This window comes from Argentina anserina, chromosome 3 (assembly GCF_933775445.1).
Source record: "Argentina anserina chromosome 3, drPotAnse1.1, whole genome shotgun sequence".
NCBI lineage: Eukaryota > Viridiplantae > Streptophyta > Magnoliopsida > Rosales > Rosaceae > Argentina > Argentina anserina.
In genome coordinates this window covers 3,149,133-3,268,724 of record NC_065874.1, presented here as the reverse complement: position 1 = coordinate 3,268,724, position 119,592 = coordinate 3,149,133, and the positions used below count along the sequence as shown (strand labels likewise).

Sequence of the window (119,592 nt, the reverse complement as noted above, 5' to 3'; positions counted from 1 at the left end):
TGTGATCTCGCAGATCATTAATATTATAGTAAGCTGTAGATGCTTTAGATTTCTTAGAGATTTGTGAGTAATTATGCGGGTTCATCATTCTTGTGTTCTATATGGCAAAGAAAAGTATGTGTATATTATATATATATATATATATATCAATTCCCACTGTTATGCTAAACGCTGATTTTTGAAGATAAATTCACTCGCTGTTAAGTCACGTAGTCATGGTGGGTTTCAAATTACATATGACTGATAATGTCATGTCTAGCCAAATGATTATGTTCTGTGTGCCATAGAATGACAATCTGTTGCAGTGATTACAATCTTATATAATGTCTAAATTGGAGATTAATTTTTTTTTCCCTTGGTTATTATATAATCTTATGTCATTATTTAATCTCACGTGTGTTGTAAATTTGTCACCAACTCGTTTCTTTTCCCCCATGCAGAAGTCATGTTTACTTTGAGTAACAAACCTGGTTCGATCCCCATTGATGGTAAGGTTTAGATTTTGTTTTAAAGGCTTGTGAGAAACAATGTCTGCGAACTTTGCGCTGTATATTGTTGAACATGCATGCCTTCTCGATAGAGTTTCTGTTTTGCGCAATAATTAACTCGCCAGCCATTGATTAGCCATTGTGGATTTTACATTATGTATGGCTGTTGAAGAATAATTATAGTTTTTGATGCGTGCTATCAGACCAAAAAAAAAATGCGTGCTACATCCAAATTCTTTTCGTCTGTGTGTTTTGTATGATTCAAGTGAGGGCCAATTTAGTATTTGAAGTAAGATTACTGTTGATGTTGGCGTCGATCTGCATGATGCATATATAGCTGAAACACTATAATTGGTATAAAATGCTTTTGGGGTATTACTTGATCACTCATTCTTTTTTCTATGCCCCTTATATAAACTATCATTTATACCGCTAACACATCTGCAAGGTTGGGAAAGAGTGGCCACCTATGGTAAGAATTTTTGATATATAGATCTTTGGAAATTTCTTCTATATGTATGTGGGGAGTGTAATCGAATTCTTTTTTGATTTATTCAACATGTAATTAATCTATTTTATTTTCACTGGGCATTAATTTTGATTACGCTCTTTGATCAATTCAAAAAAAATCTCTTTGCAATACTTATGGTAATTATGAATGGATTGTTATTTTTCATATCAACAAGGTATACATCTAATACATTATAGTTAAATATTTTATACTCTACAAATTTATATCACTTCGTTCGTTCAGGAAAAAATTTAAGTCATCCCGAATTATAAATCATGGATCCGCCATTGGTGTTAGACATTTCAATAGCTAAAAACAACATTTAACTATCCACATATTGGGTTCTACTCAAGCAGTGATAATTATTTTTAAGTTAATTTAAATTTCAACACATAACATAATTTAATTAGAGTTATTTTTTATCTTTTCTAGCTATATTTAGCTAGAATTTTTAGCTAAATCTAAATTTAATTTATAAATAACTAGTCTGATGAAGACAAAAATTATTATAAATTTTGTTTTAAAACCAATTTTTTTTCATAATAGCTAATATCTTGAAGATGCCCTAATAGGCTAATAGCTAGAACTTTAAGCTAAAATTAAATTTAGTTTTTAACTAGGTAGCCCGCTAGATGAAAACTATCATAATTTTTACTAAATTTTCAAAAAAAAAATCGAAATAGGCTCCCTTGTGGCATTGACCTTGGTATCTGTGGGTCTAAAATTTGCGTTATTAAATTTTTTTATTTACTCTTTTTGAAAGTTTTTCAAAAATTTATTTTATGTGAAAATATGTGTCAGCAGGACAGATGTCAAAAAAGTATGAGATGGGGCTAACCAAAGCCGACTTAGAATCCAAACAATATAAAAGAGGAGTTCGAGCGAGCGATATCTTGGCAAAGACAAAAGGAACCAAATCTGTCTCTGTCTGTGTCTCTCATTGCCGAACGACCATGATTGGCCGGAAAATCCCGTGCGCCGGGAAGAAAAGGCCAGTTCAGTATGGGGAGTTCAAGAGAAGCAAGAGGGTCGCAAGGAAAGTCAGAAGAGCAAAGAGAGCAAGGAAAAGACGAAACGGGTGGATGTTTGGTCGGAAGATTGTAATCAGGCCACAGATGGTTCCAGTTTACTACATACCACCCGGTAAGATTTCGGATATGATAGAATTTGGGTTTGATTTCAGGTGTCCTTTGAATTTCACTGATTGTTTTTGTTTTGATGAACAGTGAGGAAAGGCGAACCAGAGATCGTCACTGGCCGTGACAAGAATGGTGATGGTTTTTTCTCTCATGGATGTTTTTTTTTTCTTCTTTTTATTGATTTTAGCACTGACCCTTTCTTTGTTCATGATATAACCCTTTACAGGTTATGAATATACAATCAAATGTAATTACAAAAGTAAGCAACCTGTTTTATTTTTTTAAGGTTCTCTGTCCTTTGTTTGTTTTGTGGTGACATGAATCGAAATACTGTGTGGTCAATTTGGTTATTTGAAGAGAATTTCAGTAGTCGGGTCTTATGGGTTCTTACATTCGGTGCACCCACAGCAAATTGAACTATTTAGTTTTGCCGGATATTTTCTCCAGTTATGTTATTCTGCCGGATCCATAGAACACAAGTAAGATAGAGCAAATTTCTGTTGATCTATCGCAGATTTCTTATCACATTATAAATAGTTTTTTAAGTACCTCTTGTAAAGCATGTCCTGACCTCCTGATGTCTTGGTGACGACTATATATATGTATATAAAATGGTATGTCATTCTCAACTGTTAATTAGCAGTGAAAATTGAAAGAGTATCCGTGTTTGTATGTAACGTGCCCCTGGTCTAGTGTTCCATTGCATGCTCAGAGAGCCATATGTTTTCAGTTTTGTCACTGAATCTCTAGTACTACTTCTTATGAGACGGAAAATTCTACTATTGAGTGCTCCATTGTATGAAGACACTAATTAGTGTTGGTACAAAAAAGCTAATTAAAAAATTAATCTCAAAATATGATAATAACTATTAAATTTTAAAATTTAAATAGAGAGAATTTTGAGCTCTTGCTCCAACAAATCCCTCATGAGACTGCATTAATTGTAGTTGTGACACATGTGTCAAAGGTTGTTGTGCAGATTGTGTCAAAGGTTTTTTTGCTGCTGTTGTTATTGTTCTGACAGTGTATGTGTGAAACAGGTTCAATGCCACGTCCTCCACCTCCACAGAAGCCCTTTGGTATTGCCTTTTTTCCTAACTTTCTGTGATTGCGAATAAGTACTGCATCTTCCTTTTACCACTCATAATTATGTTGCTATGGAACTGTTCATTCACGTAATTTATTTCTTGTTTTGTTGCAGTTGAACATCACGACCCATCCTATAGTAAGATTCTGATCATTTTTTAAATGTCCAGTAGATGTTTTCTAGGAATTTCTTTTTGGCTCTGTGCTTTTTCCGTTTTCGGTTGCTTGGAATTTACTTGGGCTGTGTCTTAGGAAGGAACAGAGGTGCCGTATTTTTGTGATTTATTTATTATTAAGAGTAAAGTTACTTTGGACTGCCTTTGATTGTTTATTTGTATAATTTAAGTAAAGTCGTAGATCATTTCCAGCCAAGTCGTTTTGGTATGTGTATAATGTCTAGATATTACACTGAACTTGATAATATATCATTTTTTGCATTGCTGCTCCATTTGATTAGCAAACATCATTTTTATATGTTACTGTTCCACGTGTTGTGTTCACAACGTTGATACTAATGTTTCTTTCTCTGAAACAGATGATGTGTTCAAATTTTTTGGTGATATCGCAGATTATAATATTAATGGTAAGCTTTAGATGCTTTAGATTTCTTAAGAGATTTGTGAGTAATTATGCGGGTTCTTGTGTTCTGTATGGTAAAAAAGTGTGTATATTATATATATATATATCAATTCACACTGTTCTGCTAACAAGCTGATGTTTGAAGATAAATTTGCTTGCTGTTAAGTAACGTAGTTATGGTGGTTTTTAAATTACATGTCATCTCTAGCCAAATGATTATGTTCTGTGTGCCATAGAATGACAATCTGTTGCAGTGATTACTATCTTATATAATGTCTAAATTGGAGATTAAATTTTTCATTTTTCTTTTAATCACACAACACTGCAGTCCTAAAGATTTTGGCTTTGAGGCCGTGTGTGTTTATTTGGAGTATAAATTCGGTATTTTGTTTCGTGGAGGCAGATCTTGGGTATTGCTACTTACGTAGCTCCCATGCCTATTTGTATACCAAATTTTTAATCTACCCATACTGTTACCTTTATTGACTTTCGTATTAGTGGAGTTAAAATTTCAATTAGCTCAAACTGCCATTTATTTCGTGTGGGTTGTATATCAGTTCTGCATTGTACACCAGTTACTAATAAAACTTGTTTATAGCTCTTATGTTATTTATTCAATCTCACGTGTTCACAATAGTGGTATTTTTTTTCTTGGTTACAACATTTGTCACCAACTCGTTTCTTTTTCCCCTTGCAGAAGTCGTGTTTACTTTGAGTAATGAACCTGGTTCGATCCCCATTGATGGTAAGGTTTAGATTTTGTTTTGAAGGCTTGTGAGAAACAATGTCTGCGAACTTTGCTCTGTATTGTTGAACTTGCCTTCTTGGTAGAGTTTCTGTTTTGCGCAATAACTCACCAGCCTTTGATTAGCCATTGTGGATTTTACATTATGCATGGCTGATGAAGAATAATTATAGTTGTTGATGTGTGCTACATCCAAATTTTTACATAAGATTACAGTTAATGTTGGCATCTGCATGATGCATATATATAACTGAAACACTAGATTAGGTATAACATGCTTTCGGGGTATTACTTGATCACTCATTCTTTTTTCTTTTTTGCTCCTTAGATAAGCTATCATTTATACCGCCAACACATCTGCAAGGTTGGGAAAGAGCGGTCACCTATGGTAAGATTTTTTTGATATATAGATTTTTGGATATTTCTGCTGTAGGTTTGTGGGGAGTGTAATCGATCGATATCCTATTAGTCCTGATGTTTTTGGTTTTCACATCATGTACATCGCTTAACGCATTTGAAAAACAAGAAATTTATGTGATCAGACGTGTGTACGGATGTTAAAATCTAATTTAGGGGAAATTGCTGTATACTTGTCTAGTGCTTACACCTTTTTATTTGCAGATTATGTCAGTTCTCCTCAGGGGATCTCTGTTCGCGTGGCATAATTGTTTGTGGTTTCTGATGATGGGAGATTGGGTTCATGGCAGCCAAGCCGTGTGTTTTGAGTGGTTTTCTATGGATAGGTTTGGGGTTTTGACCAGATGCATGTAGGGATTGTAGGGTGGAGTTGGTATGCATAACATCAGTATCCTAACATCTGTTTTGTGAAACGTTGATAATTTAGTGGAGTGGAACATAAAACACTTTTTTTCACGAGCTACACTTTCTTGTAACCCTTGATGCATTCCTTCTACCCCTTGATGTGTTGTTTTTATTATTTGTCACTGATCTTATAGATTTTGTCGTGGTTTGGCCTTTGCACTATCCTATTTAAAACTAAAGAAATGCAAAGCATGAACCTTTGTCAGCGGATTCTACATGCACCAACTCATCTTTTAAATCTGCCACATCCCAAAAAGAACTAGTAACATGATATTACTAATCTGCGGAAAACTTGCATGCAAACTTTAACAGGGGAAAGTTACCTTCAATATCTGCAGGAGTTTTGATTACAAGTTTAGGCCAGCACACGCATAGCTTCCATGATCGAAGCCTTTAACTACTGTCCTCACCAACAATACGGTGATATATCACTAATTTTGGAGTGATAGGGTGCCAAGCCTTCAAACTTATCGGCCTTTCTCACTTATATAGTTATATATGACTTTATCGATACCCGCAACTCTCACAGATGAGATTAATAACCCAGTTAAAGAGTCGGACTGCTGACGAATGAAGGCATGGGAGATTAACATCTATGTCTTGCGACAAAACTGAACAAATCTTTACAGCTATACCACGTACAAGTAGTACCCTAGTTTATTAAGTAGTTATAAGTCAAATAAGCTACTATGCTGAACTAGGTAACAACAACAAACATTTAAATACAAACTCACTTTGGTTCCGCTTCCAAATATTAGTTTCGGCTGTTTCGCTATTGTAAAAACATATTACAAACTCAGTTGCTTCCACTTCCGCTTTCAGTAAAGATAGAAGACATGCATGTTTAGCCAGAGTAAATTTCTGCAACCTTTAATGCCTCCCCCTGTGAGAAGCAAGGAAAAGGCGTATTGTAAGCATATGCGTTATTATCGTATTGTTAACGTTATGATTACCGGATGGGTGGCTGATCGCACAGTTAGCTATTAGTGAGTGATAATTTGACACGAGAAGTATAGTGGTTCACCTCTCTCTCTCTCTCTCGGGGTATGCTACGTCCACTTGAATCCACTAGTATATGGAAATAGCCTTAAGTTATACATGTAGTGATCCCCCTTCTAAGTGGGATGAAGGGTCCCTTTTATAGGTGAGGGAACCCCTCTCATTTACATATTCTTCAATGTGGGACAAGTGTCCCTCTAGGCTTACTATGGAGCCATCTTGATGAGGTCGGAAATGTGACTTCCCGATGGTGTCTTGGTGAGTTCCGACTATCATTGGAAAACTTGTATGACGAGTACGCTATGAATATCATGGTTGAGCCACATAGTGACTTGTAGATCCGCCTAGAGAGTGATGCTTATGCTCGGTGGCATGCCATACTAGCTCTATGCTAGTAGGGGTGCCAACATGCCCCCCACAATCCCTAAGTAAGAGAAACTTCTTGCTTGGGGAGTTTATCAATCAACATGTCACCGAGCATAAGTGTCCGGGCGGTGGCATACCCCTACCAGTCTCCGAACTCTTTAAGCAAGAATGGACTCTCAAACCTGCAAAACAAAAATAAAAGCATATGTGCACGAAGTATGTATGTTGACATAGATAACATAAGAATGTACGGGCGCGATGTGTGTTTGACACATGATGATGCGTGTGTATATGTATGGTCCCGATTCCCGAATATGATCTAGTACGCCAGTGTGCGTAAGTTCCCGAAACCCCTAGCCAGCGAGGCGGTTTCGAGTGGTATGGCCTATTTGTGCGGTGTGCTTAGGCGAAGTAGTCTTCTGTGATGACACTTTGGACTTATATGGCCACTACGGGCGAGTGTGGCTTCTATATGCCAATATGGCCTTTGAAGGCTAGTGCGGCCTCTGAAGGCTGGTGCGTCCTATATCGCAATGCGCGTAGGATGACTTTGAGCCACTGCGGAGATAGTGTGTCCATCTTAGCGTAGTGACCTACTCATAGGACGTCTTTTGGACGCTGAATTAGAGTGTGGTGTGTCCATCGTAGCGTAGTAGGCTACGCGTAGGACACCTTTTGGATGCTGACATTGAGCGTAATGTGTCCATCGTAACGTAGTGAGCTTTACACGTAGGACGTCTTGAGCTCATTTGGGCGTAGTGCGCGTATTTACGCGGCTTGAGCCCTCTTGGGCGTAGTGTATCCATCGTAGCGTAGATAAGCGTTACGCGTAGGACGTCTTGAGCCCTCTTGGGCATAGTGTATCCATCGTAGCGTAGATAAGCGTTACGCGTAGGACGTCTTGAGCCCTCTTGGGCGTAGTGCGCGTATTTACGCGGCTTGAGTCCTCTTGCGCGTAGTGTATATATCGTAGCGTAGATAAGCGTTACGCGTAGGACGTCTTGAGCCCTCTTGGGCGTGGTGCGTGTATTTACGCGGCTTGAGCCCTCTTGCGCGTAGTGCATCTATCGTAGCGTAGATAAGCGTTACGCGTAGGACGTTTTGAGCTCTCTTGGGCGTAGTGCGTGTATTTACGCGGCTTGAGCCCTCTTGGGCGTAGTGCATCCATCGTAGCGTAGATAAGCGTACATGTAGGACATCTTGAGCCCTCTTGGGCGTAGTCTCTCACTTTTTGGCAAGGAAATAATTTCTGACTCTGTGATGTCTGAGTGTTGTGTGATGAAACAGTCTGCATAAGGAATTTAATTGTTCTCTTGAACAAAAGTTAGAAAAATTCCTAGTTTCATTAGCACAATCAAGTTTGACATTCAAGTGTGTGTGTCACACATTCTCTAAGCATATAATATATGGCTAAGTGTCGTTACTAGCTAACTCTACAAAGTGTTGTAGGCAATGCGTGAAAGCCATGTGGGCATGCATATCAAGTGCGGTATGTTGTAGGCATGCTTCATAGCGTAATCAAATCATGCTAAGACATGGTAATAATTATCTCTACAGTAGGAGTAGGGAGACATAACATTTTACTTATCTTATGTCGATGTGGAGTGGAGTTGCGCTCTATGCAAGTAACAAAATCATGTTAGAGGTGTCCAAGCATGACGCTCCTTTGTGCGGGGAATGATTGCAAGTAGCCGCTTTGGCTTTGCGTGAGGAGATGTCCAGTTTGAAGATATTTTCCTTTCAATTCTTTGTGTCATGGTAGTGTTTTGTTGCGGGTTGGTTGGCTTTGCAAGCAAGTCCCGTAGTTCGTTGTGCAATGATTTCTTTTCTCTGGTGACTATGGAGGGTTGCGAAGGTCAATCGTGGAGCAGGACCGTGAAAGTCAATTGTGGAGTAGGATCGTGGAGATCGACTGTGGAGTTCCACCGTGGAACTATGGGAGCATCAGTCATGGGACTGATAACAATCATGGGACTACGGGAGCAGCCGTGCACCGTGCTAGCAGTCATGGGACTACGATAGCAGTTGTGGGATTGTGGGAGCAGGACCGAGGACTGTGCTAGCAGTCGTGCACAGTGCTAGCAGTCGTGGGACTACGGGAGTAGCCGTGTACCATGCTAGCAGTCGCGTACTACAGTAGCAGTCATGGGACTACGGGAGTAGCCGTGCACCATGCTAGCAGTCGCGTACTACACTAGCAGTCATGGGACTACGATAGCAGTTGTGGAACTACGGGAGTAGCCGTGCACCGTGCTAGCAGTCGCGTACTATGCTAGCAGTCATGGGACGACAATAGCAGTCGTGGGACTACATGAGTAGCTGTGCACCGTGCTAGCAGTCGTGTACTACGCTAGCAGTCATGGGACGACAATAGCAGTCGTGGGACTACAGGAGTAGCCGTGCATCGTGCTAACAGTCGCGTACTACGCTAATAGTCATGAGACTACGATAGAAATCATGCATCGTGCTAGAAGTCATGGGACTACGATAGCAATCTTGCACCGTGCTAGCAGTCATGGGACTACAAGAGTAGTTGTGCACCATGCTAGCAGTCACGCACTACGCTAGCAGTCAAGGGACTACGATAACAGTCTTGCACCGTGCTAGCAGTCATGGGACTACGGGAGTAGCTATGCACCATGTTAGTAGTCATGTACTACGCTAGTAGTCATGGGACTACGATAGCAGTCTTGCACCGTGCTAGCAGTCATGGGACTACGGGAGTAGTTGTGCACCGTGCTAGCAGTCACGTACTACGCTAACAGTCTTGCACTGTGCTAGCAGTTGCGTACTACGCTAGCAGTCATGTACTATGCTAGCAGTCATGGGACTACGATAGCAGTCACGGGACTACGATAACAGGCGTGCACCGTGCTAGCAGTCACGTACTACGCTAGCAGTCATGGGACTATGATAGCAGTCTTGCACCATGCTAGCAGTCGTGGGACTACGGGAGTAGCCGTGCACCGTGCTAGCAGTCGTGGGACTACGGGAGTAGCCGTGCACCGTGCTAGCAATCGCGTACTACGCTAGCAGTCATCTAGGTTGCAAGGACACACTATTGCAGTGGCGTATCGCGTGTCTGACACGGACACACACACGGACACGCCGGACACGCTCCAATACGTGCCGGACACGCGAACTGACTTTGGACACGGCTCGGACACGCGAGTATCTGAATCGGATACGCGGACACACACCAACTCATAATAAAAGTGAAAGTGCTTATGGTGAGAATCGAACCTTGGTCATCCAAGACACTCAACAACTCCTCAACCATTTCAACATATTCAGTTTTTGTTATATTTATGCACACCTTAATATATATATATAAGAAGAGAAACTCGTGATAAAAATAAGAATGCTTGTGGTGAGATTCGAACTTTGGTTATCCAAGGTACTTATCAAGTCCTTAGTCATTCTAACAAGTTATGTTTTCATTATTTTAATGCACACTTTGACATATATATACATCTAAAATTCTAAATACTTGCAAATTTATAAAATAATTTTTTAAATAAATGTATATATATTAAAAATAATATTTAATTAACGTGTCTACCACGTGTCCGTGTCCAAAAAAAATTTTATATGCCGTGTCTACGTATCGAATCGTGTCTGTGTCCGTGCTACTTAGACAATCATGTACTACGCTAGCAGTCATGGGACTACGATAGCAGTCACGGAACTACTATAGCAGTCGTGCACCTTGCTAGCAGTCACGTGCTACTCTAGCAGGAGAGTGGAAGAACGTCCACCGTGCTAGCAGGAGTGTGGAAGAATGTGACTGGGGAAGGCATGGACCACGGGAGGGTCTGTTTTTTTTTTTTAAGATCTGACTGCGCCGTAGTGAGCTCATGCACTGCGGGGTGTGGGGGACCGTGGGAGGTCTGTTGGTGGTGAGCGACGAAGCTAATTGTTTGCTTCCGACAGACGGCGGCAATGTTAACGTTGTGATTACCGGATGGGTGACTGATCCCACAATTAGCTATTAATGAGTGTTAATTTGACACGAGAAGTACAATGGTTCACCTCCCTCTCTTGGGGTAGGCGACGTCCACTTGAATCCACTAGTATAGGAAAATAGCCTTAAGTTATACATGTAGTGATTCTCATTCTAAGTGGGATGAGGGGTCTTTTTTATAGGTGAGGGAACCCCTCTTATTTACACATTCTTCAATGTGGGACAAGTGCCCCTCTAGGCTTACTATGAAGCCATCTTGATGAAGTCGGAAAGGTGACTTCCCGATGGTGTCTTAGTGAGTTCCGACTATCATTGGAAAGCTTGTATGACGAGGTATGCTATGAATTTTTGTGTGTATTTTGAAACAAAAGTTACATCATAAATATTTAGAGGTGCAGCATATTTACATACTCCTGGTATATCTACATATTCCTGTCTATGCAAAGAACTGACCTTAGGCGGTAATCTTTTATGGGAGTCAATAAATTGTAAAACTCCCGATGCAGAACGAGCATTCATGTGGTTGTAGGTATCCAATTTGTAAGAACAGTGAGATTTCCTAACTGAAGTAGGAAAGTTTTATTACATAAAAGGGCCAAAAATGGATGGGAGAAAGCAACATATATTACATCACTAACCATCTTTAATTCCAGCCAATGCTCTTTGGGACGGTTTAAAATGTTTTCTTGCAACTTAAGGTGGCGGTGCATTTTCCTCAGGAAGAACCAAAGAACAAGAATTCTCTTTATAGCGAAGAGAAGGTGGCTTGTTATAGCAGGCATTCCAGAGGGAGACTACTAGCTGTCTATCCTCTCTAGCTGCTACAAGTTTTTCAGGTGACATCAGAGTGATCAGACTGATAGCCTCAATTCATCATTATTATTTTGAGCAAGCTCAAGAAGATACCAGACTGCAGCTTCTTGCAATTCAAGATCAATGCTCGAGACAAGGTCCACCATCTAGTGTGCAAATCCTATATCCTTCATTGTGTACGTTGCAATTCAGAAGTATTCTCGCGCAGTACGAAATTGATCAATGATCAATTTTAAGGCTCTCCTGACATTTAATGGTTAATGTTCATGAGATTTTCATCTTGGCTGGAGGCACGTCTATATCCAGATCGTGAAAAATAGGGCCAAAATTTAGGCAAACTGAATATAAATTGAACAGTTGCAAAATGATTACCTCTGAAATCTTAACTTTCAGTATTCAGACAAAATATCTAACGAAAAATATGGGATTTGGCAACTTTCAGAATCCGGGAACACTGGCAAACATGTTTCTAAAACTTAAAACAAGTATCTACTTGGATAAATAAACATCGTTCACCATCATACTTTTACATTGACTTACAGTATTTGCCTTGTACTACTTGGGTACGTTCCGTACGTACCTCCAATATATAATGCTCTCCTTGTACAATGATACAAGAGATTCTGCATGTCAATCCTAATAGGCTAATACCATCAAGATCTACTTCCCAACACCTAGAGCAAAAATGAGTGAAGTAAATAAAGAAAACAAATTAAGGCCGTTTGCTTACATTACCAGAATACCAGTTGGCTCTAAGTAGAGCGACCAAACTACCGAGTGAAGATCTACGGCACATAGATTAACACCACATTATGGCGACCAATCTGGATATATACGCCATAAGATGCATGCAAACCAAATTCATGAATCAATGAAAAAGGTAACAATTTTACCATTAGGCATGTCGATGGACTCAACATGCTCATGCAACTCGCCACATCCCGAAAAATAATTTCTATCAATACTACATCTATAATTTGAAAACTTAGATAGCATAAAAGTTGTAGGATATATTTTGTGTTACCAAAGAAAAACTTACCTTGAATTCTTTCAGCTTTGTGCAGGCCCTTCAAGTTACCGATTTGCGTGTGGAGTAATTGCATATATGATGGCAGTCCTAGCTGTTTCTTCTGCCAGCTCTGATCTCTCCCCTGTGCATGCCCTCCCTTTAGTCCCTTATTCAGGACTTCATAGCTTCTTTCCCTAGCGTTGGAGCCAGTCATGTACCTAGACAGGCTAATACTCATAGTCTAGCTTCCTTAAGTTTTGAGTATTATTCTCAAGTATAAAGGTCTGATGATGCTCCAGAATATATCCTGGATGCCTCATTGTTTCCCTCGAAAAATACTTCTTCAGCTTCCAAATCCTGCTGTGAGGAGTTTCCAAAACAATTGTTATCTCCTTCATGCGCTTTACCACATCGACTTTTATAAAAAAAAAAAATCCACAGACCACTCAATTTGAGACATACACAAAAACACAGGTATATGATAATTAATACAAAGAGTTGCAGAATTTGTATTCTTATTTACCTGTAGACCTGTAGTCTACCATAGTTATCATATCTCCGATAGGTTATCTTCATCATAATGGACTCATAACAAACCAGTCACATTTAGGTTAATGAACAAGAATAAAAATATGCTAAAACCTTGGATATAAAGTATAAATTCTTGCATCAGTTTTGATAATGATATGAATTAATGTGATTAGCTGTATTATATTATAGGATCTGTTTTTTATATCGTATTTATTATAGATTGGAAACTTGATTTTGTAATCTCATATATATATATATGTGTGTGTGTTATTCAAAATCATCTCTACAAAGTTTCATCTAATTCGACAATGGTTTGAGCTTTTAAAATTGAGATTTACACGAACGGTTCATGTTGAACAGTTTTAATCCATTCATTGATTTAATCTAATTTTAATACATTAACGATGTCTGAATTAGATTAAATTTTGTAGAGATGATCTTGAATAACATACCTAAATATTAAATCATTTATGGTGAATAAATTTGAACGAAAAGTGTGACAAAATTGAAACTTCACTGTCTCTGAAAATACAAGATAGAACGTAAATAGTACAAGTGTAACGACCCCAAAATTTCGAGCTTTAAAACCCAAAATTCTAAAGTCGTTAAACACCAAATAATCTCAAATAACTCGAAATCATTAAAGTGTAACAGCGGATCAATTCTGAGTTCTCAATACAACTCAGTCAACCAATTATTACAAACCAAATTTATAATCCATACATAAAATGGAAATGTAATAATCCTCACAAATCTCACAAATGAAATTACACAACATCTCACACACAAACCCGGGCTAAACCTCACCACAAGTAGGATAAGAACGACTTCAAGCCTCTGTAGTCGTCACTCAACTCCCACTAATCAGCACCTGCAGAATGATCCCCTACACCATCGAATTGGTGCACCGGGATTGTAAACACAAACCCGGTAAGCTTATAGCTTGTATGAGTAAAATCACAATACAGTTCGCATATCAAAATATACGAAAGATCACAAAACAACAAATATAAATGCCCCCATGAGCCAATGGTCAGCCCATCTGGTTGACCCAAAGAAATATGAAATAAAAAGCTCATGAGGAAATTAAGTAACCCTTCTGGTTACCCAATGCATTTATAATACGGGTACCAAGAACGCTGGTACACATCTGTTACCCCTCTCGTAATACACCGTTGACATTGGATAGCCACCCGCTACCCAACATCCAAATACACCGAGTACCCATGAGCAGATAACCACCCGTTACCTCGCATGCAGTACTAAGGCAGACAGACTAGAGCTCTAACTGTATCGTAACTTTCGCCCGGCCAAAGGCTAGGTTTCGACTTGCCCAAACACGTACAATAATCTCACATCATATTGTACCAAAATCAGGTCCGAAGACAATTCACATTTTAACAATCACAATGTTAAAAATCACGTACAATTATCACACATCATATTGTACGTTTTAAAACTTTCACGATATCACCACAATAAAAATCATAACAGTATATTATATAGCAAACTATATATATTCGTATTTATTACCATTTATACAATATATATATAGTTCACTATATCCTATACATGTCATATTTCATAAACAACTGAAGAATTACGTACAATATTCTCACATACTCATGCTCAATTTTCCGTCACCGAAATGACTATTTTTAATGCATTAATAACAGTACGTAATTTAATGAACTATATATATATATTGTACCTATTACCATTATACTATATATATGTAGTCCACTAAATTATATACATGTTATAATTCATTTGATAAACACACTTGCAAAATGTTGAATCACCACGAGGGTAGATTCGTAAATTCAGTGAGATTTTACTCACCTTATTGACTTGAGCGTAATCCCACAATTCCGAATATAATTCCTTTCCTCGATTTAATGATCACCTTGAAAAGATAAGAAAAGAATTTAGAATCGTTTCGTAAACCTTTAAATGCCAAAACAGCAATAAACGGTTACTGTTCAGCAATTTGGTTTATACGAAGATACTGTTCACTGTTCACTATTCACGGTTACTGTACAATACTCAATTAATACGTATTTCTGTACGTATAAGTACTATATATGTATTTTTGTACGTATAAATACTATATACGTATTTCTGTACGTATAAATATTAATACGTATTTCTGTACGTATAAGTATTAATACGTATTTCTGTACGTATAAATATTAATACGTATTTCTGTACGTATAAATATTAATACGTATTTCTGTACGTATAAATATTAAATACGTATTTCTGTACGTATAAATATTAATACGTATTTCTGTACGTATACGTACGATTAAAATGTAATTACAACTCAGTAAATAAAATTTACTAAATTACCCTTTTACAAATTACTTTTTACATTTACTGAAAGTAATTTATAATTACATTTACCGTAGGTAAAACTTAATTACATTTACCATAGTAAATAAAAATTACATTTACATTTACCGTAACACAGTAATTTACCAAAATACCCCTTCAGTCAAAACTAATTACACCACCTCACACGGCGGCGCGTGTGGCACACGCGCCACCTCCGGCCGGCCGCGCGTGGGGCCCACGCGCCGAGGCTAACCACGGAGCGTGTGACGCCACCGCCGTGCCCAACCTCTCCCCCTCCTCCTCCTCTATCTTCCTACGGTGCTAGGCAGTCCCTACGCCACCCTATTCACTCCCACGCGCCGCCTCTAGGCGGCGGCAACTCCTCCTCCTCCCACACCTCCAAACTCCTCAATTCGATCCCAAAACTGTCTAACAATCACAATCAACCATCAATCACTACAAACCATACCTTAAATCGAAGCTAGAACCTCCGATTGACGTTGGAAAGCTCGGATTTGTCGGCGGTGCTTCGATTCCTCGGGAAGGATTTGAATCGTGAGATTTGGCCCCAAATCCGATTGAAGGGGTGTGAAGGGCGAGAATCGACGTCAAGCTACCCTCCTCCTAGTCCTAGCGTTGCCGGAGCCGAGCGGCGACGAGTTGCAGGGTCTTGGTGACGTCGTGTAGGCCTCACGGCGGCAAGGGAGGCGATGTCGTGCTCGGGGTTTGGAGAGGAGAGCCGTGCGGTGCTCCTAGGCTAGGCGGTGTGACCCACGGTGGCCTGGTCGACGAGATCGCCGGCGTTGAAAGGGGGAAAGGGAGAGAGCTCGGGGAGAGAGAGAATGTCGAGAGAGAGAGAGTTCGAGGGAGAGAGCGGCGGGTGTGAAAGGGTTTCCTGTTATGGAAACCCTAGTTAACAAAAAACTCCTTTTTATACTAGTTTCCAAATCGGAAACTAACTTCCGACGCGAATAACTTTCACGTACGATGTCCGTTTCGAACGCGTCACATATCCGCGAACTCGTATTAACGAGCTCTACAACTTCCGTGAAGAAAGTTTTCGAAACCGAGCAACGGATTAAAAGTCGATATAAACGTTCGGAAACGTAACGTTTTTTTTCGAATTAAACGTTCCGATAACGTATCCGTTACTCGTTTCATAACGTCGTAACCAATCACATCCATTCTAATTAAATTTCACAACTTAATAATATTAAATTCAATTTTCAAATATTGTTTGAAAACGAGGGTTATTACAACAAGCATCAGAAAATATAGAAGAATTTCACTTTTCTTTTGAACTATTCATATTACAAATATTACACCTTAATTTATGATAATATAGTTCTAAAAAGTAAAATACTTCTCACTTGATAGTCACAATCAAGTGTTGAAACAACCTCACTAAGATCGTTGCTTCAAGTGTTGATACAACCTCACTAAGATCGTAAACACATGGATGATCGACCTCACTCAGATCGTCGATGCCACAAGGTTTATTGTCGTCACACATATCGACTATGCCACTAAGGTCTTCTTCAATGGAGTCACTAAGATCTCTTGATACTAGGGTCTTCTTCAATGAGTCACTAAGATCTCTTGCCACTAAGGTCTTGAGTTGAGACACACGTCTCCTTGCCACATAGGACTTGATTCATTCTTAATGAACCTCACCATTGTTTATGTTCATGAGATGAATGAATGATTTAATCTAAATGCATGAACGATTTATGCATGTGATATGTAACTCATAGACAAGATACAAAATACAATGAATTCTCAATTAATATAATCAACACAGAATAAAACTATGACACTAGCTAATGCAACAACTGTTTTTCCCAAGTTTCTGTGTTTCTCTCTATTCTCTCAATCGTAGATGCTTAATATTACATAGACATATGTATGAACGATTAAACAATAATTATGTAAAATAGAGATGCATGATAAACACACTAAGCAATAATCTCTTCCTCCAATTTTCCTCCTCGATCTACCATAATTGTTTTCTCATAAGCATATTTATATAATGGACGTGAGATAAATGAACGTTTCCAACATGTCCACATATTTTGAGTGAATCAGAAAGATCATTGATTCTTAAGTGCAACAATGCAAATAAGAATCAATAGTTTGGTTAAGCACACAATCAAATATAAATGATGCAACTAAGATTAGAGCTTTTACAAATAGAGATACTAACATGACCTCTTTACTAGCATTCCGGGCTAACTTGTGAGAAGCTCTATTATAATGAGCACTACATCATATATGAGATATAGGAGTTTATATGCTTCATCATTCCGGGCTAACATTCTATATGCTTCAAATCTCTCTCCTTTACAATTTCTGAAAATGTCTATTTATAAGATAAGAGACTTCTCCCCCTTACTTAATGCATATCTCCTACAAAAAAGAAAATATATCATGCACGGCTCCACCACCTAGCTAGGGTTAAATTTCTTAACAAACTTACCAAAAAAAACCGTGAGTGCACTTAGGAAAGAATTAAATAATATATCATGCAAAAACAATCCTAATTAACTTCAAAAACATTTTCCAACCAAAGAATGTGTTTCCTTATATATATATAGGACAACTAGCTCTCTCCGTACATGCATAGGTATACACCATCTAAACCCTAGCAACCAACACTTACCATTTAAACCCTAGCAACCAATACTTACCATCTAAACCCTAGCAACCATATATGTAAACTACCATATATATATATATATATATATATATATATATATATATATGTGTGTGTAAATAAAGTAATTAAAAATATATGCTCAAGAATATCATAATGAAGTCTATATGGTAGCAAGGAGACCTTGAATCCAATGCTCTACGTCTCTGATTAGGAAATCATTTTTCTGTTTGATCTTTGATTTGATTTCCGTCTTCATCTCTTACACTTTAAGCTCCATCAACTATGAATATGAATTATATATATATATATATGAATCATATATATATATATATATGAACACACGAGATTACAACATCAAGTTTCCAATATATAATAAATACGATATAAAAAACAGATCCTATTATTGAAGAGATGGTTGCATATCTTCATTGAAAATAAAAGATGGTTGCTTATAATTCACGTATGTTGTTCAAATGTCCAGGTCGATCTCTTGATAATATCCATGCTGCAATTCAGTCAGAAAAATCTAGCTTCCTTACGACTTCATTTATGTGATTGATTCCTAGATTTCTAAATTCTGATTTCTTAAAAGGCATTTAGGGGAGTGAAACAGAAAACTCTGTTTTTACAAGCCTTATCTTTGTGAGTTTTGGTTTTAGCCTTATCCCATGTATTCTTTTTATAACTAAGATAAGGTGATGTTCGGTAACGTTTATATACATGGAATTACATAACATTTCTTACCTACATTATTCTAATTATAACAAAATACACTGTGAATATACAAGGAAATATTCTCCCGTAACAAGAAGTAATCTGGCTCAAAATCCGACAATTTAATGACTCGGATCAAGTCCAAAACCAACGTGCAGCTTTGGATTGCTGAAACGGAACCATCAAAATCCAATTTAAAAAAGCTTAAGGAGGTGGAACCATCTGATTATAGTAGAAGTAAAATCAGGTTCTTACTTTTGTCCCATGGGGAAAATCCGAAAAGTAACTTTTTGCCCGTGTAATATAATCAAGAACGGTAAAACAAAAAACCAATTATTCCGGTAGGTAATTGGGAAGCGGACCGAGCCGAGCCCGGTAAAATAAGCCACGCACAAAAGCAAAATAATGGCATCGACTCATGCGCTCATCCCGGCGATCTGCCTCCTACACTCGCGGCTCATTCGGCCGGCGCTCTCCCTCCCACCGACGCAACCCCCCTCATAACTCTCTCTCTCTCTCTCTCCTCAAAACCAACCACAAACCCAAACCCCTCTCCCTAATTTTTCCCAGCTCCGTCCCCGATGGGCGACCTAACGGAATCCCTAACGCCGTCAACCGCCACCCCCAATTCCTCAAACCCTAGGCCCATGCCGGTCCGCGAGGACTGCTGGAGCGAGGACGCCACCTCCACTCTCATCGACGCCTGGGGCCGCCGCTACGTCGAGCTCAACCGCGGCAACCTCCGCCAGAAGGACTGGCAGGACGTCGCCGACGCCGTCAACGCTCTCCACGGCCACACCAAGAAGACTCACCGCACCGATGTGCAGTGCAAGAACCGAATCGACACTATCAAGAAGAAGTACAAGGTCGAGAAAGGTAGGGTTTCTACAGGCTTGAATTCAACCTGGCCTTTCTTCGACCGGCTTGATTCTCTGATCGGATCCAGCGTCAAGAAGCCGTCGCCGTCGCTCTCGCCTTCCCCGCCGGTCGCGGTCCCGCTCCCGCTGGCGTACAGGAAGCCGTCTCCGGCGAGGCCGGTCGTCACCGCCGTCTCGCTGCCTCAGAAGAGGTCGGCGTCCGCGGCGGCGCTGAACGAGGGGTTCTTTAGGATGAACTACTCCGCCGTGGCTGCTGCGGCCGCGGCGGAGAACGACGACGACGACGAGGATGAGGAGGATGAGGAAGATAACGACGACGGAGATGAGGAGGCGGAGGTGGAGGTGGAGAGGGAGAGCGACGGCGAGATTGGCGGCGGCGGCGGAGGAGCAGTAGGAGGAGAAGGGTTGAAGAGATTGGCGAAGGCAATAGAGAGGTTTGGGGAGGTGTATCAGAGAGTGGAGGCTGAGAAGTTGAGGCAGATGGTGGAGTTGGAAAAGCAGAGGATGCAGTTTGCTAAGGATTTAGAGGTTCAGAGAATGAAGATGTTCATGGACACACAGGTCCAGCTGGAGCGGATCAAGCACGGCAAGCGGCCCAGCTCTAATGGTGAGCTGCCGAATCTGTCACCTTTCTTCTCTATGTTATAGAATTGTTGTTGTGATTTGTTCTGTGGAGAATCGATTTCGTTAGTTTTTTGGGTTTGTTGGATGATTAATTATATGCTTTAGTTTGAGAATTGAATAATTTATTGGCTTAAATAGATTGGACATTTGTGGTTTGAGCAATGCTTTACATGGCTGTGTGGTGTGGCAATTGTATATAAGTTCATTGACTAGCTAATACAGCTTCACTACGACTCAGGAGATGTGTTTGTACTGATGTCAAAGGGTTTCGTTTTAAAGCACTTGTTAATTAAAAATCTGTGTCACCCTGCTTTAGGAACTCAAATAGGGCTCTTAGTTGGGTACCAGTAAGGTCCTAGCTGTTTTGTGACAAAAGAAAACGCAGAGAAGTTGAATTTTCTTTTGCTTATACATACTCAATACTCAAATTCTGTTAGTAAGCCCAGGAAAGAGTTCGATAGATGTATTTGACATCAGGACTATTTGATCATCTCATTTGTTGTTATCTTACCCACCTTTGGAGATGATCTGTCTCGCTTGTTTTATGATAAATTGCTTGTCCAATTTGAAGAAGTTGTTGTCTCTTCTCTGTTTATAGTCTAAATGGTTTTCTTTATTATATATGTAATTACAAGGTTAATTTTTAGATTGGATTGAATTGGCTCGGAATTTGCTTACATCTTGGGATATCCTCGGATAGGTGCAGGATGCATAATTCATTCCCTCTTAGTCTATTAGCTTGTTTGCTGTTTTGCTTCATCCTTTTCAATCTGAATGTCTTCAACTAAAAATTATCTGCAGTTCATTTTATGTCCAGGACGTGATAATATGATTTTATGTTTATTCGATTTGCTTTTATTACAAGTCAAGCTTCTAATGTTTATCCTCTTCACAATATTTTCTTTTAATTCTTATACATCTAAATTAATCGGCCTTAATTCACCTGTTCTTGTGTCAGAAAAAGGTTTTGGAAATGGGACTTAAACTTATTGAGGTACTAATAACTGATGCCTTGGAGACATTAATATTTATCCTATGATAAATGTTGATTATACAAGAAAGCAGTTTGCTATCTGAGAAGAGAGACCTGAGCATTCCTCAGCACAAACATATCTTCCCTGTAGAGTCCAAATTAAGGTGGCTAGGGATTGGGATTCAGCTTGATCACTCTATATGGCATTCGCTTACATCCTCTTAGTTTTATAGTATGATTCATGATAATAGTTTTGTTTGTTGAAGTTCAGGGGATGTTAAAGTCTGTAAATTGAGATGTTCACAGCCATATATATTATATAGTAAAAGCTTTCTGATGTGAGAACTTACAAGACAACAAGAAATGAGTCGATGTTGAAATAGGTCATAACTCAAAAGATGTGTTTTAAACGAGGTTTTAGAATTTTGCCATCAGTAGGAAAACTATTGAGCATGCCATTGATGAAGAGTATCATTAAGGATTGATGTATGTGAGTAGTAATTCACCTACTTAAGGATTACTGTTTGACAAGACTCTCCATTATAATAAGGACTAGCTTGTTGATACTCTGGTTTGCATATCCGTTCCTTTGCGTTGTTGTGCTGTAGATTATCTGAGATCAGTTCTGTGGTTCTGTTTTGCAGATATTTATAGCTAACCATGTGCAAGAGAGCTGTAATGGTACATGCGAAGCATATGTAGTATCTTCTTGATTAAGTACATATTGTTCCAGCTGATACTGGCCTTAGAAAAAGCTTCTGGCACAGCACTCCTAAGCGACTTTGGTTCTTCTTAACATGGCTCTTGTTCCTTCTACTTATTATTTTCATGTTGGGTCTGTGGCAGTTGTACTTAGCCTCAGACTGGTCCAATGAACTTGCCTTTTTTCCGCTGTAATTTTTTAGCTGTATTTAAGAACAATATGGTTTCTTCGCAATACAGAAGAGTAGGCTAGGGAAGTGATGCATCCGGGACAGCATGGTTTCAGCTTTAACATGTAGTTGGTAAACTAGTAATACCACCAATGTTAGTTCCTGTTGTTAGATATTGCTCAAGCCTGTGATGATTTGTACCTTCTTTCCATTTCTTCTCTTTCTCTTACAGTAGCATAACTAGCATTGGTGTTTAGAAGTTACAAATGCTTTGTGTAGCTATCAAATGTCAATGATCTCCAATTTAATAATTTTTTTGAAGAATTATTGAAATGGTTATTCCTGATGGTAAATTGACATTGCCTGATGAGAGTGACACTGAGAATCCGAGATCATGAGATGATAACCAATTCTCATGGCACCATCTGCCTCTTGGGTGATCATAACTGTACATGATTATGTATATGCTCTTTTAAAGCAGTTGATAACTACAGGTCTACTACATTGTACATGTTTATATGCCTGGAACCACACTAACTCATGAAGTAAAACTAGCTTTACCTCTGAGTCTCCGATATCCCTATGTTTCTCCATAGAGAAAATGTAGTACGTTATAGTATTTTTATCACTGAACATTGACTTCAGAAGTCAGAAGTTACAGCTTGGGGTCTTGAACAAAGTTAAATTCCAGAATCTTGACTCCAAGTCCAAGATTATCGCTTCCAACTAAGTGTCTTAAAAGGGGTCAAACTTAGCCCTTTGGTTAGCCCAAGCCAAACCAATTGGTGGTCCCAAATTAGATTTAAAAAAAAATCATGTACAATTGGGTTGTGTATATAAAGAGAAGTGTCATAATATTAATGACATAAACCTCTATTTACAAATATAATTTGTAAAAACATTGCAATTATACATAATTATATGTATAGCTTGGATTTTGAATATGACTAATGTACATTCATGTTGTTATTTTTTTGGTCTAAAATCAAATAGTTAACTTTTCAAATTATTTAAAATTTTAATAAAAGTTACATATATCAAAATGATCAATTATTATTTTTAGTTTGATTCAATCATGTCAAAATATTATCAATGAAATCATATAGGAATGCCCAACCAAACATACACCTTAAAAATTAGCTTAACACAAATTCATTGTAATTTGAATTAAATCATTTTATAATAAATTTACAAATTCATAAAATATTTGAAAGTGTTAAAATTTATTCTTTTCTTACTAGAAATGGTGTACTGATTTTTTAATAAATAAAATAATATTTTAAAAGGCTAAATTATAGCCATGTCCTACTGGAGATGACCTTGATTCCTCTATTAGTGCAAGAAGCTGTGAATTGTGACACTGGACTCGGAGATCAAGATTGTAAAGGTGGTCTAATGGACACTTGGAGAGTACTGTCTTCCACTTCATCCAGAGAAATAAGGGCCTAACAACTGAAGCCAATTATCACCCCTACAGGGTGTAGACAGAAGTAGCAAAACTCAGAATGCTACATCCCAAGCAGTAGCTAGCTAGCCTCCACCAAAGTCCCAAGGCTGTGTCTAAAACGACGTGGAGAAATCTCTGATGCTGTGATGCAGGCAGTCACCAATTACCCGCCATGCCTGTTTCTGTCGCCAACTTGCCATCGATGCAAGTACATCCGCCTTTTAATTTTATCTAGTGATGATGGGATTAAGGATTGGCTGGTGAAGACCGAAGAGTTCATTCATGGGGAACAGGATGGGCAGAGAGTGGATATGTGAGGATGCAAACTTGCAAAGGGATCGATATTCCTACCAAGGAAGGACTGTGGAATTTCTATAGACGTACGCTTCTTGTCGAACCGCAACTTGCCATCATTATATATGTAGCTTGCATGACAATAATTTTTTTATCCATTTCTCATCTTTCCTACTATTCGATCAGAAACTAAATTGAACAGTATTACTTGATTCTGCACCAAGATCTCGATCAGACATATATATAAATTGCAGAATATAATAGCAGTAAATTTGTGATGTCAACTAACATCTTATATATGTCGTTGAAAATATAAGAGAAACAGCACGTACGTACGATCGATCGTTCACCTGTTTTATGGGAGCTATCTGTAATACAGAGCTAGACAGATATAGCATACTGTTTGGTAAGCTTTGGAAATGTCTGGGTAATTGTACCTAGTCGAAATTAACTTACAAGATGTGTACTAGATTGATTGCAGCTACATAAAACTTAGAAAGTAATACAAGTAGGATTTGAACTAGCTAGCTAGTTGTAGTACGTGGTAGAGATTATTTAGAGCTAGGCTAGCTAATATAAGCCATAACATATTTCCACAATTCCAGATGAAGAAATAATATTACGACCATGCAATAAATATCCATCCCATGCATCCAAATGACTTTTTATATATGAGATCCTGCAATGACATCACACAAAAACTACAGTGTTAACGTCTTCAACTCTCATTGCTAATTAGTAGTTAATAGCAAGGGGTGAAGGACAATAAAATGTTTACAGCAACGACATATATATATATATATATATATATATATATATATCAGTCTCTATCAAGAGTGAAGGTTTACTCTGAAGTTTCAGAGTGAAGTTCCAATTTTGGCACACTTTTCGGTCAAATTTTTTCAGTATAAGTGATTCAATATTTAGGTATGATATTCAAGATCATCTCTATAAAGTTTCATTCAATTTGACAATGATTTGAGCTTTCAAAATTGAGATTTACACGAACGGTTCACGTTGAACAGTTTTAATTCATTCATTGATTTAATCTAATTTCAATACCTTAACGATGTCCGAATTAGATGAAATTTTGTAGAGATGATCTTGAATATCATACCTAAATATTGAATCACTTATACTGAAAAAATTTGACCGAAAAGTGTGCCAAAATTGGAACTTCACTCTGAAATTTCAGAGTGAACCTTCACTCTGGATAGGGACTATATATATATATATATATATATATATATATATATATATATATATATAACTTAACCATCCTTCAATTAATCTGGTAGTTACTTCACTACAGACCATGAATACATAGGAGCAAATACTGAAGTCTGACAATTGTACTTTATTGCAAGATATATTTGTATACTCTATCTAATTATAAGTCTATAACCATTGTGATTCCTTAATCTCAATTAAGCAATTATATGTTTCAAAAAGCCATCAGAATACATAAGCTATATGAAATATAGCAATATATATTCTATATAGATCTGACCCCAAATTAATATACAAAAGGAAATTATTGACCCGATAGACCATGAAGATGATGGGGTATATATCCAGGGCGGATTTAGGGCATTGGTGGGGGGACTAAGTCCTTCCAAGAATTTGGAAATTACTTACATATACTTAATTAAGTACATGTCATATATTCATAGGGTGTAGTTTTGCATGCTTAGTTTTGAAGTTTTGTCAGGCCCACCCAAGATCAAATCCCAACAAATATATATTTGTGTGTCTATTTTTCCAATTACTTAAAATTTTCATTGATTTCTTCAATATGTAATTAATCTATTTTATTTTCATTGTGTATTAATTTTGATTAAAGTCTTTAATCAATTCTAAAAATTTCCTTTTACAATTGACTAAACTTATGAAAATGTTAAATGGATTGTTATTTTCACATCAGCAAGGTATACATTTAATATATTATAGTTGAATATTTTATGCACTACAAATTTTTATCACTTCGGCCGATGAGGAAAAAATTTAAGTCCCCCAAATTGTGAATTCTGGATCCGCCACTACATATATCCTAGACAAGTAGACATATAGTTCCAAATTAAGATCCACAAAAGGGCAAGAAAACTGAAGGTATTGTAAATGAAAAGGGTTCGTTTAAAAGAAATTTCAATAAATTCAAATTCAAACCCACTATTGAACAACTCTCGATCAATTCAATTATGAGTTCTTAAGTTTACCAAAGATAAAAAGAATGATGCTACAGTGCTCATACAAATGAATATATTGTGAAAGCTTCCATGAGAAGTGATATTGGATGATAGTTAGGAAGTCTTTCAGTTCAAAAGATCAACTGGTTCTTATTTAAGTATGCGTCGACTGTCGTTTGAAACTATATTCTTCAAGCATATCCTATACGTTATCGTCCAGAAAAACATTGTATCGCAAATGTCTCGAGCTCCTAGTCAAATAAGGTATAGGTGTGATTGTGTGAATAAGAACGAGAGTAGGGGATCGGAAGGGTACATTCTATAGTCATTATAGGTGTATAGATCTATTAATTGCTCAAACTTTGAGTCATTAAGAAATTAAGTCAACAGAATCTGAGTTATTTCTATATGTTAACTTGCCTGGATTCTATTTATATATATATATATATATATATATATATATATCTGTGTAACTGTGTTATGTTTATGCCACAACGTTAAATTCAGTTACTCATCTACAAGTGAATTGACAAAAAAAAAATTATGTAGGAGAGACTTCAAACTTTTTGTATTTTTATGCAAATAGTAAAACTGAAAACTGTTGAATATGTGATCAATTCTAAACTAGCTAATACGTAGGGGAGCAACAAATTTAACTATATAATAGCTACCTGATGAATTGAATTCTTTTATGACCATATATAGAATCCTGATTGTGCAGAATACAGTAGAATAAGATCAACATGTGTCAAACGCTCCTTACAGTCCTAAGTCCTAACTACCTAGCAATCATGGCAAAGATTTTAGGACGCATTAGTGATTTAAGTAAGCAATCTACGAATCGAAAGGCAGCTGTGATATCTCCTTTAACAATATTAAACATATTCCACATATATGGTTTTGGTTCCACCACAACAAAAGGTATTATAATATATCGATCACTGCATGCATGATTCATATATCTACCAAAGAGATGAGAATCTATCAGTGTTGTTAAAATAATTTAGGAACATCTCAGTCGATCTCATCTATTTGCGTGGGTTAGTTCTTACTATGTGAATATACAGCTCGAATGCAGCGTACGTACGTACGTATATGCATGTATGCATGTAGTATATATGTGAATATGTATTCTACACTGTATATATGTTGTTGCTCATGGTAACTGAGGGACACCAAATCGAACAGTATCATTAAAGAACTAAATGCAAATGAAGAAAGTACAACAAGAGATGAGAAAATAGTCAATTTATTAACTGTGAGAACAAAAATAAAACAGAGATTTTGCCTATTGAGATCGATCCAGAGAAAGAAATATCATATTGGATGCCACTCAATTAATTAGCTAGTTAACTAAGTTCATCATCTCTTTCACGCCTGCAGCTTAATTGATGATAATGAGGGTTTCTTAATTAATTCTTAGGTTAGGGTTTTCGGATGAAATTGAATCTGAGTACAATGTATACTGTATTTTACTCGTTATGTTCGACATTATATACAATTCTACTCGTTGAGAACCCATTTATTGTCTGCTGTAGGAGTAATCGGTGTCTGTTAGTATAAGTTGCTGAATTACTATAACCGGCTAGCTAGTTTACCATATATAAAACAGTTTTCGGAATTCAGATTAGAGCAGAAGCTAGCTAAAAACTAATTATCACCTTTTATATAAGGACTCAAGTAAAAACCAAATCAAATTACCATCGATCGATCTGAAGAAGCCCAAGGGAACTAATCAAGAAGTGAGTTGCTTCAAACCCTTAGCCTCATCACTAATCGCCTTAAGCTGATTGTTCCTCCTCTTCTTTTTCTTCTTGTACGGGATTCCTCTAGCCTTGGCCTGACACTCCTTCACTTCCCTCAGGTAAACCCGAATAGCTCCGTTACCGAAAGGGTTTGTCTCCGGTGCTCCTCCGTGTTCCTCATACGCAGCCCTGAGACGCCCGATCAGGGCGTCGAGGCTACCCCAGGCCTGCCGGAGCGGGCAGGTGCAAGGGGCAGGAGGGTCGGGCTGCCCGAAAAAGACACAACCATGTAAGTGCACCTTGGTCTTTCCAAACTGGTCGAGGTAGCGAAGGAAGTCGAGGACGTGGTTGAACTGGCAATGGGACATCGAAACTGGAGGGGTCTGGTTCTTCAGGTACTGGCCGAAGGTGTTCCAGTCTCGCCGCTTCTGAGACTCGTAGCGGCTGAGCGGTTGAGGGTTTGGTTGTGGATGATGATGATCGGCGTTAGTGGATCGTGATGAGGAGGCCTCGACGGAATTTTTTCGTCTATGATCTCCAGACATGTTTGGGAAGAAATGGAGAATGACAAGAGGTGAAGAAAGAAAGAGAAGACAAGAGGTGTGAGAAGAATAGATTAGTGTAGTGTTGAAGGAAAAGATAGAAATCACATCTTTGGGTCTATTGAGAGGACATGTAATGGACCCCTTGAAAATGCTTTATGTTTGTCTTTTTTCTATCCCTAGCTTAGTTAGCTAGCTCTCAGACACTCAATCCCTCTTCCCTTCCCACTGGATCTCTCTCTCAATTTATGGTGACACTATCAGCACTACGTAGTATTATATTGTTTCTAATGTGTGGTATGGTACTCAAACTACTCATCATCCAAAACAAATCTAAGGAAAAATATGGGTAGAATAATTTTATGCCAGTGCCGTCATCCATGCAATTATTACTAGTTTACATCTGTAGCTAACAGTATGATGATCCTGACATAACTAGTACTCTGTTTAATTACAAATGTACAAGGAAAAGATGTAGAACTTTACACATTCATTAAGATAGATAGTGAAAATTTTAAGAACCATGCTCGATAAATGCCTCACTTTAAATAGAGAGTAATTTTACTTTAAAATTATGGCCGGGCATTGAGCCGGGACAAGCCGGGGTTGGGTGAATTTTTGACTTGTCCTGTAATTTAAAATAAGGGACGGGATCAGTCAAAATTAGATGTTTTTAAAAATGATCCCGTTAGACCCGTATCATGTTCAGGATCAGGAAGAGTTCGGAACTAAAACATGACTTATCAAACAATGCAATTATTATCTCATGATAAAAATAAATAATTAATTAATTATCATATACTCTGTTACAAGTTCAATTCTAAATGCTAATTAACTTTATATGCATATTTTAAGCTAAATCAATTACTAAATCATCAATCAAAACTATATAACTTAATTAACAATGGTTTACCTAATGGTTATAGAAGAAAAATAAACTCTTACGGGGGTTGTAGTTGTTGTTAACCTAATATTTTTTAATGAATTTAACAGTTGAGATGAAACCACATTATAATTTTAGTTTCATATTAATTCAAGACAGGACGAGTTTGAACAGGCCTTATTAAGCTAATATCGATCCCGTCCTGTTATTTCAAAACAGGATCGGGACAAGACGGGATATGCATATTTGAAACATAGATCACGTCTCGTCTCGACGAATTTAGGGACATGATCGGATTGGGATCGGGATTACGAGATGAAATGCTCGGTCCTATTCATAACATTACATGACGTCTAAATTTCTACCTAATATTACCTGCCATTAACCCCTCTGTTTGTTTCATAATTTTCCATATATTTTGCAACGGTAATTGTGTCCACCATCCTCTCCACCTCTCTCGTGTCCACATCTGCAACTTTATCCACTGCGACTAAACCTTCAACTGTCGCATCACCGTCCAAGCCCTCAACTTCCTAGACAACGTCACCCCACCCAACACTTCCATGTGTCCTACCCCCTTCACCGACACCTTCGTCTTCCAACAACCCCTCCAGCACTTCCTCTCCTAACACCCTCTTGACTTCATCATCATCGACATCTTTCACTATTGTGCTTCTGACGTCATCGACTCCCTCAGAATCCCAAGAATTGTCTTGAATATGAATGGGTTCTTCTCCCGCTATGTTATGCAAAATCTCAATCAATTTGGGCCATATGAGAAAGTGCGTTCCGATTTTGAAGCTATTTGTGTTCCTTGGTCTTCACGATCGAGTCGAACTGACGAAGTCCCAGCTCCCCATTTTCACCAATAACAATGGTAAATTGGAAGACAAGAGCTTCGGGGTTGTGGTAAACAACTTCTATGAGTTGGAGTCGAGGTATGTTGATTATTTCAAGAATGATTTAGGGAGCGGGATTGATCTGGTTTCTCTATGCAATAGAGCGAAGCTATTAAATCTGAAAGAGGCCAAGTTGCTTCTGTTGACAAGGAAATTGAAGTGGTGCTTGAATTGGTTAGATTAGATTATTCAAAGGAACCGAACTCGGTTGGGAGAGATTGTGAGATTATAAAATGGTCTCCACCATGTTCTCTGGTTTGTGAGGGATTTTGATATACTTGCGCAGTGTACACAGACGACACATTGAATTGGTTGGAGAAGTGGAAAGACACAATGACCCTTGCAAAATGGATTGAAAATTCTGCAACAAACGTAGGGTTGATGACAAGTACAAATATTTAGTAGGGTTATAGACGTCGTGTACCATTTTGAAGTTAACGAAACTAAATTACCCTCAATTTAGAATATGACATTTGTCAGGTAGTTCTTAAAATTATCATCGATAGATATTAGGGATATAGATACATTGAGAACAACTGCTTTGTATCAATAATTAGGGATCTTTTTAGCTACTTTGATCTGTTAACTTAACGATCGACATGCTAACTGACCTGATATTTATCACGGTAGATATATAAATGCTTGAATATTTATGAGGGGTTTTAGAGAATTGTTCTCGGTGTGCCTTGGTCTAATTCGTTTAGGACAAAGAACAATAAGTTCGTAATAGTAATAGGTTTACTAATCCGGCCGGTTATGGTGATCAGGTGATGCATGTAATATGCAATTTTCTATATATAAAAAGTCTAACTAAACAATATACAGTACATACGTAGTTTTGAATTTAGACGCACTTTTGTATAGTGTTCTTTACAGTTAAATTTTATCAATATCTAGAGCAGACGAAGCATAAGATCTAGAAAACGAGAGCGAGAATGCGAGACGGTTTCCAAACTGGTTTACGCATTGGAGATAGTCGGCCGGGCTTATCTTGCTGGAAGCCGGAATTGTCCTTTTCGTGGCCTATCGAACCAGTGGGAGCATCAACGACTTTGAAATCGATTGCAAAATCTTGTTCGAGGCTGAAGAAAAGAGAATCGCGGCGGCGAAAAAGAATGCCCCTGTCAAATTGTCGCAGAAGAATTGTCTCAAGCCACGGGATATCGCAGATGAGATGAACTTTTCAGGCAGAGGATGGACTATCTGAATTTGAGCTACCTTACCCATTATTGTTTGAAAATTGCTCGATGATACTCTAATTTCATAACATTGACAACGGATTAGGGTTTACACTGCTACGAAAGTACGAATCGATTTCCACCCTTAGTTAAGAGTAGTAACTGCACTTGGTAAAAAGTTTACAATCAAACCTTTTTTTTATTTGATACAATCAAACATTATCCGAGCCATGATCGTTCCATTCATCCCACCATATTATAATAAGTCTTAACGACCAATAATACACATCCTAGTCTAATTATTTTATGGTTGTCACTGTTTGTTTCCCCTTGAACTCTGTGTGTTTAAATTGTTAGTCGGGCAATATTAGGTTACAGTTGCTGATCGATGTCTCTATCATCCTTCCTTTATCCTCATCTACATGAATGGCCACACGAAAAGTCGCAGGAATATAGTACAATTATTCCTTAATCTTGCTGTGAAAAATTTAATGCATGTAAAAACTCCTGACTAAATAATGACAAGGATTCATGATCATCGTGAGTAAATATGTTAACATAACTTCTTTTTACTGGGTTGAATTTGGAAATGGTCGATTCTGAATCATCTCGCGATCGTGGGGTATCCATGAGATCGAACATCAAGATTTCCTGGTTCAAGTGCAGTATCGATGCATGGATCCAAAATGGAATAGTTCATAAAATAATTTGTAAGTGGAAGTCGTCCTTTTATATTAAACCCGTGTAGTAACAGAACACATCTTCATTCTTTTGGGGAAACCCTAATTCTAACATGCATATATACTACTCTTTTTTTCAATGAAAATAGATTACTTTTATATCACTGGACTACTTGAAACTAGACTTTGGATTTAGATGTTTTGCATCGGATGCTAATCATAATTGAGTGTACGTGATCCTGCAAAAGAACAGTCGATCGATCTTATTTGTTATATCACCAACATGTATACAAATTAGTTTATAATTTTCAACTAAATAAAGTAAACAGACAAATACACGCATCGGATTAGTCAGGAATTAAGGTTAGAGAAAGCAGTTTTTCTGTGGTTGGGTAATTAGAGAATACTGTACGTTTGGATTGTAAGTGTTTACTGTTTAGGCCGGACACTGTAAATAAAAGGAAGACACATTGCAGAGGAACTGATATAGGAATGCATATATAGTCAAGACTCAAGAGCAAAAAATGCAAGACATTGAAAATAGGGCGGTGACTCAAATCGTGGAGACATCTTTGAGAGGGAGATGGGTCCAACCCTTAGTTTATGCCCTTGATGCAATAATTACAATTTACAAATGTTTGCTTCGAGCCTTCGAGTCGTTCATATAAGAAATTTAAAAAGGTTATGAAATTCTGACTTTGGAACCTCAATTAGATCAATTATTTACTGATATGTAGGTGATTACGGCGTTCGGAAACTAATTTGGAGCCAACGCTGTGGGATCACCCATTTCTGGTTATGATTTCTTCTTCTTTTCTTTCCTGGCTTTGACATGAATCGATCAAAACCTTTCTAAGGGTGCAGCTTTTCAGCTTTTTGCCGATGCAGATGGTGGGTGGTGGAGTAGTATTAGTCGTACTAAAGGCAAACAAATTAAACTTTCTCGGCAACCAACAACACAGTTTTACATGTACAATCATGCAAACACTATTTGTTGTTTGGACTTTGGATGATTATATCTCTTTATAGATTTGGTGTTCGATCGAGCAGGTCCCCTTATTGACAAGTTACACGCTCTTCCAAATCATTTTGCTCTAACATAAATATACATCCTGCCACTTCGATCAGTTAAGTGCGCATAGATATATACAGCATATATGTCTCAATGATATAGTGCGTAGGTCCAATGGGACCTCAAACTTACAAGGAATCAATTAAGAAGTGTCTACCCTAATCTTTCTCATATATACACTCTCTGTTCGAAATATCGGCGATATGGCCGATATATCCCCGATATATCGCCGATATATCGCTGATATTTCGAATCCGATACGATAAGAGCATATCGGTCAAAATTTATCGGTTAACGCAAAAATGATGGTCAACGGTCAAATATCGGTCAAACTTTGATTTTTTATTATTTTTTCAATTTTTGTTTAATTTTTTAATATTTATTTCCTCTTTTTTTTGTTGAAAAACTTATATTTTTTTTCATTTTTTCATATATATTTTTAATTTATATAAATTTTAAATATATATGATGAATTTCAAGTCTAAATAATCATTCTTAAATACCTAATTTTATTATTAGATGTCGTTCGTGTACTTTAATTGTCATTAAATCAAGTATTTATTTTCTTTAGTTTACTTAGTACCGTTTTTTTAGTTTATTTGGTACATATTGAAGTATAATTTTATAAATTTTATTGAAAATAAGCAAATCCGATAAAACCGATATATCGTTTTACCTCTCGACCGATACGATGCCGAAAACGATATTTAGACCATTGTATACACCCTATATATATTTGAAGAGGTAGAGATATATGTTAAGATTATATATGGTGTGAGTACAATAGGGTAATCTTAAATGAGTTTGATCAGGAGCATGAACAATACACTCTTGTTGAACATACATTGTGTTTACATCCATACTTAGCGAGCTAGTTTATGTGCCAATACATTGCGCTTGTCTAGAAGCATAAACAATAGAACAGTTGGGAACAGCTTCAAATATTGAAGCCCGGACCGAGATATCAGAAACTAATTAGCTAGTGTTCCAAGGGGAGACAAGTCCTCAACAGGGAAACTAGGAGCATGTACTGCTTGTGTGCAATTACTCTTTGAATGACTGATCAAATTTAGTTACATGGCTTGAACCGATGATAGATGTGTAGACGGTTACGTCGGGATTCCGGCGGGGAACTCCGGCTAACCGATGACTGGGTTACTTGAAAACCACAAACACACGACGTTACAAGGAGAAGACCGGGTTGGCCGGCCTTCAACGCTCCGATGCCTAAGTCAGATACAAAGATAGGCATATAGAGTTAGGTACGAGAAAATGTGTGAGTGGAGGTGTGAAGGCTTAAGAGAGCTTACCCTGTTGTGGAGAAGAGTTGCCTATTTATAGAGACAAATATGATGTTATTTGTGAAATTATCGAATTGTCCTCGTGAGCTAATAATACATGTAATAGGTCTTTTAGGTTCACTAGACCCCACAGTGGTTGATTGGGCTGCTAAGATCGCGCATAAAGCGAGTAATGATGATGCTAATCCTCGTCATGAGTGAGGTGTTAACATAGACCATGCTGAATAGCCACCAATGGAGGAGGAGCATAATTACGTACAGACACAGAGAGTCTGAGACACATAAGCAGCTGCAACTCCCGCGCTTGAAACTAGAGAAATTCTTCGGTGCGCTGAACGTACCACGTGGCCTGTACCCCGCGAATAAAACGACGACACGTATTATTGTTTCCTCACCTCAACTTCAGCAGTTTCTGCCTTTCTTCAGAGAAAATTTTTCAATCCATTCTTCTTCCTCTTTTTTTCCAGATCAACAAGAGCTTCTCTCTCTTTTTCTCCAATCAACAAATTCAACATCATCCTCATCAGAACATAAATCACAAAGAATGTCAAAATTAAGTTGACCCAAAACCCACCTTGCTCTCAGGTTTTAATCAAGACGAACTTCTTTTCTTATTGAATCATAAAGTTTTCATCATCATTGTTTGACTTGGGTCACTGACCTATGAATTAAGTGCGACCCAGCCATTTCACCCTCAAATTGTGCTTGATTGGACTGGATTGGACTGTCTTTTTACTTTGATCAGATTGTCTTGCTCTTGTCGGGTTTTTTTGGTCAAGTATTGTAGCTGGATTAGAAACGCCATGGAAGAAGAGAGAAGGAAGATCAAATTGGTGATGCATAATTGCATAGGGATTTTGGTAGGCAGTTGTATTGGAGAGTAGTTGTTAATCTGGAAACAAGGAAGAAGAATAGAGAGGAAGAAACATACGATGTTAGAGGTGGGGGAAGAGTAACACGTGTCGCATTATTATTCGAGGGATACAAAACACGTGGTACGTTCAGCGCACCAAATAATTTCTCTTGAAACTAACCTACAACATTATGGAACACGCGGGGCACCAACGCCACGTTAATCAGGAGTAATCAGGATATATAGTACTTGTGTATCATTTCTATTTTAATTTTTGAATATCTTCTATAAGTTTGGGTTGAGGGTTTAAACAACCTTTCTGTAAACTTGTGGTTCAAGTTAAGTTCTAAAATTAATTACTTTGGAGCAATCTATAATATTTTGAAATAAGATTCTTTACACACATATTGTTAGATATGTAAATTTACTTATAGAAGAAGGATCAGGAGAGGATGTCCTTATTTTAAGAATTTGAGGATTTTTCTCAGAGTGATGTTATTAACATACTCTTTCCACATAAAATGGTATAGCATGACATCATTTTTCAAAAGAAAAAATCATGTGAGGAAAGGTGTGTTGGTGTAAAAGATGGTGTGTTAATAACATCACCCTTTTTCTTATTCTACAATAGTTATGATTTAGTTTGATGATTTCAACCATTCATCATCTAGATTCTCATACAAGAATGATGCCTATAAAAAATCAACTAATTCTATAATCATTTGATTGTTCAAAATTATGTAAACAAATGTAGACCTTTCGATAAAATATAAACAAAAATTGTGTTAATCAATTGATTAAATGTTTTCGTTTTGATTAATTTTTTGTATAATTTATATGTGTATAAGTATCTAATGAAAAGTTGGTTGTTAAATTACATGCTAGACATAAAAACATATTTACTTCAGAGGTTTAAGAACATCCTCTCTCTTGATCCACCCTCTTTACTTATATATACAAATAATTATTTATGCATAATCTAATGTAAAGTGTTTAAAATGCTTAGGCCAGAGTTAGGGCATGTATAATTTTCACACGATATGATATATAATTATATATGATCCTCAAATAATGAGAATATCTTGTGTGGGACAACCAGGTGTGCATTTGTGTTTATTATTCCACCTCTCAACGTGGACAATGGGACCAAGTGTTTGCTTATTAAAGAAGAATCACCACTACTACAGTACTATGTACGACCTTGTTTTTTGATACGATACTACAGTCTACATAGCTACAGTTGCTTACTATTTCTCAGTTTCTCTCGATGACTCGATCCCCTTTAAAGCGATCAAATTGAGGTTCATATATTCTCTGTATGTATATATTCGATGAAGAAGTCAAGGAAATTACAAATTGAGTGTCAAAATTAATCTGAATGGAAATCACATTTCTCGTAAAATTTTGAACCACGAATTTTCATGAAATTAGCTGGATTACTCGTGCTCTCAATTGGACCAGATTGATTAGCTGGTTTAAGTTAACATATAGAATGAAAGTATGAATACTAAGCTTATTTCGGATGTCTACCTTATCTCAGTAACCTCAGCTGGAAAGTTTATATGATGTATGAAATATTAATGGTGCAAACACCAAATGCTTGTGGAATGTTAAATATAAAGTACTCGTAAGTTACTATATATGAATATATGATTAATTTTAAGAAATTGAGTTGATCAACAACAATGGTCGATCATCGATCATGTTGGTCTCTTTGATTGATGCATGTAATAACGAATGTTCTTTAGCTTTTTTGGTGACCAAGGAAACCTACATGCATCCATGTATAATTCGATGAATTAGATTAAATTTTTTTGTTTGGAAGTTTCATATGATCTAACGATATGCAGTGGTGGAGCATTTGTTATAAATATCAGATATATTGATCGATATATCGGTAATATTTATAAAATAATACGATATCGCCCATATTAGTCAAACTCCAATATATCGGTCAAATATTTGTCAAACTCGGATTTTTTCTTCTTCATTTTTTATATTTATTTCCTCTTAAAAAAACTTGTATTTTTTTTTTCCATTTTTCATGTATATTTCTAATTGTTATATCTTTGATATTTTTTTTAATATATATAATGAATTTCGAGTCTAAACAATCATTCTTAAACACATATTTTTATTATTAGGTGTCGTTCGTGTACTTTAATTGTCAAAAAAAATATTTATTATCTTTAGTTTACTTAATATCGTTTCTTTAGTTTATTTAGTACATTTTGAAGTATAAATTTTATTAAAAATAAGCAAATTCGATAAAACTAATATATATCGATATATTCTCAATATATCTTTTTACCTCTTGACCAATAAGATACCAATAAATGATGTTTAAACAATTGGGTGGAACCACTAAAAATGTTGACGGGTCACGTGACCCACTGTAAATATATTACCAGGCACTGTATGTTAACAATTGTACTGGTGCCCCGGCCCAGTGGTAGAGCTTCTTCTGTGCCACTAAGAGGCGAACCTCTTAAATGTCATATTTTGTTGTTGGTTTGTTCTAAATATGTTTTTCATATATATGATTTATGTAATTAGCCTTTTCTATTTATAAATTAACTTAAATGACATTCGTTTACTCTGTTGAATATTTTTTTCCCTTCCAAAAATAAGTTTGATTTAATATTTGGTGTTTAATATATATTTAGATATTGTAAATCGTAACATAAGATAAGAAGATGAACATGCCAATCAAAAAATTAATTATTTAAATTTATATACTTATGTATAGATTTATTTGATAACTCATTTGTGCCTCAGTGAGTTTAGAATTTTAGCTCCGCCATTTGACGATATGTATATATCTAACATTCTCAAAAAAAAAAAGATGTATATATATCATTTGTATGTATATACAGTACTATTAATTCATGTTTCTTATAAAAACCTACTATTTTGCCGTGAATTTTTTTCTCCAACAAGAATGAAACTTAATGCTCTTATAGAGTTTGGAGAGCGCCGTCTACGACCTCTTTGCATCAATCTCCATCTCCGAAAGAGTGCATATGTAGCTCCAACCTCTGCATCGAGGCCTACAACCCCTATCCCTCTTCTGTCAGCGGTTCGAGGCGTAGGATCTGAAACTTATGAGCGGCTTCCTTGGGCGAAGCCTGCTTCATGGTTTGGGAGTCTTTGTCCAATCAGGACACGAATGAAGGGAGGCGGTTTTGGCTTGCACGCTTAGATTTGGGGACGGTGACCATGGGAGTTCACAAGTTTGAGGCATATCAGTTTCAAGTTTGGTTATCAGGCTTTGGAATTCTATTGTGGATTTCAAAGGCTCTTGACCGGTGAATCTGATTTAGCGTTACAAGGGTGTGGGGTCTTGGCGACACCACCAACGACATCGGCTTCCGTCCTCAATCTTGCGGAGGCACTCAACGCGTAGCCAAAGACGGTGGCTTGCTTGACGTTGGTGCTAGGCAATCTGGTGGGGTGCCCATAACAATTTTCTCTTGGGCCATTTGGGTTCTGCTTTGCCTATTGTCTTGGGCCTTTTGGATTTGGGCATGAGATTCTGATAGGATGGCGTTAAATGTGCAATGGTGGAGATTCAACATGTAAAATCGACCGCAGAGATGAAAAACTTATCTATGCTGAGCTTGATTAGTTTTTTTTTAATATGAAGACAAGTTTTAGTTGGTGTGGTTGGTACCTTTTAATTTTTTCTCTATATTGATTTAGGCTTGTTATCTATAGTGTTATAAACGGTTATGAAAAGGTAGGTGAGTTGTGGCCTTGTTGGCTAGTTTTGTCTAGACTTTAGTGTCAAAATATTACTTTTTCTATCGGCCTTAGAGGTGTGTAATCTTGATTCTGCTTACTGAATAATATTTTCTAACATTTCGATTAAAAAAAAGATTCATGTTTCTTTTCTTGAAAACTTATGCCGAAGAGAACATGCCATACGAACAATTGGGTAGATACGATGAAGAAAAATCAATCAAGACATGTATGTAATCAGCATTTTAACACCATCAAACTAACTTCTCCAATATAACATAATTAGATGGTAGAATTATGAGATATTTTTAGTCAAGGGGGAAGGAGATAAATAGGGCCACTTTAAAGGCAAAAAATTATGCAGTGTCGAGTCATTGAATTGAAATGGGAAAGAAGGAAAGCAGTTCTTATGCGTATTTGCATTATTGAATCTCAGTTTGCTTTATAAGACAAAAAATCAAACTAGCCTAGGTAGATCGAGATGCTTGCTATTCTTGCTGCAAATTTTATATAAGCGTTACGTTAACGATGAATTATTCCAATGCCCCCTCTTATAATTTTCTATCAGAACGACACGTGATCCTTGTCCAATTGTCTTTGACTACTGCACGATCTAGTCCAAAACCCTAGCTACTTCTGTTGGGCCTGCAGGCCAATTTGGTTACTGAGCCCAGATATTTAGGCCGACCCAAGAATTAGTTTAGAACCCTAGGTCTCCGCATGTTCTGAAGAAGAAGAAACCTTCACACTACTTTTCTGCTGTGCTTAGCCTCACTGATATGATATTTTTACACATTAGCTTCTCATTTTGACATGAGCAATGATCAAGCACTTATAGCCTCACTTGACGCTAGCTCATATTAGTTAGCATGCTTTGTATTCCATCAAAACCACAAACATGTAGCTGCATTATTTAGTTGTCAAAATAAATACCTCAACATTGACAAACTAAAATAGGGGAGCATTTCTTGAGAGTTAAGCAACATGTGCTTAAATTTTCGGGGAGCCTTACCAGATTAACTCATTGGATCTGTAATGTCAAAGACAGGTGAGCGCTGTAGGCTGTAGCTAGATCTTGGGAAGTACGTACTTTCAAGCAAAGCATACATATGATTGTCTCGTTCAATGTCCTGAATTTTTTTACTCCCTTCTGGCCGGTTCTTCTCTTTCCCCACGACCACGAGTAAAAAGCCCCTTCCAGATGGAGTAGTGCATTTATGTCTTGAAACCATTACTCATCAAACAAAGGAAGGATCGATCATAGAACATGCATGATGCATCTCGATCTGTAAAGATAAGGGTGCTGATAAAATTAAACTGCTGCATATGGGGTTCTATACACATTACACACCAGTGGCGATAATCATTGAGATGCCTATGTAACTATATGACAACCCACCTAAACGGAATGCATCTTTTTCAAATCATCAGATCGACTCGTAGGAAACAGTTAGATGTGTTGCCTGTGGTTTTTATAATGGGGAGGTGGCATATTGGGACTTAATTATTCAGAAGAGAATCTCTTGTTCATTATAAGGGTCATGTGAGCAAGCATCTTCGATCATACTGTTCAGTGATGGATCACTGATAGATTGATAATGCATGATACATACATACATATATATATATATATATATATATATATATATAAATCAAGACAGTGAACTTCCAACTTCCAATCCAATTAACGCTCTAAACTCTCAGTCTGCAGCAGTGTAACTGTATCATATGAAATTTAGTATTGATTTATTAACGTACAGGCTGTTCCCAGCCTTTGCTAAGCTTTATAAATATCAACGATTGCTTTCAAGTTTAGAATATATACTGAAGCTGAGCTCTAAGACTGATCAGGTTTTACTCGTAAAACCAATGATGATCGAGTGGCCGGACAACCAACGGAACTATCAAATTAAACTAATCACCTGCCCTGAATTGATAATCAGATAACCAAGGAAGAGGATCGAGTATATTTAGTACTGATTTGAATTTATCGAGATATGACCTCAACCACGTACAAGTAATTCGTCTACTTATTTTAGATCGATGTGGTGTCACAACTCACAAGCTTAATTTGTTGTTGGCATGGTGATGAACGTACATGCATGACTAGTAACTAACGTACAGAAAAAATACATGAACATCTTATGTCAACTGTTTTAAGTTGTTTAGCTCACTTTTAAGCTTTTACTAATTAGTTATCTAACAAATGGATGATAACACCAATAATGCAAGTAGAATTTTACTACCTCAGACAACTTAGCTCGATCTTGTGATGATTCTAATAAACGAGACTTCTAAATGAAAATTGAATCAATGTGAATCATGCGGTTTTTGCTTCAATTCACGCACGAACTATGACATAGCTGCCATAACACACAATTAATTTGGATAAAATTAAAGCAACACACCTCACAATTGTAGAAAATCTTTGTTGTAGTGGCGCTGCAAGATTAATATTACAATCCATATAAATCACGACAAACTGACAAAGCGCATCACTCTAACAGTAAAGATCGATATAGCAAGCACAAGCTATATACTGTTGCTAACACACTTCGATCGAGCCCCATAAGCGTAGTCATCTCACCAGCAAGTCTGCATGTGGAATCTGATATATAGCTAGGGGCTCCCATCATGCACTTAATGATCGGAGCTTCTTCCCTTCACCCTGTGAAAGTTCACTGTCCCTTCCACTAACAGAGCCTGTAGTACATGTGTTAACAGAACTCTTTAACACCAAAGATTTCCAGCTTCAACAAAGACTTGATGCTATGATGCACGAGTACGGGATACGGGATACGGATACGGATACTGCATGACACGGGATACGTTATTTTTTTAAAATGTAGTGTTTTAGATACGTTTTGTAAAATAATAGTATATATATATATATATTAAATTCTAAAATTTGATCAAACAAACAATTAAAACACCTAAATCTCATCAATTTTATAATAAACATAAGTTCATGAATTAAATACTTAATAAGTTAAAAAAAAAATACGGCTGAGGGAGGGAGGATATTTGATTTAAGTTTTATTTACGTGACAATGACAATTATAACCCTAAAACGTATTCAAAATGTACTCTGACCGTATCCAGATAGTTGACAAATATTATATAGTTTGGGTGCGTATTTTCAGCTTTGAATACGTATATGCAACGTATTCATATCGTACATGTATCTGATACATACATTCACTTTTCTGGACGTATCCGTACATCATAGACTTGATGTACTATGAGTATTTGACTGGAAGCCATCTCATAGATTCGAAGCCACCGATGCCTCAGCAGAGGTCCGGTCTTATTCTCCTCCGATTTTCTCTCCGTAAGCGTATGAGTTTTTATTATTTGGATATTTGGGTTCTAGGAAGGGAACAGCCAAAAGAGGAAAAGAAAGTATAATTGATCAAAAAAAGAAGAAGAACATAATTAAGTTCATAAAGATCCAGACCCTCATGGCCTCATCTATGGTCTTCTCCTTCTCATTCGATTCTTAGAGACAAGAAAGAGCGGTTGAATAGAATCACAATTAGACCCATGACTTCTCATTTGATTTTCTCTCCAAGGTTTCCTGACTAACCTCTCTCTCAATTTTTTGGTCGCACTAATTCAAATATAGATGTTAACGGGGATTTTAAGCGTTAATTCAAACTTATCCTTGACTCAAATACCTGGTTGTGGGTTTGCCACGTCACAGAGGTGAATATCCACCCTGTGAACTGAAGAATTTTCGCTTAACGATATCATCAGACATTCTCTCCCATCATATACACACAGGGTTTGCTTTCTGCTTCATATATATACTTCTTCCTATTTCTGCATGAGCTAGCTAGATTTCACCATATTCTAGTTGTAGAATTGTAGTCTGCACTGCAGACGTACTCTGCTAGCTAGCTAGGTGGCGGCAGAGCCAAAGTAGTGGCGTGGAAGCCCCGCCACGAAACCGCTGTTATTGTTGGTGGCAGCGCATGCAGTGGTTGCACACTAAACTGAATGTTTAAATAACGATTTAGTAGTTCAATGGCATGCAATAATAGCCTCCTTCTACATTTTAGGTATGACTTGCCATTCATTAAAACTGGGGATCCCAGATTTGCATATACTGCGATAATCTTTAAAGAGATGAATTACCACTTTGATTATTGAACCCTACTAGTTGGTATTATTGTTCAGTTTTCTTGGGGTGAAGTGAAGACTAACTAAGATTCTTGACTGTTGATCTAATTGAGGTCAATTCTTCACCAAATTTTAAGATGGAGCGAGTCAACCCTACTCACTGAGAGAATATGGGGACCTTCGTATTTGTTATGCTATTGCACATATATTATTTGGACTCGAATCTTAGTGACATAGCCTTTCTTTTCCTTTTGGTCTGAAGTTCTTGGCCTCTTTAGCTACATGTTTCTAATTATTGGGTATTTTCCTTATGAAAAATACAGTCTGTAACGATCATTTATTAAAGTCATCATATCACTAATATTTTAGGGTAATAAGAACAAAGGGTTAGGTTGATCATAATAATGGAAAATGATGCATGAGAAAGGTACTGAAGTGAAAAACTTGGTAGTTCATTAATTAATTTCACGATCGTATAATCAATAATTTGCTGAGCATACAATCAACATTTATAATATATCATTGTCTTTCATTTATCTATATCTACTTCCAATCACAGAATCTTATTCCCAAACAAGAAGATACAAATACCACAAGGACCCATAACTATTCCACTTTTGCCCATCAATATTCTGGAAATATCATTGACTCTCATATCCTCATTGATAATACTTGAAATAATATAAAAATGCTAGATGTTGAAATGATAAAAAAAAACTGATTTGATTCATCATGTATCACATTTCATGACCGAAATCATCTAATTTCTCTTCTACATATTATTTTTGCAAAACTAGATAACATGTGTAATTGTTTTAACTTTCTACGTGTCAAAACAAAACTAAAAAAGAAGAAGCTATTTTTCATTAGGGATATAGAAATGAGAAATTATTAGGGGATTCTCAAACTACCACGTGTTTAATTGAAGTTCAAGACAACCTAAATCGTCGTCCACGTGACGTTTCACTAATTCTAATACGTTTCATTCGTTTGTAAGTTTACTCATTTTAATCCCCTTTAAAGCCAATAAAACCTTCGCTTGCATCGATTTATAGTCACCCGGTAATCCGGAACTACGAATAATTTCTTGATATCAATTAGAAAAATTATTAATGTATCCGGTACATGTATAGTCTACGTAGCATATTTATTTAATGTTATTGATTCATTTTTACTATTTTGTTTCTGATTAGTTACTCATATTTTAAATAATTTTCTCTAATTTCACCGCGTGTAGGCCTGGAACCGGAATCGAAAAAGAAAAAACGAACCGGAATCGAATCGTATCGCAAATATCAGGTCGGTTTCCAACTTTTTACCGTTCTAAAAGTTTACTGTAATATATATTTATCTCAAAGCCTTAAATAATAACCATATAAAATATAAAATTCAAAATGTAAATACATAATGTCAACAACTTCTTTAGTACAATTATCCAATGATGAATAATTAGCATACTCAATTATTTCAAAAAGAATTGAGAGAGAGAGAGAGAGAGACTGCAAACCTAGGATAATTTGGATTATAGGGAGTAACAAAATAATAGAGGAAGTCAAGGCGTAAGGCAAAGCGAATAGGTTTTTTTTTAGTTTATATATTGATTAGTATGAGTCTAAGAAGTAAAGAAAAGAAAGTGATGAGTGATGCGGCGATGAAAGATGTTTCTTTTAGGGGTTTTCTTATATAATTGTGAATACTCGGTTCTAACGGTTCCAAAATAATTTTCAAAAAAAGGAACCGGAATCGGATCGAATCGGTTGTTTCGGTGCGGGATTTTAGGATTAGTAATTTTTTTTTGAATCGAATCGAATCGACCATTTTAGTGCGGTTCTGACGGTTCTAAACGGTTCTCGCGTCTAAAGTCTCAGGCCTAATCACGTGCATGTTTACTACACCATGAAATAATATAAATGGTTGAGTATATCACATGACACTGGGTACACAGAATAACTAAACACCTAATACATTTTCCTTAAATTTGGGTACTTCTAGGACACCAAAGTAATTTTATGCAAACCCAAGTGCAATCCAAGTAAATAGAAACCAGCCCCCTGACAATGATTTTCCATTTTGCAAGGAATGGCTTGCAGAGTTGGCAATGTCCCCTCATTTTTTTCTCTTCTTCTTCTCATTCTCATCCCAAACACTCACACACACAGTGAGTCCCTCTCAGCAGTTAAGCAACTTCAATCACCCCACCTACTCTTTCTTCCATTCATTCCTTCATTCAATGCCTGCAGCACTTGTTTCATCTTAAAGCTCTCACCTTTGTCTCACCCAAGTCATTAAATTCAATCAAATTTCAATCTTTCTGCTCAGAAATTAAAAACTCAGATAGAAGAAGAAGATGCCTCTGGTGAGGTTTCAGGTGAAGAGTGAGTATAGCCTTGGTCAGCCTCAGCTTTACAAAGAGGCTAACAGAGAAGATCCCAAGGCTGTTCTTGACGGCGTCGCCGTCGCCGGCCTGGTCGGGATCTTGCGTCAGTTGGGTGATCTTGCCGAGTATGTCTTTCACTACCCTTTTCAAGTTTCTTGCTTTTTCCTTTGTGTTTTTGCTACTTGTATTTGGGTTTAGCTCATTCAACGTCTGCATTTTACCGTTGAAAGTTTGGTTTTTTATTTTTTTGGTTTGGGAGTTTTGTAAATTTTGATTCTGTTGTTGAAGTTAAATGCAATTTGTGGTTTTTGGAGCTGTCCAAATTGGGGTTTGAATATTTTGATTCATGAAAGATTGATTTTTTTTTTGAATTATGTGATTGGGAGTTGAATATCTGGTATGCTTATGAATGAGAAATGAGTTAGGAAGAGGAAAATGTGCAGGGTATTTGTTTTAGTGTTGTAGTGTTGGATCTTCATAGCAGCTGTGACTCTTATAAGTGTAGGTAACATGTTGTAGATAAAAGATCTTGAAATTGAAGTGTTTCATGTAGTATGCAGTATGCACTTTCAATGGTAGTTGACATGAAAGAGCTCTGGATCCTGTATCTGTAGGTTGAGTTGATTTAGGTGTTGTCATCTTAGAATATGTTAAGTGAAAGCTACACCTATTCAGTAGGTATAGTATTGGAGAACTACTAGATTTCGTGGTAGTTTCTGTCTTTAAAGTAGAAGCCTTTAGGATGGTCATATTGGCCGTTTAGGGACCATTCATGCTGCAAGATGGAGTTGCAGTATCAATTAGAGTACTGGTTAGAAACTTAAGTTAGATTGAAACAATAGCAATATAACTTTGCAGGAAATGTTTCAGGTTTAGTGACATTCTAACATGGCCAAAAAGTTTCGTCCGCAAGGTACTTCAAAGATTAACTTGGCTTGTCTTTTGGCTGGAAATTAATGTTGAATGTGCTTAGGGAGAGGCCCTCAAGTTGGGGCACATGCCAAACCTTGTAACTGGTTTCCCTACTTTGTCAAATAGTGCCTACTGCAGTCTTACACTAATAAAATGTTGAGACATAAAGCATGATCATCCTCTTATTATGAGTAGAGACTGTAGAGTGGGTCTCTTGTTTCGGTGACCAAGTCTGAAACATAACTCATAATAAATATAATGATTATTCGTTAAATAATTTTTATTCCTAAGAGCTTAAATTGTTACAATATACGTGAAAAGTTACTTCTTCTTGTAACAACTGTTTATTATACAATATTGGCATAAAACAGTATTGACTAACAAATCACTATCCATATGTAGATTTGCAGCAGAGGTTTTTCATGGCTTGCAAGAACAAGTGACTACTACAGCTTCTAGAAGCCATAAGCTGATGGTTCGCGTGCAACACATTGAAGCTGCACTTCCTCCCCTTGAGAAGGCTGTACTTGCTCAAACAAGCCACATACATTTTGCATACACAGCTGGTATGGTCCTTGTACCTCATCTGTAAGGTGTTTGCTTTAGTATTGTGTTTCATAATGATTTGGCATGGCATTTATACTTAAGCTTTTTAGTCTATTGCTGGGAGTATGTGTGGTATTTAAGTAACTACTCTTTGTTGTATTTTCATTACCGTGAAGATGGTCTTGTCTGCTCCTTATGCTATTATATATATCCTGTCAAGTAAATCATTAATAGATAGCAGTTGCTTTGCAGGTTTAGAGTGGCATCCACGCATTCGAAGTGAAAGACATCATTTCATCTACAATGACTTGCCTCGCTTTATCATGGATTCATACGAAGAATGTAGTGATCCTCCGCGTTTGCATTTGCTTGACAAGTATGATATATTCTTTTCTTTACATATTTTTTTATTAAGCATAGTCAAGTTATGAAGTTTAAATCTGTTTTCTGACCATTGCATACTTACATGATTGAACCTTCACTGTCATTCAGATTTGATACTGGTGGTCCAGGTTCTTGTTTAAAGAGATATTCAGATCCAACATTTTTCAAAAGAACATCGGTTGTCCCTGATGAAGCAACTGCTGAAAAACTCCAAAGAGATGGAAAGGCTCACAGAAGCAAGGTATACAAAATTGCTTTGGATTCAGCTAAAAAGTGTCATCATTAGAGGGCTCACAGATAAAATTCATTGTCCTGATCCTGCTGTGTAATAACCATGATTGTAGTTCTCATGTTTCTGCTATTGAATTTTATAATTTGTTATTGGGTTGTTAATTTAAGTACCTCAAGATTATTTCCTGTCTAATTAAATGTTGCTATGGACAGAAAAAGAAAGGATCACAGAACAATGGAGATGTATCACGTCCTGCATCGATATCTAATCACAGTAGCAGGTATCCTACAGATTCATAGTTTTATACTCACATACAAATGTGTATATTCATAAGATAAAATGCTTCTTATGGTTCCGTCTTTGATTTACTGGAACTAAAATACTCATGCTGTATGACTGTGCAGAAGGCAACCTATTTCTTCTAATGTGAATGGGCGAAGCTCACCTTCACGAACTATCTCCTCAACTGACATGGCGGCAGTAAAGTCTGACCTGGGAAACAATTCTAATTCTTTTAGTTCAAGAACTGATTTGGGATATAATGAGTATGTTGCACATTCAAGTTCCTCCCTGCAAGCCAAACAAGAAGAATACAAGGAATCCCCTAGTTCTGAATCGGTGCTTCGTAATGATACTTTTGAATGTGTTTTGCGTGATGGTGAAACTGTGTTTGTAGATGGAAACTCTCCTGCAAGTTCATTGCAGGACCAAGTTACCTCTGGTTCCTCTTGTGGTAAATGGGATGAGAAGGCAGAAATAGTAGATCCTACTGGTCAACAGATGTATTTGGATGAAACTACAGAAATGCTCCCTACAATGGACGAGTTGGATGCACATGAAGGGAGAGCTGATAACAGTAGGAGTATCCAGCAAAATGATTTCCTCTTTGATGGCGAAAACATTTTGGAGCCGACCTCGAGTGGGAACCAAATTGATGAAATTGATAGTGGGCCAGATGAACCAGACACTTTCATGGATGCGCTCAATACCATCGAATCAGAATCTGATAATGATCTTGATTGTCAAACAAAACGAGAAGTAAAACCTGTCCCGACTTTTGTCAACAAGGAAGGACCGGATGGAATCCAGGAGATCACCACGGATTGTGTAAATCCTCATACTCCAAGGTTTGAAACTCAGAGGGCAACATCTCACACTTTCCCCAAGAGAGAAATGCCAGTGGATCTACCAAGCTTGGCATCACTAGAGAGCACTGTCCCTGAGCAGAACCCTCAAGTAGGCGTGGAACCATCTAACTCAAACTACTATGTAGGCTCTGATCGAACTGAGATTATTGATGATTCAAGGTCAGAAACTGTTGTTTGTGATTCAGCACCCTCTAGCTCTGGAACTACTACTGTGCAAGATAAGATCATAAGCAGTTTGCATGAGCTTCAAGACTCTCCTGCTGACATTTCCAGGAGTAATTCACTAAATTTTTGGACTAATGGTGGCATGAATGAGTCGCAAGACTCTCCTGCTGACATCTCCAGGAGTAATTCAATAAATTTCTGGACTAATGGTGGTATGTTAGGGCTTGAGCCATCAAAACCTCCTGATTTCTCCATGGCAAGTCCTGTGAATCCTGCTAGCAAAAGTACAGCTGAGACAAATGGTATCTCAAATTATGCTTACAAGGTTATAGTAGATGAGAATGAAATGGAACCAAGCATGCTGACTATGGATGATCGATGTAATGATAAAGGTCAAGGGGATGACATCTCATCAGAGAAAATATCTAATGGAGTTTCACCTGTGGATTTGTGTACAAAGCTTGGAAATATTGGTGATTCTAATAAGAGCAATGGATTTGACCATGTCTTGGAGGATGGTTGGAGAAAAACCAACACATTGGAACCTGAAATTGTGTTACCAGTTGCTCCATATGCTAAATCTGCTTCTAATGACTTAAATCAAGAGAACAGTGAGAACTCTTCTCTGGTTTTTGGTCTTGGTCGTAGGTTACTTGAGAATGGTTTTGGTAGAAATGTATCGTTTGACAAGTTTGAGCCTGCTAGGTACATGTATGCTGATGAATTGGAGCAGAAAAGTGAACACCAGAGATTAGTGTACCAATCATATCCTGGGACAGCCTTCCAAGAGCAGTCTGAAGATGGATTTGCAGCTCATTCATCTCCTTCATCACCGCCACTTGAACATATGAAGATATCTTTCCAACCCATTAATGGAAATGAAACATCCAAACTAAAATTGAAGTTGTCTGATGGAAATCAAAGCCATGGAAGCGTGAGAGACATGTTTCAGTCATTCCAGTTGATCCCAGAACCTGCTGTCCCTCTGCATGAATTTGGTTCTGATTCTGACGATGACACTTTCTGTCGATCATCTCCTTACATATCTGATGACTGTGTTAGCCATCAGTCTGAGTTCAATTCTGAACAATGGGAGTCTAGTGCAACTCCAGACAGAGACAACCATGAAAGTTATAATGCCTTACGTGGAATCTCATCAGTGGAACATATATCCAGCTCTCCAGAACTAGGGGAAATAGCCAGCAATGCCATTTATAGTGATGGTGGGATCAAAAGCATTTACTCTGAGAATGGTCTGGTACAGTATCTCTCTGATCCTTTATTTGATCTTGCAAGTTTAGACGCTTTCAAACCTGTACTTCTGCAAGAACCAAAAGATGATTCTGCACTAATGGATGCCCATGGCCTGAGATGTCCTGCGGAATCTACACCAGGACCACCACCTCTCCCTCCAGTGGAATGGTGTCTTTCAAAGCCTCAGTTCAATGCTACAGAAGAAATTCGAGATGTATCTGAAGGTTTTAAACATGTACCTAATACAGACCCCTTGGGGTCTATCACCTTCCAGCAACCGCCATTAAAGCAGCAAGAAGTGAACGAAGAGCTTGTTTGTATTGAACCAAAGATCACGGTACTGTCTAACTTTACTCCTATCCTACTTGTTCAAGTTCTAAAAGTTACAAAAGAATAAGAATAGTGTGGTACCAAATTTTGCAAAAGAACATATAATCAAATACTTCTTGTGGCAGCAGAACCAGCAGGTGAATGAACACCAAAAATCTGATCAGGCTCTAAACAGCAAAGAGATAGATGAGAATGACTTCTTACAACAAATCAGAGCACGGGTTAGTCTGCCATCGCTCTTGTCATTTGGCCATTTCCTAAATCCTAAAGTTCACTTGTCTTCTTTTCAAAGTGTTTATTTTATGTGTAAAATGTGCCTATGTAGATTATGAATGCCCGGTTAACTGGAACAGATCTATTGCTCTGGATCCATAAAAGATTTTGTATTCGTTGAGCATTTCTATGGTTGTTCATTGCCATTGTCGATTAGTAGACTAACACTAATGTTTTAATCAGTGCTTCACTTTTTCAATTGTGATAAGTACCCTATTGTGACCTTGCAAGCTATTTACAATAGATAATAAACTATACTATTGCTCATTTGTGCCAATCTGCCGTTTACTCTCCAGTCAGTCAACCTGAGACGCACAGTGACAGCGAAGCCAATGACTACTACACCAGGACCTGCTACTCATGTCAAAGTCACTGCAATTCTGGAGAAAGCAAATGCTATCCGCCAGGTTCCCCTTTGCCCTTTCCTTTACTTACATTTCTGTCATTCCCTTGACATGTATTGTGCAGTAAAATTTACAATTTAATGTAACTTCTCAGGCTGTTGGAAGCGATGATGGGGATGATGATGATGACGATACCTGGAGTGACACTTGATCTGACCATGCATCTTATGCCAAACCATGAGAATAATCTCTTGTGGTCAGAGTGCACAAAGTCGGCAGGCTGTGTTACATATTATGTTAATAATTTCAGTTTCTTCATGTAATTAATCGTAGGGCTAATCTTGTAGTCCCCTTTGTAGTAATTTTGATTGAATCCTTTCGGTAGAAAGATGAGATGAGTTGTAGGGTTGAGTATGATTGAACATCCACACACTGGAGGCAAGCATTTATATAAAATGCCATGATGCCAGAATATATTTTTGCTGTTCCTTGAGCACTGGTTTGTTGATATGTTCTTCAAGCTTGGTCTGTCAACACGTAAATCAGAAGTTCAGAACACACGCATTAAAACGGAATGTGTCACTGCATGCAATTTGATTGTGTCATTCGCTTGGTAACTAAGAATCATGGAGAAAACACCTGGCGTTCATATGGATATATAATATTAATAAAGTCTAGTTGATCGACACCAAACTCCTTAAGAAACTTGAAACTAGGATATTCTGCATGCAGGCTAATCAAATGTAAGAGAAATGTGAAATTTAAGTACGAATATATACATGTTTGCTGTATATCCTTTACATCATACATATACAAATACACGAAGATGAAGTATGAAAAACTTTTTGTGAGAAATTTCAAGTCATATTCAAAATGCAAAGCATAATTCCGTTTCTAAGTCATCAGAATATAGAAATTGATAGACTTCCCGTGCCAATTGCTCGCTTTTTCCCTTGTTCTGTCTTGTTCTTTTCTTTAAGTCTCTAATCTTATCAATAATCTATCTCTGCAACTTGTGGAATTTTATTAATCTTGTTTTGAGCTGGCATTGCAAAGCTTCCAACCGGCGACCGATTAGATTAAGAAACTTAATACTTAATTAACACATAGATTAATGAGTAAAGAAGAAAAGGAAGACTTTCTTTTTCATTTGATTAGAACAACTTGATAACCAAAACCATGACAGCAGGTACTTAATTAGTACTTACAACTTTCCAACTCCACCCAAAATCAGATCTTCTGTAAGAGATATCATCCAATTAAGGATGTGATTAGGGTGTATGGGATACCAATGACACATATAAACCACTGGATTCACTCATAAGTAATCGAAACATTAATAAGATCAACAGCTCCTAAGAAAGTTGTGCTGATCTTTTGTTCTATATATTCACTGGGAAAGAAGACGGGTTGTTTTTAAATGAAGGTTCCCCAACAATGAAAAAGATGCACCCAGATTACTGTGTTCTTTACAAATCCATTACGCTTCTTAATTAAAGGGGACTGGGAAAGCATCAAAGAAAAATGCATGCATTTCCAAGTAAAAGATAACCATGATATGAGGTACTTTGTCTACATTATAAATCAGGAAAAAGTGTTGGAAATGATGTTCCTTTTGGATTAACTAAATCAAGATTCCTTTAATAAAGAAATCCCATATCAGATTACTTTTTAGTTTTCCAAATAATTGCTAAGAGATGAAAGCAACCCTGGCCCAAATAAGGTCTGCACAACCACAATCAGTACAAGGTCAATTGTCAAGGGAAGGCAAAAGAAGCAACAAAAAAGTTGATCAGCAACTGCAATTCCATTTAAGACCTGAAAAAGATGGCTTTGAAACAAAGTGATTAGCATTTACATAAAAAAATATGCAACTTTTATGTCAACATGTCCTTAAACATTGTTTTCCTGTCTCCTTTTTAATTTCTCAGTTGATAATACAAGAAAGGATTAGGCATGCTATTGGAAGCTCACTTTTGCTGACTCTGATTGCACAAAACTCGTTCTAAGGCATGAGTATACGGTTGTTTTGAAATTGGGATCCTTATGTGTTTTCTCATTACTGGTTCTTAATTATGAGAGAAAAACTCGAAATGCTCTTAATAATTACAATTCCTCAGAAGGGGCGCCTCATTATTCAGTCGATCATGTCCATCTTTCTGAGAAAATGCTCTCCAGTACAACATTTTCAGATGTACCGATCATGTGTGCATGTGTATATAGAAGACATGCTCAAAATTAAATGTGTCGTCTATCATTAGGTTTATTATCCTTATAACAAATCAAAGTTTCCGGTAAGTAAGTCATTACTTATACATATCAATTGATTCTTAGGGACAGAAAAGTACGATTAGAACATGTTCTGTTCGGCCATATCTTGCAATGGAAACTGTTGTTGGCAATAGTAGCTTTGTTAGATAAACAACAATGGCAAAGCAATTCGATTCTTGGTTGATCTGTCAAAAAGTCTCAGTTTCAGTCTTAAAAAGTCACTAATCGATCCGCAAGTAATATACTGCACTGCTATAACTGGCACCTTTTGATATCATATTAACACAATGCTTGGTAGTGCCAGATAAATCAATATGCACAATTGGCACAGTGAAAGTTGAGATTGATGCATGCACTATATAGCCTTTTGCTCTCAATAATATGCTTTAAGACCACCTAACTAAACCCCTTTTTCCTCTTCCTTTCTCAGAAAGTATATATATATAGAGCCTCACCAGCTGTTTGAAGTTCAGGGGCTAAAGAATACTTGAGATCAATAGTACTATATGGTAGTGACATATAATATTCTATGGTGCTCTAAAAGTGAATGGCCAACTGCATGGAGATTTTTCATAACATAAACAAGAAAGATAGTACTCTTGCTTTAGCTTTTAATCACTTTATCACTTTTTCTAGGGTAAGATTGTAAGAATATGTACACAACCACAACTTTCATTAGCAACACTCAGGGCTTTTATAGCTTTATGCTCCTTATCACCACTTCTATTTGTTAAACAATTGTTCAAAATGAGAAGCACTTTAGACTTTCATCACCACTGGTTTGAGATCTGTCTGGTAATTTACACACTTTAGACTTTTTAGTGAAAAATTATCGTGTATCTGATTTTTGATACATATATTGCAGTGATTACACTAGTTGATAGTTGTGTATTGTTCTACTCAATTATGATTATTTATGAATTATATTACGAGTGAGGCAGTTAGGATTCACAAATTAAGAGAAATTTTCACAATACAGGCTTCTAATGAAACCTCTTATATAAGTATGGAAAACTAGACGATTGTGATGTGGAGTCAGTGGAGATATGATGTATGCAAAAAGCTCAACCTTAGCTCTTTCCAAACCCACCTGCGGACCTGCCTGGCTTCTTGGCGGCTGTCACATGGATTTTTACATGGATAATTCTGCTTTTATATTAAGCACTTTTATCCCACAGCTCGTGTATATATATACTCGTAAGTCGTAACCTAAGCAGTAGTACACCCACCTTCCTTAAAACCATACAAGCTAGGTTGTGTGCCCCTCGCATTCAGAGCTTAACACACCTCTCTCTTCGTGTCTCTCATTCTTATAACTCCATGGCTGAGGTTAGCAGCGGCCAAGATGTGCCCGGAATTAAGCTTTTTGGGGCAACCATTACATTGCAGAACAAACAAGTAGTAGTTAAGGATGATCGTCATCATCAGCAGGCTAAGAAAGCCGACGACGTTCATGACCAAACGGTGGAGATGAAGAGGCCAGAGAAGATCATACCATGCCCAAGATGCAAGAGCATGGAGACCAAGTTTTGTTACTTCAATAACTACAACGTAAACCAGCCTAGACACTTCTGCAAGGGCTGCCAGAGGTACTGGACGGCCGGTGGGGCTCTACGGAACGTGCCAGTGGGATCCGGCCGTCGGAAAACTAAGCCTCCGTGCCGGGAGTTGGTTGGTTTCCCGGAGGCTTGTTTGTATGAGGGTTCAGAGGTGGTGCACCGGTTTGAGCTGGAAGGGGTGGTGGAGGAGTGGCACGTGGCGGCGGTACAGGACGATTTCCGACATGTTTATCCGGTGGTGAAGCGGCGGAGGAGTGGCTCAGGTGGTCAAACATGCAGCTGATCATTTCCTGCTGATATTTTTCTTCATTGTGTATTTTAGTATTTCATGAATATGAAATTAACCAATATAATATGTGCTTTGTTAGCCTAATGTAAGGGTGCATATATACAAGTGGTGAAATGGGTATTTCGTAATCAATCACTTATTCCATACATATAAGCAGTGAAATGACATTTCTATTGATATATATTGCTTGGATCATTAGGTTAAACCGTTTCAGAAATCGATCTTTTCTAATTGAAATGCAATGCTCTCACGAATTCAATCGTGCAAATGAAGTCATGGGGAAGCCTAGGAATTTCTGATTTAAATGCAGCATGAATATTATAAAGAGACCTGGACATTTGACCATGTCGGAAGGATATGATTTTAATGATTTGCTTGAAAACCTCCCTTCTCTAGATATGAATTATAAGCAACCTTCATATCAGGAAATTCTGAAAAAGTGTTTACCAGAAAAATTAAGATGATAAGAGAATGGAGATCAACCTTCTTAGTTCATATTGGGAAATTCTGAAAATGTGTTTACCAGAAAAACTAAGATGATAATATGCTACTGCACATATATTTGGTGAAAGTAAAATTAGGGACAAATGTTAAGATCTGTTTGCACTTAGCAGATAGCACGTCTCCACCAACAAAATCTGGAGCCTATATTTGATGTATGAAATCTGGAATCTTCGTTAGAGAAGCTTTTAATAATCATTAGGTTTCATTTGGTCTATTTGCTAGCAGCTAATATCAGCATTCACATTAGTACAAACAAAGGAATACCTCTTCAATCAGAGTAATTCTCTCCTAATCTCTCTAAAACACTCCGGACTCACGTTGATCCCCCACAGAAGGATGACAAAAAACATTTAAACCATAATGTACACTATGCCATATAAAAATTTGCTTTCCTTCCTAAACACACTTGGCCAACTCCTGGGATGCGAAAGGGCACTGTCATCTGCAATCTGCACCAACTGCTTCAATAACAGTTTTGAAGCCATCTCTTTCTAAGCATTCAGTCAATTCAGCCTAAAGGGAGAAGAGAGAGGAATGTAAGCTCATTTTTGAATATCTCATTTTGACATCAGAAGACATTAAGGTTCATTTGGCATCAGAATTTACCTTTATCTGGGGAATGAGGGCAGGCCCTCCATAGGCAAATCCTGTATAAAGCTGAACAAGAGTTGCTCCAGCTCGTATTTTTCGATAAGCATCCTCGCCACTAAATCAATAGCATAAACAGACAGAGATTAGCATATAAAAACTGAAGCACCACTAGCCCTGAATAGAGTTGTCACAGGAAAAAGAAAAAACCAATAAAGGATTGTAAACTTACTTGAAAATGCCCCCGCACCCTATTAAAGGAATCTTCCCCTGAATGATAACATATAAAAAAAATTATAAACCAAACTGTGATTTATATTCAACAAAACCAAATATTACAATCTCGACTTCAATCAACCGGGAAACATCACGAAATAACAAGCTATATGAAAAGACAATATACCCTAGTCAACAAGTACATATCCTTTAATAGTCCGGTAGACACATCAAAGAGTGGTTTCCCACTCAAGCCACCAGCTTCAGAAGACACTGGGTTTCCACTAACAGACTCTGGTCTTGAAACAGTTGTGTTTGATATAATCTACAAACAAATTAAAGCATAAATTTTCCATGCAATAAACTATGTTTCACAAATAAACCCCACATACTAAAATTAAAACCCATCAGTAACATAAAGAATATCCTACAGTCATCAGTTCAAGCATAAGTCCTAAATACTGAAATTATAAATCCATCAGTAACGTAGAGAAACCCTAAAGTCATCATTTCACAGCATGAGATTACATAGCCGATATTCCTATCTTTCTCATAAGTTGGGTTCTGGCCTTTCTTGACATAAGCCAAATAAAGAGCTTTTCCGGCCCCAGTTCCATCAGAAATCTCAATGTGTGATCGTTAATCATATAGTATTTCATATGCAGATAAATTTTATTTTACTAACACCCGCCTCAACAGCATCATCTAAGAAGTAAGACATCTTTGATGACAGCGCAGAGTTGGGCATCCTAATGGTGCATAAAGCAAGTAATAATTACAATTTAATATGCATGATACATGCCAAAAAAGGAGTCATTAGGTTTGTTTTTAGAAGGAGACATACCAATCCGTCCAAGTGAAGAGTTAGGGCCACCTGTATCCATACACAAGAAAACCATGAGAGCACCATCTTAAGGAGAAAAGAAGAACATTACAAGCAGATATATACATACTGCAGCAATATCTTCGAGGTCCTCTTTAGACAAATCTGGAGCAATTTTCACGAGCAATGGAGGAGGGCCCTCTTCCCCCCATTGCATTTCATCACGAGCAGCTTGCACCTTGATAAAAAAGAGTGTTACAAGAGCCAATATTTGCAGTAGTTTGGTGAATGACAATATTGAACAAAACAAAGTTCCTGCTTTGAGCTCTGTACCTTCTTCACGAGGTCCTTTAACTCTTTTCTTCCTTGAAGCATACGTAACCCCGGGGTGTTGGGTGATGAAACATTAATCACCTACAACGGAATAAGTTGATAAATATGCCACCAGGGTTAAGAATGAATATGTATGGAGACACCGTAAGTGTTGTCTGTGAATAATTACCAAAATATTGTTGAAGTGGTAGGTAATTGTTACCTGCTTCAACAACTTTTACCCCAAATTATTGTAGTGAATCGGTCAACAAGTTAGTCAGAGAAACAGAACAAGCACAACAAACCAAGAGAAACAACCACAAAGAAAAGAACACAAGAACACAAATTTAAGGTGGTTCAGCAAATAACTTTGCCTACATCCACCGGATAGAAACACACACTTCCACTATATTAATAATGGATACACAAGAAAGACTAAGAAAACAATGACTCTTCTCTTCCTATCTTTCTCCTCTATGCCCTCTCTCACCCTCTAACCGAGAATGGAACACACTATGCTCTTTGTCTCTGTGATGCCTAAACCTAGAGCATAACCCCTCCTTATATAGCCATAAGGACAAACATGTTTCCTCACCAAAAATCATAATCCTAATAGTAGTAGGCTGTAAAGCCTCCTCTTTCTACAAGTAAACCATCATCAATAAGGATTCCATATCCTTACCGGAACACCATACTCTAAGAAACCATCTTAGGAAAAACACATGGGCTGGAAACCCAACAATTATGACAATTGAAGGATTACTTATTTCTTTAGTTTTTTCTCCCTAGACTTGACTGTATGGCAGAACATCTGTGTTTTGACCTTAGCAACAATACACAATTCAAACTAATGGTAATAAACTTGTGTTTAGTTACAAAGCAGCACAGTCTCCCTAGTCAGATAAATTACTATGCAAGGTGAAATCAGTAGGGAAGAACCTACCAAGTAATCAGCATACTGGGACAAGGAATGGATCCCTTGTACATAATCTTTAGCAGCATCTTCACTTGTTTTATTTTTCCCAAGATTCACGCCCAGTATGCCAGGGCCAGATTTTCCTCCACTTTTGGTTTCATCAGTTGACGAAGATGAAGTACTTGAAGTTTCATCCAACATCCTCTTACCATGCTGGATTCCCAACCGCTTTGCAACAGCAATAATTCCTTCACTATTAAAACCACATCGATTGATGATAGCCCTGCAAGTAGATTGATAGGACATCAGTCAGAAAAAAGTGAAGACGTCAGATTCTCAGAATCCAAGAACATTCATAAGTGAGAAGAAAATTTCAGTGTAAATTTGTGCCATATCAGAACAACAGATTAAGATTATAAAAAAAAAATTGAGGAAAATAATGCTCTTACCCTTGGTCACGTAATCTGAAGATACGAGGCTTTGGATTACCCTCCTGTGGAACAGGCGTTACTGAGCCAATCTCTACAAAGCCAAATCCTAAACCAAGTAAGCCATCAACAGCCTCAGCATTCTTATCAAAGCCAGCAGCAAGACCTATAGGGTTTGAGAACTTCCTTCCCCAAACTTCTAGGCCCAAATTTGGTAGATCTGGTCTCTTCTCCCTAGGAACCCAACCACGTGCTGCGGCTGAGACTCCCAGTCTATGAGCAAACTCTGGATCCAGAAGAGCAAAGAATGGATTCACAAGTTTGGTAGCTGAGAATAGCCACCCACTTCAAAATTTGATATCCAATATCAGCAACTTGTGTGTATAAACTTAAACATCAATATTTGATATGAGTTAGGCCATTCAACAAAAAACTGATAATCGTGCGTATACACTTTCTGGCTTCATAAACATAAATAAGTACACAATAGCATAACAACAAAAACCTCACCTAATGAAGAACCAGATTGTTTTACTGATAAGTTTCATCGTATCATCTTATTAAAAAATCATTCAAGGTGTCTTCTAAAACCTTTAAAGGCTAAACACTACACTTTCAGTAATAATCACAAGCATTACAGGCGATTCTCTCTTAGCATCCTAGACATTTCCAAATCAATTTACTTTCCACAATGAAGCATACTACTCCCATCATATTCTAGGTGGCAATGGCAAGTTTAACGTAATTCACCAAGTAAAACCACCCTACTCAAGTTTCAAGCTACCCAACATGTTGATTAAGGCAATGAGTTATGCTCATACTTTGCAGTAAAATACATACAATATCTAAAGTACAGTAACTGCAAACAAAAGTAGAGAAGCTGTGATCATATATAAAAAAAGAACTTACCAGAAAGTTGCTTCATCAACTGTGCTTGCATAAGCTCCTCCAGCTATAACCAACCCCAAGGTGGTCGCAGTAAATAGCCCCTAAAACCATTCAAAACCTCACTTCAGAAAACCAAACAAAACACTCACTCTTCTTCCAAACACTCAAAACCAACATAAAAAAGACACAACCTTTCACCACTTAGGTGAAATGGGTCTGCACCAAACTTGAACTAACAACATTCCAAACACATATCTCTCTTCCTGTGATTGCCTCCAATCATAAAGATGCAAACTTTACATAAAACAGAAACATGGGCAATGAGAGAAAAAACATACCCTTTTGGAAAAATGAGGAATCTTTGGAATCTTGGAAGGTTTTGGGGCAGCAGAGGAGGCATGCCTGGCAGCTCCAATCCCAATTGGAGGAGTGCATGCTGTTCTTCTCAGCAAAAAGTTTCTCATTACTTTTGTAGAAGTCCTTGACGCCATGAATATTAATACAGAGAAGAAATTAGGAAGGTTTTGGCGATGATAGGAATTGAGAGAGGGAGAGGGGATAGGAGAACGGAGGAGGGGGTTTTCACGGCTGCTGGTGACGGCGGGTGAATAGCATTTAGGAGAAGATGTGGGTTTTGGCTTTTTTGGCGAATGGGCAACCGGGTTTCTAGAGTTTTTTTTTTTTTTTGGTTATATACCTTTCTTTTTTGTAAATCGAAATTTATACATTTTTGTGGGGGTGAAATCTTCAGATCCAAGAACAAGCTAAATAGTGTGAAGATTATGGATTTTTTGCTTTCTTTGGAAGAATAATTAATGTTTTTTAGTATAGTATAAAGAGTAAATTTTGTTTTTTTTTCCGCCATCGTTAAAATCTTCAACCAAACTCATCAGTTACTACAAACATTTGTGTATAGTACGTACTTCTAATAATTTGTTGCAAGTACAAGAGTAACAAGACTTAAAACTGATGGAGATAGGAGCAGTCTTCTTTATTTATGTATCATATTCAAAAACCGGAATCTATAATGTCATCCTATTAATATCTTGCATTTGATGATATACTGCTATATAGTTATATACAGTATAAAGTTCCGAATCACTTTTGCTCCCAGTGGCCGGCCAAGGAACACAGAACCTTATACTTAAGATTTTTTATGGTTAGTGACATGCATGGAATTATAATTAAGCTCAAACTCGAATTATTGATTCTCCATAAATTACGAATGGCATTGTGCAGCTACCATACACAATGGCACCGGCCATCTATTACAGTTACTTGATATGCAGGCATGCAGCCAATTGGTGTGTAAAAAACCTTGGACAGACATCGTACTACATCATCAGCGTATGTTGATTTAGGGCTTGAAAGTCAACCAGGTATTGTGTTGATCGATAGTCGATACCTCGAGAAAAAAAAACTGTATCATACTATTTTCCATGCATGTGGAAATACTTCAACTCAATATTGATCCGATCCTTAGCCAATGACAAAGAACCAACCTCATTCAAGAACAATAATACATAGTTAACCTAAACCAAATTTCTAGTAAAAGAAGTTACTAAAACAAAGGAATTCAAGCTAGTATTAGAGATCGATCATAGCCCTTATATATGGTCGCATAAGGGAACGAGTAAAATCCATTTATTCAACAATCTTATAAATCTATATTGCTTGTGATAAACGTAAGATCTAAATGATCCAATAGCTCTTATGAAGATTGTTGTTCCTCTTGGAGTGCCTCAGCGCAGGCAGGAGCAGGTTGCTTGGTCATGAAGCTGATTGGTTCGGCAAGGCGCTTGGCTGAGACCATGCCCTGGTTATCTTTAAGGTTTAGGGTTACGCGAGAGTTGGGGCTCACCTCAGCACAGTTGGGGTCGCCGCTGCTCACAAGACTGATCTCACAAACCTCATTTAGACCTCCAGTCACGTCAACACGGTAGTTACCGTACTGATCCGTCACACCCTCAAAGCTATTTGTGCCTCCACTGCCTTTGCAGTCCAACTTCACCTTTGCACCTAAACAAGGCTAATTTAGACACAGTACTTAACGCAATTATAAATGGTAATAGCTATATAATCAACATCGCTAATACGTAACACTGACATGCCTATGTGCAATGTGATAATCTGAACTTAATTCTGAAGCTTAGAATGCATGAAATAATTGCTTTATTGGTGTTTGAGAACATAATTATATACAGACACTAGCTAATTAATAACTCTAGCTAGATATCAAGTTTGAGTTCTTAATAATGTCTTATATCGACTCCAATTGCCTCTCTTATAGATCCGATCCACCGGTGACTATATCTTGTCAGCCTCGTCTAGCTAGGGCTTTTAAGCTATAAATCAAAAGAAGAACATGGATATTGGATTGATCGATGATGGTGCATGCGTGCACATGCAGTACGTACGTAAATCATCAATTAAATTAAAACTCAGGTCTAGTATACGTATATATACCTGCGATCATCGCACTGACCGTGGTAATGTTGCGGACACGGCAGTTGTCGCAGAAAACCATACCCTCCACCTCAATCTTTCCATTGGCGTTGGCCGAGGCGGCACCAGCAGAAGCAGCATCAGATTGGCAGTGAGCAACTATGAGGAGGGACAAGAAGCAAACAGCAGAGGCCGCAAGCGTAGTAGAACAAGTTTGAGCCATTTTTGTTAATTTAAAACACTATCTGCTTGTTTTTCTTGTTTTGTTGAAATTCCAACCAAGAATAGGACAAGATCAGCTATGTACTCGCATGCAGACTAATTAGAGGAATGCATTTATCTATATCAGGAAAATGTTACCTTCTTTTGGGGATCTGCTTTGTGCTTCTGTTTCTAATGAAGACCCGTTCTTTAGTACTTACATATTGATCCATGTCCTTACCTTATATTTAGCATTCAAACAATGAATCAATAATTCAGGACAAAAGTTTTTCCCATATACAATTCAATTCTCCCAAAAGAAAATGTCGTTATGACCTCGATCATGTAAGTTAGTCATGTCCTCTTTTAAGTCGAAATCTTATGCAAAGCTTCACAAGAAGATATCAAAATATAGAGATCATTTTTGGTATGAAGGTGGTGTCCTGAGATTAACTTCGAGAACCTCAAGCAGCTTCACAAGAGTAGTTGAATGCCACAACCACAGTTTCTGATCGAAGAAGATCGGATCGCACCACACCCCGCCTCTCATTGACACAGTTTGCAAAGAATCTCATTGTGAATTTTGTATACTATTGCTCAAGAAACCTCAGTTGATATTGTTGCTGGAGAAACTTTGCCCAATTTGATAGGATATATATCAAAAGTTTATGTTGTTTGCGATGAGCCTATGACCCACAATCACCTGTAGTGTCATATTGATCAACAGTTTTCTGCCTTACCTTAATTGTTGAAATACGTTCGCATAGCCTTTCTCCAGTAGCACTTCTAGTTCTAAAAAGAAGATTAATTAACCTGCAGAATAAGCTCTATAGCTCTATTATCTAGCTCAAATGGGTGGCTGATACGTACAGGGGCTAGTTCATTTTGGCTGGACTGATGAAAACTATATTTGCATAACCACTCTAGCTATATATCATAATTATTAATTCCTTCTGAAACTTTCAATGATCAGTCATGCGGTTCATTTTAGCCGGCCTCAGACCCAAAAGACGAAGGTACGTAAGTTTCTCAGATAAAGATTACTTAATGGACCTTAAATCACATGGAGCTTAAACCTGCAACAAAGTCATTCTAGAACCAGTGATAATTATGAATCAGAAGAGAGAACGTGATGGAATGATCAAAGCCAATTCGTGGAGTAAATGAAGTTCCAGAATTCATCTTGAATGGTTGTAGACTTGTAGCATTTCCAGTTTTCAGGTCTGGATTCTTTTTCATTTTCCAACAATTGAGTAACGTAATTCAATATATACTTGATTTACTTAAGAGAGTTTAAAATTCAAAATTCAAAATCTCTGATTTGCTAGTAGGAAATGCTTGTTTATACATGAACGTACACGCATCAATTATAGATATATAGATAGAAACCATAGAACAACCAATATATGAGTACTAAACTAGCTAGTACTTCAGCAGTTCGATTTGTTCAGCTCATAAGCCACACAGAAGGCTTAGCTAGACCGTTGTGTGAATACAACAGAATAAATGAACCCCATAAGCACTACAGCATACATGAATCGAGTACCGAAATCATATCAAACACTTTTATTGAATACTCGAACTTAGAGAAACAAGAATCCTATTTCATAATGTAAATAATGAATGACTAATAACAAGTTATTCAACGTCGCCATCGGGAGTGAGTCCGAGTTCCTTGAGCACCTGAGGGCACTCAGGAGCAATTTCCTTTTTCATGAAGCCAAGAGGGTTTGGAATGCGCACCGGTCCGGCAATTCCATTGTGTGTTGTGAGACTAATCCTCGCACTGGTCTGCTGGTGTAACTCGTGGCTGATCTCTTTGCAGTCCTCGTTGGGGCTGCTCACCAAGACGACCTCGCAGTCCTCCTCCTCATGATCACTGTCCACTTCAATTGAGTACCTTCCTTGCTCGTTGGTTTCGGCTTCCTTGCTGTAGGTTATGCTACCACTGTCCCGGTCCTTGCATTCCAACTTCACCTTTGCACCTGCCACCGTGAATGTTTTCTAGCATTGTAAGAAAATAATGATATATTTAGGAGATTAAGTAAGCTTAGTTTGTGTACCAACCTTTGATGAGCTCGTCGATTCTGGTGATGAACTGGATGCGGCAGCTATCACAAAAGACCACGCCTTCAACCTGGAGTTTTGCCTTTTCGTCGCTATAAACGTTGTCGATGAGGGACAAGAAGCAAAGGGCTGAAGCAAGGATGATAATACAAGACTTGGCCATATTGTTAACTGATACTGCTGCTTCAAAAATGCCTTGGAGATCTATTGAAATCAGGAGATCGAGGACTATAATAGAAAGAAAGGTTCCTGTATATAAGGGAGAAGACTACGTATATTGTGGAAGATTTGTTTTGGGTTTCTGTTAGTTGTTACTTTTCTGAGGTTCCCAATTTCATACCATCCTGTCTAGTTCAAGACCTCACTGTATTGTAATGTTCTTACCTGCTTAAATTACATGTGGCTTTTGACTCGTTCTTTTGCTCCTTAAATCTCGATCTGCCTTGAAACACGTACAGACCATACCTACATATACCGGAAAATAAATTTCCAGTGGCAACTAATATTAAGTTTCTCTAGACTCACGAATTAAGAAAGAACATCAATGTCGTATTTATGATTCTCACCATTGGAGCGACAAAGCCATTGTTTGATTTAGGGATCAACACGCATTTTCTAATCAAAAGCAGTAACTGGTCGGCTTGTGCGAAAATAACTAGCATTACTTGATTTTCTGTTATCATGGCTTGAGGAAAACGGAAATGATGAGAGGGATTGATAAAAGGGGCAGATAAAGAAAGCCCAAGTCTCCAACCAAATGGAGTCACATTCTCAACGAATGAATGATAGGTGGGAAGAAAAGCCTTTACATTAGGTCAACAACATGGAAAGAGAATTCAGGGTTGCAAATGAGCTACAGTAACATGTCAAACTACAAATCCCAAATATTACTTCAGTTTGTAAAAATCAGAAAATAAAAGCAGCCTAAAAGTAGACCCTGCAAGTTTTCTCCATCCTTAAAGTACACGAGTCCTATCCATGGTCCATGCCAGGTCACTGCCCATAGGAAAATGAAAATAACGATGTTACAAACATTCTAATTGTAATAAAAATGAAAGCAACATAGATATTACAACAAAGAAGCTACCTCTGCATCTTCACCTCCAGCCTTCGCAGAGCTGTCTGCCTTCTGAGCTTCTTCAACTGCAGCAAAGTAATAGATGAATGAATCATACAGATGTCATCAAGAAAAGTTGGGAGAGCAGGAGAGAGAAATAGAGAGTCAATCATAAGGGGAATTTGGAACAAAGTGGGACACAACCTAAGATATTAGAACAAAAGCATGATCGAATACAGTTCCAGCTGCATCTTGACACTACTATCAGATTATGTGCAGTGAACCCAAACAATATCTCAACCCTTTAATGCCACATGCATAATCTGCAGTAATCCCATATAGCAGTGATTCCACCTCATATATGTTCTAGAATTTCCAATTACAAAGAACTTGTTTAAATAAACCTATGCCTAGCAAAAAGGATCATGTCGACTAAATAACATCAAATTTGTCCACATAACTGACCAATTATCTATCATACAAGGCTGTTACAAATCCAAGTACTCTCTACCTTTAACTCACTGTGATCTAATCAGAACCTTTACTGGTCTTACGGATAAAATAAAAGGAGAAAACGACCTAATAACCAATTCACATCTTCGCTACATTAAAAACAACACACTAGTTTTGATTATTAGTCCTACTTCTAATTATATTGGCAATATTTTCGATTTCTAATAATCTAATATTATCTTCTAAGTTTCCTAGGATTAAGCATAAAGCCAATTCTTATTGTATGAAAACACTATCAGAATTATGTCTCACATAACCACGTTACATGTGTGAGGAAACAAAGAGTCACGTCGGTTAATTCTACCTTCCCCAAGACAACAATATCGTTTTAGTTCCCCCCAGAAGGTATTAAGAAATCATTTAATGGTATCTAACCACTGTCAACAATCGCTTTCCTACATGGACGAGCCAGCAAGACAAAGCTCTCTTGCATGCAGGTTGAAAAGCCAAGAGTATAAAAATAAATAGTGTGCACATTTTGAAATGAACAAAAGTCTGAATTGGCTGTTGTTGATGATCAAAGACAACGACTTTATTAGAACATTTAACTGCACCATACAACTGCAATGAAATATATGAAGTGAAATTTGAAGCTATACCTACGTAACAAATTGGCAAAGATCAGACTACCACTAGTCCATCTTCATATGTCAAAAGACACTCCCAGAGTTAAAGACACAGATATAAAGTAAATACCAGAAAAAAGATACAACAAGTCCATACTAATGCATTTACATGAAATGACATTATCCATAAAGCCACCATCCTCAATATAATGGAAACACAAACAAGGCAGCCTACTTTCACGCTCACAATAACTTATAATTACCTCCATCCTCTGGAATGTCAGAGGTCCACAATGTGAGGTTGTCCCTCAAGAGTTGCATGATTAAGGTGCTGTCCTTGTACGATTCCTCACTCAAATTATCCAGCTCAGAGATAGCTTCATCAAAAGCTTGTTTTGCAAGGTGACAGGCTCTGGTGAAAGTTACCAATGTACAACCAAGTAAATATCTTTTCTTCTACTTTTGCTTTTTGTCATCAAACAAAACATTACATTACGTAATCTAGTTAACTAATTATACAAAGCAGGAATACTGATCACAATGAATAGTTTACCTTTCAGGAGAGTTCAAAATTTCATAGTAAAAGACAGAGAAGTTCAAGGCCAATCCCAGCCTGATGGGATGTGTGGGAGGTAAATCAGTCTCTGCTTTGCTAGAAGCTGCCTGCAAATAGATTAACACAGACAGAATTTGAGTGACATTCATTTGGACAGCAAACTAAAACACAATAATGTCATGACAGTTTATATACGAGAGGAGCGTATAAATACAACCATTTCTCCACACTAGTCTCATGCAACCACATTGTAAATGTAAATATCAAGTGTCATGTGTATCTCAATCAAGACAAATAGTTAGAAGGATGACAAAAATTATCAAGGAGCTAAAAGAGATCCCACACTCAAGAATTTATAGCTGACCACTTTGGCCAGCAATAATTTTGAAATCGCATATACACACTACTGCATAATACCCACACATTCCAAATCTTGCAATGTACCTAAGACTCAAATTTCCCCTAGCCTTCCACAACTTCAAACCCTGATGTAATTGTCCACTATGATACACTTATCACATTTAGTAAAAAAAATCCTAGCAACAACAGTCGTCTTTATCCCCAAATTCTTGCGTTAAATAGTTATAACACTAGTATTAGCTAGGCTTTGTTAGTTTCGGGCAACACAAATTAGATTATATTTCTACATTTCCCTGTCCACGCAACCAAAAGTTCAACCACTTTATTTCTTTTGTTATCCTAGTCTCCTTTAGCAAAACAAACAACATTTTAGCCATATTAAGCATTGCCCTGTATACCTGATAAGCCTTCATCGAATGATCAGCAACCTCTTTCCTCTCATCACCAGTCTTAAACTCCGCCAAGTAGCGATAGTAATCTCCTTTCCTGAAATCACCCCAAAACCAAAACCACTCAAAACCCCAGAAATTCACACTCACACCAAACAAAGAAAAACCTACGAAAACACCACACACACATTTTGTAGAAGAACACAGTGGACTCGAACGCGGAGCAGGACGGCAGGAGATGCTCATCGATCACCCTCATGATGTCACTACAAATGCTGGAGAGCTCCGTCTCGACCTTGGTCCTGTACTCCTTGATACGCCTCACATTCTCATCATTCCCTTTGCTCTCCTCCTTCTGCTCAATCGACGACAGAATCCTCCACGAAGCTCGCCGAGCTCCGATCACGTTCTTGTACCCCACAGACAGCAGATTCCTCTCCTCAATAGTCAGCTCCACGTCGAGCTTGGCCACCTTCGTCATCGCCTCCACCATTTCTGCCACAACACACACAAAAAAAAAGCTCAAAATCCTCACAACCCTAACCCTAACCCTAACCTCGATTCCACTCCGAAAATGCAACAGAAACTAACAAATCAAACTCCTAGTCCTAGATCTCGACTTTTCACACTGTTCTTAGTCCAGAATCCAGATTCTCATTCCAAAATTCACTAAATAATGATAAAAAACAATCCAAGCCGATTCAGAGTCAGGTTAAGCTCTATGCTCTATTTGATTTCATCACTAAGCGAACAGATTTGATCGGAATATATAAAAAATTGAGGAAAAAAAAAGAGAAAACGACGGAGAAGATACCGTCGTAGCGCTCAGCTTGCTCGGCGAGCTTTGCGGTGTAGACGTGGTTCTCTCTCTCAGCCATCGTCGGTCTCTCTTCTCTTCTCTTCTCTTCTCTCTCTCAGTCGCTCAGTCTCTTTGTTTTGTGAAAGTTATGGAGAAACTGTTTGGTATGAATGGGGTTGGTGAGGACCGAGGTGGGACCCGGTTCTATGCTAACAGAGAAGACTAAGCGAGGTTGGGAACACGCGCGGATTGGCGCGTTGAGGGGTGGGGGCCATATTTAGTTTGGTGGAGAGGGGGTGGGATTTGTGGCGGAATTGGAGGTTGGGGATTAAAGGAAAAATGACAACAGTTTCTTTTTCTTTTTAGAACAAATTCATCATTGTTTATCTCTAATCTTGTGTAGTTAAATTTTCGGTTACATGGAAGGAAAAATCGATTATATATGTTGAATTTTCAATGTTCACTTCTTCCAAAATACGATGTGATTGTATTCCCCACTTTACGCTATTTGAGTTGTGATGATAGTTGACTTTTATTACTTAAAATTAAATATAGAAGTCGGAAATCGTAGTCTACGCCGAGTAATTATTTTGTGTATCCGTCACACAACGTGACATTGTCATGTGGTGTACTAAGTTAATCATATTATGTCATAATATAATGTTGCACGCGATGAAAATTTCAAAAGTTATTTATATATAAGAACTAATAAAAAACAATCAATGTAAAAAACAAACCAATAACATTAAGAAGATACGCCACGTGGGATATGTGACAGGTATATATAATAATTTCTCTTCAACACTAGCCTTGCGAGAATTTAGGTGTGAGTACTATACCATTTGGAGGTTTGATGAGGGAGATTGATTGAATTATAATTCCTACGAGAGTTGATAAAATGTTGATCAGATCCCAACTCTGTTGAAATAACCAATATCCTGCACATCAAAGACAGATCCAAAAATAACTAAAATCCAACTGTCCATGGTAGCCTATGGAGTGGTTGCTTCAGTAGTATGTTGTCACGAACTGTGGGATCATCATCATCCGGCTGGTCATCATAACCCAACATTATATGCTGGGAAACCAGAAGGAATAAAAGCAATGAAAATAAAAGCCTTCGACCAAAAAAAGAAAAGAAAAGAAAAGCCAAAAGAACAAGGCCAACATACAGGTAATACTCGCAACCATATGAAAAGAATTGGGGCCTCCAATTCGCATTTGAGCTCCAACTCTTTTGAATACAAAGTAGTCAGGCATGAAATGGTTCATATATACATGTCATATTAGCATGACCTCTTTATATAAATCGACCAACAATCTTAATGCATTCAATCAAAAGCTCATGAATGGTGGAAGTCCTGGTTGTACAAGCCCCCGGCAGCTTTACAATGTGTTATGAACAACTGACTCTGAGTAATCGAATCCACTGGTATGGGTCTGATACATGAGAACCCTTTTAAGTTCCAATGGTGAACCAAACTTATTGGTACATATTGGCATGCTATATACCAATAAGACTAACTTGAAACCAACAACACTCGCTTAAGTTGTCGATATTTCTGCTGTAACTCTTTGTGGAGAACATCCCTCTCAGGCATGTCTGTATATGTGTTCTTGTACCTTTCACTTTCAACATTCCGAGTATGAAACCTGATGTGCCTGACTATTCCTTCAACATCTTCTGACAAATAAAGCTTATTTAACGGAACAATGAGGTAGGAGAAGGGATACACAATACTGACCAACAATATGTTTCATTGATTAATTTCGTACTGTGAGGTTTTTCTACATGTTATCATTATCATTGGACTTACATACAGATTATAGCTATAAGCTGGCGGTCAGTGTGGAGGATTCTTGCTGCTTTAGAGTTTCAGCAACGTGTGCAACCACTCCAGCACCAGCATTGTGAAGCCATTCATTTTTTACCTAGAATTGCAAAGAGAAATCCACTTAATCGGAATACAAAAGAGATAAGGCAAATTCAATGAAGAAGGAATAATGTAGAACAGTACATGAATGTTGTTGTGGGCGAAGAAGGGCCACAGTGCAGAATGAAAGCTGACATCGACTTTTTTCCATGCCAACTGTTGTAAGCCTTGTATCATTTCATCTGTTCACAATACTTTGCAAATTATACCCAATATCAAATAAAGGTTTGCATTGTAATCATTAATTTGAATATCTGCTACCACTTATGTGCTTACCATCAACAATTTCATGATATTCCAAGGTGTTCTGTTGGTTGGGTTTACTTTGGGCTGCCTCCTTCGCCTTAGCAGCCTCAGGAGGAAAATGAGGCCCATCAGATGAAACCGGAGGACAATACTCTACATCTACAACATGCTTGTAGCCAACCAAAGACCGGCGAGGAGGCTGCAGATAACGTTAAGAACATCAGATTGATGCTTATAAAATTAAAAGGTATTCCAGTATATGAATTAATAAAAAGCTGAAATAGTTAGCTTAACAATCATGATGGCCAAGATTCCATAAAGAAAATACACTGGTTTGGGCAATAGATAGCACAAATTTACATAAATTACAAACTATGATAATATCAACTGTCACCTTCAAAATTTCTTTCTCTCTCCTAATGGATGATGTACGCCAACCAACCATATCTGTATAATGTTAAAGAAACTGGTATAGTAATGATACGGCTAACGAATTGAAATCTGAAAGTTTAGGCATCCATATGATTCTGCTAGAAAATCAATAATACATAGAAGGATACGATCGTACGATACATTAGCATAAAGAATCCGAGATTTAAACGACCCTAATGCAGACCTGCAAAATGAAACACATTAGAACCATAATAGAACTTTGACAAAAATAATTTTCTATAGTGATCGATACAAATTGCTCGACTTACAAAAAATTTCCATCTTCACAGTCAGATGCCATTCTCAGAAGAAGTGGTGGCCTTTCAGGTTTACCATCAGTGAGGAAAAGCTGACTACCAGTCCGACCAACAATAATAGGAGCAATAGGCACAGCCAGCTTTTCTAAAAACGGTACACCGAAAAGAAATGGAAGCTGCAGATAAAGAGAAAACAAGATACAAATTTCATATGTGATGGTTAAGTTCAAGTAGTCCTATATAGAGGACATATGCAGAAACTATAATAAAGCATTACAGAAGCAATCAAATCTTGTTAAACACACATTTCTATCCCTTTTTATTCTTTCTTCTGCTTTTAACATATGACGTCTCAGTATCAGCACAGCAGCTCAGTACTATATTTAATTGTTCTCTAGTGTCTTGATAATGTAAAATGTCCGATGGACTTTGTGAACAGTCCCAGATAAATAACTGTGTCAACATCCATTTACAGGAAAGTTAGTCTATCTACTCATCCTTTACTATCTTCCCTGGGTATATGGGCGTTGTGGCAAGTCAGAATGACTTTGGAAAACAGTAATACACCTTAGCTGAGTCCAGATTGGCATCTTACATAAGGGAGATAGAGTTAATGACAATAAAGTTACCTGATTTTTCCCCCTCACCCCAAGATGTGGGGTTGCCAATGTTACAAAATTGATTGGCTCCAAACCAGCAATCTTTCCTCGTCTCAAAGAGGTTGTTGCTTTTGAATTAACAAGAGCCGAATTGAGAACATCATTGGGTGTGTAAAGAACAGATATGGCGTATCTTGCAAACAAACCCCCTAGAGAATGTGCTAAAAATGAGATTTTCTTCAGGCTATCTGTCTTTTGCACAACTTCCATGACCTGTCAGTCAAAAATTTCCAAGGTTATGCAAGTACGTTTGTTTCTCATGATCAATAATTAAAAATTTAATTTTACAACTAGTGGCCTGTAGATTTCAAAACTCACTTCATCTGCTAATCTCTTTCCAGCTCCATCAATCCCGGTAAAAGTTTTAGTGTATGTGTTACAGGAACTTGCTGAAATTCAGTAAGCATGACGTTAAAAGTCGTTTATCAAAACTAAAAACAGCCTGTGTTGAATTCATGCATTTGAAGACCAGGTAAGCTCGTAAAGCAATCTTATAAGCTAACACATTTTTCTTCCCCATATATAAGTAAAGACACAGGAGCTTTATCTTGCTTAGAGTTTCAATGCCGCCACTACCTCTTTCTAACTAGGCTCTGTTCCTTACTGTTCTTATAACTTATCAATTCTACGCATTCCAAACTAGCATAAGCAGAAAGTAAGTTCCACAAAATTGAAGCAAGTTAGATCAATTTACCATAAATTAAGAAGTTCCTGCCTAGACGCTTTCGTAATTCTGCTTCCACGTACGTCCAATCACTCGGGCTGCATTACTAAGAATCAGTTAACTAGGTATCAATTCAGGAGAAAGGACTAAAGAACCGCACAATCACAAATACACAAAATAAAAGCACGATCAATCACGGAAATCTCAACAAAGACTAACAAAATCAAAACGACTCAATAGATAACTACTTTCACACAGTTCCATCGCATACATTCACAACAAAAACACAACACCACAAACAACACTCATCTCACTCCCAAACTATGCACCCTATCTGACATTGTCAGTTTACATTTCAAGCCTATTTCGACACGACTTTCAATTCAAAATGAGAATTCCACAGCTGTTTTGAGAGCTTGAAGAGCACATACCTAGCCAAAATGCCATGAACAAGTACAAGAAGATGATCAGGCTTCTTCTCCGCACTCGCAACACCCCCAGAAGAAGAAGCCCAATTCCCCTGACTCGTCATAGCGTGAGCTCTCAGTCCTTGATTCCTCCAGCTATTACACGCACCTGAAACTCAAAATCAAACGCAAACTCAAAACCAATTCAATTTCTTATAATTTCAGTAAATTAGGCATGATGAATCGTGTGAATTACCAGAAGAGAAGGCCAGGGACGACGAGGAAGAGCAACAGGAAGAAGACGACGGGCCTAGAGCTCCAGCTCCTCCACTGCGACGATTAGTGGTGCAGCTGAATCTGGGCGAGTAAGCGCAACGCGCGTGAAGTAGAGGAGCGGAGGCCATTTATATATAGGAAGAGGAAGAAGGAAGACGACTGAAGAAGAGGATAGGGAAAGAGATCCTGATTTCTCGGTATAATCAAAGAGGGGAGGTCAGCATCGACGCCATACTCTTGGTAAGCTTTTTTTTCTTTTTGTTTTTTGTCTTTTCTGACCAGCAATCATCAACCTACACTAAAGCTAAAGCTAACCCCGTGATTTCTTTCAGAAATTATTATATATCAGGCTATTAGTCTCGTATCCAGGTGATGCACGTGTGTTTTGATTGTATCGGGTATAGAATTTTATTTGATGTGTATTATTTAAATACAATTATTTTATATAATTATGTTTAGTACAAATAATATTTTTGATAAATTTATTAGTGAAATATTTGTATTTTTACATATTTATTCTCTGTTTGTGTGGGGATAACAATACAAAGGGGTATTTTGGACAAAACATGATTTGGTGATTTTTGAATGGTGCTGATTTTATAGTAGTAGAGATACCCAGTATATAGTCTACGTAATGTATATTTTAATGTTATTGGTCATTTTTACTGTGTTTATTTCTAATTTGTTACTCATGTTTCAATATTTTTTTTATTTCACCGCGTGCGTGTTTACTACACTATGGAGTAATATGATTGGTTGAGTACACCACCTAACACCACATAGTAGTGTTATGTAGTGTTCCGGGTATATAGAATAATTACTCATTTATGAGATGATATATGATTTGAAGTACTTGCTAAAATTAAAGGATTTGTCTCCTTGTGTATGACTTGTAGAGATGAGGTTCCAAACTTGGCTTCTAGGTGACCAACAAATAGACATAGGGTTAGGCTTATAAAGAAAATTAAGGAATGATTTTGGTTCAATATATATGCGTAAGAAATGAGTTGAGTTCAGACAAAAGATCATGTTCGAGCGATATTCTAGGTAAATGAAGAAGATGTTTCATTCATGAACAAGCGAGAGTGGTTTGAATTTTTCTCTGAAAGTTTATTTGCTTACGCACAGATGTGAAACACTCAACGAAAAGGTAGTGATTGAGGTTCTTGAATTTGTGTTGGATACTTTGCAGCATTACCGTGATCAAGACATATGAAATTCAATCATTTTAGGGTATAAAAGGTGCAAATCAAATGTGGGTTAGCAGTTCAAATCAAAGTAGCGCCAAAGGGAAGAAATCATTGTAGTCGCTGATAGGGTACTACTCAAGCCAGGTGCTACATACATGTTACATAAACAATATAAACGCATGCATTTGTGTGTGTACGTGTCTGTGTGTGTGTCTATATATATGTATATATATATATATATATTGCATATCTTATCACCAAGAATTATTGGCTGACCCAATGTTTTTCTCCAGCTTCAAAATAAATAAATAACATATCTTCATCCTAGGGACAACATATGTTGTACTCACATGATACCTATATAAGAATATGGATATAAACTTATTATATAGTCGATCAGTTAATTAAGTGCATCGAATTATATACATATATCTCTTGATAAAAAGACTTGAAGTACATCGGATCGGAGAGGACAAGATATACATATGGATCGGGAAGCCAGGAGTAAAGCGATCAAATATGCTGAACTAAATTTCAACCAGCTCTGATATATTTATAGAGTTGAGGCAACCGGGAAAAGCTAAAATATATCACTTCTTCATTATATATGATACATGATCACTGATCGATCAAATCCTACTAGGCTACTACATAAAGTAATGGAGAGACTTATGAGAGGCACACGGTGAATAAAACTTGTACGTGTATCATCACTCAGAAGCTAGCTGGTAGATATATACATGAACAATTGCATATATATACAAGAAAACCGAATAGGAAATCAAGCACTAGAACCAGGGGCAGATATAAGGTAGACAACTAGTCCTACTTATTAAGTTGAATTTCCGGCATGAAAGAGCTCCATGTATATCTTATGTATTCTGCAAGGTGAAGACCAACTTAGAAATACCTTAGAAAGACTATACCAGGAGGCAAATCGTACAGAGTACGAGTGTGCAGCCGTTCAGTACTGCTGTTTTAGCTCTTGGATTTAGCACCGATCATAGAAGCCCAATAATAACACAGGACCTTAATTGATGTCACATAATGGAACAAGCATTAGGGTTTTCATCACTGAATACAGCAGTGTCCTGCTCACTGAACATAGTGGAGTAAGGAGGAGGCTGATAGTAGCCGTGCTCCTTGCCACTGTAGCCATGCTCATAGTAATTATACGAATAGGACGAGTAACTGGGAATCGAATTGTAGGTGGTGACCTTGTGTTTGCTCTGATGTTCATGACGATCACGATGGTTGTGGTGGTGGTGATGTTCGTAGTTATCACGGGGCTGATGCTGCTGGTAGTACTGAACATTAAGGTTGTGGCCATATTCAGGGTTGTAAGGGTAAGGCCAAAGCTCAGCTGTTCTTCCAGTCCTCCTTACTGCCTTCAAAACCTTCTCTTTCTTAGCCCATCCCATTACAGTCACCTTCTGCATGTTTATATCCACATCGATATCGTCTACTCCTGTAAAAATTGATGCATGCGAACAATGTTATATGACTTAAAATCACATTGACTAAATACTTCTGATCGATGATCGAGTAAATGTTGTTGGTAATCAATACAGAAGTCCACGCCCATTTAGTTTGGTCTTGGTCTTTGATTAATTCATTAATCCATCTCTTAATCAATCTTAATTTGTTCGATCATGTCATTACTCATAATTAAATGCGTCTAAATGCTGCATCGTTTTATCTAATTATTCCGAAACTGGTACTAACTAGATATAGAGCTAACTAATAACCATGTAATTAAATTTACTTCAAGCCTGTACGTGAGACCACAGCTCCATATGGTCGATAAGGAATAAAGCTGATGATATGACTCTCTGAAAAAGGCAAATGGGAGAAGATCGTTTACAAAGAAGTTATACCTTTAATCTTTTTGAGAGCTTTCTTTATCTTGCTCTCACAGCCAGAACAGTCCATGTGCACTTGCATCTCTACTATCTGCACAAAATTATCCAGAACACAGACATAAGTTCAGTTGCAGTACGATTTCAGCGTAAACTCGATCTTGCTGACTGATCGTATATTTCGACCAAGAGATCGAAGATGGTATAACTTCAGCTGCAAGTAAAAATTTCATAGACCAGAAGCAAGCACCCTTTTCATAATGCAGCTAGCTAAGTTAAACCAAGTACGTACCGTCATTTTTAGGAATAAGCGGATATATAGCTTCGGTCTCTTATGCAAACTACTGCGCTTAATGAACCTTTGGCTTTAAGAATGAGAAATGAAACGAGATAGCTCTCTCTATTTATAGAGACCAGCAGTGCATGGTAGCTGTTTCTCTACCTCTTAAAGCAAAGAGAAGAAGATAATGAGGGCAACGAGGCTATGTCTGCTTACGCAAGATCGATAAGATAGAATATTATTCTAAACCGAGTAGTCCCCGCTATTAACTTTCCTGTATGCCCTTCGTTTTCTTCGTCTTGCTCTGAAAGAAACAGGTTGGTGAAAAGGAAGAGCTAGCTACGTACTACGGTTTAGAAATTGTGCAGCAAGTTCTCAGAAATTGGAGTGCAAGGAAATATGAGATTGAAGCGGCAAGACTTAACCGTGTCTAGTTTAATTGTGTAAAAGGAAATAACAATGAATTTTCTCCTTGTAATTATGAAGTCACTCTAAAATTTATATGTCGATTAGTCAACATATAGTTTGTTGTTAACGGCATTGTTTTTAAAAGCTTATTTCAGGCATTGTGTGAACGCTACAATGGTCATCAATGCCTCATTGCTTGCAATTGGCTCCAACCCTCATCAGTACTAAACACTGTTATATTGTTAATGATGGTCAATTGATCATCGTCGTGAAAAGTCATTAGATATGCATGTGTTCCGTCATCTGAAGCTAATCATGTTATGGGACCGATATGGATTATGGAGAGCGAGCAAGTTGGCATAGAATTTTGGGATCGATACAACCGGATATACGTATCGATGCTGTCATATATTCTTTAACTAGTTGAACTCATCAAAGTTCGCGGGTTTAAATTCTTCCAATAAAGTTGAACATATATATGTTTATATATTTCATAAAGCATTCTAGCTAATACATTGATCATATCGCACTAATAATGCTGTTAGTGAATATTATATCTTCTGATCTTATATATATATGTTCATTCATGTGCAATGTTTGTTGGTTTGGTTAGAGGTACATGCATGGGCAAATATTTTTTGTTCTCCATACAAGTATGAATACAAGGGGGACATGATAATAAGCTTTTCAATACATCCAAGTCGGGACTGCATTAGCAAAAACTTACAAAATACATATAGGGACTCGGGGACTATATGTATCTCCTTTGGTTATTGACGATCGATATCACAAGAAACTATTATTTCTTTACATTCAATCGATCTATGAGGAAATTAAAATTGACAGGGTCAATAATCAATGTCTTTACAAAATCGAAAAAGGTTCATGTCCATTGTAAATACATCTTTGTACCTGAAACTATACATGCTCGTCATGTTTCGATCTTACGGACTAATATGATAAATCTCAATCTCATATGGTGTACGTAGAATAAGAACTCCCCAATGTCATGAGAGATCGATTGATGTTGCTAATTAAGATCATATGATAAATTACTATGAACGAATCCTAGATACTTGTCAAATTTAGTGTTCTAATATAACAAAAAGACTATCAAAAGTCTAGATGTATATACCAGTACAACAATAAATCCTAGAACCAAAAGGGAGTAGTGTAGTAGGAAGATTAGATTCCAAAAGCAAAAAGAGTAGACTTTACCTCGATCGGTCTCCATCTGGGGTTCTTCTCAGGCAAATGCAGAGAGAATATTGTAACCCCAGTTGCTTCTTCCAGGACCAATTTTCCAGTCAAATGCTCTTTTATATAAATATCCCATATCGATAGGGACAATAACAAATGAAGATATATTCGCAGATAAAAATAATTAAGAAAGTTCAAGACTTTTAATATTAATCCAGACATTGAGGTTTGAACTTTGAAGAACGTCATGGATGAAGACGTCTTAAACCTATGTTATCACCATATAATTATTTTATCATTATATAGCATTTCAACTCCCCAGTGCACAACTTCAGTCTACTAACTCTATCTGCTTCATTTATATTATCAAATAGTTACCAATTTATCATGGCATTTTGCCAACAGGGACACATGATCAGCTATCCACACGTCGAGGACTACACGAAAACTGATCCAAAATGGTGTGAAAGAGCGAATTTTAGAAATAGCAGTGATATAAGGCTTTAAATGTTTTAATTTTATGTGTCAAGTCTACTCACATAGACACATTATATTATTTTCAAAACTATACAACATCATTGTTAAGTAAAAAGACCATCAAATCATTTCAGATCTAATAGTTATTATTTATTTTGAAAATATCTAATGGCTATAATTTATTCTTTATATTTGACTTAGTTTTTTCCTTAATTAAATTTGATTACTTAATGATAATTTCTTACCTCTTTAGTTTCAAGGATCTCATGAATTCAATTAATATCTTAAAATATATTTTCTTTCCATATTTAGATCTTTTGAATTTCTTTAATTTACTAATTAGTGCAATTATGCAAATAAATAAAACTTTTCATAAATAAAATATGATTTAAATATGAATTTTGTTAGAATTACATAATGTATTTAGTGCAAATTATATATATTTTTAGATGATTTATATAAAGGACCTTTATATATACGTATTCACATATTCAAAACAAATATGCGTTAACCATCTTTTTTTTCTTTTCTGGAGTTTATTTGTTTTTTTTGTAATCAAAGGAAGAAAAAAGGTTGAAGAACAAATAATTGAGAAAAATATATTGAGGAAAAAAATAGAACTCAAATGTATAGAATACAACATGGTTTTTAGATATTTTTTTAAATAATAACCATTAGATTTGAAAAGGATTTGATGATGTTTCTACTTAACAATGATATTGCATAAATTTGGAAATGATATGATGTGTCTACCCCTAACAATCATTTTCCTTTTAGAAATTCATTGGAAATACATATACATTTATAGAAGATAGAATGAAATTTGCACACTCTAAATTACAATTCACACACACCATATTTTAGTTTTTAAAACTTGAAATGTCAAAGACTTTATTTATTTTTTTCTCTTGTCATTTTTCAGTGTGAATTGTAATTTGGAGTACAAATTCTATCACCCAAATTATAATGTCTCAACATGATTGACAAGGGAAAATGTCATGGGCATTGGTCGCTTGGCCGAACATGTAATATCTCTTGATCTTGAAAATTCTTTTGTGCCGTAAAGCTTACTAATAGTAAATATGGAAGACAAACTTTTAGTTGGTTCAAGTCAATCACTAAGAGGAAATGCACGGGTTCGTCTGCTGTACATACATGTACAGCATACAACAGGTTTTACAGAGATTGATTAGGGGAGCACGTGAGATGCACGATGAGTTGTGTGTATGAGTGAACTGTGTTTTTCTGTATGCATGACATACAACCGCGCAGAACAGAATTTTCCTAAGTGCACCGGTGACTTAATCTAATTACTGATTCATAGGTCCCACATTAAAATTGTGTTTTAGCAATGCACCGGTTAGATATCAGTAATGGCAATTAGTGGGGACTGGGGACCACTAAATAGTAATTAGCAAAGCCTATTGGGTTGTAGATTTTTTAGCAACTGTTTTGGTCGATTGATTTGGTGAGGCTCACCATGTGACCTGCAATGGATATAAGTAATATCTCCAACGGCAACTTTATTGTAGCCATTGATTAAGATCCAAAGGCGACAGTTTGATGTAATTGTGGATTGGCATGAAAATTACCTTCAATTGGTACATTAATAAAGCAAAGGCAATTGCTGATTCTAGATGAATAGTAGATTAGCAATACCAATTAAATTGGAAAATCAGCAATTGACCTTGTGCATTTGATCTAAGTTACAAGGTTAAACAAAAATGTATAGTAAGGAACACATAATTAGCCGAGAAGATGAGCAATGGGTGCGTTACTAGAGGTATCAAGAAATTATCAGTGTCTTATATATACTGTCATGCTTCTCTATTTTTCCCAAGATATTTGAGTTTCATATCTTTAAAAATTACTTTCAAAGCAAAACTTGAGTTTGCATGTTGATGGTGGGAAATCATGATTTTGGACCTGTTCCAAAAACACAGCTTTGGATCCGTTACAAATGAATGGGGTTACAGCCACATTTTCATTCACTTCACAACTTGCCTTGCAATTCTAGTTAAGATTTCCATTTATCCGAGTTGATCGAGTACGTGGTTCTTTAATTAAGATAAGTTATAGTGCTCATCGGTGCCCTCCTAGTTTAAATCGGTAATTGAAAATTGCAAGAGTGTAATCCTTAATACAATGCAGATAGATAGAAAAATATGTCCTTCCCTAGAATATTATATACGAAGACACCCTATTATCAGAATGCGACACTGTCTTAAACGAAAAATAGAATTGGAACCCAACAAAAGCAGCAAAATGGGGTGAAGACCACAACATGTCTAGTATCCCCAGTTACTTAATAAGAAGTGAATCACAAAGTAGAGAAGTGCCAAAACAATCCACTCGATCAAAACACACAAATGAAGACAAAGGCCGGAGAAGTAAAGGGAGACATTGGAGATTACTACAATGTCAATACCATTGGTTTCTCCATTCTACCTGTATAAGCCATGAAGTGACATTGTATAAATTAACCCCTCAGCCCCGAACTTCCTACAATACAACTTCACTTCTACTCACAACTGTAAGGAAGACAAAGATATCAGACATGGCAGAGAAGGAAGGAGGAATTGTCAAGAAGGGCCACGAAGATGGACTGGCATTGGCAACTGCACTTCTCCGAGAGTTTGAGCTTCCACTCGGACTTTTGCCCCTCTCCGATGTCATTGAAGTCGGTTTCGTGAGGAGCACTGGCTACATGTGGATCCTCCAGAAGAAGAAGGTCGAGCACAGCTTCAAGATCATCAGTAAGCTTGTGAGTTATGACACAGAGATTAAAGGATATGTTGAGAAGAAGAGGATTAAGAAGCTCAAGGGAGTGAAGGCCAAGGAGCTCATGTTGTGGCCTCCCGTCAGTGAAATCATTGCTGATGAGCAGCCCACCGGAAAGATTCACTTCAAGAGCCTTGCTGGCATCACCAAAACTTTTCCGGCTGAGGCATTTGCTGCTGGTCAGTGATGCGTCTTGATCACCAAGCAAGCCTACATTTTCATCAGTTTAAGATTTCAATTTCCCTATTTAGGGAAGCCTATTTTGTCTTTTATTTTTCCCTTCTGTTTCGTATGGCATTGTCATGGTAATGTTTCTGACTATCCTACTAGAAAATAAATATGCAGTTGATGATATATATGCCAATGCAGTGGATTTGATACCAAATGTGATTGTAGCATGCATGCTCCCATTTCCTTGTTCCTTCTCCAATATATTGTAACCTATTTATAATCACAGGATATATATTAATACACCAAGGCAAATATCTTATTAGGATTTCCACTAATTTAGCAAATGAGAAGTTGATGAAAGCACAAAATTCATGACATGGTCAGTTGAACACAAACCACAACCAAATACAACTTTCCAAAATCAAATGCCAGTTAGAGTCTATATGTCTGAAAAACCGCTTCAAACTGAGGCATCGGTTCTTAGAGCTAAGTAGATCAAATTTCAGCATGACTTCACAGTTACTAGACCAAAGATTATCCAAATAAATCAACATCAATAATCAACAGAGTCACACCAACAAGATCAAATCGAAACAATTTATTTTTAAGAGGAAGATGTAAAATGATTCTTTTAAGACCTTCTAGTGACAGTAATGAGAACAAAGTAAAGTGACCAAGTGACTCACAGCCAGAGGAAGAATGCCCTCCCAAACTACACTAACACTGTTAAAAAGAGCTAATGTAGCTAAAGAAGGAGCTGCCACGGACATAGAAAACCTGAGTTTCTGACAAAAATTTAAGCGTGACCCAGAGATCCTCCAGGATCCTTCCCAATTCAGAGAGATCATCACCCCAATACTCTGGACGCCTTGAAGCACTGTCAATCAGTGTGACTCCAACAATAGTAACGAAAAGTGGAATTGCTTACCTGCCCACAAGCCTCTCTCACAGCATAAGCCTCATTTACAGTAGCAGACTGGACATAACTTAATCTGCCACAAGAACCATCTACTACCCTGCCAGACCATGTAACCAAAACACCCAGCTACCAACACCCTCAACAAAACCAGCATCTCAATTGACTTTAAAATGTGCAGATGAACGTTGCCAGCTCCACACGGGTTTGACACTTTACTTCAGTCAGTTTTGCAGGTTTGAAAGCCGGGAAGAAAGTTTGAAGCTGGAAACTGAGTTGTGCAATAGTGAGCTTCTTATTCTATCAAACACAACATTTCCTTTCCTTCCATTCGCTCTAATCATCATCAGTGCAAGGTTGTTCATATCAGTGGATAAAGCATTTGCAGCTTCAGATACTGAGTCATAGATATCAGATCCCAGAGCTGCAGTTATAGTAATCTGCAGGCAAACAATGATAATTATAGGTGAAAGAAGTCACACATGTTGATCAAGTAATCACATGTCATATTAGCTATGTATCCCACTGCAATATATCCCAACCATTGTTGCTGGGGGATCAAGCACCAGAGCCAGGAAGGCAAATTACCCACAAAATTAAATAAAACCAATGAACAAAACCAGGAAACATAGAAAATCAACATCCACGTTAGAAATAAAAGCATGTCGGACACAAGAATCTCTTCCATCAATAGGCGACTATGGAGACAAATGAATTCATTTCTTGATAAATAACTATTCATACAAAAGAATGGTGCCTCATTACGAGACCAAACATGTGTAACATTGCAATTCAAGTGATGTGTGATGAATTCAAACAGACAAAAATACTCTTGGATCATGCAGTGCCGTGGCACGGAAGCACATTGCACCAATATCAGTTTGACCATACCAGAAGCCTTACACAACTCCTGAGTTGAATACATGCAAATCTAATAAGTTATTATACCACCCCTTCTCAATCTCGTCTTCTTTTACTTGATGAAGGAGGAGGGTTTCAATAATTAAATCTTCCCAATCAAGAGTATTCTTTCTTTTTCTTTTTCTTCCAGTCTGAGCATCTTCTGAAATGCAAGCATCTGAATGAGCTTTTGATGGATGCATAATCTTATGAATTCGATGTTTGGCAGCATTTATCCTTTCCCTCCTTCTCTTACAGGCCTTGAGACCCTTATCATAAGACGGCGGCATAGGATCCAAGCCTACATCTTTCTCCAGAATATTCTTAAGCATCAGCTTCTTGCTTAATTCCGACTTCCCATTCCACCACTCGGTGCAATCATGGGGATCAAAATACTGCCTCTCTTCCCTTTCGTGAACTGCTCCAAACCCACCAGAGGACTTACAACTCTCCATCTCATCTAAAGATTTCGAGTAAACCATGGCCAAGCATTCATGCGAAAGCTTCATCTTATCCCTCCCCAGAGAATCATTCAAAACTTTCTTCAACTCTTCCACTTCTGTCGCACACTCATCCTCATCCCCATTTCTCCCCAAACACTCTCTAACAACATCTCTCAAATCAATCCCACCACCACCCTCGCAGTCCTTCCTCCCTCTAGGCTCCAACATACACTTCTTCTCCATATACTGAATCACAGTCGGTGCGTGCCTCAGCACATTTTTAACATTAACATCCTTCCCCCATGGCAACACCTGCGCCGCCTTCACAAGCGCCTCCAATAGCTCCCGATACCTCAACCTACACGTATTAACAACCACATTCACCTCCTTCGCACACTCCTGAATACTAACATCTCCGATTCCATTCAACTCCGCCACCAGCACCAAAACCGCCACCACCACCGGCAGCGGCCTCCGGCCAGTCGTCAAGAACCACTTAATACAACATTGCACCAAAAAAATCCCCTGCTTCCTCATCCTCTCCCTCACACTCCCTCCTAAACTCGAAAACCTCCTCGAATTTCGCAACGTCCGTTCAAACAATCTAACAATATCAAACTCAGGAAAATCAGGTTTCTTCAGCTCTAAGAAATCAACAACACGCATTATCATCCTACCTAGCTCATAATCGTCGCAGCCGATCGCCGCCGCGACCTCGGCGATCGGCAATGACTTACTATCCTTCCTCATAATAACATAAGCACAAGCGCCGATCAATACATTGAACCAGTTACCTTGCCCGAACTCACCTTCCGTGATCCGCCCGATCATGGCCTTGATCTCGTCGCCGCGCGACGGCGCGAGGTTGAGCCGGAGAGTGACGTCATCGATGAGTTTGTTGGCCTCGTAGATCTTGGTTTCGCGGTACTGGTAGTTGGTGCCCTCGCCGGAGGTGCCGAGGCGGATGAAGGTGCCGGTGGGGCCGGAGACGCCGCCGTAGACGTCGACTAAGTTGTCGAAGTCTTGGAGGAGGCCGCAGTCGGAGCAGCAGAGTCGGCCGGAGGAGGTGTCGGCAGAGAGGGAGTTGGAGTTGCAGGAGGCGCAGGTAGGCATGGTTTGAGAGAATCGGAGGCCGAATTGGATTTAGGGATTTGAAAAGCTAAGCATTTGTGGCGGTTTATGGGTTTTGGGTTTCTAATTTGGTATTTATACTCGGCCTGGTTTTTTATTCTGTTGACTTTGTTTTTTTGGCTGTGGACTTCATATTTAGTTTCCTACTTGTTTTAGGTTTTGTTTTCCTAGGTAGTTCTAGGAAAGATTAACTTGGTCAAGGAATTCCTTCCTCTTCCAAGCCTAGAAGGAATAGGATTTGCTTGATATGTAGCACTATATAAAGGTACGTCTGCTTGGTATGTGATTCACAATTCTAAGTATACCAAAAACCAAAGGAAACCAAAAGGTAGACAAGATGAAGGTGATTGCTGCTTACATGCTCGCTCAATTGGGAGGGAAGGCCAACCCTTCTGCTGATGATCTGAAGAGGATTATCGGATCAGTTGGAGCTGAGGTTGATGGAGACAGAATCGAGTTGTTCTTGTCCCGAGTCAGTGGGAAAAGTATTGCTGAGCTAGTTGCGTCAGGGAGACAGAAGATGGCATCTGTGCCTTCCAGTGGTGACGCTAGTGCTGCAGCTTTAACTTCTGTTGCTGAGGAGACTAAGGAAGAGAAGGCTGAAGAAGAAGAAGAAGAGGACGATGACTTTGATGAACCTCTTCTCGATCTCTTTGGCCCCGACAACTAAAACATAATTGCTTTTGTAGTTTTTGTTAGTTCTATATCACTATGTATTAGAATATGGGATAGTGCTATAGCACATCTCCGCATCTCCTTAGTTTGCAATTCAAGTCTTCAGTAATCAGAATAAGATTGTAGAGATTTCTGCTGTACTCACTCTTGTTTTTGTAGTGTTACACGAAAACAGAACGATGTCTACACATTATATAGCCGATTTGTTATAGTATCAAGTTTTCTCTTTTTTCTGTGGCTTTTTTTCTCTATCTTTTTTTTATATACGAATATAAAGGAATGATCGGAGAGTGATATATTGTGTTGCGAAATGTTGAATTTGTGATTTGAAAATTGTAAACTCCGAGAATGATGAAAGAGTACATTGCTTATAAGCAACGTGAGTGAATGACTACAAATTTCTTGACCAGGTACACATTGTTCTTCTTACCACAATGCGATAACGATGCTACGATTAACAGAATGATGCTATTTCATATGACAGCGTGATCAACTGTAATCGCATGTTATCGTTCACCGGATCAGACATGGAGGTGGATTGTAGTTGCTCATTTGCCAAAAGACAACACATTCGTTTGTCAAGGGCAGTCTGCAAGTTGCGAAATGTTATCAATCACAAAAATGAGATGGTGGCTGTATAACAAATAAATTGTATATCTGATTTCATTGACATTTTATGTGTTAAACTGACATCAAACAACAAAGTCATCAGGGAGCAGACAATTATAGGAAGTGCTAATCCCTGGCAATCATATCCTACACAGCCGTATCAGAAAGTTCACAATTACAACTCCGGGCTTCTCTCCACCACAGAACATTTTTGGCACACCAAACTGGGATCCAAGCTTCAGGATGGCCTTCTTATACTCGGTGTGATCTCCAGTGATCCACATAGAACAGAGAAGGCAACTCAAAAATAAGTAGTTAGAAGCCTGCATCATGATATATACAACAGAAACCACAAGCATAGCATTGTATATGATCTAGAAGGGCTTTTTTTTGTTTAAAAAATTCAGATTTCTATTGAAAGATTCCCCTACTTCCAATCCAACCAAAATAAAGACCCATGAACCATATAAACAATCAAAATTGTGAAAATTCAATTTTATGTACCTTCTCTGAGTTACAAAACCAGAGTTCTCTTAAAGGGGGTAACGATACTTTCAATCCATCCAAATAAAAGCAAACAGACCAAATATATGAAACAATCAAGAATGTGAAGGTTCAATTTTATGTACCTAGGAGGTAACTAGTGGCAGAAGTGAAAATGTACAAATACGGATACTTTTCTGCCATCAGCACAAGTAGTCCAAGTATAAACCAATGGAGGGGCATTTAGAAAATAACTCTTGCGGAGTATATGTACATTGTATGTGTGTATGCGAGCATAAAATTGACATGTTTACTAAATATATGTATACAAATAATTATGCATGTATATCAAAAGTATGAACTACAAAGCCTCTTTAAGAAACACAACAAATAACCACGTACCATATTAAAAAAAACAAATTAATAAAAACGTGAAAATAACAATTACACAAAATGGGGGATGTAATGTCATCTACAAAGAAATTATAAAATCCCTACTCCAGTAAACCATGTATCACAAAACTAATACTATACTTTTGAATAAGTTCTACATTTAAATCAAAGTAGGTCACAAGACAAAGCACAACTAGAGAAGCAGACGAAGGGAAGCAGCAACAGAATCACAGCAGTCCATATAATCAATCCAAATTGTCTGCAATCATGAAATCACCATAACCATTTAAAGCATTTGCGCCAAAGAAGCTTCTCAACGACCTGAACCAAATATCCATCACCATTCAAACAAGTAATCAAAGCTAAAAAAACTAAAAGAGAAAGCTTGTAAAATTAAAACAAAGAGGAGCGCAAAGGGGAAGGAAAAGACAAAATAGTGCTGTTGCCAACTCAAAAACTAACTAATAACTCGTGACTTGAAAACTTCACATGATTTTTCAAATCCATTGATGCAATTTTTCAAATTAAAAAAAATGTGAGATGGAATCAGTAGACAGCACAGAACAAGTACAACCGCCATCTGTGGATACCCATCACTATGGTTGTCTGGCCGCTGCCTAACTCACAGAGGTGTAAAGCAGGCATTCTATGTAACTAATGTAAGCACTATTGTATTTAAGAGAAAGCAAAGCCAGAATCACTTCCTCTAACAAAACATGACTAATGCATAAACACGACAACAATACAACACATAAATCAAATTTTTGTAGGTTCTTTATGAGAAATCTACTCAATGATTGCCCACCTAAAGCCCACATATAAATGTTCGTCCATATTTACAGTAGGTACACGTACTAACTGTCCCACCAAGAATTAGGACACAATGAGAGACATACTGATAAAAGGAGGAGAGAGCAAAATGCACCAAAAAAATGTGACTAACCAATTTGATGACTACTCCTAAAAACCCATATGTACCAAGTGTAGTCTGCTAAACTTCGAGCAACTACACACACAAGGATGATGAACTCGATGCATAAAGAAACAGAAAAATGCAAGAAAACACAATGACAATAACTATTCTATTCAAGCTTGGCACTTTACAAAACTAAAAAAGCGACACTTCTAGTATAACAACACTGACATGCTAAACCAACATTGCAAACTATCTACGACTGGACAAAAAATCGAGGAAACAGGGAAGAAAGAAAGACTACCTCAGTAAGGTCCCTGATACATTCCTCCCGGTGTGCCTCTTGGCATTGGGGGAGCCTGATAATGCTGTGGCGGAGAAACCCCATATCGCGGACCATCGGAATAGGCTCCATGAGAGCTTGGAGGCATCTGTGGAGGGACTCCATACGGACTATTATACCGAGGCTCATATCCACCAGGATAACCAGCGTACAGACCCGGCTGAAGCTGCGGCCTAAACATCCCCGGCTGCATTTGCTGCGGTGGCGGCACACCGGAATTATCACCGGCAGGCCCCTGACCGCCGCCGCCGTGTTTACCCTTCTTGTTATCCACAGCCAGCTTGCAAGTCACTTGATGCCCATCAATGTTCTTCAAAGGCTCAACAAGCGCGGCCCTGGCACCTTCCTCGGTCTTGTACACGAAGAAAGCAAAGCCCTTTGATTTTCCGGTGACCTTATCAAACCCTAGGGGGCCTTCTTCGATCTCACCGAAAGCCGAAAACGCCGAGAGCAGTCTCTCCGATGAGATATCAAACGGCACGGTCCCGACGTAAATCTTCCTCGCCGAGACGTCGGCGCCGCCGTTGCTGCTGCTGAACGACGCCGAATGGCCGGCGGCGGCGTACTGCGTGACGGTGACTCTGCCGTCGATCTTCTTGCTCGGCTCCCGGAGAGCGATCAAGGCCTCGTCGGCGTGCTTGAAGGTGACGAACCCGTAGCCCTTGGACTTCCCGGTGGCCTTGTCGAAGATGACGATGGCCTCGTCGAGGTCGCCGAAGGCGGAGAAGACGGCGCGGAGGGAGTCGGTGGTGGTGTCGGCGCCGAGGCCGCGGACGAAGAGCTTGCGGAGGGTGGCGTCGCGGTTGGTGACGTGGCGGAGGGATTCGAGGACGTCGGGGTGGCGGACGACGGCGGTTTGTAGAATCTCGACGAGGTGGTCGTGGGACATTGGCTGGAGGAGTTTGCGGAAGTCGTCGGGGGTTAGGGTTGTGAATTCGGATGAGGGCGGCGGCGCCGTCGAGACGTCGCCGTTCTCCTCCGTCTTGCGCTTCTTTAACGAACAGTCCATATTGGCTTTTGGTTTGGGATTTTTTTGAGGGGAGGAGACTGTAGACTGGGACGAGGATAAACCCTAGTTTATGGATTGGACGACGTTTATATAGGTGTTTGTTCCACCGACCTAGAGATTAGTGGGCCTTTGGGCCTAGTTGAGGTTTAGTCAGTTTGTTTGGCCCAATATCAGGCCTAATCCTCAATCATAAGAAAAACTGATATTTGTTTGATTTGATTTTTATGTTACCCAGTATCACTCATGAAATCGCTGAACAGTTTACAGTGGACATTGATTCACAGCCTCTTTTTGTGTTTAGGGTTGCAATCTATTCATTTGTAATTGAATACTTGGTTCATCTTGATTTTTTTTTGTTCTTCTCCTTTCTTTCTTCTTTAATGTTTTTTTTTCTCTTTCTTTTTCTTTTGATTAGACATTGTTGGTTTGTTCTTTAATTGGTTCTGTTTTTGTTTTTGTTTTTTTCATTTTTTTTTCTAGTATGAATTGAAGTAGCCAATGTGATTGTACTTTGGTTTTTTGGTGTTAGCTGCAACTATTAATTTGCTTGTTTCAAATCGCAGTTCCAACACCTGGAATAATTGTTCGTTCATTTTGAGTCGGAAGTGTTTGTGGTCCTTGATGAAAATGGAAAAGGAAAATAACTGGTCATATGACCAATAGAAGCAGAATTTAGAACACTAAAACTTTGATTCTCATTGATATTACATGTATCTCCTGGCCTATTTCTACACCAAAACTTTGTTGTGCGATCATTGCTGCCACTGCAAAGCATATGACCAAGAGGATGCCATTAGTTTCATGCCCAACAAGCCAATGCAAAATGGATCCATCACGACTTCCGCTGACGAAATATTCTTCATGAATTGGATGCCAAGCCAGAGCAGTCACTTCGTTCTGATGCCCCCGGAAAGATTCAAGTTCCTTTCATAGCCCTCATGTCATAAAGCTTAATAACTCGGTCCTTGGAAGCAGTCAGCAGCCAGTTACCATTTTGATTCCACTTCACAGAATTCACCCAATTTTTGTGATCATAAAATGAACAAAGCTCTTTGCCTGACCTAGCATCCCACAATTTTACAACACTGTCTTTCCCACCTGAAGCTATGAGAGACTTTGTAGGGTGCCAGTCAACACTCTTCACATTCCATCCATGGCCAGTCAATCTTTGCACTTCTTGGCACCTCTTAAAATCCCAGATCTTAACAGTTGTATCATCTGAACACGAACAAAACTTCAAATTACTCCCGGAAAAGCTTAAGTCGCTAACCAACTCTTGGTGAGCAGATACATTGACTAGCACATTGTTCATGTTTCTCTTCCAATACTTGATTGAACCTCCATCATCACCAGAGATCCAATTCTCATCATCATAACTCCACACCATACACCTAATTGCTTTATCATGAGCCTGAATAGTCAATTCATGGTTGAATGACTGACCATCCCAAAGAGTAAACTCCCCGTTTTGTGAGCCTGTGACAATACGCCTCCCAGAAGGTGTCCACAAAACTCGAGTAATAGGAGAAGCCCGGGCTCTGTAGTTTGTACAAGTATGCACAAACTTTGTAGCAAAGCTGTATGAGGGGTTGTCTGAATAGGCAGCCGGCGGCAACAAATCGATGGCAGCTACTGGTGTAGGTTGCAAAATGTGGGTATCCCTTGCATCACGCTGCGACCTTCGAATCTGGGTAGGGAAGGGGAGTAGGGATGGTAGCGATACTCAGGGGCCATCGTAAGTAGTTGAAAGAGAAAATCGACGGGGTTGTTGTCTTGTTGATATTAATCAACGAAGAAGGATGGGCAGAGTAGCGAGGACGTAGGCAATTGGGTTTTGGAGGACTTGGAGAATGAGGAAAAATGCTCCTTTATTAAAAGAGCAGTAATCCGTAATCTACAAGGAAACCCAAAAGTCCGAACGCATTAAGGAAATGCCAGAAGTCCTAAACCATTAAGGAAAGCTCGTCTTTCCCGCTAGGAAAATAAAACCTAAACAAGTAACCAGTCAACTATCAAATTGTCCAGTTTAGCCAATGAGTCTAATATGGAGGTGTTAACTAGCATCGACTATATTCCTCCATTTACCAGAAAATAGTAGAATTATAGGGTGAATGGACGAAAAGAACAATACATAAGTAACATAACAAACTACGTATATATAAGAGCCATTACCTACAGATTCTAATGTACGTATTCTAGCAATCTAGTGTAATCGAAGGTACATGTAAATTAGAAACAAACATTGAACAAAGCAATGCAAAGAATTTGTCACTATATTCCTTATAGCCCGAGAAAGGGCGTTTATTGTTATACACCTGGAGAAGATTTGCCCACTTCTTCACACGATGTACAATTGTCACAAGCTATATGCACAAGAGATGCAATTTTCTCTTCCAAGGAATTTAAGCCATCGAGAGGCCATCAAATGCATTTTACAATCAGTAGCTAGCACCTCCCAAGTTGTCTATGCAAATTAATCTTTGAAACATGAGGGAGTATCTCTGCTAAATTTTGTATATCTTCACTTAATAAGGCAAACTTTTTGAGCTCGTGCTGATAATCAAAGCCTTAATCTTAGAAGAGTCTCCAGAAGCACTCGCCCGCTGCGTTATCATCTCCATATTTTTGTGTAAACTCTGTTTCACCAAATTCTTCATCATCTTCTTCCCTTGCTCAGCAGCATGTGGATTCACAGGTGAACCAAATGCGAACCTCGCAGTCTGAGGCCCGGAATGGGGTCCCATTTTTGTTTGCCTTTCGTCCTTGAACCACTGCAACAGCTTGAGCGCCCTTTTCTGGGCTAGAGAGCTACCCAGTAATGCTACTTCAAGAAGTACAGGCACAATTCCAGACTTGTTCATTTTCTCTCTTTGTACTGAGCTTTGATGAGCTAAGATCATCAAAATATAGCTTGAAAGCTCCTGGCATTTTGATTTTTCATCCCATGTCAAAATTTCTATTAGGCTCTCAGGGACCAGAGGACTATTTTCCATAGCCTTCTTTCCCATCAAGGTCACAACCAAGTTCCCCAATGTTGCAAGAGCTTTCTCAGACATTTCTTTATCTGAGGACAACATCAAGAGTGTGTCTACTACCCCATTGGAGACCAAATCTCCTGCATTGTCCAACATAGCGGATAGGTTGTGAAGTGCACCCAAACATGACTGTTTGGTTTCGACATTGCTCGAATCCGACTCCAGAATGCGGACTAGAAACGGGACAATATCCGATGAAGGCAGAGGAAATGGAGTGTTTGCAAGTGAAGATAGCAACATGAGCAGTTCTGCAAATTGACGCCTTGTAGGCTCATCAAGAATGTTGATATCTTTAGGTAGTTTAGAGAAGATTCCTGCTTCAACAATGAGGGCCTTGTTCCTGAAATATTAAAAAGAATAATTAGACAATGTAGAAGAACAAATTGAATGTATATAAGCTTTTGTCTAGCTTGAGGTTGACAATAAGAATAAGTACAATGTTCGAGTCAAATATAAATGGTTCAGAAATGTGTAAATAAATTAGTGAGCTTAGAGTCTTCAAGTCAATGAGATTCCAAAATGCAGATAACTACAGACAGATGTGAAGGTCAACAATATGGGGTTTTTTATTTTGCTAAAATCAAATTGAATCTAAACAACTACTACCTATATCTTACATGGCATTTGAAATACTAGGTCCTGTCGTTGTGATGCCACTGCTTCCTCTCCAACTCTTCCAACAACTCCGAAACTTTGTGGTCGGTCGACACTCCCCGCAAGCAGTGGCCGTCTCATAATTCAGGAAGCATGTGGCTCGTATAATTGATTTGTATACGTAGTCTATTGCTTTTATGTGTATAACCTAGAACTAGGTATGCTTAATTGACTAATGATGAAGACCAATCTATAAGCTTAATGGAGTAAAAACGAACCAGTAATAACTAGCACGTATGTTGTATAGATCTCTATGTTACTATGTTGGTCCTTGATACATAATTTGATACCTTATAAATCGATGATCAACTGCGTAATTACTCACAATATCTGATCGAGATAAAAAAAATTATATTCCTTTATTTTCGTATAAATAAATAAATAAAATTATATTCCTATCATCACTAGATCAAATAGTTATGTACAAAATATCTCTCAAGGTGGGCACTTTGGTTCCATGGTTGGCTGCATATGCAACAATTTGCAAGCAAAAAGCTAAAACCTAGGGCAGTACACTAGTGCCCGAGTAGATTGAAGAATACCAACCATTCAGAGATACCCCAATGTTAATGATTCATTGCTCCATAGTCCAAGCACTAGGTGATAAATAAATGAATATATTCTTTCCTCTCTTCACTAATGGACTAAAAACCCTATCCCATTGTCCCCACTCTTAAAGATGCCATACCTTTTAAACTATATACCTTTGTTTTTCTTATGCTTCTTTAATCAATGGTCTGATCGATCACTTGACTTGGGAAAGATACAAATGTAAAAGTAATTGATTGTTAATTTTTTCTTTGATTGACTGTACACATATGCATGTCCCTACCCATTTACATGTACTCATATATGCATATTCAGATATTCTTAAAATTACTTCACAAATCAAGAAGAATCACTTAATTCTACAAGTCAAATTGGGCCTCACTAAACTTAATTAATTTAACAAAGCTTCAGACATTGAGTTCTGATGGGGCATTGTAGAACAGTAGAAGTGTCATCTAGCTAATTGTCAATACTTTCTAGTTCTTTACAATGTCAATCTCTAATTTAATTCATAATAAAAAAAGAGCTATTGCATTCATCTATTTATAAGCTTTAACATTGACACCCGATCAAGCTATGGTAATTTAAGTAAAATTTTGGAGTTTAGTGAAAGAAAAAAGATTAAGGACTTGAAACTTACGTGTAAGTTCCATTAGCAAGCTGAACCAGAGCGAAAACCGCCACTCGCCGGTGATCAACCACCTCCGATGACACCATGGACACCAACACCGGTATAACCCCAAGTCCACCCACCAGCTTCCTCAGCTTGACGTCATCCTTAGCCAACGTCCCAATCTCTTCCGCTGCCAACTCCTTCTCTTCCCAACTCCCAAAGTGAAGCTTCTTCACCGCCCTCTGCAACCCCAAACCATCATCCTTATGATCATTTGATTCATTTCTGCTCGCCTTCACCATAACCTTGGTCGGTCTCAAACTCAACGTGTCAAAGTGGTGAGGATCAGACGCCGTCGTGTTCCTCTTCCGGTTACTATTCTTGGAGCGCAGGAACCTCTGGATACGATTGAAAAAGCGAAGCTTTATATACGAGTATAGCCATATAGGAGGAGAAGAAGATGATGCAGTAGAGTCAGACATGTTTGGTAAGCTTGAGACAATTTAGGCAAAGAGAGAAAAGGGATCGAGAAACTGTGTAGGGCTTTTGTTTCTTTATATAACTTGTCTTTGAACCTCTGACTTTTGGGAGAGCTTGTGAGACAAAGAAGAAGGAACGACGATTTTTATGGAGGGCGCGATCAAAAAACCAGAGGGGAGCACGAAGCACATGCGGGAGGGAACAGTGCTCAGTACTATTGGAACTCACAGCACATTCTTACAGACCGTGCCCGATATATATGACAGGTTTATGATCTTCTAAGATTAATATATACGATCCTAGCCCTCCAGTTGGATATTCTGATACAAATTAAGGTTACAAAGAAAAATAGATGAAAGTATCACGAGTAGACACTATTGTTAATGTTAATTATATCGAAACATTATGAGACAAAACCTCATATATAACGGTGCTTTTTTTTGGGGTCAATATATAACGGTGCTTATCAGCTTATGTAGAGATAGTAAGCCATGACAGATTCCGTTACACAAGATATATAGAGCGCATGTTTATTAGAGGATGCATAGTGCTGCATATATATCAACAACTCCATTATGGGGAAGTTGCTTGGATGTGATGAAATCGGACGGCTTAGACTATTGTCTATTGTTGACGAGTGTTATTCATGCCGTGTTTAAAACCTATTTAGTAATCCCCATTAAAAAAAGTTTTATTTAGTAGGAATTAGTTTAATCTGAATTATGCAGTTTAATTAAGCCTAGGGTTTGTTCTGAGATGTGAGCTTCAATTATGGCATGTGGGAATGAGGGACAGAGAGCACCTGCACTGATTTTGCTGCAGTTTCGAAATCATGGTTAGACAGGTGGCAAGCATGCACAGAATTAATGGCTGTGCTGCGATTTTGATCCAGAGATCTAGTCTCCTTTGTTTAAGTTTCTGTTTTTTTGTATATGCGATTCAATCTTATGATCAGTACTAGTTGCGATTTTTCTCACATGCTTGGTTTCATTTGCTGATCATTAACATCTTCCTCTTTTTCTCAATATGGATTGAAGCTATATATGTTTAAGCGTACGTTAAGACATGTAAAAGATAGTCCAAAGCGGATTCTAGACTCTTAATTACGGGTCTGAAATTTTGTTAGGACAGATTAAATGTTTGAGTGATAATTAGACAACTATAATGATATGTCCCAATTAACCAAAACTAGCTAGTATGCTACTATCTTCCCCTCACTTTAAAAAAAAAAAAAGAACATCATGACATTGTCCTTGAACATGTATGTTTTCGGTGATTGAACAATTGTGTTAAGATATATGATTAACAAACAAATCAAATTAATGAACATATGTAATAACCCTAAATTTCATTACATTATTTGATGTGATTTGAATTCTATAAAGTTGTGAAATTCAATTAAAACGAATGTGTATGTTTTCGCTGTTACGAAACGAAAAACAGAAACGTTCTCGGAACGTTTAATTCGAAAAACGTTACGTTTCCGCAACGTATATATCGACTTTTATTCCGTCGATCGTTTGTGAAAACTTTCTTCACAAAAGTTGTAGAGTTCGTCGATACGAATTCGTGAGTATGTGACGCGTTCGAATCGGACGTCGTACGTAAAAGTTATTAACGTCGGAAGTTAGTTTCCGATTTGAAAACTCGTATAAATAGTAAATTTTAGGGATTAGGGTTTCCATTTCTGGAAACCCTTCACCCCGCCGCTCTCTCTCTCTCTCTCTCTCTCTCTCTCCCCGAAACTTGATAGGAGCACGTTGTGCGACGTTCTTAACATGTTTTTACCTCAATTTGTACTTTTCTTAGCCCTTATTGTTGTACTATTGAGTCATTAAGTCGTAGTAAGAGTCTTGGGCGGTATTGGATGCATTTTTGTGCTTACATGAGTTAAAAACGCATAATTGGTCTAGAGTCCTAGTTTGACTAGGAATCCTTGTTAGGTTTTGAAACTAATTATCTCTTACTTATGATTTTATTTTCTTATTTTCAGATTTGATTGAAGAGATAATTAAAGAAAAAGAGATGGAGCCAAGTCATGCAACAATTAAATAGAAGATGATCATTAAAGGCATAAAACATGGCATGTTTTAGGGAATAAAACATGACATGTTTTAGGGATTAAAGCATGGCATGTTTTAGGGAATAAAACTTTCCATGATTTAAGGGATTAAAGCATGATATTATTATAGGAAGAAAGAAACAATTTCAAACCCTCCATCTTTCCTCTATATATACATGGCTTCACCTCTCAAATATGATCACTTCTCATTAGCATTCAAGAGCCAAAACTCTACCAAAACACCACCATAAACTTCCCTCACAAATTAGCCAAGCCGTCCACCCCAAAACCATCATCATCTCCACCGAGTTTCACCATTGAAGACACACCTCCAAGGTTCCTACAACGTGTGATTCTCGCAACTCATCTCCATGGGTTCGTCTATTTGTGTTAATCTACAATTCTTTGTCTATGAAGATTGTAAGTTGTTGTTTATGTGGAAATATTGGTTTTGTATTTGTTTTAAATTTCAGTTGTATTTGATATTTTTTTGAGACTATGCCAAATCTATGTTCTTATAATTAATGAGTTTGTATTTCTATTGTTGTGTTCTAATCATCTTTCTCATATTTTTAGATAATTTTCAGATATGTGCATAAGAATTTAGTGGTTGGATGCAATCCCTAAGATTGTGTTTGAGTGCTAGATTCATCAACCATATTGACACAAATCGAATCATGCCCTAAGTAGGTTCGGTTTGTGTTGATTAAAAGTGGTAAAAATTCTGGAAATTTGCATGTGAAACCATGGTGGGTGACGCCACACATGAAACATGTCTCCAACAAAGATTTGGTGCTTAAATGTAATCTTGTTTGATTTCTACTCTAAGTGTTATTGAATTCGATTGCATGCAAATTTAGATTAGGCCCTAAGTCAATCTAAATGTTAATTGAAATCTTGCATGATTAGATGATCCCCTAAGGCTCTAATTGTATTGGTGTCTAAAAAGTATGTAATTGGTCGAATTAGAATGCATGATAGGTTCGAACTTGTAATTATGTGGTGTAATGGTAAATTTGGTTTAAGTTTGTTAAAGAGAAGTCGATCATGTAAATAGTAATTTAGGTTTTATTTTAGTAGTTAATAATCAATCTCAAACCCCCCATTATTTGTTAACACTAAAAGTTTAGAATTCCCTTCAATTCCCCGGAAAGAACGATCCCTGCTTATTCTATACTAACGATGATGTTTTACAGGGTTTATTATAGACGTTTTAATAAAACGTTCTATCAAAACTTCTCCCTCTCCCTTCAGAAAATTCTTCGATTCGATCCGGCGAACTCCGGCCTTCGTGTCTCTCACCGCCGGTCCAAGGAGCTTCGCGACGACGTTCACAGCCACCCTCGAGCTCGCCGCATCGCGCCTCGCCGCCGTTAGCTTCCTCGAGACAACCCGAAGCTCGGAGGTTACCCCGCCACAACTCGCGTCTTCGCCAGTGAAGCTAGGGCGCGGAGGAGGGCAGTACGACGTCGATCCTCACCTTGATGCTCTCTGCCTTCAACTTGGAGGCCAGACTTTATTGATCCGACTTCTCTCCAAGGATTTGAAATTCACCGGCGATCCAAGCCTTTCCGAGGCCAAATCGGAGGTTCTAGCTTCAATCAAGGTATGAATGGATGTGATTACTGGTTGTGTGTGTTTGTTGATGAATTTTGGATGGTTTGGGAGGATTTTGGAGTAGAATCAGAGGAGGGGAGAAATTGGTGAACACCGCCGCCCTAGGGGTCTAGGGGCGGCGTGAGGCCGTGGAGGGGAAAGGGAGAAGAAAAGGGAGGAAATTGGGGCGGCGGTGGCGTGATCTGCGCCGTGGTTAGCCTTGGCGCATGGGCCCCACGCGCTGCCACAGTGAGTGGCGCGTGAGCGCCACGCGCGGCCTGCCGGAGGTGGCGCGTGCACCCCACGCGCCGTCACGGGCGGCGGTGCGTGAATAGTGATTCCGAGAATGGTATTTTGGTAATTTATTTAAATGTAAATGTAAATTTTATTTACGTACGGTAAATGTAATTAATTTTTACCTATGGTGAATGTAAATATAATTTACTTTCAGTAATTGTAAAAAGGTAAATTGTAAATGGTAACTTAGTAAATTTTATTTACTGAGATTGTATTTACTTTTGAATAGTATTTATACGTACAGAAATACGTATATAGTATTTATACGTACATGAATACGTAGTAATTGTATATTTATACGTGAATAGTAACAGTGAACAGTAACAGTAACTTCGTAAAACCGAAAATTGCTGAACAGTAACCGATTATTACTGTTTCGGCATTTAAAGGTTTACGAAACGATTCTAAATTCTTTTCTTATCTTTTCAAGGTGATCGTTAAATCAAGGAAATGAATTATCTTCGGGAATTGTGGAATTACGCTCAAGTCAATAAGGTAAGTAAAATCTCACATATTTACGAATCTACCCTCGTGGTGATTCAAGATATTTTTGCAAGAGTATTTAATAATGAATTACAACATGTATACAATATAGTGGATTATATATATATAGTATAAATGGAAATAAGTACATATATATATATATAATTTGCTATATTATATACTGTTATGAATTCATCTGGATTTGGTTAATTCGATGACAAGCATGTGAGCTTAATATGGAGTTTGTTTAACGTTTTGTCTTCGGACGTGTTTATAAATTATGACATGTATAAGATATAATGGATTATATATATATCGTATAAATGGTAAATAAATACATATATATATAGTTTGCTATATAATATATTGTTATGATTTTATTGTGATGATGTCATTTTGATGACAAGATATATCGAGCATATGATTTTGATTTGTACAATATGATGTGAGATTATTGTACGTGATTTTTAACATTGAGATTGTTAAAATGTTGATTTGTCTTCGGACGTGAATTGGTACAATATGATGTGAGATTATTGTACGTGTTTGGCAAGTCGGAACCTAGCCTTTGGCCGGGCGAAAGTTACGATACAGTTAGAGCTCTAGTCTGTCTGCCTTAGTACTGCATGTGAGGTAACGGGTGGTTATCTGCTCATGGGTACTCAGATTGTTTTGGATGTTGGGTAGCGGGTGGCTATCCAATATCGGCGGTGTATTACGAGAGGGGTAACAGATGTGTACCAGCGTTCTTGGTACCCGTATTATAAATGCATTGGGTAACCATAAGGGATACTTAATTTTCTCATGAGCGTTTCATTTCATATTTCTTTGGGACAACCAGATGGGCTGTCCATTGACTCATGAGGGCATTTATATTTGTTGTTTTGTGATCTTTCGTATATTTTGATATGCGAATTATATTTTGATTTTACTCATACGAGCTATAAGCTTACCGGGTTTGTGTTTACAATCCCGGTGCACCAATTCGATGGTGTAGGGGATAATTCCGCAGGTGCTGATTAGTGGAGGTTGAGTGACGACGATAGAGGCTCGAAGTCGTTCGTATCCTACTTGTGGTGAGGTTTTAGCGTAGATTTGTGTAATTTTATTTGTGAGATTTGTGAGTGATTTGTGAGGATTATTACATTTCCATTCTATGTATGGATTATAAATTTGGGTTGTAATAATTGATTGACTGAGTTGTATTGAGAACTCAGAATTGATCCGCTGTTACACTTTAATGATTTCGATTTATTTGAGATTATTTTGTGTTTAACGACTTTAGAATTTTGAGTTTTTAAGCTCGAAATTTTGGGGTCGTTACAACATCCTCTTTATTTCAAAAAAGAAAAAGAAAATTATGAATCCGCTTCCATCTTGATCAATATGTACTTATTGTGATAGACTGCATTCACATAGGTAAATAGAGAATAAGAAACCAAGTATCACATACGAAACAGCCTTCTGTTACATTATGGAACATTGATTTTTCAAACTGGATTCTGTGCTTGAAAGTTGAAACAATGAATTAGGCACTATTGCACCAGCTGCCTGATTCGGTCTATCGAACATCTTTGGCAATGTTGCACCTGCAGCTTTCTGCATAATATTCTTGCAAATCGATCAAGGTCTATAATATTCTATGATACAAATTAAAAGGGTCTATATTCTATATATATGTTAGTTAGGTTAATTCCCATATCAGTTATCATGAATTGGGAAAAAAAAACCTATAACCGTCCAAAATCAGGGAGAAAGTGGACAACTGGACATCTCTTTGTTTAATACAGCACGTCTAAAATGGATGAGTCAAGTCCTCCAATGGCATGAATGGCTAGCTTGGCCAAATAACGGCCACCAAATTGAAACATTAAAGAAGTAGAGGCTTTCATTTCTTCATCTACTTCCCTCGATCTTTTCAGATTTCACTGTGATATATAGGTTGATGTCAGCTAAATTAAAAGAAATTAACTTACATGATCAATAGCTATGTGACTTGATTGACTTCTGATACATAATGAAAAGTGTTATCGTATTTATATACAAATTTATTAACAATATCTGTGGTCTAGTACGTAGTTCCTCAACACTGCATCAATGCTCATGCATGGTAAGAACTAAGAAGTGCGTCAATCTGCTGTTCGAGTTTCATCTGCATTGATCTTTATCTTCTTTACTTATCAACGGATAATTGGTTTATGCCTAATTTTTTTTTCTTGGTTTATCCAACTCGTTTGGTGTTGGTTAAGATTCTTAAGAATGTACTTGGAACTATAGAAGTTAGTGCACCACTTAGAGTACGTATTTGTGACAATATTGATCACCATTATTGACTCCTTCTAGCTTGTTCAAAATGCTCGGTGGAGTCGCATTAAGAGGCCATACATATTACATACACATATTAGATATATACGATCACGAGTTCATGACGTAGATTTCCATTAACAAGATATCATCCATCGATCATTGAAGCCCCTATATGCATAACACGCTGATTGAATTTCTCCCTCGTGGAAGGCCGTAAAAGCATAGCTGCATACATTTGTTAAACCTCGAGGTGTGAAGAAATTAGCTTGGTGCTTATGTGATGTGTACCACGATCCTTCCTTATTAGCCTAAAAGTCCTTACAAAAGCATCTATGATATTTGCCAAGTGTCAAAGTTCCAATGTACGTGTTGCCAATTATCCTGCCGACAACCTAAAAACGAATCAATTAATTGATGTATATGATATAATAGATATGATGAACACTAAACTTGAACTCAGCATTTCCTAGACTTTACCCTATATCACATATTACATCTGGTACAGCTAGTATTCAAGATCTTCCTTTTACGAGGCGATCGAATCCATAATCGTACATCATCGAAGTCTAGATCAACATAAGCACAATTCAAGGTGATTTGCAAATCTTTTGATCTATATGACCATGTGTTCGTGTACGTAGATATATAGGATGTGTAATGAAAAAGGTTTTCACTATGGTGAAAATATTGTTGTATATTGATGTTTAGTAAGACAAACACTAAATAGTTTAAATAAAATGTCTCCTAAATCTTCATTCTTTTGAAGAGAAAATAATGCCGGGAATTTTTGTTACCGTATGGTTTGTTTGCGTGACGTTTACTCGAAAATTGTAGATATCCTAGTAACGTGATGCATCTGACATACATGACTTTCTACATATGGAAAAAACTGACCCTAAAACCCGAAATGGGGAGTCCACTAAAATACAAGTTCTGGTGGAAGTAATAGCCAGGGGCGGATACATGTGGTGGGTTCTATGGACTGTAGCCCATACGAAAATTGAAGATATAATTAATCAACTGCAGTTTTATAATGAAATGAACCCTGGTTCAGTTGGCAAATCCTCCAGCTCACTTCAATTCCTATGAGTTCGAGGTTTGAATTCTCTTAGCCTCAAACATAAGTTTTCATCATTCTCTATTTATTTTTTCCTCTTTCTTTGGCTAAATTATATCTAATTTTCTTTTACTCCCATTTTCTTCACTCTCTTTCTTTTAATTAATTATTTTTTCTTAAAGAATGAATTTTCCACTTATTTGTTACAATTCTAACATGAATAGATTCATATTTCTATACTTCCATAGTATATTTTAACAAAATATTCTTCTACTGAGGCCGTGTTTCGGTTCTAAATCTCTACAGAGAAAAATGAAAAAAAATATATTTCTAATTAACCTAGTTAAGTTTCTAACTGGTAATAGCTACTCTGACAACTGAGGTAATTTCCAGAACCAACAACAGATGCACTTCCTTATAAGGATATGATCATCTTCCACAAGTCCTAACCACATTCCTGGACATGATGATTCACGAGACTAAGTGAGACAAAAAGAGCGAACCAGAGCCAACGAGTACTCGATTATATGCTAGTCTTTGCTATGTAGACTTCATAAGTGGCAAGACTTTGAGCTTTTTCTTTGTGAAACACTATTGCCTTTTCTGCTGAATTTGAAGCTTCGTTTCAAGTTCTGGATGGGAAGTTTTGGCATTTTAAGGTTTCGGTCGGCGGTGGGGCGGCGGCACGGAACCACGTGCTACAAGGGCAAGAACGTTGAAGAATTTCAAGTTCATGGTCGCTGCACCATTCAATTACTCGGACGTCGAATGTCAGTGGAAGGACCAGGTCGAGAAGCTAGATTGGCCAGATCTTTCAAGCTGCCAACTTATAATGCTTTGGTATGTGACACCCAATTCTCAGGTCACAATCTCCACTTTATAAGTTGACAATTTCATTCCAACTTACCCTATCGACGTCGTTCTCAGCACTACAATAGAATTTCATAATTGACTGATCAGATTTTGTGCGTCTCACTGACTCACAGTTACTGTATTCCTTACGATTGAGCAATACTCTTGTAGCATACGAGATTTCAGAAACAGCAATATACTTTAAAGGGCTGTAAAGGTGTTGAAATGAGTATATACTTGTGGAGATTAGAGAGTAGTACAATTAACAATTGATCACGTTAGAGATAAACTAGAGTGGTAATTTCCTAGGTTACCTGTACAGTGAGAACAAGTTAATTACAACGTGAATGATTTTGAACCCCCTCCTAGAAACAAGAAAGAACATTAAATTTCGACACAATCATCATCATCATCAGTTCCATCATCCCAATCCATCTGAAATGCAGTAGCTGTTTTCATCAACTCTGTTAGTCCAGTCACATCCTCCAGATATGTGGGATGGTTGATTGCTTGTAGTATAAAGTCCATTCCCCTTTTCCGATATTCCGACACCACCTAATATTATTCAATTTTCAGGGACAAGTAGATAGTAAGTTACAAATACGGGAGCGCTTCTGACATCAGCAGTTCGGAATTAAGATGTATAGATAAATAATTTAACGTAAAACTTACAATGCTGCAACAAGCTGTGCAACTGTCTGAGGAGTGGCCTACAAGTGTCATCTGTGAAAACTGTCCAAGGGAACCGCGGATTTGATGTGGTAAAATACCAAGAGGTTGCTCACTGCTTCCGTTATTACTAGAGTTTGCAATTTCACCTTTGGCAAATATCCTGAACATGAGTGCAGTTTAACACCAGAATTTTAGGAGAACCATTGAGAAAAACCAAAATGCAATTCTAGACCTTAACTAAGACGACAAAAAGCTTTGCAAAACTCAGAAAAAAAAAAACTAATAAATCAGCAGAGGCTTCATTTCAAAGACTTACCCATCAGGGTGATGAAGAATGCCAACTAAGAGCTCAACTGCAAGAGCTGAGGCAATAGGAGCGAGGCCTGGTCGTGTGACAGTGCATTGCTGGTCCAAGGTGCGGTTGGCAGTTGACTGCACAAAGAACGAAAGGCTTATGGCTGAACTACAAATGCATACATGATACGGCTGTAATATATTTTATTTACAATCCAGAAAATTACATCAATAGGCGCAACCACATCATTGCAGAAGTAGCATCCCAATCTGTGCCCTCCATTTCTATCAGTCAGTGCAAGGTTGTTCAGATCAGTGGATAAAGCATTTGTAGCTTCAGATTTTGAGTCATGGCTATAGCTGCATGGGCCTGCTCCATGGCGCATAACTAAAAAGCTATCAAACCCCAGAGCTGCAGTTATAGTAATCTGCAGGCAAGCAAATGATGATTATAGGTGAATGATAGCTATAAAAATAGAGCTCTTGATCAAAATATGAGAAGACAGTATCTAACTGTACCGAGTTGAAAGCTTTTAAAGGATCGAGCCCACATACCTTGTTAGTATTGGCACAAAGAAGAGAAGGCAGCCACCGACTTTCTCTTGTATCCGTTAACAGAAAAACTGCATCATGCGAATCAATTAAGTCATGCAGGCGCCTACAATCATCAAGCACACTCTGCTCTTCTTGACTAGGAATGGGATGTCCAGGCATTGGTATAGCCATGACAATACCCTCTGCTTCCTGATAAAAGATCAAAGGATGTATCGATAATATTAGAAAAGCAACAATATACACAAGGACAGAGATTTCATTTTCAACAAGAAAAAGGGCAGAAAAATCAGATAATTACCACGGCTGGAAATATTTTATTGAGACTGTTAACTGCTGCTACAGCTTTAAATTCACCACCGTTTAGACAGTCATCTAAGGTGTACAGGGATTGCCTCAAGGGATTAGACATAGCCACCCTGCCATTGTCAACCAATGTAATTTTCCGCACGCCCCAAGCCTGTGACACGCCTAAAATTTAATCATCTGATAGACGGAATCAGAAATTCATTTGTAAGTTGTGACTTATTGAGCACTCACCATAAGCATGCGAGCAACCTGGCATCCAAGTGTACCTGCTCCAAGGAGGAGACACTTGAGAGAGGACAAGGTACTTAAGTTGAGAGAAGGCAAAGCACGCCATCTCATCAATTTCAAATTCAAATCAGCAGCAGATACCGCCAACCTGTGAAAATTGTCATAAGGCACTAAGATATCAATGGTCCAATAGTATTATGGACAACAGAAAGACAATGCAGGCAACACACCTAGTTGGATCCATAGATTTAGCCAGGCTAATGCACCTCGGTGCTCTTTTGCCTTTGTTAAGTTCCCACCCCACTGCATTAGGTGTATGATAATCTCCCCATCCTAATCAGGTAAAAGAAAAATCTTAGTTAACCTATGTGTTCAAGCACATTAAAACTGTAGAAGAGAGATACTTCATCCGAAAGGGGCTGTTGCCCAATTTCTGCAGTTCTACCTTGTTGAACTGTAATCTGGGCTTCACCAACAAGAGACAATCCCAGATCTGCAAAACCACGAGTCTCTCTATAGCATAGGAAGCTAACAGACTTAAGATCCCATCTCGATCCAATAAGTGCAAGCAAGTTCCGAAGCGGCCAACCAGGGTTCTTTGGAAGATGAGATGGATCGTAGAATCCAAATAGGACCTATAAACCACATGTGAAGAGTAGTTCTAAGTTGAACAGAAGTTCTACGGAAAATAAATTCTAGTTTTCTATCAGCTAAATGATCAACTACAATTCAAAACCAAGCGTTAAGCAGACCGACCTTCTGATAAGAAGCACTTTGACAGGATTCCCAATCCCTTAGATGCTTAATGGAAGCACATGAATTTGAACCAATTACAACCAAAAAGAACGGCACATCTGCATCAGATACCTTAGGTTAGAGAGGCACAAAATCTACATTCTACAGGTAAACTAAACTATATAAGACAATATCCCACTACAATATATCAAAGATGCTTGTGTATAACCGCATATATAAATATACCTGTAGTTAAGCTCGAACCGCGCCAGTCATTTAATACAGACGTGACAGATTCTGCCTAAGAAATTTACGAAGGTCCAGACGTTAGATAAGTAATAACTACTTAACTAGCTTAGTAATGTGGTAGAGTGATAAAGTTATCCTACATACCTCCTCCACACTAAAAACTTGTGAAGCTGGTTTCAAATTAACCAATGTTGCTGGAGGATCAAGCACCAGAGCCGGGTAGGCAAACCAGTAATGAAAGCTCCATCTTTTAAGGTCTGCAAAAGAGATAAGGAGAAACCTGGAGAGTACTGAACTATCCTCCAAAGCTTTTCCATTCTGAATGTCTTCCCAAATCTGAATATAATCAAGAAGCGCATGTATTATGATGCATGTCTTCCAAAATCTAATTATAAACAAGACGCATATTATAACTATGCAACATCTGCATTCACTAGTAGTCTGACACTCTGACCGAATCAGAATCACATATCTACACCATAATTCAACTGAATACTACAATGCTGTATCGTTTACTAAATCGGTTACCTTTCTCGCTTCTGCTTTAAGCAATCCCTGTTTGTCAAGTGCATGAAAGCTTTCCACCGTGTTGGTGTTGTAAAGAATGCCGGGAACAGAGCATCTATTCCTATTACCCCGACTCACAGCCGGTTCACTCGACTCTTCACTCGAATCCGAAGGCAAAGACTCAGCTAGAAGAGTCAAATGATTTGACACCCGAGAATGTGAGCACGGCGCATAGAATCCTGTAAAAACAGAACCAATCCACATCTCGGATTATTATATTCATCTCTGAATCAAACCTGTAAATGTTCAACAGATCATAAACTAACTAATGCCAATTGAACCCAAGTTAACACACACTTTTCTTCAATGCCTACTATTCTTTTCCACCAATATAAACTCAAGTCTTTCTGATTCTTCCTAAACTTATAACAGGTCAAGCAGAGGACCAAAGAGCACCCAAAACAGAACAGAGTTCAAAAAAATATTAGAACTTTCAAGAACCCACAACCTAATTCGGCTTAAAGTTTCGTTCTTTATTGTTTCTGTGAAGATTGAATCAGATTCTCTGAGAGCAAAAAGGAAGACAAGGGAAAAGAGCGCGAACCAGTGATGGGGATTGGAGAGTCGTCGATGCCGAACTTGTTGAGCTTCAGAGAAGACAATCTGTGCCAGAAACCCTCGTCGACTGAGCTCTGGAACGGTGCGAATTGAAGGATGGATTGCTCGCTGTTCTTGGCCTCCATGATTTGTGAAGCCCTCTTCTTCTTGTTTCTGACTTGTTTTAGTTTTTTCTTGAGAAGAAAAGTTCTTGAAGTATTTACCTCTTACTCTTCAAGGAGGAGGGTGACCAGTATTTACCTCTTCTTCTTGAAGTATTTACTGTTTCACTTACTGAGTCACACAACGGCTTGTTAAAACCCGTCGTCTGAAACAAAGTCACGCGACGGCCTAAAATAAAAGCCATCATCTGAAGTATGATTATCATACGACGGTTATAAAATAAAAACTATTCCGGCCTATGTTGACAAATCGACAATGCCGAAAGATGTCAATCAAACATGTTTACACGGTCAGCTACTAATGGTAGAATTCATACTCAACTACCATTAGATATAAATTCAAAATAAGGAGAATCTTTTAAAAATTGAGTTATTTTGTTTTCAAAATAATGTCTTATCTTGAGTCTTTTTTTATAATCATGTCTTAAAGTATGGCCTTCCTTGAAGTTCCAAACCTTAGTAAGGTGCCACGCTTAAATAACAAGATGGTCATCATGAAACACGTACAATTGGATATTTGTAGGGCATGTCTCCACGACAACCATCATCTAACTTTTTCCAGGACATGTCTTGGTCTCCATGTTTATAATATGCTAGTCTACCAACGTCATATTTCACTACCACAACGAAGTTGTTGTTGCAAGACGTACCAGACGAAATAATAGCTCGAAAAACTTCTTTACGACCTTCAGGAAGGGTCATGTGTGCCTGGGATTGGAATGCTGGCTCCTATTATCGGGTTAATGATATGTGCTTTTGATTTGTTCCAACCTACTTTGTCAAACATGACAATCCACCCATAAGATGTACCAACAATGGTGCCAGTAGGAAACAAGTCGAATAGGGAGTTGGGATCAAATAGGGACCATAAGATATACCAGCAATGGTACCATGTTCCTCATCGTGTACACCTTATCAGAGTTGGGATCTAATAGGGACCAATTTTTCTGGTTAGGAAGCAAGAGACATGGAATCCTAGGTAACCGAACGTAAGAGCTACATGATTTTGCAGCGGCTCTCCAACCATCACATACGCCTTTAAAGTATAGGATGTCTCTAAAGCCAAGATGGAAGGTATGAGTTTTATGAAGATCAACTCTAGTAGCTCAGTAGGAAGCTCATACCACTTTGCGCTTATGCTTGTGATGCTACTTTTTCTTCTACCTCAACAACTCGACCATGACCATATAGCTTGTTGAAATTATCGATCTACCACCTTATTACGTTTTCTTGAATCTTACGAGCTGCGTCATCGGCTGACTCAGCAGCCGTTCTTTGTCTCTTTCTTTCTAAAGAAGGCAAATCCATGATAGGCGAAAATACAGAGACGTGGTTGTGGTTTGGAGTTATTGATGATCAGTATGACCAGAATTCTTCTACTATATATGAAAAGTGTATTAGGCTGAATTGAATTCTTTACATTCACATTTAGGAATATATACTCTCTTCTTGTACAAGTATGTATCTCCTTCCACTCATGTTTAGGACCACTAGGTATTGTCATGTGTTACTACGGTTATTGATGTTGGATTCAACATCATGGGCTTGGCCCAAATTGGTGTTCCTTAAGTTATCATGTGAGTTGTAGATGCTATGGTTTCTAGCAAATTGAAGTCATATATATATATATATATATATATATATATATATATATATATATATATACAGTCTCTATCCAGAGTGAAGCTTCATTCTGAAATTACAGAGTGAAGTTCTAATTTTAGCACACTTTTCGGTCAAATATTTTCACCATAAGCAATTCAATAGTTATGTATGCTATTCAAGATCATCTCTATAAAATTTCATCTAATTCAGACATCGTTAAGGTATTGAAATTAGATTAAATCAATGAATGAATTAAAACTGTTCAACGTGAACCGTTTGTGTAAATCTCAATTTTGAAAGCTCAAATCATTGTTAAATTGGATGAAATTTTGTAGAGATGATCTTGAATAACATACCTAACTATTGAATCGCTTATGGTGAAAACATTTGACCGAAAAGTGTTCCAAAATTAGAACTTCACTTTGTAATTTCAGAGTGAAGCTTCACTCTGGATAGAGACTGTATATATATATATATATATATATATATATATATATATATATATACATGTGAAGTTGGCAGCCATATTGGTATCAAAGGGAGAGAGAAACATAAAACCTCAAAGGCTACAATATACCATCACTTCGTGTTCTATTGTTTGTATTATAGAGAAGGCTCGAAGAGAATTGGGTGTATTGGGTTTCGGTGGAGAGAGAGTTATTATTAACTCTAGTTGTTTGTTTCTCATATTTGATCATAGTGAAATATTTGCCGGTTCCGGGGGTGGATGTAGCTCAATCACATTGATTGAGTGAATCACTATAAAGCTTGTGTCATTGTGTTTCTTTTCTTTATTATTCCATATCAATATTGTTGTTTGTTTACGCTTCCGCACAACAAACTAGTATCAGAGCAGGTTCCGAATTGGGATTGATATTAATATTGTTTGGAAATCATGGTTAACAATAATGTTAACGGTGAGAAGAAAAAGAAAGGAACTGAGTCGTCTTCAGGTTCTTTGCTTGCTAGACCATTAATTGGCAATGCCAAATTTGAAGTTGAAAAGTTCCATGGAACAAATAATTTTGGCATATGGCAGTGTGAGATGATGGATGTCTTGTATCAACATGAATTGGATATTGCTTTTGAAGACAAACCAGGTGACATGACTGATTCGGAGTGGAAGCAGATTAATAAGTGGACTTGTGGTTCTATTAGATTGTGTCTTGCAAAGGATCAAAAGCTCTATATTATGAGGGAAACTTCAGCAAAGGAGCTATGAAAGAAGTTAGAAGATCAGTACATGGTCAAGAGTGCAGAAAGTCGGTTTCACCTGAAAATGAGGTTTTTCCAGTTCAACTACAAATAAGGTATTTCTATGACTGAACACATCAATGATTTCAATAAGATACTTGCAGATTTGATTAATTTAGATGTTCAAATTGATGATGAGGATAAAGCTTTGTGTTTGTTGAATTCTCTTTCTGACGAGTATGAGGATTTGATTACAACATTGTTGCATGGAAAGAATGAAGTGAAATTTGATTATGTGTGCAATTCATTGATTAATAATGAGTGTAGAAAGAAGGAGAAACAATTAGATAAAGTGTCGGGTGAAGCACTTGTAGCAAGAGGCAGATCAGATGACATAAAGTTAGGTGGAAAGAGAGGTAAATCTCGTTCCAAGTTAAGAAATAAATTTCCTACAAAAGATGAGTGTGTCTTATGTTGTCAAAAGGGGAATTGGAAGAAAGATTGTCCCAAGTTGAAGACTAGAGACAAGAAAGACTCAGAAGTGAATGTGGCGAAGATTGAAGATGACGACGACTTCGATTTTGCTTTGAGTGCAGATTACTTTGAAGACATTGAGATTAATTTGGTTTTGGTAAGCTTATTGATACTTGATTATTCTGATAGATGGATAATGGATTCGGGTGGTACCCACCACATGTGTCCTAACAAGGAATGGTTCTCTATTTTGAGGAAATTGGATGGTGGACTAGTTCTTATGGGTAATGATAGTCCTTGCAGAACCAGAGGGCTTGGTACAGTTCGTCTCAAGATGCATGATGGGACTGTTAGAGAATTAACAAACGTTCGGTATGTTCTGAACTTGAAAAAAAATTTGATTTCTTTGGAACTTTGGAGTCAAAAGGGGTACATAATATATTGAGGAATGATGTTGCTAAAGTTGTTTCTAGTTCACTTGTGATAATGAAGGGTACTAGAGAAAGAAACTTGTATTTTCTACACGGTAGTACAATGACAAGTAAAACAACAGTTTCTGAGATTACAGATGATGCAGACACTACCAGATTATGAAATTATTGGCCCTGAGTTTGTGATATTATTAGCCGCTTCCGCACAACAATTGGTATCCGAGCAAAGCTATGCATGGATTGGTGAAGCAAGGCTTGTTGAAAGGTGCAAAGACTTGCAAATTGAAATTCTGTGAACATTGTGTTTTGGGAAAGCAGACTAGAGTAAAGTTTGGTACAATAATTCATCATACTAAAGGAGCTTTAGATTATGTTCACACAGTATGGAGACCCACAAAGACTACATATTTGGGAGGTAAGCGGTATTATGTTACTTTTGTTGATGACTTCTCTAGAAGAGTATGGGTGTACACCATGAAGCATAAAGATGAAGTCTTATATATATTTGTGAAATGGAAGAAGATGATTGAGACTCAGAATGGTCGAAAAATTAAGAGGCTCATGTCAGATAATGGTGGTGAGTACAAGTCTCATCCGTTCTTGAAATTGTGTTAAGATGAGGGCATTGTGAGGCACTTCACAGTTAGAGTAACCCCGCAAAAAAATGGGGTAGCAGAACGCATGAATCAGACTTTGTTAGAGAAGGTTCAGTGTATGTTGTATAATGTTGGATTAGGCAAAGAGTTTTGGGCAGAGGCAGTTACATATGCAGGTCATCTTATCAACAGGTTGCCTACAACTGCAAATGAAGGCAAAAACTCCTATAGAGGTATGGTCTGGAAAACCCTCTACTAATTATCATTACTTACATATTTTTGAATGTCCTGCTTATTATCATGTCAGGGAAAGTAAGCTTGATCCTAGAGCAGATAAAAACTATTTTCTTTGGTTTTAGTGATGGTGTGAAAAGATTCAGGCTATGATGTCCAAATACAGATTATTGTGAGCAGAGATGTTACATTTGATGAGACTGTCATGGTTATTCAGAGTGAGTAGAATAATTCTAAAAATCAGAAGATGACTATAGAGAGTTCGAAGCAGGTGGAGCTTGAGAAAAATATTAATGAAGCTCCAGGTGATTCAGAAAACATAGAGTTGATGATTCAACTAATAGAGATACATGTACTGAAGTAGAGGCTCAAATCCAAGAGTCTACACAGGAAGATGAACCTATTGCATTGAGAAAAGGAAAGAGGAATGCTCTAAAGCCAGCTTGGCTCAATGATATGGTGACTTATGCACTTCCAATGACTGAAAAAGAAATTTCTACTGCTTATGAAGAAGCTGTAATACATGCAAATAAGGTGGAGTGGGAAAATGCTATGGGTGAGGAGATGAAGTCTCTTCACAAGAACAAGGCTTGGGAGTTGGCTCAGTTACCACACGGGAAAAGAGCAGTTGGCTGCAAGTGGGTATTTTTTAAAAAGGAGGGATCTCGGTACAAGGCTAGATTGGTAACTAAGGGCTATGCACAGAAAAAAAGAATACACTACAACGAGGTATTTTCTCCAGTTGTGAAATATTCTTCTATTCGTATTCTTTTTAGCCTTGGTTGCACAGTTTGATCTTGAGTTAGTACAACTTGATGTTAAAACTGCATTTTTACATGGTGAATTAAATGAGGAGATCTATATGAGTCAGCCATATGGTTTCAAAGTTGCTGGTAAGGAAAATGGGTTTGTAAACTGCAGAAATCATTATACGACCTAAAGCAGTCTCCTAGGCAGTGGTACAAAAGATTTGATAATTTTATGTTTGGTCAGAAGTACATTAGGAGTCTTTATGATCCATGTGTTTATTTTCGCAAGCTACATGATGAGACTTTCATTTATTTGCTCTTATATGTTAATGATATGTTGATTGCATCTAAAAGCAAGGAAGAGATAGATAACTTGAAGTCACAGTTGAGTGGTGAATTTGAGATGAAAGATTTGGGAGAAGTAAAGAAGATTTTGGGCATGGAAATTGAAAGAGACAGATATAAAGACAAGGTATGTTTGTCACAGAAACAATATTTGAAGAATGTATTATATCGGTTTAGCATGGTTGATAAAACTAAACCTGTAAGTACACCTCTTGTTCCACATTTCAAACTTAATTCTTCTATGTCTCCTAGCACTGATGATGATAAAAAATATATGGCTAAAGTTTCGTATGCTAGCGTTGTTGGTAGCTTAATGTATTCTATGGTGTGTATTAGACCATATATTTCACAGACCTTAAGTGGGGTGTGTAAATATATGCATAATCCAGGTAAAGGTCATTGGGAAGCATTAAAATGGATTCTACGGTATATTCTTGGTAATGTAGATGTTAGAATAGTGTTTCAGCATGATATGATGAATCAATGTGTTGTTGGATATATAGACTGATTATGCATGTGATTTGGACAAGTGCAAATCAACTACAACTTATGTATTTACTCTTGCTAGTGGAGCAGTGAGTTGGAAGTTGAATTTGCAACATATTATTGCTTTGTCGACTACAAAAGCCGAGTATATGGCAGTAGCAGAGGGTGAAAAAGAAGCTCTTTGGTTTCGTGTTTGCTTGAGGACTTGGGTGCAGTTCAAGACTATGTGGATGTTTATTGTGATAGTCAGAGTGCTATTCATTTAGCCGAGAACCAGGTTACTCATAATCGTACCAAACATATTCATGTCAGATTTCACAAGATTCGTCAATTGGTGGAGAATGGTGACATAGAACTCCAAAAAGTGGAAACTGAAGACAACCATGTTGATATGTTGACGAAACCGATTCCATTGAGCAAGTTCAAGCATTGCTTGGACTTGATTGGTATTCGTAACATTTGATCCCTATGGGGATATCCGGAGCGCAACATTTGATACAACACATGATGTCTTATGGGATACGTAGAACGTGAAGCCAAGGTGGAGATTTATTTATGTTTGCTTCAACGTCATGGGCTTAGCCCAAATTGGTGTTCCTTCAAGATCTACTTTCCAACAGCGTAAAGCTTCTCAGCTCTCTTTTTTTGAACCTCCTTCGCCAATATTTTCTTCCATCCCGACTGTGTCAGTAGACAAACATACATAAAGAATGTTTTCGAGGTAATGAAAATATGGATTCTATGCAATGTGAGATCACAATATACATAAAGCAGCTTTGTTTAGCCTTTGGTATTATTTATTAGTCTTTGTTATACAAAGTATACATGCAGATATCACAAATAGTCGATCTTGCACACATCCATGTCTAAAGATACAAATATAGAAACCCAATCTAGATTACAGTATGCACATCTCCACTGCCACCAACAAATCTTGCTCCTAATCATGAGGATGAGCTTGAGGTTTCAAAGTAAGAGATTCTTTGTCTTTTACTTGGCAGCGTTGTCCGAGGAGAGTATTCGGGCAAGACTGAGGCCTTGTTGAGGACAGAACTCAGGGCACGGTGTACGGAATTTGCTAGGAGTTGGTATGCGTCAGCAATGTTATTTCCCTCTTTGAAGCCTGTCAAAACAAATGCATTATGCACTCGGTTTCCCAAGGTTGCCATTTCTGCCTTCACCATATTCAAGTGAAGGGAATCAAGAGCCTCTTTTAGGTCAGAGAGAAGCTCAGGGCGGTACTCACAGCAGATGGATGCCCTCAAGGATATGGTTCCATCTGCTACCCCACTGTCATAGTGTTCCACCTTTACTTCATCGGCATCAATTGGAATGAGAAAACCCTTGCTGGATTCTAGGGAAATCTTCTTCAATTCTTTGACTTGGCGGATAACTTCAGCAAGTAATGCAGCTTTGTCCATCTGTAAGTTGCAGATAGGTTAAGGTTAAAGACTCGTCAGAATAGAATTTCATAATTATGTTTCAGACAAGCAATTATTGATAGTAACAGCAAGAGCTGCATAAGTGATTATATTTACAGGAATACATAAACATCCATTGTTAGAAGCCCAGAAGTATTATTACGACAGAAAAAGATAACTATGTAAGTAATGCATACATAATTTATAAAGTGGATCATTTGGAACCGGATGAACCTGCCGACAACATTTAGCAAGATCTGCAAGCTTGTCTTCTTTTCTAATAGTGCAAACCTTATTAACTTATCTCAACAAAGCCGCCTAATAACCACCAAGCTAACTCCAATACAATTTCCACCTACTTTAAGTTGTCCTAAGTAGACTTGTTTTTAACCCTCCCCCCTACGTTCTTCAAGCTGTGGCTAGAAAGATCTCTATCCTATTGGAAAACCCCTGTACTGGTTAAGTTTTCCCCATACATCTGTTTCTTGCTTACATCCAGATGTAATATAAAATCATTTGAAACGGTTGAGCAAGACACATTACATAAAATAAATCCAGATCCAGACCTTCTGATTGAATCTACCACACAGCTGGCATGGAACCCCATGATCCAATCATTAACATCAGTACACTGTATATCCCAAACGTCATATGGTCGGTTACGTACTGTTGGCATCGACAGCAAATCATCACCTAAATAAATTTACTGTTTAACAACCACAGGCTTATAAACTAATATATAAATCTTAGGCTCAGTATGAATCTGATTAGCCTACTCAATTATAATGTTTAATGGTGTCGTTGACTTGGTGATATTATAAACTAAGTCAGAGTTTCTCAGCCACACAGTCTCTATTTTCAGTTTTCCTTCCACGTAATGCGTAGTGTGCTGTACCTAAGAGATATGCAAACCTTTTAATTTTTCTTCCTCTTCATCTCTATTCTAAATTCCTAGCATATGAGAATGTAACCCTAACTGTAAGTTATGTTAAAATTCTTTATTTGAAAATGCAAATAATCAAACTTAGTCGTTAAGCAGTAAGCATACAGACAGTTACTGCAGATTTCACTAATTAAGTTCAAACTATGGAACATGTCCTGCATAAACTTGAGAGTATGATCTCTCCATTTTAGTTCACAATAATATATAAACATATCTTGAAGTTGACTTCTGCAACTTCCACATACAGAGTTGACTCCCAAAGGCATAAATGTACATCAGAAAATTCTATGTTAATTAGAATGACGTGCACAGAAAAATGAATGAACCTTTCTCTTCCTGTAAACTTCACAATTCAACAATACGAGCATATGGCATTATGACGGTTATGTTGTACTACTCACTCAAAGATTCTTGGAGCAAAATTTCAATAAAGAATATATAAACACAGATACTTCTGCTAAATATGGCTCAGAGCAAGATAACTAAAAGCGAGAAACTATTAGCCCCTGAGCCTTGCCGTGCAATTTTCCTGTGATCAGTTCCCACGATCTTCCTAAGTGATCCTTGTTTTATTTGTTGAATCTCTCACTCTCTATCTCTGGATCAAACAGAGGATCTTTTTCATTTTTGCAACGAAAATGAGACGTTGCTAAAATAAGCTACATTCCCTGATACCCTATACAGTTGCTGACCAAAATTTGACATGTACTGTTCCCTTTTCTCTTGTAATCTAAGGGCCTCACAACACAAAATCAAAAATTTCAGCCCAATTTATCACTCTCTCAGTCACAAGAAAAAAGCTCATTACTTTTCCTCAACAAGAATGTTACATATCTATTCTAGAAAGTACTTCAAACTTCAGTATATAAATTTCTTCCTACCTCCTAGCAATGTTGTCCAATAACTATACACATTAATAATTTCACAACCAAAGAAATCAATAACATTGCAACATACCAAAACTAAAACATATGAGCAATACAAATTTGATCCAAACCAAAACATGAAATAACTCACTGACCTTTTCATTGCAGGGAACAAGTCCACGAAGAGTGGAGAGATGTGCATTGATTCTCTCTCTTCTCTTCCTCTCAGCCTCACTGTGATTCTTCAAAGCCGCCAAAGCCTTAGCTTCTGAAACACCCTTCTTCCCCACTCTAGCTGGAGCCTTAACAAGCTCACCTTTCTCACTGTCCAACACCAAAGAGTGTGGAAGAACCTGCACAGACCCGTTTCTCAAACCACCACCCGACCCATGATGCGCAAACGGGTTGAAATAGTCCGACCCGATTGAGGAGTTTGAGTTAAAGCTATAAAACGCCATAAAAATCCTAACTTTGAGCAACACAACTAGTCAACTACGACAAAAGATTGAAACTTTGTTTTTGGTTTCTTCTAGTTCTTGTTTGAGTTCTACTACTACGAACCGAAGCTGGAGAAGAGAAGACCAGGTGGGCGAGTCGTTGGGGCGAACCAGAAGGAGAGCTTTGAAAGAGGGAAGCTTTGAGCTGTGTTGTCTATAACGTTGGCTACACCAAAGGCAGTGACACTTCTTGTTGTGGGTTTGTTCATACCTTCCATTAGGGGAAGCGCAGAAAAGGATTTAAGGGGGGGTTTTGGAGAGGAAGATCAGTGAGAAAACAGCCACATTTTCTTCTTCATCATTATCTTTGAACGCTTGGGATTTCGAGGGAGTGAGAAAGAGAGAAAGAGAGAAAGAGGAGGGCACTTTGGGAATTGGGGTGTTGGGAATGGGACTAGAAACAACGTAAAGGTTAAAGCTTTATTGGGTTTTCGATGGAGATGAAGAAGAATAGGAAGACAGAGAGTCAAAAGGTGTTGGTTTTTGCAGAGAGGCAGAAGGAAGGGATCAAATGGGTTTTTTGGAGTTGTGGAGTTTGAGATGGAGAGGTGGTCTCTAAAGTCACACCATTATATAATACAAATCAGAGTGATAGCAAAAATATGATATGAAAATGGTTGAAGTTTTTTATGAGTTTATTTTGAAGATATATTAGTTGTATTTTACTTGTTCATAGATGCAACTAGGTCAGAAATAAATAAATTGCCAAATAAATCATATAAATGTAGCATCATCAGTAACTAGCTGATTAGAATAAAAAATAGCGAAATGTCTACCCATGTATATTTTTTTGGGTACAACAATGTCTACCCATATATTAATCCTATGGATTATATGGTGGTAATCATAAGGTAGTTTAAGCTAGAGGAGATGAATTTGTGAGCCAAAAAAGCACCATTTATCTGTTTTTAGCCAAGTTTGGCATTCTTCTCTTCTAGCTTGTATTTGTGAGTATAATAGATTTCCAGCTTTATGATCCTGCTACAGAATTTAGGGTTATGGACTTATGCCAAAGAAGAAAACTCACGAATATACCACTTTGTATGCTTTTGCGTAATCTACTTGTGATGAAATTTGGAAGTTTCCGTCTAGCTAGCAAACTTCATGCATTACAATCACATTGCGCAGATTAAATCATGTTTTAGATCCATGTGGGGAATCTTCATTAAAGAAACAGAAGCATAAGCATATATATTGAAGTATGTCTGCAATAATAATAGATTTGCAAACATTTAATCCATGATGAGGTTTTGTTGTTTCTTTTCCCGTCAAATTTGTTAGGCCGTCCAGAAATAAAATACAGAACAATAACACAAAATGTTTTACATGATTTCCTTTTCTTTCATTTCCCTTTGCTGGTTCTGCAGGAAGGTTAAGATATTCAAACTCTAGCAGCTGGATAGGGAAACATAAGAAAATTAACAGCCATTAATTGTAACAACAACACTTATCAGCATACTGGAGAAGATTCAAACATTTGATATAGCTAGTCTAAATCAATTTTTCCACGCAGCTGATCTTACCATTTGGCTTGCTCCAAAGGGTTAAGTTAATTCAATTTGTTTTCTTCCTTTTTCTATGCTTAAAATTTAGGCAAAATTGCTAAAATACATCATGAATTTGG

At 37.7% G+C, this 119,592-nt stretch overlaps 18 protein-coding genes, 1 non-coding gene and 1 pseudogene across 29 annotated transcripts; 6 read left to right on the top strand and 14 right to left on the bottom strand.

Moving 5' to 3' along the window:
- Positions 1-2,007: 2,007 nt before the first annotated feature.
- On the top strand, positions 2,008-5,441 carry LOC126786154 (uncharacterized). Its single transcript, XM_050511893.1, has 9 exons — positions 2,008-2,142; positions 2,226-2,270; positions 2,365-2,397; positions 3,179-3,217; positions 3,340-3,363; positions 3,760-3,807; positions 4,501-4,548; positions 4,877-4,936; positions 5,170-5,441. The coding sequence occupies exons 1-9, from the start codon at positions 2,082-2,084 to the stop codon at positions 5,211-5,213; spliced, it is 402 nt and encodes a 133-aa protein (XP_050367850.1). The 5' UTR covers positions 2,008-2,081; the 3' UTR covers positions 5,214-5,441.
- Positions 5,442-19,152: 13,711 nt separating this feature from the next.
- On the top strand, positions 19,153-22,300 carry LOC126786145 (trihelix transcription factor ENAP1-like). The gene is made up of 2 exons (XM_050511883.1): positions 19,153-20,244; positions 21,879-22,300. Exons 1-2 carry the CDS (start codon positions 19,341-19,343, stop codon positions 21,890-21,892), a joined length of 918 nt encoding a protein of 305 aa, XP_050367840.1. The 5' UTR covers positions 19,153-19,340; the 3' UTR covers positions 21,893-22,300.
- Positions 22,301-24,186: 1,886 nt separating this feature from the next.
- LOC126786148 (protein LIGHT-DEPENDENT SHORT HYPOCOTYLS 10-like) lies at positions 24,187-28,399 on the bottom strand. The gene is made up of 2 exons (XM_050511885.1): positions 27,735-28,399; positions 24,187-24,526 (listed from the first exon to the last, which is right to left on the bottom strand). The coding sequence occupies exon 1, from the start codon at positions 28,321-28,323 to the stop codon at positions 27,769-27,771; it is 555 nt and encodes a 184-aa protein (XP_050367842.1). The 5' UTR covers positions 28,324-28,399; the 3' UTR covers positions 24,187-24,526; positions 27,735-27,768.
- Positions 28,400-45,105: 16,706 nt separating this feature from the next.
- LOC126786133 (protein SCAR3) lies at positions 45,106-51,501 on the top strand. 3 transcript variants are annotated; one of them, XM_050511859.1, is made up of 9 exons: positions 45,106-45,551; positions 46,741-46,904; positions 47,137-47,260; positions 47,377-47,509; positions 47,713-47,780; positions 47,905-50,404; positions 50,523-50,618; positions 50,967-51,077; positions 51,169-51,501. In XM_050511859.1, exons 1-9 carry the CDS (start codon positions 45,397-45,399, stop codon positions 51,223-51,225), a joined length of 3,408 nt encoding a protein of 1,135 aa, XP_050367816.1. In that variant the 5' UTR covers positions 45,106-45,396; the 3' UTR covers positions 51,226-51,501. The 3 variants fall into 3 exon arrangements, with proteins under 3 accessions (XP_050367816.1, XP_050367817.1, XP_050367818.1); XM_050511860.1 differs by having other exon boundaries at positions 45,109-45,551; positions 50,526-50,618; XM_050511861.1 differs by lacking the exon at positions 45,106-45,551 and having other exon boundaries at positions 46,764-46,904; positions 47,126-47,260.
- A 3,032-nt stretch (positions 51,502-54,533) lies between these two features.
- On the top strand, positions 54,534-55,265 carry LOC126786149 (cyclic dof factor 4). The gene has a single exon (XM_050511886.1). It carries the CDS (start codon positions 54,606-54,608, stop codon positions 55,125-55,127), a length of 522 nt encoding a protein of 173 aa, XP_050367843.1. The 5' UTR covers positions 54,534-54,605; the 3' UTR covers positions 55,128-55,265.
- Positions 55,266-55,843: 578 nt separating this feature from the next.
- LOC126786138 (dihydroorotate dehydrogenase (quinone), mitochondrial) lies at positions 55,844-60,480 on the bottom strand. The gene is made up of 11 exons (XM_050511869.1): positions 60,147-60,480; positions 59,830-59,909; positions 58,942-59,265; positions 58,520-58,775; positions 57,598-57,678; positions 57,395-57,502; positions 57,286-57,315; positions 56,629-56,766; positions 56,458-56,495; positions 56,244-56,343; positions 55,844-56,150 (listed from the first exon to the last, which is right to left on the bottom strand). Exons 1-11 carry the CDS (start codon positions 60,297-60,299, stop codon positions 56,076-56,078), a joined length of 1,383 nt encoding a protein of 460 aa, XP_050367826.1. The 5' UTR covers positions 60,300-60,480; the 3' UTR covers positions 55,844-56,075.
- A 1,039-nt stretch (positions 60,481-61,519) lies between these two features.
- Positions 61,520-62,476, bottom strand: LOC126785731 (olee1-like protein). Its single transcript, XM_050511355.1, has 2 exons — positions 62,275-62,476; positions 61,520-61,827 (listed from the first exon to the last, which is right to left on the bottom strand). The coding sequence occupies exons 1-2, from the start codon at positions 62,474-62,476 to the stop codon at positions 61,520-61,522; spliced, it is 510 nt and encodes a 169-aa protein (XP_050367312.1).
- A 1,523-nt stretch (positions 62,477-63,999) lies between these two features.
- On the bottom strand, positions 64,000-65,035 carry LOC126786152 (olee1-like protein). 2 transcript variants are annotated; one of them, XM_050511891.1, is made up of 3 exons: positions 64,906-65,035; positions 64,522-64,725; positions 64,000-64,439 (listed from the first exon to the last, which is right to left on the bottom strand). In XM_050511891.1, exons 2-3 carry the CDS (start codon positions 64,682-64,684, stop codon positions 64,093-64,095), a joined length of 510 nt encoding a protein of 169 aa, XP_050367848.1. In that variant the 5' UTR covers positions 64,685-64,725; positions 64,906-65,035; the 3' UTR covers positions 64,000-64,092. The 2 variants fall into 2 exon arrangements, with proteins under 2 accessions (XP_050367848.1, XP_050367847.1); XM_050511890.1 differs by having other exon boundaries at positions 64,522-65,018.
- Positions 65,036-65,214: 179 nt separating this feature from the next.
- On the bottom strand, positions 65,215-68,873 carry LOC126786146 (14-3-3-like protein B). Its single transcript, XM_050511884.1, has 7 exons — positions 68,777-68,873; positions 68,151-68,457; positions 67,972-68,059; positions 67,211-67,320; positions 66,921-67,069; positions 65,609-65,664; positions 65,215-65,517 (listed from the first exon to the last, which is right to left on the bottom strand). Exons 1-7 carry the CDS (start codon positions 68,838-68,840, stop codon positions 65,515-65,517), a joined length of 777 nt encoding a protein of 258 aa, XP_050367841.1. The 5' UTR covers positions 68,841-68,873; the 3' UTR covers positions 65,215-65,514.
- An 811-nt stretch (positions 68,874-69,684) lies between these two features.
- Positions 69,685-73,877, bottom strand: LOC126786139 (putative lipase YDL109C). Of its 6 annotated transcripts, none has more exons than XM_050511875.1 (12): positions 73,617-73,877; positions 73,385-73,529; positions 72,984-73,051; positions 72,608-72,678; positions 72,260-72,502; positions 71,643-71,806; positions 71,502-71,557; positions 71,336-71,388; positions 70,972-71,140; positions 70,780-70,877; positions 70,579-70,693; positions 69,685-69,699 (listed from the first exon to the last, which is right to left on the bottom strand). In XM_050511875.1, exons 1-11 carry the CDS (start codon positions 73,762-73,764, stop codon positions 70,592-70,594), a joined length of 1,317 nt encoding a protein of 438 aa, XP_050367832.1. In that variant the 5' UTR covers positions 73,765-73,877; the 3' UTR covers positions 69,685-69,699; positions 70,579-70,591. The 6 variants fall into 6 exon arrangements, with proteins under 6 accessions (XP_050367832.1, XP_050367828.1, XP_050367829.1 ...); XM_050511871.1 differs by lacking the exon at positions 69,685-69,699 and adding an exon at positions 70,041-70,445; XM_050511872.1 differs by lacking the exon at positions 69,685-69,699 and adding an exon at positions 70,041-70,442.
- A 1,517-nt stretch (positions 73,878-75,394) lies between these two features.
- Positions 75,395-77,107, bottom strand: LOC126786151 (heavy metal-associated isoprenylated plant protein 29-like). Its single transcript, XM_050511889.1, has 3 exons — positions 76,978-77,107; positions 76,704-76,779; positions 75,395-76,294 (listed from the first exon to the last, which is right to left on the bottom strand). The coding sequence occupies exons 1-3, from the start codon at positions 76,981-76,983 to the stop codon at positions 75,867-75,869; spliced, it is 510 nt and encodes a 169-aa protein (XP_050367846.1). The 5' UTR covers positions 76,984-77,107; the 3' UTR covers positions 75,395-75,866.
- A 4,500-nt stretch (positions 77,108-81,607) lies between these two features.
- On the top strand, positions 81,608-82,018 carry LOC126785728 (uncharacterized protein At5g01610-like). The gene has a single exon (XM_050511353.1). The coding sequence runs from the start codon at positions 81,608-81,610 to the stop codon at positions 82,016-82,018; it is 411 nt and encodes a 136-aa protein (XP_050367310.1).
- Positions 82,019-83,577: 1,559 nt separating this feature from the next.
- Positions 83,578-85,425, bottom strand: LOC126786137 (plant-specific TFIIB-related protein PTF2). The gene has a single exon (XM_050511868.1). The coding sequence runs from the start codon at positions 85,372-85,374 to the stop codon at positions 83,818-83,820; it is 1,557 nt and encodes a 518-aa protein (XP_050367825.1). The 5' UTR covers positions 85,375-85,425; the 3' UTR covers positions 83,578-83,817.
- Positions 85,426-85,729: 304 nt separating this feature from the next.
- LOC126786155 (60S acidic ribosomal protein P2-4-like) lies at positions 85,730-86,062 on the top strand. The gene has a single exon (XM_050511894.1). The coding sequence runs from the start codon at positions 85,730-85,732 to the stop codon at positions 86,060-86,062; it is 333 nt and encodes a 110-aa protein (XP_050367851.1).
- A 639-nt stretch (positions 86,063-86,701) lies between these two features.
- On the bottom strand, positions 86,702-89,857 carry LOC126786143 (UBP1-associated protein 2C-like). Of its 3 annotated transcripts, none has more exons than XM_050511881.1 (2): positions 88,770-89,857; positions 86,702-86,944 (listed from the first exon to the last, which is right to left on the bottom strand). In XM_050511881.1, exon 1 carries the CDS (start codon positions 89,815-89,817, stop codon positions 88,771-88,773), a length of 1,047 nt encoding a protein of 348 aa, XP_050367838.1. In that variant the 5' UTR covers positions 89,818-89,857; the 3' UTR covers positions 86,702-86,944; position 88,770. The 3 variants fall into 3 exon arrangements, with proteins under 3 accessions (XP_050367838.1, XP_050367836.1, XP_050367837.1); XM_050511879.1 differs by lacking the exon at positions 86,702-86,944 and adding an exon at positions 87,564-87,873; XM_050511880.1 differs by lacking the exon at positions 86,702-86,944 and adding an exon at positions 87,564-87,811.
- LOC126789649 (small nucleolar RNA snoR103) lies at positions 88,311-88,412 on the bottom strand. Its single transcript, XR_007671565.1, has one exon. It is a non-coding gene; the product is annotated as a small nucleolar RNA snoR103 (small nucleolar RNA).
- Positions 89,858-90,369: 512 nt separating the features above from the next.
- Positions 90,370-91,741, bottom strand: LOC126785725 (flowering time control protein FY-like; annotated as a pseudogene).
- Positions 91,742-92,074: 333 nt separating this feature from the next.
- On the bottom strand, positions 92,075-95,357 carry LOC126786141 (U-box domain-containing protein 7). The gene is made up of 2 exons (XM_050511877.1): positions 94,696-95,357; positions 92,075-93,192 (listed from the first exon to the last, which is right to left on the bottom strand). The coding sequence occupies exons 1-2, from the start codon at positions 95,148-95,150 to the stop codon at positions 92,343-92,345; spliced, it is 1,305 nt and encodes a 434-aa protein (XP_050367834.1). The 5' UTR covers positions 95,151-95,357; the 3' UTR covers positions 92,075-92,342.
- Positions 95,358-104,022: 8,665 nt separating this feature from the next.
- On the bottom strand, positions 104,023-108,145 carry LOC126786636 (ubiquitin-like modifier-activating enzyme atg7). The gene is made up of 14 exons (XM_050512515.1): positions 107,953-108,145; positions 107,370-107,587; positions 106,986-107,177; positions 106,839-106,893; positions 106,614-106,711; positions 106,303-106,492; positions 106,088-106,190; positions 105,861-106,005; positions 105,622-105,780; positions 105,324-105,512; positions 104,996-105,196; positions 104,791-104,906; positions 104,475-104,634; positions 104,023-104,357 (listed from the first exon to the last, which is right to left on the bottom strand). Exons 1-14 carry the CDS (start codon positions 108,089-108,091, stop codon positions 104,187-104,189), a joined length of 2,136 nt encoding a protein of 711 aa, XP_050368472.1. The 5' UTR covers positions 108,092-108,145; the 3' UTR covers positions 104,023-104,186.
- Positions 108,146-115,003: 6,858 nt separating this feature from the next.
- On the bottom strand, positions 115,004-118,490 carry LOC126787807 (putative transcription factor bHLH107). The gene is made up of 2 exons (XM_050513713.1): positions 117,627-118,490; positions 115,004-115,662 (listed from the first exon to the last, which is right to left on the bottom strand). Exons 1-2 carry the CDS (start codon positions 117,927-117,929, stop codon positions 115,186-115,188), a joined length of 780 nt encoding a protein of 259 aa, XP_050369670.1. The 5' UTR covers positions 117,930-118,490; the 3' UTR covers positions 115,004-115,185.
- Between the last annotated feature and the right edge of the window lie 1,102 nt (positions 118,491-119,592).

Excerpts from the sequence above, each read along its gene's own strand:
- LOC126785731 (XM_050511355.1), bottom strand. The coding sequence starts at position 62,476 with ATGGCTCAAACTTGTTCTACTACGCTTGCGGCCTCTGCTGTTTGCTTC. Across the intron at positions 61,828-62,274 it reads GGTCAGTGCGATGATCGCAG|GTGCAAAGGTGAAGTTGGAC; the intron begins GTATATATACGT and ends AGCCTTGTTTAG.
- LOC126786154 (XM_050511893.1), top strand. The coding sequence starts at position 2,082 with ATGTTTGGTCGGAAGATTGTAATCAGGCCACAGATGGTTCCAGTTTAC. Across the intron at positions 3,808-4,500 it reads CGCAGATTATAATATTAATG|AAGTCGTGTTTACTTTGAGT; the intron begins GTAAGCTTTAGA and ends TTCCCCTTGCAG. Across the intron at positions 4,549-4,876 it reads TGGTTCGATCCCCATTGATG|ATAAGCTATCATTTATACCG; the intron begins GTAAGGTTTAGA and ends TTTGCTCCTTAG.
- LOC126786139 (XM_050511875.1), bottom strand. The coding sequence starts at position 73,764 with ATGGCCTCCGCTCCTCTACTTCACGCGCGTTGCGCTTACTCGCCCAGA. Across the intron at positions 73,530-73,616 it reads GTCCCTGGCCTTCTCTTCTG|GTGCGTGTAATAGCTGGAGG; the intron begins GTAATTCACACG and ends TTTGAGTTTCAG. Across the intron at positions 71,389-71,501 it reads TGCTAATGTATCGTACGATC|ATATGGTTGGTTGGCGTACA; the intron begins GTATCCTTCTAT and ends AACATTATACAG.
- LOC126786141 (XM_050511877.1), bottom strand. The coding sequence starts at position 95,150 with ATGTCTGACTCTACTGCATCATCTTCTTCTCCTCCTATATGGCTATAC. Across the intron at positions 93,193-94,695 it reads CTTGCTAATGGAACTTACAC|GAACAAGGCCCTCATTGTTG; the intron begins GTAAGTTTCAAG and ends TTAATATTTCAG.
- LOC126786133 (XM_050511859.1), top strand. The coding sequence starts at position 45,397 with ATGCCTCTGGTGAGGTTTCAGGTGAAGAGTGAGTATAGCCTTGGTCAG. Across the intron at positions 47,510-47,712 it reads GAAAGGCTCACAGAAGCAAG|AAAAAGAAAGGATCACAGAA; the intron begins GTATACAAAATT and ends TGCTATGGACAG. Across the intron at positions 47,781-47,904 it reads ATATCTAATCACAGTAGCAG|AAGGCAACCTATTTCTTCTA; the intron begins GTATCCTACAGA and ends ATGACTGTGCAG.
- LOC126786636 (XM_050512515.1), bottom strand. The coding sequence starts at position 108,091 with ATGGAGGCCAAGAACAGCGAGCAATCCATCCTTCAATTCGCACCGTTC. Across the intron at positions 107,588-107,952 it reads CTCTCCAATCCCCATCACTG|GATTCTATGCGCCGTGCTCA; the intron begins GTTCGCGCTCTT and ends CTGTTTTTACAG. Across the intron at positions 106,493-106,613 it reads AAAGTGCTTCTTATCAGAAG|GTCCTATTTGGATTCTACGA; the intron begins GTCGGTCTGCTT and ends TGTGGTTTATAG.
- LOC126786138 (XM_050511869.1), bottom strand. The coding sequence starts at position 60,299 with ATGGCGTCAAGGACTTCTACAAAAGTAATGAGAAACTTTTTGCTGAGA. Across the intron at positions 59,910-60,146 it reads TTCCTCATTTTTCCAAAAGG|GGGCTATTTACTGCGACCAC; the intron begins GTATGTTTTTTC and ends GAATGGTTTTAG. Across the intron at positions 59,266-59,829 it reads GTTGATGAAGCAACTTTCTG|TGGGTGGCTATTCTCAGCTA; the intron begins GTAAGTTCTTTT and ends CAAATTTTGAAG.
- LOC126786149 (XM_050511886.1), top strand. The coding sequence starts at position 54,606 with ATGGCTGAGGTTAGCAGCGGCCAAGATGTGCCCGGAATTAAGCTTTTT.
- LOC126786155 (XM_050511894.1), top strand. The coding sequence starts at position 85,730 with ATGAAGGTGATTGCTGCTTACATGCTCGCTCAATTGGGAGGGAAGGCC.
- LOC126786146 (XM_050511884.1), bottom strand. The coding sequence starts at position 68,840 with ATGGCTGAGAGAGAGAACCACGTCTACACCGCAAAGCTCGCCGAGCAA. Across the intron at positions 67,070-67,210 it reads ATTTTGAACTCTCCTGAAAG|AGCCTGTCACCTTGCAAAAC; the intron begins GTAAACTATTCA and ends AACTTTCACCAG. Across the intron at positions 65,665-66,920 it reads TGACATTCCAGAGGATGGAG|TTGAAGAAGCTCAGAAGGCA; the intron begins GTAATTATAAGT and ends ACTTTGCTGCAG.
- LOC126786145 (XM_050511883.1), top strand. The coding sequence starts at position 19,341 with ATGGGCGACCTAACGGAATCCCTAACGCCGTCAACCGCCACCCCCAAT.
- LOC126786143 (XM_050511881.1), bottom strand. The coding sequence starts at position 89,817 with ATGGACTGTTCGTTAAAGAAGCGCAAGACGGAGGAGAACGGCGACGTC.
- LOC126786148 (XM_050511885.1), bottom strand. The coding sequence starts at position 28,323 with ATGTCTGGAGATCATAGACGAAAAAATTCCGTCGAGGCCTCCTCATCA.
- LOC126786151 (XM_050511889.1), bottom strand. Across the intron at positions 76,295-76,703 it reads AGCTCTCAAAAAGATTAAAG|GAGTAGACGATATCGATGTG; the intron begins GTATAACTTCTT and ends CAATTTTTACAG.
- LOC126786137 (XM_050511868.1), bottom strand. The coding sequence starts at position 85,374 with ATGCCTACCTGCGCCTCCTGCAACTCCAACTCCCTCTCTGCCGACACC.
- LOC126787807 (XM_050513713.1), bottom strand. The coding sequence starts at position 117,929 with ATGGCGTTTTATAGCTTTAACTCAAACTCCTCAATCGGGTCGGACTAT. Across the intron at positions 115,663-117,626 it reads TTGTTCCCTGCAATGAAAAG|ATGGACAAAGCTGCATTACT; the intron begins GTCAGTGAGTTA and ends TGCAACTTACAG.
- LOC126786152 (XM_050511891.1), bottom strand. The coding sequence starts at position 64,684 with ATGGCCAAGTCTTGTATTATCATCCTTGCTTCAGCCCTTTGCTTCTTG. Across the intron at positions 64,440-64,521 it reads AATCGACGAGCTCATCAAAG|GTGCAAAGGTGAAGTTGGAA; the intron begins GTTGGTACACAA and ends TCACGGTGGCAG.
- LOC126785728 (XM_050511353.1), top strand. The coding sequence starts at position 81,608 with ATGGCAGAGAAGGAAGGAGGAATTGTCAAGAAGGGCCACGAAGATGGA.